The 141,347-nt window shown below is 55.6% G+C and overlaps 1 protein-coding gene across 4 annotated transcripts; it reads left to right on the top strand.

Annotated features, from left to right (window-relative positions):
* Positions 1-95,020: 95,020 nt before the first annotated feature.
* BEGAIN (brain enriched guanylate kinase associated) lies at positions 95,021-139,490 on the top strand. Of its 4 annotated transcripts, XM_057544730.1 has the most exons (8): positions 95,021-95,154; positions 111,970-111,998; positions 127,988-128,077; positions 132,035-132,196; positions 133,392-133,458; positions 133,913-134,020; positions 136,401-136,484; positions 137,425-139,490. In XM_057544730.1, exons 1-8 carry the CDS (start codon positions 95,113-95,115, stop codon positions 138,802-138,804), a joined length of 1,962 nt encoding a protein of 653 aa, XP_057400713.1. In that variant the 5' UTR covers positions 95,021-95,112; the 3' UTR covers positions 138,805-139,490. The 4 variants fall into 4 exon arrangements, with proteins under 4 accessions (XP_057400713.1, XP_057400714.1, XP_057400716.1 ...); XM_057544731.1 differs by lacking the exon at positions 127,988-128,077; XM_057544733.1 differs by lacking the exons at positions 111,970-111,998; positions 127,988-128,077 and having other exon boundaries at positions 95,028-95,154.
* Positions 139,491-141,347: the final 1,857 nt, after the last annotated feature.

The raw sequence follows: 141,347 nt of genomic DNA, 5'->3' as shown, positions 1-141,347 counted from the left end.
AGTGAGCTCAGGCAGGTCTGCAGCTGACAGGCCCTGAACGAGTCCGTGTCCCAGCCTCACCTCCTGCTTTGCAGTCCCGAAACGCGCGGTTGCCTCTGCCTCCTCCCCGGAGACCATGCTCACAGCGGGTCGGGGGGGTGCAATGGGGATCCCGCCCTGGGCCCCCCAGGGAGCGTGCAGAGCAGCAGAGAGAACTTCCCGAGTCTCACTCCCTCACTCCCCATCCTGGGCAGCCTCTGGGGAGCAGCCCACACAGAGCTCACTTCCATTTCTCCCTCGGGGCTAATCGGTCTCCCTTAGAATTAAAAAGGTCTCAAATGTCAGATGGAGGAAGGAGGCCCCAGAGAGCACCTGCCTGAACCCTCACCCCCACCCCGTGCTCCAGGACCCGGGGTGACGACAGGTTCAAGGCATCCTGGGAGAGAGGAGGGCACCTGGGACCCCAGGACCGGGAGGAGGTGGCTGCCAGTGGGGACAGTCAACCCACCCCTCCCGGCAAGGAGCTTGCAGGCCTGGAGAGGGCAGCTGGGGGCGGGCGAGGAGATGCCTTTAGCACGGGTTGGGCGGATAGTAGGTGTAGTCAGTTGGGGGTGAACCCCGCACCCCAGAGGTGAGCCCCAGGCCCCTCCAGCTGGCCACCGCCTGCTCCCACCCTCCCCTCCCCACATGCCTGATGGGGCCGTGGCAGCGGTGAGGGTGTGCTGACGTAGAAGGGGGGCAGCAGGGTTTGGTCCCCTTGAGGCTCTGGGAGGTCCTAGGAGGGATCAGAGGAGATCTGGCGGGGGTGGGAAGTATGAGGCAACCCCACAAGTCTGAGCACAGATGGGGGGCAGCTTTCTTGGTTTTTCACCTTAAAAAAAAGTTACGAGCATTAAGAACGAAAGTCAATGTTGACAAGAGGGAGAAGCACCGGCCTGACCCCGCCCCCTCTGTTCCGCTGCGCTCGGCTGCCTTGTCTGCCCACCACAGTCAAAGGCACGACCACGGTTGCCCTCTGCTTTTTCATTTTGTCATGTTTCATTAGCCATCTCCATTTTCTAGTCTAAAAAGTGTGCACACACACGCACACGCACACGCACACGCACACTGGTCTAATCCCTGAAGTTTCCACTCTGGAGTAGTGAAACTGACATATTTTAACTGTAGTGCAACCAACCCAAGTAACATACTCTGAAGGAAAACCTTCCCACGGCAGGGTCACCAGGGGGCTTGGGCACTGCCCGGGTCTGATTTGGAAGAGCCACTAACTTCTGCTTCCCTATGGCTCGTTACCAGCTTGGTTATCCCCCTGCCATTGGAAGTAAAGGTCTATGTCTGTTTTTCAGAGTCTGACTCACATTGCAGTGAACATCTTCATGCAAATGCCTTTTTGCTTTTCTTGGGTGGTTTTCTTTTCTTTTCTTTTTTTTAATTGAAATATAATTGATTTACAATATTGTGTTCGTTTCAGGTGTACACCAAAGTGATTCAGTATTTTTGCAGATTATATTCCATTATAGGTTATTACAAGACAATGGCTATAATTCCCTATGCTATACAGTAAATCCTTGTTGTTCATCTATTTTATATATAGTAGTTTGTATCTGTTAATCCCATACCCCTAATTTGTCCCTCCCTGCTTTGGTAACCACAGTTTATTTTCTATGTCTGTGAGTCTATTTCTGTTTTGCATATACATGCCTATGTATTGTTTTTTACATTCCACATATAAGTGATATATAGTATTTATCTTTCTCTGTTTGACTTATTTCACTAAGCGTAATAGCCTCTAGGTCCAACCACGTTGCTGCAATTGGCAGTATTTCTTTTTTGTGTGTGGCTGAGTAATATTCCATTGTGTGTGTGTGTGTGTGTGTGTGTGTGTGTGTGTGTAAAACACATCCTCTTCATCCAATCGTCTGTTGATGGGCACTCGGGCTGCTTTCATGTCTTGGCTACTGTAAATAGTGCTGCTGTGAACACTGGGGTACATATATCTTTTCAAATTAGTGTTTTTGTTTTTTCCAGATACATACCCAGGAGTGGGATTGCTGGATCATGTGGTAGTTCTAGTTTTCATTTTTTAAGGAACCTCCATGTCGTTTTCCATAGAGAGTGTGCCAATTTACAGTCCTACCAACAGTGCACGAGGGTTTCTTAGGGGGGTTTTCTTAGGAGCACATTTCCAGAAGTAGGATTGCTGGACTACTGGGCCTCGACACATTTATAACTCTTTGTACGTATTTTCACATGCGCCTCTAAAGGGGCCATGTCATTTTCACATCCCCCCATGCCCTTGGGACGAGTTTGTCTCTGGGATTGTAATTAAAGGTATATACAGTTGACCCTTAAACAACACAGGTTTGAACTGCGCAGGTCCACTTATATGCAGATTTTTTTCAATAGTAAATACTATCTACTACATGATCTGAGGTTGGTCGAATCCTCAGATGCAGAACCTTGGATATGGAGAAACCACGGATACGAAGGGGCCACTATAGGTCATATGCAGATTTTGGACGGAGCGCTGGCGCCCATAACTCTCGTGTTGTTCAAGGGTTGACTGCATTTGGCTAATTCAGTAGATGCAAAATAATCTGATGTGAATCTCAGTAATACCACTTCCCCAGAAAATAGATAGCAGAGGTATTTTTCTCCCTTTTTCTCTGGTACACTATTTTCATAGCTATTTCGAATAGATAGAACCACATAAAATTGCCTAGATTCTATCATCTCTGCCCTACAGAGAAGACAATTTTATACATTTCATCTGAAAACTAAAGATTTGAGTGCAAGCTGCAGCGGGCTATCAAGAGAGCAAGGACCAAATGGCCATTTCTTCTTCCTCCCTGGCAAGAGATCCTGAGGTGACTTTTCGATATAACATTCAATTTTAGGAAATTAATTCCATCCTCTGGCTTGCTTGTTCTCTAAAGGCTGGTGTCAGCTGAGCAGGGAGACAGCGGAGGTCTCCGAAGCATCTGATATTGCAGGGGCCGACAAGGCTGCACGACTCTGGTCCATCCAATAATTGTCTCGTTTTCTCTGATCCGGGCTAGGTGGGCGGCTGTCAGAGAGCTTTGTGCGGTTTTCCAGCTGGAAGGGTGTCGCCGAGACCCCTACCTTCCGCAGTCTCTTCCCAAGCCGGGCTCATCCAGCCCCCTCCCGGGAGCTCTGGGCTAGATGCCAGGAGATCCGGGCTTAATTCTCAGACCGTTCCCTAAGGAGGTGGCTTTTACCGGCAAGCATGAAGGGAGGGGGAAAAAGAGAAAAGAAAAATGACGTGCGGGCTGGTGACGCAAGCAGTCCCGCTCTCCGGACTGTGAGGCAGACTGGCTCAATAAATGCTTCATGAAATACAAATCTTGATTTTTTTCTCAGTTGTGGTACAATATACAAATCATAAAACTTGCCATCTTAACCATTTTTACGTGTATGCTTCAGTGGCTTTCCGTACGTTCACATGGCTGTGCAACCACCCCACCATCCATCCCACAATGTTTTTGATTTTTTTTTAATTATTTATTTATTTATTTATTTATTTATGGCTGTGTTGGGTCTTCGTTTCTGTGCGAGAGCTTTCTCTAGTTGCGGCGAGCGGGGGCCACTCTTCATCGCGGTGCGCGGGCCTCTCACTGTCGCGGCCTCTCTTGTTGCGGAGCACAGGCTCCAGACGCGCAGGCTCAGTAGTTGTGGCTCACGGGCCCAGTTGCTCCGCAGCATGTGGGATCTTCCCAGACCAGGGCTCGAACCCGTGTCCCCTGCATTGGCAGGCGGATTCTCAACCACTGCGCCACCAGGGAAGCCCCATCCCACAATGTCTTCATCTACCCAACCTGGAATTCTGTCCCCATCAAACAATAACTCCCCGTCCTCCCCCTCCCCCAGCCCCTGGAAGCCACCTTTACACTTCCTGTCTCTAGGACTTGCCTGCTCTATGTGCGTCACGTAAGTGGAATCGTACAACATTGGTCCTTTCGTGTCTGGCTCATTTCACTGGGCACCATGTCCTCGAGGTTCATCCACGTTGTAGCCTGCGTGGGAATTTCCTTCCTTTCTAAGGTTGAAAATATTCCACTGTATGGAGGGACCACGTTTCGTTGATCTGTTCATACGTCGGTGGACATTGAGTTGTTTCATTTTTTTGGCTGTTGTGAATAGTGCTGCTGTGAACACAGGGGTACAAACACGAAGCAGGTTATAAAAACATGTCTGAGTTGGGAGCAGAGTTGAGCCTCTCACACACGCTGACCCCTCTCTTTGATCCTGGAGAGAGGTTTCCAGAGGAGAAACTGAGGCACGGTGGGCAGTGACACGCAGAGAGGGCAGGAGGTGGGCCTGGCTCCCTCCCTCTGGGCTGACTGTGTCCGGGTCCCGTAGGCCTGTCTTTAAGGTCAGCCGCAGGAAGACCCTTGCTTGGAACAAGACCCCCCAGAAGTCCTGGCAGTAGGCAACACACTACAGACCCTCCCACCAAGATTCAGGGGACATGGGCCTCCAGTCCTGCTTTCCCATACCCACAGTCCCCATTTACAGATGGGGACACTGAGGCCGGTGACCCTCCTGGAGGCCGGGTCGGCCTCCCCATCAGCCACTCTGTAGGTGGGAGAGGAGGAACGTGGCCGCCAGCCTCTCGGGCGTATTGAGCGTGGGGACAGCTGCCGAGAGACTCAGGTAATTGACGTTTCCTCTGACCTCCGGCACTTTTAATTGGATTGAACACGCACTTAGAGAAGGTCCAGATCCGCGTGCACCAAGGGGCGGGCCCGTAAATCAGGCTCCCAGAGAGGCCTCCTGCACCGGGGACGCTGAATCCCCACCTGGAGCTACGGGGTGACCACCGAGGGGCCCTGACCACCTCCCGCAGGTGCAGGGAAACCTGCGGGCGGGTCTTCACCACGCCCGGGAAGCATGTGGCTGCTCTCCCATCCTGCGGGGGGAGGACGGTGTCCCCCCTCCACGGCCCCAGCTGCCTCCCAGGAGTGATCCAGGTCCTTTGGAGACTCGAGCCCCTCACCGGAGAGTCCCTGGCAGGGGAGGGAGGGACAGGAAAAGGGGCCCGGGTGAACCTTCCACCCCCAGCTGCTCATCCGAGCGCCAGGGTCCCAGGGTGAGGTGCTCCCCCTTCACAGAGCTGCTCACACCCCCTGTGGCCTCCACCCTCACAAGGATGCCTATGAGCCCAGAGTGCTAAGTCTGATGGATGCCCCTCATGGCTCCCGTCATTGCCGTCCCCCGACCCCAGCCCCTGCAGCTGCTCATTCCCTCCTGTTAAAACAGTCTTCTCTTGGCTTTGGGACCCACCCGGGTCTCCTGCTTCTTTGGAAACCCTCCCAGACTTTCCTCAAGGGTCAGCCCGGATGCCCAGCCCTGTCTCTGTGACACGCGCCCCCAAGACTATCCTCCCCCAGCATTTACACCCCACCTGTGTGCCCGAGAATCCCAGGCCCCATCTGCTGCTCAAGCCTGAGCTCGCCCCCGGGGGCCCACCTGCCTCGTGGACCCTGCCGCCACCAAGCACCCCAGAATCACACACCTAGCACCTGTGGCTCAGGATCCCATCTCCTGGGATCAGGGGCCAAAGCAGAAAGCGCTTGCCAGCCTCCACTTAACCCAGCTCCCTCATCCCGCAGGTCCAGGTCATCTCTAGTCTCCAGAATTCTGCCTCCGCAGCCTCCCTGCAGCCCACCCACTCCCCTGTCCTCCCGCCTGTCTGGTCTCCCGTGCCCAGCTCCAGCCCCTCCCACAAGGAGCTCCCCAGTGACTCCCAGGACCGTGCTCAGCCTTCGGGACCCCTAGCATCTGCCCCGCCTCCCTTCTCTCCTGGACACCCCATCCCTTGTGTGGAGGACATCAAGGCAGACACATGTCCCTTCCTCCGAGGTCCCCAGGCACAGGAGCCCCTCTGGGATAAGGACATGTCATTGTCTCCGCATTCCTATGGAGGGAGGGGAAGGGCATTCTAGGCAGAAGGAACAGCACATGCAAAGGCCTGTGCTCAGCAGGAGGAGAGCACAGGGGTGGGTTACAGGCAGCTCAGGGCAGTGGGCCAAGAGCTGGAGGTGGGAGGCCATGGGGGTGGCGGGGCAGGGTGGCCGGCACGGAGGACCTCCTTGAGCCGCTTAGTGGGGCAGCCTTTATCTGGAGGGCCACGGCAGACACGTCCGGGTCCGAGGCCTCAGGGAAAGATCCCGAGTACAGGCAGGAGGTGGCCTCTGGCCAAGATCGCTGGTGCCCGGCCTCAGTGCCTCCGCTCCACAAGGCTCCTGGCCAAGGTTGTTCAGGCCACTGTGCACTTTTTTACGAGGCTGGAGGTTTGTAAAAATTATTAGTTGGTGGAAACTCAAGGGCTGCCGGCCAGCCCTCTGCGGCGGTGGCGGCAGCCTGCCCGTAGGACACCCGCACGGCCTCTGGTGGGGCAGGGGCAGGGGCAGGGGCAGGGGCAGGGACGGGGAGGGGGAGGGGGAGGGGGAGGGGGCGCCCAGGGGGGCCCAGGCTGCAGCTTCCCACTGTGGAATGTTCTCTGCTGGGACAGAGGCCAAGGCCATAGCCCCACACCCACTGCTTCCCCAGGACCACTGGGAGCCTCAGGTCAGGGACCAGGCAGGTGGCAATGCAGGAAGGCAGCCACTCCGGAACAGCGTGGCCCTTACCACCTACCATGGAGGTGCTGCCCTGGCTCGTGGACACGGGTTCGAATCCCAGATCCGCTACGGGGCTGGTGAAAGTAACAGTGAGACTCAGCGGACACCCACGGGCTCCAGGCTCTGAGCTGGGCCATTCCGTGAGCTAAGTCTTTTGTCGACAGTCCTGGAAGGAGGCGCTATCATCACCCCCATGTCAGGTCACTGCCCCCCTCGGCAAGGAGAACACAGCCGAGTGGCACAAGAGAGACGCCCCCGTCCCTTGCGTCGGCACCTGGTGCACATTAGCGCCCAGCGAACGCGAGTTGCCGCTCCTTTCCCACCAGAAACCCTCCTGGAGCTGGCCGGTGCCTCTGCACACTTGCCGGGAGTTCCCTCAGCAGAAAGGAATGTGCAGGCCCAGCGATCTCAGAAACACCCAGAGTTTGCAGAATGAGCTGGACGAGGTCAACTGTGCAGGACCTTGGCCCCCAACCCCCTGGGCGCTGCTGATTCCCTGGAACAGTTAGCAGGACATGGGGCCCGGGTCCCCTCCTGCCCTGTGCTCACCCCTCCACGCGTAATCATGACCATCTGAAGGCCATGGGCCTCACCTTCTCTGGCTTAGCTGGGAGGTTCTCAGGAAGTGAGGGCGGGAGGACGGAGGAAGGAGGGAGGGAGGGAAGGGTGGATGGAGGCCCTTCTCTCTGTCTAGATGAAGGAACCGTGTCCTGAGAGGACAGGCAGGAGGTCTGGTTCTTCCCCCAACCCTGCTGATGGTGCACTGTGTAACTTCAAGCAGGGTCCTTCTTCTCTGGGCCTCAGTATCCCCAAGGTGCACATGTTGTCCTCCTGCTTCATTCATTATCACCATCAGAATGACCAGCCCCACTCTGTGCAAGACTCAACAATGTGATGGGTCAGAAAAAGACACCTAGGGTTTAATTAATAGGAGCATGGTCTTCACAGCTAGGGAGGTGAGAGTCTGCTGCAGACTACAGCTGGGGCACTAACGCTCAGTTCTGGGAGATGACAAATGACTCCTGTTCAGAGGAAGGCACTGAAGTGCATCATGCAAGGAGCAGATAAAAGAAGCTTTGAGACTTGGTCTGGAGGAAAGAGGCCAGGAGGTTCAGGTTGCCACCTCCAGATGCACTGGGGCCCAAGAGCAGTTCTAGAAAGCTCTTTCCTAATGATGAGAACTCCTCCACGAAGGAATTGGTTCCCAATAAGGTAGTGAGCTCTCCATCCCTGGAGGCAAGCAAATCTGTGGGTGGGATTCTGGGATTCTGTGTGTGCCCTGCGATCTGGTCTGCAGAGGCTCTGATCCTCAGGGGGTCTGGAGGGAGCGATTTGGCCCTTCGGCCTTGTGGTTCATGAGGCCTGTGCTGTTCCTGGCCATGCAAGTGCCTGGTACACATCAGAGATGCTTTAAGGGGTCACATAGGTTGCTACAAACACCACATTCTTAGTTTCTAAGCAGAGAAGGCAGAGGAGGGGCCTGTGCACAGTCTGCCGAGGCCCCAGCTTCTTTCTCTTGCCTCAGCTCTGCCAGCTCCTGAGGCCCAGTGCAAGATCCTGACCACCAGACTCACCCACCGCATTCCAGCTTCAGCCCCTTCCTGCCCTGAGGCCCCACTTGCAATGCCATCTCCACTCACCCCCTTCCTGAGTGGCCTGAGCTCTTCCGTGACCCTCAGAGCCCTCCCCCAGCCCCTCTTTGTTGGCATGTGGGTTTGCCAGGGTGTGGCTACCGCCTCCAGGACCCCATGGATGGGCAGGAGGACTCCACCCCCATTTACAGATGGGATGCCTGAGGTCCAGGGTGCAGCACCCTACCAGGGACCACGTGGCAAGGCTGGGCCAGAGAGACCCAGGGCCCCACTGGCCTGGGCCCCCAGCCCGGCGCCCCTGCTCCCCTGGCCCCCGCCCCCGCCCAGCTGCTGGGGCCTAATCCAGGCCTGTGGGAAGTGAACCAGGGCGAGGAGGCGGATGGGGACGGAAGGCCCCCGATGCCGCTGGGATGCCTTGATGTCACAGATGCGGCTCTGGGCTCCTGCCTCGGGATTTTGACAAACTTGCTAAATTGCAATTCTCCGTGGCACAGGGGAGCTGGGCCCAGGCCAGGCCTGCATTATCCTCAGCAGCTGCAGCCATGGAGAGCCAAGGGGTGGAGGCCTGGCCGGGCAGGGGACTCAGGGGCCGCAGGACCTCCAAACCTTGCACCCAGGGGCCCAGCAACTCGAGGGAGGGGTACCATTCCGGGGAGGTGCTGACCTGAACCACAAGGAAGAGACGGGCCCCAGACCCAGCCCAGGGAAGGCACAGCCAAGGAAGGATTTCCGTCCAGAAAATAAACTTTCCCAGCGTTCTTAGACCAGCGTGCAGTGAGGGAGTGCTGTGCACACAACTTTGTGGGGAGCAGGCTAGGCCCCGACAGAGGAGGGGGGTGGTTCTCATCCACAGTCACGTGGCGAACGAAGACGTGGGTGCTGGGATTTGATCCAGGTCCTCCCAGGCGAGGGCTACACCCACGTGCTCCGGCCTGGGCTGTCTAGAAACACGTTTCCCTAAGCTGGACATGCATCTCCCTGACATTGCCTCTACTTCTAGGGCAAGGGGAGTCCCCCTCAAACGGCAAGCCAAGAAGGGGTCCGAGCATGAGATTCCAGATCCAAGAAAAGGGCAGGACTGTGCTGGGCCCCCCAGGGCCCCCCAGCGCGGGCTCTGCGCTGAAGGACAAAGGCCGCCAACCTGAATCCTGGGGCGGGGGCGGGGCACGGCTCATCCACCCAGTGGCCGCCCGGGTGAGGCCGACCCCATGGGCATCCCTGGGCTGATGGGCCCTCCCGAGAGCTAGTCTCCCGAAAAAAGCAGAGGTACCATCCCCCATAGTGGGGCCACTCGAGGGTCAGTGAGCACAGACGTGGACCCCGCTGGTCTGCAGGTCTGCAGGGGGGAAGTTTTCTGGGTCGGGGTCTTTACCACCCCCCACCCCCAGTGAAGCAGCAGATGTTTTTAGCACAGCAGCCTCCAGCAGAATTCTGTGCTCCAGACAATAAATTTCCACACACGTACACAGAGAGCAGCGTCTCTGCTTCCGGCTGCCTCGCCTCCTGGAATAGCTGCCTTTTAATTACATGGAAAGGTCACCAGAAAAAAAAAGAAAGAAACAAAAGCCAGAGTCCCTAGAAACTTCCCCTCCGTGCCCAGAACTTTGCAACAAAGTAGCTGAGAGACAAGGGGAGGGCAGAGGCCGGAGCCCCGTGGGGCAGGGGATGCAGGTGCCTGGGCCCCTGAACCCTCTACTCCTAAAGTGGGTTGACAGGTCGTGGAGACTGTGGGCTCTGTTCTTCAACCACTGGGTGTCACCGCGGGTGGGCCCTGGGCTTGGCACTGGGGAGAGTAAGCAAAACAGCCCCAGCGCCACGGGGCTGATGGTCTACTGGTAGGAGTGGGGGAGGGGGGCAACACATGTGAACCAATCAGTCATGTGACTCTGGCATCTCAGCAGTGGTAAGTGCTGCAGGCCTGGAGTAGGCGAGCTGGCTCAGTCCGAGAAACTAAGGAGGCCTTCCTGAAGGAAGTGGCACTGGATCTTGGAGGAAGAGTGGGCAGTAATCATGGAAAGCAAGAAGTCTTTTTTCTTCAAAGAGGGAGTCAGGTACGCAAGATGGAAAGCACCAGAAAAAAAAGCAACCTGCATTCCGAACCAGCTGGACCAGGGGCGGTCTGGCCTCCACGCTTTTGTTTAAGCTGTCACCCCTGACCCAGAAAGCCTCTCCAGGACAGAGCCGTCACAAACCTTAGGTGTGTCCCTGCCTTTCTAAGCCACAGAGAACCACAGCTGGAGGGGAGCTTCCTCCTCCAGGGGCTCCACCGGATGCCCCGGAAACCCCAGGGACCCTCAGCTTTTCCTCAAGCCGCCAGTGGTGTCTCTACATCTTAGGAATGTGGAGGCTGGGGTGAGGCGGGTCCCCTCCATGGCCCCTGGCATTGACCCTGCATGCTCGAGGGGCTCCTGAGGTGTGCATGGAACAGACAGTCGATCTTGCTAGGTTCGGGGGGCACAGATCTATAATGATTTTAGGTGTGTAAACTATTCTCCTTTCTCCCCTCGTAAATTGGATTTACTGGTCAAATGGACAACATTTTCATGATCAGTTCAGCCCCACACCTGAGACAAGTCGCTTACTTCAAAATACGTATTAAAAGTACAACGAATCATCTCCATAGTGTAAAAACAACCCAAAGCAAACAGATAGGCACAGAGCCATGGGAACAAAACCACTGCAGAATATGCACCCCGGTGATCTGCCTCCGGGTGGGGACGCAAGGGGATTTTAATTTTCTTCTTTGTACTCATACACTTCCCACTGATTCCGCAGTGAGCTGATTCCTCTTGTAATCAGACAAAAAAAAAAAAGATACAATTTTTAATAAAAGGATGATGCATCCATGTTACTAATTGCGGTTTTGAATTGTTCAAAGCCCCCGATTGTCCCCTCCCGTTCCCACCATGGAAGTGGCAGCTCTCCTGGCCACCCTATTTCTAGGCAGGCGTTTGTGGCCCCGGCTGCACACACACCGGCAGGGCATCTGGTCTCCTGCTCTGTTCACTTAACATTAACGATAAGCATCTCTTTCCACGAAGGCTTCATAATTACGGTGGTTAAGGGCTGCGGCATCTTTCTGCCGGCGGCCCGGATCCTCGCTTTAAATTCGGCGGCGGGGGGAGCAGCAACCTACAGAGCTATTAGGGGCCAGTGATTGATGGTTCAGTCCGCGCCGCTAGCTCGGCTGCACCCCCCCGGGAGAGCACACACCCCTGGGAGAGCGTGTCGGCCTTGTTAATCCTGTGTACCTGTCTGGCCTGGGGAATGGCTGTGTCCCTGTGCCCAGGAAAACAGCCCGGAGCTGGCCTTCCCGCCACCCCTGCAGCCCCCCAAATGCAGGGGGGCGACCCAGAGCCTGGCCATGGGGTCCTGGCCCAAGGGCCCCTGGTTGCTCACTTTCAGACCCATTTTTCCCCCTGATGGTCAAAGTCCTCTCAGCCTTGAGCTGTTCCATGTCTCAAGATGGGGTTCCTGTTTTCCCCTAGCTGGTTTATGGGGTACCCTCACAGCACCCCGTCACGTCGGGACCCATCAGTCCCCTGTGCATATAGAAATGGCCACCGCCTATCTGATCTGCCTCTTACCCATTTCCCTACTAAGCGGATGGCAGGCTGGGCCTTGCGCAAGGGCCCCCGACCCTGGAACAGAGCCGCCCACAGGGGCGAAGCCAGGAGGAGGCAAGAGTTTTCCTTCTTTCCCCCAGATCTCACTTCCCCTCCCATTTTTTCCCCATCTTGGAAAGAGGCACCAGCATCTATCCGGTAGCCAAGCTCGTTGACCCTCCTCTGACAGCGCCCCTCCCCCCACCCCCCATCACTGCCTGTTTCGGTCCTGAGCCTGCAGCACGCCCGCCTCATCAATGCTCCCTGCATCCTTCCCTCTCCCTCCACCAGGACTGGCCCGCAGCCTGCCTGCCCCCTCCTCTCTGCACTCGGGGGAAGCTTATTAAAATGCCAATCTGCTCCTGCCCCACTTAAAAAGAAATAGCTTAACCTTGCCCTTGGGACAAAGGCCAAGCCCCTCACCACATCGGCACTGCCCACCCTCTGCCCCCTCCCTTCCCAGTCTCCAGGGCAGACATCCAGACTTCCCAGTTCCTCCTGTTGGGAGTGACCCCTCCCCCCAAGCCTCTGCGGGGCAAAGCTCACTTTTTCTGGAGTCTCAGTGGAGACACCCCATGCCTCCTCCAGGCTGTCCTAACTGCCTCCCCCAAGGCTGGAGTAGGGACCCCTTCTCTGACCGCTGCGTCTTCTTCATCAGAGTACCATCATTCACTTCTATTGAATGGCTGTGTTGTTTCTATCGACAGGACCACCTGCCCCACCAGAACAGCAGAGTCAGTTACCTCTACCAGGGGCCCAGCACCCAGACGGGTCCTGGGAGGCGAGAGAGGGAGGGGGAGCGGAGGAAGGAAAGAAGGAAGGAAGGGAGGAAGGAAGAAAGGGGATTGGAAATGAGCTATGTACTGAAGATGGCTTGTACTGGCTCGCAAGAACCCACTGCTAAATTTTCAAGAGCTTTTGTGAGTTGGTGGTTGTACATCTGGCAGTTTGAAACTAGCCATGGTGGGAGTATTTATACCAGGGAAATTGGCAAATGCTACACATCAGGGCTCTTTATTCCCCAGAGAACCAGCCTCCTGGCTCACCACCAACTGAATTCCCAGTTTTGCCCACACTATCCCCAATTTCAACTAAGACTTGCGGACTCCCAGGATGGAAAAGTATCATCCCATGAGTTCAGGCACCTCACGTGGTCCTTCAAACACTATCTGATCACCTCCCCAAGTCAGTTCCATACTGGGCCCCAGGGTTCAGGAGCTTACAGTCTGATTGGGGTGTTACACGTGTATATGGCAACAGGGTAAAATGCTCTGAGCAAGGGACGGCCCAGGTCAGGGGTGGGGGCATGGAGGGGGCAGTGGTCAATCCTGGGTCACCTCCTGAGGGTGCCTAGGAGGGGACCTGCAATGTTTAGAACATGACTCAGTGATTTAAATTTCTACAATGTGTTCAGATTTCCTCTGTGGGCCAGTACCTGGGCTTATAAATTAGGAATGATCTTGGAGGCAAGTTACAGCAAACCCAGCTAACGTCGACTACAACAAATGAGGCTTTTTTTCTCACTTAGCAAGAAGCCTGGAGGCAGGCGGTGCTGGTGTTAGTTCCACAGCTCAGGGAGGCCCTCGTGGACCCCAGGCTCTTTCTGTCCCCCTCCCCATCACTCTTAGCTTACAGTCTTTTGTCACAAGGTGACAACTTTGGTTCCCACCTCTGAGCCTGCAGGAGGGAGTGGAGAGGGGCAGGTGAACCTGTCCGCTGTTATTAGGGGTCTTAGCTGGGGCCTACTCTGTCTGCTGGGAGCTCCTGGAGAGAGGCCGAGCTGCTTCTGAGCCCCCAGCCCAGCCCCGGGCAGGCACAGAGCAGGTGCACTGTGTGTGCACGTGAGCCGTGAGCGGAGCCAACAGCAGAACAGCACGGAGGTCTCTGCAGAGCCGACAGAGGGGCTGGCAGGACGGCCCATGGCTGCTTCTCAGCCCGGGGAGCGAGATAATGCCACGTCCCCATCTATCTGCTACCTAATGAGCTACAGCGTGGGCTGCCCAAGCCGCTACCTGGCAGTTGGCCGGGAGCCTGCAGAAGCCCCATTAACCTTTTCAGCTCTTTCAAAGAGCACATTTACCAAGGGATGAGGGATCTCTGCTCCAGATGGGCCAGCCCAGGACCAAGGCTAGAGAATCCATCTCTGTTAGAGGCAGAGCGGCACCGGGCAATTATGGAGGCCGGAGCCTGGAGCACAGCGTGGGCCGGTGGGCCCACCCCGAGCCTCCACGCCCTCACCAGTAAAAAGGCGGTGATGAGAACGATGATACCTTAAGGATCTGTCAGGTTCTCAACGGCCGACGTCAGAATCCACTCTCGCTAATTTAATCAAGAGGGGTTTGTTAGGGGAGATTAGACGTCTCGTGGAATCTCAAGGCGATGAAGCCTGATTCCACCCTCCCGGAAACAAAACAGCGAAGAGATATGAAAGAACAGCTCTTTGGGGTTCGCAGAAGCAGACCAGAGACAAGCCATTTATTTGGGAGGCTACGGCAGGACTTACTGGATCGGGGAAGGAGGCAGGGAGGCCAGGAGCCAGCATGGGGTTGGGCAGGGGGGTGCTCCCCCTACAGCCAGCACCGCGGGCCCTCGCTGGAGAGGACGCATCTCAGCATCCTGCCAACGGGTACCCCGGGGTCGGTGACTGGTTGAGGGCTGCTCCCAGGGGGCGGGGGAAAGTCTCTGGCACTTGGAGTTGCCCTGTGCACGGGAAAGCTCAGGTGAAGCACTGCCGGTGATTCCAGTGGGGAGTCAGGCCAGAGGGCAGGGAAAGCCTACGTGCAGGGAGGGCTATGGCAGCCCTGACCCCCACTGTCATAGCAGGACCCCTCTGCCGCCACCTCTCTCCACACGGCACCTGTGACACTTGCCCCCAGGTGCACTAGAAAGTCATTTTCTGCTGTCACCTGCCTTTCCCTTCCCTGTCCTGTGCAGGGGCATCTTCAGGTCCCATATACGACCTTAACCACAGGACCAAGGTTTCTATAGAGAAACACTGCTTTAGCTTTCCAGGCTCTACAGCACAAGAAGGCAAGGGCAGGTGGTAGATGGAATGGTGCTGGGTGAAGAGATCTGTGGTGTCTACTGCACCCACCTCAGGGCCTTTGCACATGCTGTTCGCTCTACCTGAATGCTTTTCCCAATCTTCATGTGTCTGGGTGTCTCCTTGTCTTTTGGGCTCTGCTTGGTTATCACCTCCTCAAAGAGGCTGTCATGATGATCACTCTCTCGTTTTACCTCTCTCTGGTCACCATCTGCTATATCATCCTGTTTTATTTTCCCCAAAGCCTTCACCCCCTCATTCCCCGGAATGATCTCTTTTGTTTACATTTTTATGCTCTCTCTCCCCTTCCAGAACAGAAGCTCTAGGAGAGCCAGATCCTTACCTCTCTTGTTCATCGCTGTGCACTCAGTGCCTATAACCATGCTGGGCACACAGTAGGACCTCAGTAATATTTGGGAGTGCATTGTGGATGGCCCTGCCTGTCAGGCCGTTGTGGCTTTCTCACCATAATGCGCATTAAGAGCCTAGTATGGTGCCTGGCACATGGTAGGCGCTCAACAAAATGTCAACTCAGAAAAGGGTGATATTAGTATCATTGTCTTGTCCAGCCCCTCCATTTTCTGGGTAAGGTGACTGCAGCCCAGAGAGGGGCAGGACCACACAGAAGTTCACGCAGCGCGCCCTGGCCAAGAGAACCCGGGCCTCCTCCACCACAGCCCCCTCTGTTTCTACTTTGCCTGCTGCAGTTCAGGCCCTGGGAGAGTCAGTCTGGCGGCTTTGAAATAATAGAGGGGAAAGTTACAGCTCTCCTATTTCCCAAGAAAAATTAATTCCACTGCCAGGCATTTGTCCCCAAAGCTTCCGAAGCTGGGGATCAAATCATGGCCCTGTCTTTGTAGCTGTCGCGCTTCAATGTTTCAGAGGCGGGTTCCCAGGTAAAATATTGCAGTCCAGCGGCCCTGCCCCCAGCAGCACCTGGAGTAATCTCGCTCCGCACAATACAAATGGGATACAATGTCGCCCGCCCGTGTTTTAAATGAGAAAGTTAGAAAAACAAAATGCAGAGGTAGGAAGCGGTTCTGATTACAGGGAGCTCAAAGTAATTGCCTTCCCGCAGAAAGCCAGGACAGCTCCACCACTGTGGGGGGTGGGGGGGAAGGGGGGAGGGGCTGCCTCCCCACCCCCCCATCCATCATCCCTTCATGGGGACTTTGAATATTAAGTAAAGTTTTATTTATGGTTCTTCTTGCAGGCTTATGACTCTCAAGTGAGGCAGGGATAATAACAAACCGTCTCACACAAAAGTTAGGCTATAAAAAAATAATTAAGGAAAATTTTCCCCGCAGTCCAGGCGGCTGGGAAGCTGAGTCCTTCTGCAAACATACTCGCGTGGCCTTCGTAATGAAAGCAAATTGCTTCTGGGCTGGAAGCGGCGGGTGCAGCGGGCAATGGAGAGCCAGTCTGGTGCTCTCGTTCCAGCCGCCCTCTCAGAGATGGGCCCCGGGAGAGGTCGCGGACAGCACCCCCGAGGAGAGGCCCACCTCTGGGTCCTGCCCACCTCTGCCCCCTATGAGCCAGCCAGAGAATGCCAGGAAGCCGGGAGATTGATTTTTTCTTTGCAGAAAGTGAAAGATGCACTTGTAACAGATGGCAATAGAATCGCAGGCTGTTTGTTGGCAAATGTCAGGCTGTTTCAATCGGCCCCAAATTGCAGGGTGAGAAATCTGAGTTGGGGGCAGATAAGAGCGATCAGGTTGGGACCAAGTAGCCCAAGAGCGGCTCAGGATGCCAGGTGCTGGGGGAGCCCCGGGGCGGGGGCAGATTTGGGCTCAGGACCAAACACCGGTGTTGCAGGACGGCCAGGTGGCCCGGCAGAGGTTTGCCACTGTCTCTGGAAGAGAATGGCATTCCTGATTCTAAGCGGGTGGCCGCTCCCACCTCAGTAACAACTGCCACCACTTCCAGTGCCCCTGCCCTGTGCAGGGTACTGGGCTGAGTATTTTGCCCGAGTTACTGTGAGTAATCCTCACAGTGACCCTCTAGGGTCATCACTATCTTCATGCTGCAGGTGAGGAAACTAAAGCTGAAGGGTAGCTCAGTAAGTGCCGAGAAACAGAGAACTCTCTGGGCTCTGCAGGAAAAGGCAGTGGCTTACATCAGCAGCCAGGAACCATTTCTCTAGATTTCTCAGCCTTGGAAACAGGTTGCTAAACAGAAACACTGCATTTTCCCCCTAGTTTGTCTCTTTCCTTGCTGGATATCAGTCAATCTCCTGACATCAGCCAGGAGCTCTGTGTGGGTATTCACACACCTACGCATTTCTAAATCTTTATTTCATAAATGATATTGAACATCTACTTCTGTGTATTGGGCACATGAATTAAGGCAATAAATATTTACCAACAGACAGCCCTATGCTTGGCAAGGCGGACACAATGGGAGCAAGACATAGTACACTATGAAAAATGGCAGTGAAAGTGGGATGTGGAACAGGGTTACAGGCAGAGGGAACAGCATATGCAAAGATCCTGAGGCTGGAAGAAGTGTTTTCCCCCAGTTGTTCCTGTTTCACTGTGTATCAGCCAGCATTCAGCATGCTACTTTTGCAACAGTATGTGGTGTATGTGGTGTATGTCCGGGGGGCGGAGGGGGGTTGCACAGTCATGTATTCAACTGATATTTATTAAGCCCCACTCCATGCCAGGCACTGTGCCAGGTAGGGGGATGCAGCAATGAACACATGGGCAGTGCTTCTAGCCAGCCCTCCTGAAGCCCTCAGTAGTCCTCCCAGAAAGAGGCTGCGTTCCCAAAGCTCCAGGGCTGTAGGTCTGGCTTCCTCCTTACCCTAACACGCAATTTCCTGTGTCTGAAAGCTCTTTTCCACCTTGTCTGACCATCAGAGTCCTCTTGCCCCATCAGGAACCAACTCCAACATCACCTCCTCCAGGAAGACTTCCATCAATTACCCGGCCCAAGTACTTGCTCCTCCTCTGTCTGCTCCATCTGGGTAAGATGTTTTATGGTTTCCTCCCCTGGGACTGTAGGGTGAACCTGAGTTTGTCAGGTAGAAAAAGAGGAATAGGGGGATGTAGCTTGTGCGAGGCAAGGACGTGGTCTTATCACTGCAATTGCTTCAATGCCGCACAGCGCCTGGCACCTGGTAGGTCTTAAATAATTATTGCTAGGGATCGGGTATATGCATGAAAGAAGACTCCAGGAAGACACAGCCCCCCAGGCCCTTTGCTTTGCAGCAAGGACTGCAAAGATGCTCTTTGCTGGAAAAGATGCTCTTTCACTTGCGACTTTGCAACAGGCTTGGACCTCCTTAAAGAAAAAGCCATTAAAACAGACGCAAAAAAAAAAAAAAAAAAAAAAACAGACGCAGCCATGGAGGCCACAGCCAGGCCAGTGCAGCCCATGACGTATGGCCAGTTTATGAGACAGACTGAGATTCCAGGAACCAGGCACAGACAGGACGCCTGTGTGGAATGACAAGCTGGCTGAGACCAGTGGTCCCGTGTTCGATATCCAGCTCGTCTCCCCCTCCTCACCTCAGGCCCAAGTAAAGTGCTGGGGCACAGCCAGACCCCCCAGCAAGGCCCCCTCCTCCCCCGGCCAATGCATTCCCTGACGCATGAGGGGGGGCGGGGACCGCGCTGTCCATGGCTCTAACAGGCAGGCCCATTGCTCCCAGGGCATGGCCTGGGCCTGTGTATAGGAGGGAGAAACAGAGAGGGGTGGGCCTTCCCCTCCCAAGCCTGATTCTAGCACTTTCCTTCGTGCCCACCCATCGCCCCTGCTCCTGTTCTGTCTTGGTCCGTGATCCCCTCCCTTTCCCGTCAATCCCCCCACTACGCTGAGCAGTGCTTTCTGCACACCTTGCCAGAGCGTCCATCCGAGAGGCCAGGGGTCACCACTCCCCCCAGCCCCCTGACCCAGGCCCTGCGTGAGACTCCTGGCCCGGACCCACTGAGGATGAGGCCCAGGCGTGGACACAACTGGCCAGGTGGTCAGGGCAGGCCAAATGGGCCATGGGAAGATCCGGCCACGGCTGCCCTGGGTCCCGTGGGCCAAGAGGCCCCCTCCATGAGAGCCCAGCTGCCTGGCATTGCCACGGGGAGAGTTTTTTCAAGATGAGACCAGGCATCGGGGTTCGGGGACAAGAGAGCACTAATCCCCACGTCCGCCCAGCCAGGGAACATTTGATCTGTTGGCGAGGAGCACGGGTATGCTTCCTGCTTCCCGACGCTCCATCTGTGCCCGTGGCGAATGGATGAGCCTCGCGGGAGGCCTGGAGAATGTGGTCCTGGGCCTGGTCGCCTCCTGGAACGTGAGTGGGTGACTGGGGACATCTCAGGCAGGGTGCCCGGCCATCCCTTCTTAACAACTGTGCGGACATCCGTGTCCAGCCCAGACCCAGAGGGCCAACCCCACCCTCTCTACAGCCCCGGGAGGCTCCCTGCGGTGAAAAGCTAAGTCTGGTGACTTCAAACCTTTTCACTTTAGAACATAATTCTTCAAACACGCTCTCACACACATGCCCCAAATGCACAAAACAGATCAAAGTGGCCCAGGTAGGCTGGGGCCACGCAGGTGAGGGGGGCGATGCAGAGCCCCGGGTGGGTGCTGGGGACCAGGGTTCCTGCCACCATCCTTGGGTGCGCGGCCGAGTCTCGCTGAGCCCTCAGTTCCCTTGCCTGAGAAATGGGGTGACATCTTCCTCCTGCTAGGGGTGATATCCTGGGTCACACACACATCCCCTTCTCTGGTGAAACTCAGGCGTGACTGTGTCCTTGGCCTCCCTGGGCGCACATTCGTCATTTGTCAAATGGAGAGCCTCAAACACTACCCACCGGAACTGTGCCGTTCAGACCCACAATGGTGGTTACTGTCTGTGCAGGCTGCAGGGAGAGAGGGGGCCGTGAGCCAGGAAGAGGTGGGGCCGGGTTGGGGGTGAAGGAGTGGGCTTGGGAGGTGTCCCCTCAGACCCCGTGAGACCCAGGCCAGACCGTTAGCGGTTGGCACATTGGCTTACTCCCCGAGTTCTTCCCTGAGGAGAACAACCTCAGGGTTGTTCAGTCCTGAGGAGATTCAACCCAAGGAGGAGTTCAGTCTCATATACCCACGGCCAGAATGCTGATGGGGGCCACTCTGACCTTGGGCTCTTTTTCTCCATCAATAACGTTAGGAGGATGCCAGCCTGTCTGACCTCAGAATCCATCACTCAGCAATGCCCGCCTAGTGGCTGCTGACCTTCGCTCTGAAAACCTCTGAGACAACAGGACCATCTTGAAGAGGGAGAAAGACATAGGCCTCTCCGTGGCAGAACATGGTGGGCAGCATTCTGGTCCCTGGACGGGGATCCATGGGCTCCTTGGGCACCGCACTTTGCTCCCGAGCCTCGGGCACCCCTTGCACAATGGGAATCCCTGGTCCCCAGGAGAAGGGAGGGGGAGGGGCTGCGAGAGGGGAAAGTGGGCGCCTCGGCCAGGCTGGTTTTATCACATTCATCCTGCCTCCACCAGCTCTGCCCATCTTGACACAGCTGAGCACGCGTGTCACTAAAGCACTTGTATTTACAGTCATTTATAAAATTGACGGTCCACACCCATTGCCCCCAGTCCCCCTGGGCATCAGAATCACCTGGGCAGTTTGTTCCAAAGATGGAGGCAGGGCCCCTCCTGCCTCTCCTGAATCAGAAAGTCTGGGGTTGGAGTAGGGGAACGGGACTTTTTAAAAGTTTTCCAGGTGTGATTCCTCTACAGCCACTGGGAAGACCCACATTAGGATCCATGTCTACACTCCACCAGAAACATCTGGGGAAGTATAACAAGGAACACACAGGCATTAGAATCAGAGGGTCCTGGACAAGCCACACACACGTCCTCCCTGGGAGACTAGGTAAGTCATCTCTCTGGACCTTGGTCCCTCCACCTTTGAGAGCCAGACCAAGCAGCACGCTCTCTGCGATGGAACCATTCTGTCTTTCTCCCGCCCTCCCTCTGTTCCCGTCACCACCACCTCGCACCCCGTCTGCACCAGATGCATCTGCTAGCTCACTTCATTCTCACTGCAACCAAAGCAGATGCTGTGGGTCATTATGCCCACTTTCCTGGTCAGTAAACTGAGACTTACAGAGTTGAAACCTGGCAGAGTTGCAACTCTGCTCCCCAGACTCTGATGCTGGGCATGTCTAGATCGTGTTAGGCCCTTGAAGGAAGGTCCCTGGACCTCACCCGCCCTCCTTGCTCCCCTCTCTTCCTCCCACGAACAGTTGTTCAAGGTCCCCTGTGTGCCAGGCATTGTCCTCAGTGCCAGGGGTGCGAAGACAAATCGGACGCAGCCTGCCAGGAAGACAGATGCTGGAGCATATGCTCGCAGGACAGGGTGACACAAGTCAGAACAGAAGTGCATTCAGGATATGATTCAGACGACAGGGCCGCGAGGAGGGAGAGGGCACTGCTCCAATGGTGTGTGTGGGGGGGGAATGGGAGATGCCACAAGAAAGACACAAAGGCTCAGGCGGGAAGCAGGGGCTGCTAAAAGCCCAAAGGACAGTACAAAAGCCTCAGGCCTGATCTTTGCTCATCTCGGTTTGTTGAAACCCATAACCTCCTGACTCCGCCGGCCCCGCATCTGTTTATGCGCTCATTGGAATCCTCACTGACAATATATTTGTTTAATTTCCAGCAAGAGGGGGAAGATTTGTCAGGGTCAGGGATACGTCTTGCATAAAACATTTTGATTAAACTCTGTTGGCCAGAGAATTACTTTCCCCATCATACTCAGAGAAAGCTGGTTGTTTCCTAATTGGAGTCACTGCCTCGCCGGCGTGTTCGCCATTTACCGTGCGTTCTCTGCCAGATGTTGCTGGATGTAAATTCCTGCCCCGAAGAGAACCCGGGGAGTCTTGGGAGAGGTGTTAACTGGCGCGAGCCACGGGAGACCGCTGTGCACTCGGCTGGAGGAGAGCCGGCATCCTACAGGGAGGCTGGGAAGCGGACGTCCTTGTCTACAGTGGCCGGGAGGGAGTAATTAAAAAACATGGGGCTGGCAGAGTGTCTCAGCCCCATCAACCGTCTGATAGGTGTGGAGGCCCCACTCAGAGCTGGTAACGGCATGTCTGCCAGTGGAGCCCCAGATGCTGGGGCTCTTGTGCTAGGCTGCTGAGAGCTGAGGCCATCCTTGGCCTTGAAGGAGGGGCTGTCAGAGGGGCATGGCTAGGAGCGAGCATGCAGGAGGCCTCAGTCAGTCTTGGATGGGGCAGAGAAATCTCTGAGCAGGCGCAGTAAGGAGCTGTGTGCCTCCCAAGAGGGTTTCGGGTGGGGGCAGACTTTGCCTGTGTCCTGAGTGGAATGGAGAGCAGGACGGGGCAGCGGGGGGAGGACACAGAATGAAAAGACGGGAGACCAGGGAGCTACTTCCTACTCCACACCTACTGTGCACCAGCCCTTCACACGCTCCATGTCCTTTAAGCCTCACCACAGTCCTGCTAAGTAGGGGTTATTATGCCCCCATTTTTCAGATGTGGACACTGAGGCTCCAAGAAGTAAATTAGCTCCTCTGGAGTCACACGGGCAGAAAGTGGAAGTGCAGGGATCTGGGCCCAGAACCCAGGCTGTGTACATGGAGCCTGGCCCAATGTGGCCAGTAAAAACTTCAGGAAAGCGGAGAAGGGGGTGCTTACCAGATGACCCTCCATGTGTGTTCCACGGGCCTGCCCACGGGACTGCAGAGGCAGGCTGGACTCACTACACGATGGGGGGCACAGACCCCTCCATCGTCCCCTTCCATGTTCATGGCAGGCATTGCTCATCAATCACAGCATTCATCCACACGGAATTCTGGCACTGCCTCAGCACCCTCCTCAAACCAGGCCTCCAGGTAGCCAGCACCAACAGTCAGGGTTGGCCGATGGTATGGGCTGGGGTTTGCCATCCCAGGCTAGTTCTTTGATATTAAGTTCCCAGGTTCTGGGCCTGCACTGTCCAGTATGGTAGCCACTAGCCACACTAGCTACCGAGCGCCTGAACTGTGTAGAGTGCATAAAGGAGATGCGTCCTAAGTACGAAGGAGATGCTAGATTTCAAAGATGTAGCGCAGCAAAAAAAGTGTAAAATATCTCATTAACAATTTTTATGTTGACTGCGTGTCAGGATGATAATATTTTGGATACGCTGAGTTAAAGGAAATATATTAGTAAAATTAATTTCACCTTTCTTTTACCTTTTTAAAAATGGGGCTCATTATTCTTTTTTTTTTAACATCTTTATTAGAGTATAATTGCTTTACAATGGTGTGTCAGTTTCTGCTTTATAACAAAGTGAATCAGTTACACATAGACATATGTCCCCATATCTCTTCCCTCTTGCATCTCCCTCCCTCCCACCCTCCCTATCCCACCCCTCTAGGTGGTCACAAAGCACAGGGCTGATCTCCCTGTGCTATGCGGCTGCTTCCCACTAGCTATCTATTTTACATTTGGTAGTGTATATATGTCCATGCCACTCTCTCACTTTGTCCCAGCTTACCCTTTCCCCTCCCCGTATCCTCAAGTCCATTCTCTAGTAGGTCTGAATCTTTATTCCCTTCTTCTGTGGCTCATTATTCTGTTGGACAGCGCTGGTCCAGGGCTTAGGCTGCTGTGAAGAGCACCCCTGGTGGCTGGGAAGGGGAAGTTCACCCCATCGAGGACCTGTCTTACTAGCTGTGACCCGGGGCAAGTTAATATTGAACGGCACTGCACCTCAGTTTCCTCATCTGTGAAATGGGGATAATAGCAGCTATTATCTCATAAAATTGCGATTGAGGAATAGATAATTAATGCATGTAAAGTATATAGAAGAGAGCCCCACACGGTAGTAAGTGCTAAGCGAGGACTGGCTCTATTTTTAACAACTTGTTGACTGGGAAGTGGAGCCCAGGCCCTTTTCTCTCCTGGGCCTCCCGACTTTGGCCCAACACCAGAGTGGCCTCCACTCTTTGCAGGAGTGATGGAAGAGATAGGCAAGCCCAGCCAGCCCCCAGCAGGAAGAGAACAGCTTCCTGTAGTGTACCCCTCCCCAAAGACTCCCCCATCAGGGCAAAGGTGTGAATGGAGTCACTTCCTGTGTCACACCGACAAAGCTCCCTGTGACCCCTCCGCATTTGGGTTCCTGCCTGCCAGAGCCCTGAGCTCACAAACCATGAGCCCCAGTTGTAATCTTTGATGGCCTCAAAGCAGCACCCCCCATTTCTTTGGCTGTTCCCCACCCCCATCTCACTACACAGATGGTGACACTGTCACTTCCAGGGCAGCTGCTTAGCTCAGTTCCAATTCCCACAGAGCCCTGGAATTTGTTAAAAGCAATAGTAGCTGAATTATTAGAGGAATGCAAATCAGAACTACAGTGAGGCATCACCTCACACCGGTCAGAATGGCCATGATCAAAAAGTCTACAAATAGTAAATGCTGGAGAGGGTGTGGAGAAAAGGGAACCCTCCTACACTGTTGGTGGGAATGTAAATGGATACAGCCACTATGGAGAACAGTATGGAGGTTCCTTAAAAATCTAAAAATAGAGTTACTATATAATCCAACAATCCCACTCCTGGGCATGTATCCAGAAAAGATGAAAACTCTAATTCGAAAAGGTACATGCACCCCACTATTCATAGCAGCACTATTTACAATAGCCAAGACATGGAAGCAACCTAAATGTCCATCAACAGAGAATGGAAAAAGAAGGTGTGATACACACACACACACACACACACACACACACACACACACATATATATAACTGAATATTACTTGGCCATAAAAAAGAATGAAATATTGTCATTTGCAGCAACATGGGTGGACCTAGAGATTATCATACTAAGTAAGTTAGACAGAGAAAGACAACTATTATATGTAGAATCTAAAAATGACACAAATGAACTTATTTACAACACAGAGACAGACTCAACAGACATAGAAAACAAACTTATGGTTACCAAAGGGGAAGGTGGGGGAGGAATAAATGAGTTGTTTGGGATTAGCAGATACACACTACTATATATAAAATAAATAGGGCTTCCCTGGTGGTGCAGTGGTTAAGAATCCGCCTGCCAATGCAGGGGACATGGGTTCGAGCCCTGGTCCGGGAAGATCCCACATGCTGCGGAGCAACTGGACCCGTGTGCCACAACTACTGAACCTGCACTCTAGAGCCCGCGAGCCACAATCTGAGCCCGCATGCCACAACTGCTGAAGCCCGTGAGTCTAGAGCCCATGCTCTGCAACAAAGAGAAGACACCACAACGAGAAGCCTGTGTACCACAGCGAAGAGTAGCTCCCACTTGCCACAGCCAGAGAAAGCCCGCGCGCAGCAATGAAGACCCAATGCAGCCAAAAATAAACGTAAATAAAATAAATAAATTTTTTAAAAATTAAAAAAAATAAAATAAATATACAGCAAGGTCCCACTGTATAGCACAGGGAACTATATTCAGTATCTTGTAATAAAACATAATGGAAAAGAATATGAAAAAAAAGATGTGGTATACATAGACAATGGAATATTACTCAGCCATGAAAAAGAATGAAATATTGCCATTTGCAGCAACACAGACAGACCTAGAAAGTATCATACTGAGTGAAATAAGTCAGACAGAGACAGACAAATATTATATGATATCACTTACATGTGGAATCTAAAATATAATACAAATGAACTTATTTACAAAACAAAAACAGACTCACAGACATAGAAAACAAACTTATGGTTACCAAAGGGGAAAGTGGGGGGAGGGAGGGATAAATTAGGAGTTTGGGATTAACAGATACACACCAATATATATAAAATAGATAAACAAGGATTTACTATATAGCACAGGGACCTGTATTCAATATCTTGTAATAACTTATAATGGAAAAGAACCAGGAAAATATACATATATATGCATAACCGAATCACTTTGCTGTAAACCTGAAACTAATACAAAATTGTAAATCAACTATACTTCAATTAAAAAAAAAACAGGGGGCTTCCCTGGTGGCACAGTGGTTGAGAATCTGCCTGCCAATGCAGGGGACACGGGTTCGAGCCCTGGTCTGGGAAGATCCCACATGCCACGGAGCAACTGGGCCCGTGAGCCACAATTACTGAGCCTGCGCATCTGGAGCCTGTGCTCTGCAACAAGAGAGGCCGCGATAGTGAGAGGCCCGCGCACCGTGATGAAGAGTGGCCCCCACTTGCCACAACTAGAGAAAGCCCTCGCACAGAAACGAAGACCCAACACAGCCATAAAATAAAAAATAAATTAATTAATTAATTAAAAAAAAACCCATAGTAGCTGTGGCTTTTCAGATATAAAGCAAGAGTGGCTAGTTTTGAAGTTTCTGCAAAACTTAGAAAATACACAAAGCATAAAAGAGAAAAAAAAGTCTTCTGTAATTCCACCAATAAGAGACAGCGGCTGGTTACTATCTTCCTAGGTTCCCTTCTAGAGCAGCTCTCCAATAGAGATATAAATCAAGCCACAAATGCAAGCCACATGGGTAATTTAAAATTTTCTAGTGACCACGTTTAAAAAAGGAGAACCGGGTGAAATTAATTTTAACAATATATTTTATTTAACCCAATGTATCCAAGATATTATCATCTCAACACATAATATAAAAAATGATTAATGAGATAGTTCCCATTCGTCAAAAGCACCGAGTCTTTGAAATCCAGGGTGTTGTTTACATTCACAGCACATCTCAATTTGGATCAACCACATTTCAAGTGCTCAATAGCCCCATGAGGTCTGTGGCTACTGTATTGGACCACGAGGGTCTAGAGGGTTTTTTTAAGCAAATGGGCGTGGACAAGTTTGACAACATTGGACTGGCACGGCCTGGAGAGTTTGGGACCCTGCTGGGCCGCACTTGACCCTGAGCAGACTTGCAATCACAAAATCCCTTCCTCCCTCGGGGCAGGCTGTTCCAGGCGCCCCGCACAGAACACACATAAGCTTTCCCAAGAGCTCCACGCATCATTCCAGATACATCAGATGCCAGCGAAGGAAAAGGCCAGATGGCTCCACAGTACTTTGGCCCATGATGGGGGACCAGGCCCCCTGGGGTCCTCCAAGATTAAAAAACATGGAGTCCTCAGAATTCCTCCATCATCCTCGTTAGCACTGCTGCTGCCCCGTTGCCCACACTTTCTGAAGTTTCCTCGGTTTTGTACTCTAGGGAGAAGCTCCAAGACGCCTAGTACTTCAGGCTTGACATCCTGCCAACTTGGGCTCCACGCGATGGGCTCCCCGTACTTTCTGAACTGCAAGTCTCCCAAGATGAAAGACTGCAAAAGAAGATAAAAATAGTCCCAAGGAAAGGGACTGCTTCAGCTGGCCCAGTTTGCAGAATCCCTGTTTCATCTCGGATGTGAATAATTCATCCCTTCTAAAGCACTGCTGTTAAGTTAGAAACATCGTTATTGCGTCTTCTTTGATGAGGCCCTTAAAAAAAAAATCATAAACACCCAGCACATTAGGAGGAGAACCCGAAGAACACCACTTCGAGTCATTTCCTCAGGCAGAAAGTAGCACCCGTGACCCGCTGTGACCAGCTTGTTCCCCAAGTCCACATATCAAAGCTGCCTTTGGTTCCCTCACTGGCCCACGAGGGGGTACAACCTTGTTTGTTTTGGAAGGTTTGCCGAGGCGGCCCCGGGGAAGGGAAACAGCCTGGACTAGGAGGCTGGCAACCCGAGAACCTGCTTCAACTCCACCACCAGCACGCTGGGCCGGGCACCTCCCCTCTGGGCCTCCAGTTCTCAATTTCCTCAAAAAGACGAGCCCAAGTGTATCTCTGGAGTGAGGTCGACTGAGTGTGTGTTCTTGGAGAAGCTGAAGGACGCCTTGTGGAGCTCTGGGGACATTAATAATGCTATGAATAATAGCTGCCACCCCACCACCTTTAACTGAGCACTTACTATGTGACCGGCCACCCACACTGAGAGCTTTAGACGCATTGTCTCACTTAATCCTGCAAGTCTATAAGGAGGTACTCTTATTATACTCATTTTCCAGATGAGAAAACTGAGATATGGGGGAGGGTGAGTCATTTGCTGGGCTCTCTGCCCTGTCCTGTCCTTCTCCACCTCTCAGGAGATGCCCTGATGGTGACGGCCACTCCACTCTGATTTCTGATAGTCTTTGAATCTCAGGTAGATCCCAGGGCATATAGGTCTGCAAGGAGGCCACTGAGCTGGGTGACAGAGGCTAAGGGACATCCTGAAGCCAGCCATTTCCTACAAAGCCAAGCTGCCCCTCCCCATGCAGGCTGCTGGGCCTCTGCTCAAATAGCAGACTCAGGTGCAGGACGGCTGTGGGTGGCGGCCTGCGGCACGCCCTTTGGGGCGGAGGCTCTCCCACCTCACCCCGCGGTCCCCTCTGGCTCTCCCAGGTCACCAAGCCTGGATTTCTGGGACGGGAGTGCCGAGGCAGGACGTGAACCTGCTCACACCCACAGACCCACACCTGGGCCATCACGGGCTCCTCGGCCGAGGCGGTCTTAACACTCCATCCCCATGACAGCTGATGGGTTCCAGATTTTCTGTTTTACTTTTTCAGGAAAACGGAGCCCAGAGCTTTGGTCTGGCTCCCCCCATGGAAAATCCACCCTGCCGTCTGGCCGGCGTTGCTGCAGGCTGCCTGGGTACTCCTGGCCTCGGGAACCTCCCCACCCGTACAGCAGAGCCTGGTCGGGGGAGGCCCGGCCGGAGGCGGCTTGGAAGGGCCGGGGTGGGGGGGGAAGCGGGCAGCGTGGCCCCCAGCTGCAGCCCAGGCCTGCCCCGCAGTGGAGGCCGGGCCCAGCTCCGCCCCCCCGTGGGAAGGCGATGGAGACTTTTCCAATCCACAGCGCAGGATGAGCTCACTTCCGCTCCCTGTGGGAGGGGAGCGGAGGGGCAGCATGTCTCCTTATATGGAGCCCAGGCCCTGGAACACCTGTCTTGGCCACACTCCCCCCTTCCCGAGCCCCCTGTCTTCTTCTGAAGGTGGGTCAGCCCTTCCTGCCTTGGCCCTCGGATGGGCCAGCCGCTCTGTGTGTGGGTCTCTCTTGCTGTCCTGACGCTGTGTGGGTCCCATGTCCCAGCGTCCACGCCGCAGCAGCCCCGAGCTGTCTAGGGGCATTTGGTGGCTCCAAACGACTTCCCCTACCTTGGCCTCAGTGTGTCCCCCAACACCCCCCACACACCCCAGAAGCCCCTGCGGCGGACAGAGCAGCCCCCTGACAGGCGGGGGGACTGAGGATAAGACTGAGCAACCTGACCCCCCCGCCGGCAGGTGTGCTGCAGAGACAGCTAATGCTCCTGGGAACTCCCTTCAGAACCATCCGTCAAGCTCCATCCCCCAGGGCTTCGGGCTTTGCTTCAAGCAGGGTCCCCCGGGGGGTGGTCTGGGTGAATCTGCAGGCACCACCCCCTGCCCAGGCCCAGGGGCGCCGCCCCCACCCAGTCCGCAGCCGCTAAGCTTGGACGGAGGAGGGTGGCCTCCATCCCGCCCGTGTCTGCGGGCCCCGCACGGCTGCCCGGTTGGCCTGCGCTGGGACAGGTCTGCAGCCGAGACAGAAAAAACAGCGGAAATCCATGACGTCTGGGCTCAGCTCAGGGGGCCCTGCCCCGCTTCCGCTCGGTCCCCAGGCCTGGGAAGGGGCACACAGGCTGGCTGGGGTGCAGGGGCTCCGGAGGAAGTCACCTGGGCTGGAGGGGAGGGAGGCTGAGGCAGACCCCCTGCTCCTGAGCTGCTGGCCAGGGACGAAGGCCTTCTGCTGAAGCTGCTGAGAGGGAGGGGGGAGGAAGGAGGGGGGAGTGGAGGAAGAAAGGGGGAGGGGAGGCTGGAAGGAGAGAGGAGGAGGGAAGGGAGGAGGGAGAGGAGGAGAAAGGGGCTGGGAGGAAACCCCTGGCGGCAGCAGCGGTGTCTGAGCAGAGGCTGGCCAGCTCACAAGCAGCGCGGTGCTTCTGACCTCCTCTCCCCCGTGACAGTGACTTCCTCTTCGGCCTCGGGCTCCCCCCTCTCTCTTTACCTGAGCCATGTCACAAATGGAATCTCTGTCACCCCCAGCCAGACCCTCCGGCAGCCCCCCATGGTCCCAACTCCTCCCACCAGGGACCGGGGCCCAGCGTGGTGTGACCTCACCGGCCCTCCCTCCAGCTCCTTCCCAACCCTCCCCCACCCCAGCCACGCCGGACCCCTGACTGTCTGCGGGGACCCAGCAGAGCCCCAGGTGCTGGGGGGCTCCTGCTGTCTTCTCCTGCTGGAAGGTTTTCCCGCTTACTGCCCATCCCCTACGACCCGTCTCAGTGGCCATCTTGGGCTCCCCTCCATCCCCCTGGCTTGTCCACGGTAGCCCCCCTCTGCCTTGTCCAGGCCCTACCCTCTACTGGGCTTCACTGTCACAAGTCAGCCTGCGCCCCAGACGGGGGCTTCTTGGGGCAGTGACAACCCCAGTGACTTTTTTGGAGCTTCTCTGGGCCCAGCATAGGATACGGTACGTGTTTGTTGAATAAATAAGTGACCTAGAAAGGGGGTAGCTTGCCCTTTCACACCCAGAGCAGAAATATTAACCCCCTTCAAGGGCCATTTTGCCCCAAATGCCACCAGCGCTGTCCTCCGGCACACCTCACCTCCCACTGCCCCCACCAAGTGTCCACCTTGAAGGCAGCCTCACACCGGACAAAGTGATGGGAACCCCAAAGTCAACAAGGGGCTCATCAGACCCTTGGCTCCTGGCTCCTCACCAGCCCACAGCTCCAAGCTGCCCCAGCTCCCCTGCCCTGCGCTGGCACAGGGCCACCTGAGCTGGACCTACCTGAGCTCCTGAGAGCGTGGCCTTCTCCAGCAGTGGGCTCCGCGTCCCCCAGCCTCCCCACGGTCGACTTCCCTGACCCTCGGAAGTGAGCTGCTCTTCCTCGCCTCCCGGTAAGGAGCCCCTATGTTCCCCTCGGCTGGTTTCACTACTTCACAGGACATCGCCCCAAAATCTTCAGAGTGGGGTCCACTTTTCCATGAAATACATTATTCCTCTCTCCTGGGGTCCTCTCTCTTCACCTTTGTGGCGACGAGGGCTGCCTTTGTCGTAAAATAATTTAGGACGCTTTCATCTTTCCCACATCCCGTTTGCCTTTCTCCTTGAGGCAGGTTGTTCAAGTCTATTCCCTCCGACTGACTTCCATGTCACAAAACTCCATTAAGCTTCTATCTGCCTGGGGGAGCTGTGCCTTCAGGAACCCAGGAAGGGAGGGAGTTTCTTGACAGTGAACAGAAGAAATATGTAAATGGGCACAGAACTCAGAGGCTGTCTCGTCCCCCCAGATCCGCCCACCCCGCCTCCGAGAGAGCATCTTTCCCTCACTCTGCTCCCGGTGCTGGGAAGGCACTGTGGAGGCAAGCAGGGCAAAACCATTTCGAAAGCCTTATCTGAATCTTTGGTTCATTCCAGAGGCAAAGAAACTCATTCACAGAAAACTGGGTGCCTTACAGGGAGCTGCTCTGGCAGCAAGAGCACTGGAGAAAGAGTCCAAGATGTGGGTTTGAGTCAATGCCAGGGCTACTTTGTCCCGGCAGGAGGACCTGGCGGTGTTAACATCTGTGACATTTGTCTGACTTTTTTAGGATTTCTCTTCTCCTTCTGAATATTCACCCTTGACTGGACTTTGAGGGACCCCAAATTATATAAGTTGAGATGCCACCAAGACTGGACCTGCCTAGATCTGAGCTGTGATGTGTCCCCGCTGTGTGGCCTCGGGTCACGTGCCTCAGTTTCTCACCTGTCCCTCCTCCAGAGCACCCTGAGGTCTGAGTTACATCACAAAAACATACTTCGTGTTCCAACGGACCGTTAACTGTTTCTAAATGAGTTCAGCACCATGGATTTGAATTCCCGCAAGAACACGCTGAGGTTGGCGGTCTCCCATTTCACCAACCAACCATCAGGGGCATCGACAGCTCAACTGGGACGAGAGCTCAGTCTGCAGCTGGAGCCCCGAGGCTCAGGACAACCAGCCCCCTGCTGTTTCAAAGTAGCCGGTGGACCTACATTTCCGTTCCCACGAGGCAGCTGCTCTCCTCCAAGACTCCAGTTGGGGAAGGAAAAAGGCCCTGTCTTCTTTCACTGCCCCCAAACAGAGGGGAATTCATCCCTGAGCTGGCTGCTCACAGATACACTCACCTTTCATCCTCCCAGCAGCCCTCACAAAAGCCCCATTTCATAGACGAGGAAACTGAGGCTCTGAGAGGTGAAGTAACTTTCCCAAGGTCACACAGCAGGTAAGGTCTGGTCTGTCTAGCAGCAAAGCTCTTTCTCAGTGACACGGCACACGCCGCCATCTGTATGGCCTGTGGTCACCCTCCCCCCCTTTTGCCTGCTCTGTCTCCCACTAAAGGCTGTCTTGCTGCTGGACGCAGAGGGCTGGGGTGGGTGACCTAGATTCTGCTTCTGTCCTTCCTTACTCTGCCCCCTGCCACCAGATAGGCAGAGGACCTTCTCCTCCTAGCTGGTGGAGACAGGGGTTCTGCACCTGTGAGGCAGGAAACTACCCAGGCAGGGTGAGGGACCACCCTCTGGACTCCCAGAGGGCATGACCCGCTGGCATAGGGCTCCACCATGGCTCTCTGCCTTATCTGCACCCTCAGTTGTGGTCCTTGCCCAAGGCCAGGCTCCACACGGGTTCTTCTGAGGCTGCATCCCATCCCCCACCATCCCGACCCCTGCCCAGCAACCCGGCACCCAGGTGAGCAGCGGGACGATGGGAAGTTTCCAGAAGCGCTGGGTGGGGGCAGACGCTCCTGCTCCCCAAAAGGTCACCATCCAGTGGATTCAATATTTTTCAGCCAGGGAGGCATCCTATATGTGTTTCTTAAAAATAAAAGGAAGAACGTCCAAAGGCTTGTTTCCTTCCTGGAGCCGCTGGCAGCTCATGGCTCGTTTCTCCCGTCTCCTCCGGCTATAATTAAGCTCGCAATACGGAGCCTTTCTGCCTGCTCAGCTCCAGTCCCAGAACAATATTTCAACCCACGGTTAAATGAGGTGGATAAATAAAGACGCCCTGGACTCCTGCGAAGATGACAATCCTCCCCGCCCCCGTCACCGTGCTCTGCGGACCCCAGGGACACCCTGCTGCCTTGGACGCTGTGACAGTGGCCTCGAGATGGACAGAGGCTGCAGGGCCTCCTCAGTGGGGAGGCCGTTGAAGTGCCCGACCTCTCTCAGGGCCTCAGTTTTTCTATCTGTAATATGAGGGAGCAGACAAGTCCCTCTGGGCTCAGCCCTGCCGGCTTGAGCCTCCACATCCTGACTCAGAGTCAGACTTGCAGAGGCCCACCTGGGAATCTGCATTCCCCCTGGGGCCCCAGGTACCCTCTCCATGGGACCATCTGTAGGGGGCCGGCTGCCTAGAGACCTGGGGAGGAGGGCCAGTTTCAGGATGACCCTAGGGCCCCTCTCTCCGCCTGACCTGACCCCAGACCAGAGGACAAAGCCCCGTGGTGGAAGGCCAGCCCCAGGCCAGCGAGTGCTGCAGCGCCCTCGGGCCACAAGGGGGCAGAGGCACCCAGACACAACACCGGCCTCTGCTCCAGCGAGCCGGGTCGGGCACCACCCGGATGCGTCTGTCCGTCCTGGTCTGCAGAGGGGACCAGGCGCTGGGCGGGGGCCGACCTCTCCCCTGCAGCCTGGATGGCCCTCGGACCTCTGCCCCAGCCTCTTCTGGAAAGCTCTTTAAAACTCAGCCAGATCCCCTGCGTCCGAAGCCTGGCCGAGGGCCCAGGGATGGGAATTTCACACCAGGCCCCGCTCTCACTTCTGATGCGCACCAAGTTTAATTACCACCGATTCTGATCCAATCCTCAGTCGCCCCATTTCACAAGTGGGGAAACTGAGGCCCAGAGAGGGCAGGGGTTTGAGCGAAGACCCTCCCCAGCCAAGCAGCGCTCCCAGCATTGGGCGACTTTGCTTCTTGTTGTGGTGTGAAATGCTGCTGAGAATTTCTTAATTCCCTTTCGCAAAAAGACAGGTTGTGCTTTGTGCAGAAATCGTTATTCAAAAATTACAGACTCTGCTTGTTTCTATGGAAACATTTTTCACCTTATGCAAATGAGGCAAGAGGCATGAAAACAACGCCTTCCCTCTCTGCCCCGCTTCTTTCTTTTTGGAACCTGGAAAAGCAGTAGCTGAAAGTTTAGTCCTGGGCAGAGCGGGTGCGAGGCGGCCCCTGACCCTTCCGAAGCCCTGGCTCCGGGATGCTCGGCCTTGGCGCCCCCAGGCTGGCAGGGCTCAGAGCCTTCCGGCCAGTTACTCCCACTCTGATCATTAGCGAGCAGAGGCTGGCAAAGTTCTCTTCAAAGTGTTCCCCAGCCCTTTGAAGGGGAGCCTGCTGCCCACAGAGAACCCCACGGGAAGCCCACCCAAAACAGAGCCTGGGGGCGGCACCCCACTTCTGGTCATCTTCCACCCTCACCTGCTTCGAGCACCTGTTGTTTGCCCGGCCCAGACTGGCATTCCTTTGAGGGGCTTTTCCTCTGCACCCCTCCTGCACCCAGCTCTGCCACCAGGAGGAGAATGGTTGGGGATCCCCGAGGCCAGGGGTGGGGATGGCAGGTATATCTTTCCTCCTGTGATTCAAGCCCCAGCGCCAGTACCTCCCGACTGTGTGGCCTTGGGCCAGTGTCTTTGCCTCTCTGAGCCTCACTTCCTCCCCCACTTAGAATGGGGGTGATTGCACCCATCTTGCAGGGTTGTGGTGAGGGTGAAATGAAAGCACACAGTGGGGTCTCAATCCATAGGAACCCCAAGTTGCTCCTTGGGAAGGGGGAGCCAGGATGAGCACAGACCTCTGGGGGCGGGGTGTACTGCGTGGGGCGAGGAAGAATCCCCACCCCCGCCCCCGCCACCGTCCAGAGCCGCTCCTGACAGAGGCGGCCACCAGGAGGCAGTGTCCCACAGGGCAGGGGCACCAAGTTTGGAGCCCAGAGACCTGGGTTCAAGTTCCGACTCAGAGGTGTCCTCACCGTGTGATCTGGACATCACTGAGCCTCAGTTTCCCCATCCTCTCCCCAGCCACCCCAAGGGCTGTGTGGGGACCAGACGACAGAAGTATGTAAGAGGTAGGCGGGTGAGGGTCAGTGAACATGGCGGGTCCGAGGCCAGACATGACTGTCCATCCTGAGTATCAGCCACTAGTTCATGGCCATGACCCAACTGTACACTCTCTGGCTCCGGGGCCCCTGAGGACACTCTGCTCTTCTTCCTCTGCTGGCTTCTCCCCAACCCCCTCTCCTAACAAGGCAAGCCTGGTGTCGCTCTGGCAGGTGCTAAACACTGTTCTGTGTGGTCCACGTATATCACTTATGTAAGTAAGCAGGTATGTAAGCCCAGTGAGTGGGTACTGTTACTCTCCCACTTTACAGGTGAGAAAACTGAGGCACAGACAGGCTGAGCAACTTGCTCAAGGTCACACAGCTAGGGAGTGGGAGATGGGATTAGAAACAGCAAATCCAACTGCAAAGGCCGAACAATTGACCACCATGCTATCCTGATTCCGTCTGCATTTGGGAGTTGCATCAGTTTCCTGGTGCTGTCATAACAAAATACCACCAACTGAGTGGCTTCAACAACAGAAATGTATTGTCTCAGTTCCGGCGGCCGGAAGTCCAAGGTCAAGGTGTCGGCAGGGTTGGTTCCTTCGGAGGCCAAGGGAGGACTATCCTGGGCCTGTCCCCTCGGCTCGTAGACGGCCATCTTTGTGTTCACATGGCCATCTCCAGCTACATGTGCCTCTGTGTCCAAATTTCCACTTTTAAGGACACCAGTCATATTAGATTGGGGTCACGCTGATGCCTTCTCTTGAACGTAGTACCTCTGTAAAGACTCTGTCTCCAATAAGATCACAGTCGGAGGCACCGGGGGTTAGGACGCCAACATATGAATTTGTGCGGGAACACAGTTCAACCCAAACAGGAGTTAAGAGACCGTCTGAGGTACGGGACCCAGGGGTTCAAGGAAGGACAAGGATGGTGAATGGGGACTTTTCTCTCCTCTCAGAGTAAGACCTTAACCCCCAAAGTGCAGGCAATTAGCCTGAGGGCCCCCATTTTCTAAAGAAGCCCCCCCCAAAGCAGCCCAGTGGGACTAGCACGGGGGGTTGGGTGGGGGAGACAGAGCCGCTCTCCTCACCCTTCGACCAGGCCTGCAAAGTCCGCGGGCAGAGAGCACAGCCGCTTCCTGTCTGTATCCCACTGAATTCAGCGGTCTGTTACACCAACTATTAGAACATTATTTAGAAGAATAGAAGAAAACCAATAGGAAAAATGAAAAATCGTAATATAGTGAACAAAACTCAGGAATCGGGGCAAAGGGAGAAATGAGCAATGTCTCAGTTGTCTGAGGGGCCCTTGCTGGATTCTGTGTGTGCCGGTTATCGCCTTACTGCCTTTCAGCTCCAAAGCCACCTCGATGCCTCTCCTAGTGAAGGACGAGGAGCCCCTGAGACTTTCCGGGCTGTTGGCACAGCGCTGAGCTTTGTCCCAGAAGGCTCTGGAGTCCACGCAGGAGGAAGAGATTTCATTCCTGGTTCTGATGGGCGGCGGAGCAGGTCCTGTAGCGCGCCCTGCTTCCCCGCATCGGCCCCTACCGGGCGGTTTGGTCATGGACCACCTGTGCCAGGACTCTTCTCCATGGACAGCTTTCCCCACACCCCAGAGGGCAGATTTCCAGCAAGTTCCCTGCGGTGGATTTCCAGCTTCTGCCAGCCTGGCACCACAGTGGCCCCTTCGCCATTCAGTAAAATATAACCACTCCTCCCATAATAATATCTAGAGCTCAGGCCAGGGGCGGGCGGCATCTTCTTTGGGTGCTGTCTCAGCCCTAAGAACAGTGGCTGCTCCTTATATCTGCTATTCTTCAGAGTTCTCTTTACTTCTAACCAGCCAGTCTCTCATTATTCCAATCCTGTTATAGGTAACAATCCCGGAGCATAGACTTTTCTTGTTCAGATTAACGTGTAGAGACTTCCCTGGTGGTGCAGTCATTAAGAATCTGCCTTCCAATGCAGGCGACACAGGTTCGATCCCTGGTCGAGGAACTAAGATCCCACTTGCAAGGGGCAACTAAGCCCGAGTGCCGCAACTACTGAGCCCGCCCGCTCTGGAGCCCACGGGCCACAACTAGAGAGAAGCCCAGGCACCGCAATGAAAGATCCCACGTGCTGCAACTAAGACCTGGCGCAGACAAATAAAATTAATTAAAAAAACAATAACAAATTAATGTGTAGTTTCTGTCTCCTGGACCCTGACTGATACAAAACTGGTAGCAGGAGTGGTCCCAGGTGGTAGATGAGAGGTGGGGATGGGACTGGTCATGCCTCTGGGCTTGCACACAGCGCTGAGCTTCCTACCTACAGGAAGCGGCGTGTCAGTAACCCATATACGCAGCGGCATCACCGTTAATCAAACCACCACCTGTTGTTGATTTCAATGAAGGGGTTCAGGCCTGAGGAGCCCGAGTAGATGTTGAACTTGACCCTTACAGCAGTCATGGTGGCTATGAGGATTCGGGTGAGCTCTGGATTCTCTCGAGGGCACCTGAGAACTTACAAAGAGAAAATGACAGGCTGAGCCCCGTTAGCTCTCAGCTCAAGTCACAGACTGGGAACCAGCCAGCCTCCATGACAGCTCTAAAGGAAGCTCACATTTCTTTCAGTTGCAAGCCTGATGTTGCTGGAAATCAAATACAAAATTTAATTGTGCAGGTTGCTGAAATACAGCAATTGAATTCATAGTCTCAAAAAATTTCTCATGACACAGGTAGGGCATTGATTAGCAGAGGGTAGGATCCTGAACCTTGGAATGGGGACATCGGATTGGATCCAAACAAAACTGTTGGCCTTGAACCCCCAAATCACGCTGAGCCACCCCTGCCAGGGGAAGTAGCTTTCCTTTTTGTGTCTGAAGAGACTAGCCTCCCTCTGCTTAGAAATTCTGTGAAAGCTCACCTAGGGCCCTGAAAAGGGTTACTTCCCCCTCTCCAGACCCATCACAGCCCCGCCCTGTTGCCACTAGACACATGACTAGGTCCATTTTCAATAGACTCCAGGAGCACAGGTACACATTTTGACCATCAAAAGCTTAACCAGGGCTTCCCTGGTGGCGCAGTGGTTGAGAATCTGCCTGCCAATGCAGGGGACACGGGTTCGAGCCCTGGTCTGGGAAGATCCCACATGCCGCGGAGCAACTGGGCCCGTGAGCCACAACTACTGAGCCTGCGCGTCTGGAGCCTGTGCTCCGCAACAAGAGAGGCCACGATAGTGAGAGGCCCGCGCACCGCGATGAAGAGTGGCCCCCGCTTGCCACAACTAGAGAAAGCCCTCGCACAGAAACGAAGACCCAACACAGCCAAAAATAAATAAATAAATTTATATATAAAAATATATATATATTAAAAAAAAAAAAAAAAAACTTAACCAGCAGAAGAATTGTGAGGCTTTGCTAGTATATACTGGCAGAAACCTGGGAAACCAGTGTGGGAATGGATTCTAAGGGGATTGGACCAAAAAGGGAGGAATATAACATTAGATCAGGCCACATAAGATGGGCATAGCTGCACTTACTAGAGACTCTGAATTTAATGTGTTAGCTTATGTAACTATGTATTAATTATATAACCAATTACCATAGACTTAGAGACTCAAAACAATACATTTTTATTATCTCACAGTCTCCATGGGTCAGAAACCTGGACATGGCTTAGCTGGGTCCTCTGCTGCAAGGCTTCTCCCAGAGCTATAATCCAGGTGTCGGGCAGGACTGCAGTGTCCTGCCCTTTCACCCGAAAGCTTGGCTTGGGAAGGATCCGCTTCCAAGCTCACACGGTTGGTGACAGAATTCCGTTCCCTGCAGGCCTCAGTGACCAGCTGGCTGTTGTCCTCATGAACCTCTTCAACGTGGTCACTTTACCCAAGCCTGCAAGCTGAGAAGGCACAGACCGAAGTCCCAGTCTTGTGTAAGCTAATCACGGAAGTGACAGCCTACTGTCATAGTCTATTGGTTTGAAGTTTGATACAGGCTCCCCCATCCTTAAGGAGAGGGAATCACACAGAAGCATGAATACCAAGAGGCGGGGGTCCCTGGGAGCCGTCTTAGAGTCTGCCCACCACCGGCCCGAAGTGGCTCTGACAGCTTATTTGGTTGGTTGACCAGAACTTGGCCTCAATGGTGGCCCACAGCTCATGAGGTTGAGATGCCAGGGCTTCCTCAGGATGATGTGGAGGACAGAATGCAAGCTCAATTGAGTAGGATGGTTGGATTGGATCTAGAATGTGAAACCCGCTGATTGAGAAGATTAAAGGGGTATAGCTGATCCTGTGCCTGGCCCTGGGAAGGGAGTCAGAGATGTTTAACCAAAGCAGCCGCAATAAAACCCAGTAAGATAGGCAGGGCAGGAAGTTCTCCTAAATCCATTTAACAGAACAAGACCAAGGCTCAGAGAAGTGAAGCAACGTGCTCAGGGTCACACATCACACAGGTGGTCCAGACTCCAGGCTGAGTGCCGTACTTCCCCACCTCTCCGCACCTCCTGTTGGGGGGTAGAGGGACCGAGGCAGAGCACACAGCACCCCTGCCAGTGCAGATGAGGCCTCAGACCCAGATCACCCAGCAAGGGGGAGCACGTGCCTCTCAGGCTCAGGTTGGTGTGACCGGGAATGACCAAGCCCTGGGCCGGACTGCCAGGGAGGGGGCGGCCAAGCTCTTGCTGGCCAAGAGGGACGCAGAACTAGAAAAATCATTACAGGTAGATGAATTATTCACAGCATCGTCGACCTCCTCAGGCCCCGGACAGCCGGGAGCTCGCTGAATAACCCAGCGCATCTTATTACCCACGTGTAATGGCCTCTTTTCCTCTGTCTCAGAAGAAAGCGATTCAACACCATCAAATATGAATGCGGGGCAGCTGATACGGTGGCCGCTCACACACTGGCCCTCCAGTGCTGCCCTAGAGGTCAGGGATGTCGCCAGCCTGGGGTCCAGAGACTCGACCGGGAAGGGCCCGGGTAGCCGTGCCCTCCCTCCAGAGCCTGAGAAGAGAGACTTCACACACGGCGGCAGCCTCCACCCCGTCCATGATCTCAGGTGCGCCAGAAATGCCGTGCTTTGCTTTCCTAAAACAGAGATTAATGTTAATTTTGCACATCATTCCCAATCTCAGTGGGTTTGAGGTCCCCCGGGGGGGCGTCTCTGCCCCAGAGCCCTCCTGGGGCTAAGGATTAGGAGGCGCCTTGGGGTCTGTATTAGTGTCCCTTGGCCGCTGTAACAGATTGCCACAAACGGGGAGGCTTGAAACAACAGACATTTATTCTCTCAAAGTTCTGGAGGCCAGAAGTCTGAGATCAAGGTGTCGGCAGGGTTGCATGCCCTCTGAGACTCCAGGCAAACACCCTTCTGGCCTCTTCAGCTTCTGGTGGAAGCCGCAGCCCTCGGCTTTGCACACACACGGTTCCCATCTCTTCTTCCATCTTCTGTCATGGGTCTCTCCTCCGCATCTCATAGGACCCCAGACATTGGATTCGGGGCCCATTCTTCTCCAGGACGACCGCGTCTTAACTGCAGCAACCCTATTTCCAAATGAGGGCCCTTCTGAGGTTCCAGATGGACATAACTTGGAGGACGCTATTCAGCCCGTTATAGGGTCCATGCTGGCACTCATGGCCACGGCTCACCCGGATCCTGACTTTTGGTCCATTCAAGTCACACAGGTGTCCTGACCCCAGAGTTTCTCCAGGTTTCTCCTTCCTCTCCGGTCCACATCCCCACGTCTCCCGCTGTTTCTGCAGCCCCCCTGGGAATGGGGAAGCTCAGAGGGGTGGTCCAAAGCCCTCTGTCCAGGTGCCCCTCACCTCACCCCCATTGCTCAGAGGGACAGGGTCCCATCAGTCCCCCAGGCTCTGGCAGGGAGTGGGGCCCTGAGTTCTCAAGTCGGGGTGCAGCCAATGCAGTCGACGCCCTTCCCATGTCCCCTTGGCCCTCACTGTCCCCAGCACGCTGACCCAGCAGATTCCAACTCCACACTCCTGGGCCCTTCACCTGCAGCTTCTCCAGCCGTCAGAGTCCGCCCAGCTGCAGCGTGGGGTGGCCCAAGGGCCAGGATCACGCTCCTCCCACCAGATCAGCCCTCAGCCAGCGGCCCTAGCACCCTCAGCCCTGGATGGGTTAGCTCTGCTGCGTGTTCCACGCTGTACCCTGAAGACCCCTGGGGGCACAGGCTCCGCTTCCTGGAGTGACTCTGCAGCCCCCTTGCCTTCCCATCACAGTGCCTCACTCACCCCCTCCCAAATAAGCTCCCATTCATCCTCTCAGGGTCTGCTGCTGGGGAAACCTGCACTGAGACACGGGGTCTAACATCCTCCCTTACCAGCTCAGCTCAGGTCCCGTCTCGGGAGACCCTCCACATCCAAGCCTTTCTCTTCCTGCTCCGACCACATCACCTGCCTCGCCAGGACGTGGCTTCATTCGTTTAGAAAATCAGAGCCTGAGATGAAGCTCACCAGCAGCCCCCAACCAGGCCACCCCACGCCCCACCCCCGCTTCCTCCTCCCCTCGGCCACCCGCCCTGCGTCCGCCCAGGGCGATGCCAGCGTCATGCTGCACCGGCTCCAGTTCAGTCTGGTCCCCGGTCTCCCCCACTCTCTTCCCTCTATGCTTTAGCTCAGGAGCACCTCCACTCTGCAGGCACCCCTGGGGACCGCTCTGCCTCGCTCAAGGCCAGCCCCGGCCCCCCTCCTGCAGGAAGTGTCCCCACGCCCTCCAGCCAGATGCAGCTCCCCTTCCACCTCCCCAGCTCTTTGCAGACATCGCCGATGGCCTCCACCCGCGCGTCTCATCCACCAGCTGGAGACCTGGGACTGAGCCACCTCTGTGTCCCCAGCACCCTCACAAGACCAGGCCTGTAGTTGGCATCAGTGGGTATTTGACAACGAGGATGGCCAGCTCCCTATTCTTAGTGAAAGAAGGTATGGGCACACGGTCTGACCACAGTGAAATTCTCCCACAAACGATTGCAAGCGGCTCTCATGCTTTTCCTAGGTCCCGTGCGGCAGGGGACATCCCAGGCCCTCCTCCCACTCAGACCTACAGCGGCACGCACCTCTGAGCCTTCGCACATGCTGATTCCTGTGCCTGGAACCCCTACCTGTCATCCGGCTCCCACCAGACCCTTGGCCGGGGATGGAGATCCTCTGCTGGGCTCCCCAGCCCCAAGGCCTTGCCCCATCTCTGTTCTCGGGCCTCTGGCTTGGAACAGTCTGCTTATTTGCCTGTCCCCTCAGGGATCAGCTCCTTGGGGTGTGGGCTTCAGGAGTGAGATCAGTAATAAGGGTCAGCATCACCTCCCAGCCCCTGGGCCCGCCTCACATTGTCCCCACGTCCCCCCACCTACAACTTGCCCATCTACCTGCAGTCCTCGCACCCCGGGCCTCCATCTTGCCCTAAGCCCGCGAGCATGGCCCGCTTCTGCCGCGATGCTTCCTGCCTTCTAAACAATAGTATCTGCCACACCGTCACCCCTTCCCCAGCACCCCTGGACCCCACCCCAGGCCTGGCCTGGGCAGGGTGACCCAGTGACCAGGACACAGCATGAGTCTGGAGCCGCTCCGAGACCAGTGAGAGCAGCCGATGCATAAACAGCCAGCACAGCCTCAAGGCACTGGGCAGAGGGGTCAAGAGGGCCGTGGCCCCGAGGACCAGTGTGAGACAGTCAGAGAATGTCTCCAGGGGGGTGACCCATGAAGGCTGGACTGAGTCAGGCACGAGGGGAGTGTCTGGGGGACCCGGGAGCGATGGCTAGAGACAGGATGACTGCCAATGGTCGGCTGTGTCTGGAGCATTAGGGCCAAGGAGGGAGGCTGCGGAGGGCGGGTCTGCCCTTACCTGGCGGTGATGGGAGACGCTGCAGTCTGGGCCACGTGGTGGCTTTCGGGGACCTGAGGTGCTTTTGCCTTTGTGGGCCCCTTCCAATATTAAAAAAAAAAAAAAATTTTTTTTAATAAATTTATTTATTTATTTATTTAGGCCGCATTGGGTCTTCATTGCTGCGCGCGGGCTTTATCTAGTTGCGGCGAGCGGGGGCTACTCTTCGTTGTGGTGTGCAGGCTTCTAATTGCGGTGGCTTCTCTTGTTGTGGAGCACGGGCTCTAGGCGCGCGGGCTCAGGAGTTGTGGAGCATGCGCTTAGTTGCTCCGCGGAATGTGGGATCTTCCGGGACCAGGGCTCGAACCCGTGTCCCCTGCATTGGCAGGCGGATTCCCAACCACTGCACCACCAGGGAAGCCCTAAAAAAATTTTTAATTACATTTTACAACTGCGCTGGTATAAAGGCAAATATAATCCAGGCTGGATTCATATTATTCCATTTATCTTTTTCCTCTTGATTCTACGAGAAATGAAAATGAACACATTTTTGCAGACCCCTAGAGGACCGTGAGTCCCAGGCCCTGTTCCTGCTGCGTTTAACGTGGCCGCCGGGCTGGAATGCTGGGCCTGGCCGGACCGACCCACGCTGCCTGAAGGCTGAGATGCCGGGGGGCGCTGGAGGCCAGGGGCAGGGGGAGGAGAGCCAAGTTCCCGCAAGTGGCAGTGGCCTTGAGGGGGGCTAAGCCGGACCTGAGGGTGGGGACTTGGAGGGAGGCGGGCGTTCAGCACCCCCATGGCTCATGGGGCTTGCGAGGCAGCTGCCCTGTCTCCCACCATCCTGGAGGGGGCGGGATGGGGCGCTGGCCGTGAAGCTCGGCTGCCCAGACCTCCAGCCGTGGGACCCTGGGCAGACCACGTAATGCCTCGTGCCTCCATTTCCTCATCTATAAAATGGGGACATACAGGTGGTCTGAGAAACACTTGGTGCTCGGTGAGTCCTTGACAAGTGTCACCAACTTCCATTATCATCTCTGTTATTAATAATTACCTCCCGGGGTCCTCCCACAGCAACCTGGGAGGATGACCATCACTATCCCCTCTTTACAGGTGAGGAAACTGACCGGCAGAGGGAAGGGGGCTGCCTGGGGTTCCTGCAGCAGCTCCAGTGAACGACAGAGATGGCAGCCCCCACCCACCAGGCTAGAAGCAGAGGTGCAGGGCAGCCCACATACCCACCAGGCAGTGGCAGGGCCGGCACGTCCACCAAATCACCAACTCCAGAACCCAAGCTCTTCACACCTGGCCCGCCAGGGCTGGACAGGACCCCAGGCCTCCCACTGCATCCTGACGCGGGAAGCTTCCGCAGCAGGATCGTGGCTTGTTTTCTCTTTAAGTGGTGACTCATGTTCTGGAGAAACCATATTGCAAGAACAGTACATTATCTGGGGCCCACACTGCAAGAGCGTATTTATCAGGACAGCCCAGGATTGACGGAGCACCATGCCTGAGGGATTGGCATCTCCATAATTCCCACTTCCCCGCAGCCGGGACCCTAAGAGCAGACAGCGGGGAGGCTCTTGGAGCTGCCGAAGCCGCCACCTGCCCCTGGAGCAAGCAATGGGGCACGAAAGCATAGCCCGGCCGCCCGCAGACCGGCATCCCCTTCACCCCAGAGCATCAGTGTGGTGAACAGGACCCCACAGGGCGGGGAACAGCCTTCCACCTTGGGGTCTCCATCGGGTGATTTTAGCCACAGTCTGTCACGAGCCATTATCCATTTTACCTATTTGTTCAACATTCATTCCTTTATTTAACAAAGTTTGCTGGGTGCCTGTATGGGGCAAGCGTCCCTCCAGATACTGACAACACAGACGTGGACGAGACAGACCAGGTCTAGTGGGCGAGACAGAACCGAACACATCATCACACGATTCGCTAGTTCATGACACTGCGATGAGGTACAAGGAGCAGGGGAAGCCCACCCAGGGCGCTCACCGGTGATGCCAGAAGTTCAGCTTCTCTGTGCACTGGTGCCAAGCCAAAACTCAGAGACAGGGTTTTGGGTGAAGTAGAAAAGAATAGCTTTATTGCTTTGCCAGGCAAAGGAGGAACACAGTGGGCTCCTGCCCTCGAAAACTATGTGTCCCAGCCCGGGAGGATTTGATGAGGAGTTTAATAGCAATAGTTCAAGGGTGGGGTTGCTGATAAGATGAGGGGGTGTGCAGGGTCTCAGGTGGCCGGGTCTCCTAGTCTTGATGAGCTTCTCTGGTCCCTTTAATCTCGCCTCCGGTGGTTTCTTAGCTGCTCCTCCCTTGATTAGCAACTGTTCGAACCTGCCCTTTGGAACTCAGGGGAGGTCATGGAGGCTGCAGTCTTGCCTACAAGAAATGGGGGGCAAAAAGGCTTCCATGCCCAGCAGCCCCATGGGATCCTCCTCGGTTTCACCAGGGAGGCCCCAGAAGGCTTCCTGGAGGCGGAAACCCTTAGAAAGAGGGCGACCAAGGAGAGGAGGAGATGCTGGGTGAGCAAGCAGCATCAGATGGAAAGGATCCTTTCTGTTTTCACTCCAGTGTCAGCGAGGCCCTGACACTGCCCTCCCTGGGTGTGTTTGCTCTAGGACTCTGCCCCCAGGCTCTGCCCAAGGCCCCGGGACACACAGAGGCCTTGCCATAAGGGAAAGGCAGACATTTCTGGACCATCTCCTGATGCACCCCCTTCTCCCTTCCTCTCTTACCTGCCCCTCCTGCCACACAGCTTGGCCATGAGGATTCTTGCTTTAGGAGGGAAGTGGGGACCACTGAGAACAAGGGCGTCCCTGGAACTGGCAGAGGGGGGCCTCTGACACACAGAACTTCCCACCCGACTGGGAGTGGAAGCTGGAAACCAGTGGGGTGGGGGGAGCAGTGAGGGTCTCCTGAAACCCCCAGGGAATTCCAGGAACGTGGCCAGAGCCCTGGAAGCCGCCCAAGGAGCCACTGGGTGGGTCTACAAACGGCAGAGGGAAATGTCTCAAGTAACCCTGCCTATCACCCCTCCCCCAGACCCTGCAATGTCCCCTTGCCACTCTGCCCACCCATCCTCCACCCCGAAGCCAAGGGAGCTGCTCCAAACCCAATCCCAGACTTCCAGTTTCTGGTCTAGCACAGAAGCAGCTTGGAAGCTGCCACTCAGTGCTAACAACAAGTAAAAAACTGAACAAGCTGAAAAATCAACAACTCTTGTTAGATTTGTGAAAGAAGCGAGGCCACAGGGCAAACTGCTGCCCCCACATCAGAGGCACCGACAGCTGAGCGCAGAGAACCACGGCTCCAGAGGCAGAAAGCTGCACGGGAACCAGGGCCAGGGAAGGGAACCGGAACAGAAACTGACGAGTTGCTGGAGGCTCAGTGTAGACGAGGCTGAGAGTTGAAACTCCAGAGGGGGCCCAGTGCCAGAGGGGTCCTCACCCGTTTGTGAACTTTACCTCCAGGACCCCAGTCTGCTCGCACAAGTGAATATTGGAGGGAAAATCCCCTTGTGCTTCCAGCAGGGGAGGAGGAAAGGAACCACTGTGAAATACACCAGAATATCCTGTTCTTAACAAGGCCAGCCCTCCTAATCTATCAGATGTAATCTATTCGTTTAACCTAATCAGAGCCTAATCTCCCCGGGTTTTATCAGAGCCTAACAGGCGTGAGAAAGGGGAAACACCCAACTCCCAGCCACTCTAGCCATCCCTCCCCACCTATGGGGGTGGGAAGAGATGAGAAACATTCATGAAGTTCACAGTCCTGTAAGCACAGGTTCACTACAGGACTGAGACCTAGAACTCTTCCCCTCCCCCCACCTCACCACTGCATTACTAAAGGCCTATTTCCAGAAGTTTCTTTTACCCAGTACCTCATGTCCGGCTATCAAGAAAAAATTACAAGGCATACTAAAAGGCAAAAAACATAGTTTGAAGAGACAGAGCAAGCATCAGAACCAGATTTGGATATGGCAGGGAGGTTAGAAATATCAGACCAGGAATTTAAGACAGCCATGATTAATATGCTAGAGCTCTAATGGATAAAGTCAGCGGCATGCAAGAACAGAGGTGTGGTGTAAGCAGAGAGATGGAAATCCTGAGAAAGAACCCAAAAGAAATGCTACAGATCAAACACACTGGAAGGGAAATGCAGAATGTCTTTGAGGGACTTATTAGTAGACTGGACACGGCTGAGGAACGAAACTCTGAGCTTGAGAATATCTCAACAGAAACCTCCAAAATTGAAAAGCCAAGAGAACAAAGACTGAAAAAAATAGAACAGAATATACGAGGGCTGCAGGACAGCTACAAAGGTATAACATATGTGTAATTGGGAATTCTAGCAGGAGAAGAGAGAAAGGAACAGAAGAAATATTTGAAACAATAATGGCAGAGAATTTCCCCAATTAATGTCAGACACCAAGTCAGAGATCCAGGAAGCTCAGAGAACAAACACCAAACAAGATAAATGCCCCAAATAAACTATACCTAAGCATTTCATTTTCAAACTTCAGAAGAGCAAAGATAAAGAGAAAAAAAATTCTGAAAGAAGCCAGAGGGGAAAAAGGCACATTATCTATAGAAGAGCAAAGATAAGAATTACTTCCAGCTCCTCGAGAGTGGAGTGAAATATTTAAAGTGCTGACAGAAAAGCCCCACAAATTTAGAATTCTGTACCCTGTGAAATTACCCTTCAAAAGTGAAGGGGAAATAAAGACTTTCTCAGACAAACAAAAATTGAGGGAATTTGTGGCTAGTAGACCTGCCATTCAAGAAATGTTCAAAGCAGTTCTTTACAGAGAAAGAAAATAATATGGGTCAGAAACATGGATTAACATAAACAAAGGAAGAGCATAGGGGAAGAAATAAAGTAAAGAAAGTGAAGGTAAAATAAAACCTTTATTTTTTTATTCTTAACCTTGAAGTAACAGATAACGATTTGTTCAAAATAATCATACCAACAATGTATTTGACTATATACATAATATATATGCTTATGAATGTTTATGTATAAGTGAAATGAATGACAGCAATGATACAAAGTATAGGAGGGAGGAATTAGGATTATTTTGTTATTATAAGGGATTTGTACAACCCATGAAGTGAGACAGTGTTACTTGAAAGTGGATCGGAGTAGCGGTAAATGTATATTGCAAACTCTAGGGCAACCACTAAAAACAAGCAATATAACTGATAGGGTGAGAAAGGAGAGAAAAGGGAATTATATAAAATGCTCAGTTAAAACCACAAAAGGCAGATTTGCAACAACATGGATGAACCTTGAGAACAACATGCTAAGTGAAATAAGTCAGACAAAGACAAATACTGTATGATCTCACTTACATGTGGAATCTAAAATAGTTGAAATCATAGACACAGACAGTAAAATGGTGGTTGCCAGAGGCTGGGGTGTGGAGGTGCTGGTCAAAGGATACAAGCTTTCAGGTATAAGGCGATTAAGTTCAGGGGGTCTAATGTACAGCATGGTGACCATCGTTAACAATACTGTATTATATATTGAAAGTTCTCACCACACACACACACATACACACAAAAAGGTAACTATGTGAGGTGACAGATGTGTTAACTACCTTTATTGTGGTGATCATTTCACAATATATACGTATATCAAATCATCATGTTTTACACCTTAAATTTATATAATTTCTTTCTGTCAATTATACCTCAATAAAGCTGGGGGAAAAGAGACGAGTTACTCCAACACAAAAATCTCCAAATATCAAGGACTTGATAAATATTTATTTCTTACTCAAAAAAAAAAAAACCCACAAAAAGGCAGAAAAAGTGAAAGAAAAATGTAGTAACAAAGAACCATTGTAACAAGTACAAAACATTAACAAGTGTGGTAGATATTAAGCCAACTATATCACTAATTGCTTTGAATGTCAATAGTCTAAGTGCACCAATTAAAAGATTGGTAGAGTGGATCAAAAAACAAGAGTCAACTATATGTTGTCTAAAAGAAACTCACTTTAAATATAAATACACAAATAGATTAAAAGTAAATGGATGGAAAAAATAAACCATGCTAACACTAATCAAAAGACAGCAGGAGGGAGGGAGATGCAAGAGGGAAGAGATATGGGAAACTATGTATATGTATAACTGATTCACTTTGTTATAAAGCAGAAACTAACACACCATTGTAAAGCAATTATACTCCAATAAAGAGGTTTAAAAAAAAAAAAAAAAGAAAGCAGGAATAGCTAATTAATTTCAGAGCAGACTTCAAAGCAAAGAGTTTTATCAGGGATAAAGAAGGCTGTTACAAAGTGATAAATGTCCAATTTTCCAAAAGGGCATAACCCTTAATGTGTGTGCATCTAACAACAGAGCATCACAATATATGAGGCAAAAACGAATAGAATTTCAAAGAGAAATAGATGAATCCACTATCATGGTTGGAGACTTCAACACCCCTCTATCAGAAATGGACAGATCCAGCAGGTGGAAAATCAGTAAGGACATAGTTGAACTCAGCAACACCATCAATCAACTTGATAAAATTGACATCTATAGACTACTTCATCCAATAAGAGCAGATTATACACTCTTCCCAAGCTCACACAGAACATGCACCATGATAGACCACTTCTGGGCATGAAACATATCTTAACAAATTCTAAGGAATAGAAATCATACAATGTCTGCTCTCAGACCACAGTGGAATTAAACTAGAAATCAATAACAAAAAGAATACTGGAGAATCCCAAAACACTTAGAGATTAAACAACATACTTCTAAATTACACATGGGTCAAAAGAGAAATTGCAAGAGAAATTTAAAAATACAGTTGACCATTGAACAACATGTGTTTGAACTGCACAAGTCCACTTAAATGTGGATTTTTTTCAATAAATACATACTACAGTACTACACAATCTTTGGTTGGTTGAATCTGTGGATGTGGAACAGCGATATGGAGGGTCAACTGTAAAGTTACATGCAGATCTCCACCTGTGAGGGGATCAGTACCCCTAACCCCTGCATTGTTCAAGGGTCAACTCTATCTTGAACTAAATGAGAATGAAAACATAACTTATCAAAATGTGTGGGATGCAGCAAAAGCAGTACTTAAAGGGATATTTATAGCACTGAGTGCATGTATTAGAAAAGAAGGACGATCTAAAATCAATCACCTAATCTACCTTAAGAAACTGGAAAAAGATCAAATTAAAATGAACGTAAGCAGAAGAAAAGAAATAGTAAGCATTAGAGCAGAAATCCATAAAATTGAAAACAAGAACTCAGTAGAGAAAATCAACAACACCCAAACCTGTTCTTTGAAAAGATCAATAAAATCAATAAGCCTCTAGCCAGGCTAACTAAGAAAGAAGACTCAAATTGCTAATATTAAAAATGAAAGGGGGAACACCACTACAGATCCCATGGACATTAAAATGAATACTATGAACTATGAATCAAGGAATTCTATGCCCACAAATATGATATCCTACATGAAATGGACCAATTCCTTGAAAGACACAATCTGCCAAAACTCACACAAAAAGAAACAGACAATCTTAAAAGGACTACATCTATTAAAGATTACTGAGTCAATAATTAATAACGTTCCAATACAGAAAGCACCAGATCGAGATGGGTTCACTGGTGAATTCCACAAAACATTTAAGGAAGAAGTTATACAAATTCTTTACAATCTCTTGCAGAGGAAATACTTCCTAACTCATTCTGTGAGGCTGACATTACCCTAATACCAAAGCCAGACAAAGAGATTACAAGAAAAGAAAACTACAGACCAATATCTCTCATAAACATATATGCAAAAATCCTCGACAAAATATTAGCAAACCAAATCCAACAGTGCATAAAAAGAATTATAGACCACAACCAAGTGGAATTTATCCCAGGTAAGCAACGCTGTTTCAACATTTGAAAATCAATTAATGTAATCAATCACATCAACAGGCTAAAGAAAAATCACATGATCAATTCACAGATGCAGAAAAATCACTTGATACAATCCAAAACCCATTTATCATAAAAAAAATTAACAAACTAGGAATAGTTTACTGCTGAATGTTGAAACTCTTTTTCAACATTGTATTGGAAGGTCTAGCTAATGTAATACGACAAGAAAATGAAATAAAAGGTACACTGATTGGGAAGGAAGAAATAAAACCGCCTTTTTCAACCTGATTGTCCATGTGAAAAATCCAGAAGAATTGACCAAAAACAAACAAACAAACAACAACAACAAAAAAACCCTCCTAGAACAAGTGATCATGTATATCAAGGTTGCAAGATACAGTACAAGATTAATATAGACATTCTTTGGAGATATTGTGGGTTTGGTTGCAGACCACCAAAATAAAGCAAATATCATAAAAAAGCAAGTCACACAATTTTTTTGGTTTCTCAATTAATATAAAAGTTATGTTTATACTGTACTGTAGTCTATTAAGTGTGCAATAGCATTATGTCTAAAAAACAATGTACATACCTTACTTTAGAAATATTTTATTGCTAAAAAATGCTAACCAACATCTGAGCCTTCTGTGAGTAGTAGTAGTAACATCAAAAATCACTTATCACAGATCACCATAACAAATATAATAATAATGAAAAAGTTTGAACTATTTTGAGAATTACCAAAGTGTGACACAGAGACACTAAGTGAGCAAATGCTGTTGGGAAAATGGTGTCAACAGACTTGATCGATGCAGGGTTGCCACAGACTTTCAATTTGAAAAAAATGCAATGTCTGTGAAGCACTATAAAGAGAAGAACAATGAAATGAGGTGTGCCTGTGTACAAAAATCACTTGGTTTTTTATATTCCAGCAATGAACAAGTGGAATTTGAAACAAAAAGCACAAAACCATTTATATTAGCACTCCCAAGAATGAAATATAAACCTAACAAAATATGCACAAGTCTTACATAAGGAAACCCTGATGAAAAATATTTTTTTTAAAAAAATCTTAAATAAAAGGAGAGATATTTCATGTTCATGGGTAGAAAAACTCAACGTTGTCAAGATGTCAGTTCTTCCCAACTTGACCTATAGACTCAGTGCAATTCCAAAAAGTCAAAATCCCAGCAAGTCATTTTGTGGACATCAACAAAGTGATTGTAAAGTTTATGGGAGCTCCCTGGTGGTCCAGTGGTTAGGACTTGGAGTTTTCACTGCCATGGACCTGGGTTCAATCCCTGGTCGGGGAACTAAAATCCTGTAAGCCGTGTGGCACAGCCAAAAAATAAATACATACATAAATAAAGTTTACATAAGAGGGAAAAGACTCAGAATAGCCAACACAACACAGAAGAAGAACAAAGTTAGAGGACTTGCATTACTCAAATTCAAAAAATACATACTGAAATCTACAATAATCAAGACAGTGTGTTTTCAGTGAAAGAATAGGCAAACAGACCAATGAAACAGAATAGGGAGCCCAGAAATAGACCCTTTATATAAATATAGTCAATTGACCGTTGACAAAGGAGGAAAAGCAATACAATAGGGAAAAGATAGTCTCTTCAACAAATGGTGCTGGAACAACTGGACATCCACAAGCAAAAAAATGAATCTAGACACAGACTTTACACCCTTCACAAAAATTAATTCCTAATGGATCACAGACCTAAATGTAAAATGCAAAGCTGTAAGACTTCTAGATGATAACATAAGAGAGCATCTAGATGCCTTGGGTTTGGTGATGACTTTTTAGACATCAAAGGCATGATCCATGAAAGAAAAAACGGATAAACTGGGCTTCATTAAAATTTAAAAGTTCTGCTCTGTGAAAGACACTGCCAAGAGAATGAAAAGACAAGCCACAGATCGGGAGAAAATATTTACAAAAGACATACCTGATAAAGGACTGTTATACAAAATATAAAAAGAACTCTTAAAATTCAATAACAAGAAAGCAAACAATCCAATTAAAAAATGGGCCTAGGGACTTCTCTGGTGGCGCAGTGGTTAAGAATCCACCTGCCAATGCAGGGGACACGGGTTCGAGCCCTGGTCTGGGAAGATCCCACATGCCATGGAGCAACTAAGCCCGTGCACCACAACTACTGAGCCTGCGCGTCTGGAGCCTGTGAGCCACAACTACTGAGCCCACGTGCCACAACTACTGAGGCCTGCGCACCAAGAGCCCATGCTCTGCAACAAGAAAAGCCATCACAATGAGAAACCCACGCACCACAACGAAGAGTAGCCCCCGCTCGCCACAACTAGAGAAAGCCTGTGCGCAGCAACGAAGACCCAACGTAGCAAAAAATAAATATAAATTAATTAATTAATTTAAAAAAAAAATGGGCCTAAGACCTTAATAGACACCTCAGCAAAGAAGATATACACATGGCAAGTAAACATATCAAAAGATGCTCCACATCATATGTCATCAAGGAAATTCTAGTTAAAATAGTGAGAGGGACTTCCCTGGTGGCGCAGTGGTTAAGAATCCGCCTGCCAATGCAGGGGACTCGGGTTCGAGCCCTGGTCCGGGAAGATCCCACATGCCACGGAACAATTAAGCCCGTGCGCCACAACTACTGAGCCAGCACGTCACAACTACTGAAGCCCGCGCACCTAGAGCCTGTGCTCTGCAACAAGAGAAGCCACTGCAATGAGAAGCCCACGCACCGCAACGAAGAGTAGCCCCCGCTCGCCACAACTAGAGAAAGCCCACGCGCAGCAATGAAGACCCAACACAGCCAAAAATAAATAAATAAATAAATAAATTTTTAAAAACCCCAAGAAAACAGTGAGATACCACTGTAATAACACACCTATCAGAATGGCCAAAACCTGGAACACTGACAACATCGAATGCTGGTGAGGATGTGGAACAACAGGAACTCTCATTCACTGCCGGTGAGACTGCAAAGTGGTACAGCCACTTCGGAAGACAGTTTGCTAATTTCTTACAAAACTACAGGTACTCTTACCATATGATCTGGAGATCACCCTCCTTTGTACTTACCCACATGAGTTGAAAACGTATGTCTACACAAAAACCTGCACTTCGATGTTTATGGAAGCTTTACTCATAATTGGCAAAACTTGGAAGCAACCAAGCTGTCCTTCAGTAGGTGAATGGGTAAATAAACTGTGATCCATCCAGACAATGGAATATTACTCAGCACAGAAAGAAGTGAGCTATCAAGCCATAAAAAAACATGGAGGAACCTTCAATGGATATTACTAAGTGAAAGAAGCCAGCCTGAAAAGGCTGTAGACTGCATGATTCCAACTATACGACACTCTGGAAAAGGTAATACTGTGGAGACAGTAAAAAGTTCACTGGTTGCCAGGGGTTAGAAGGGAGGGAGGGATGAATAGGCAGAGAACAGTGGACTTTTAGGGCAGTGGAAATACTCTGTATAATACCATAATGACAGATACATGTCATTACACATTTGTCCAAATCCATAGAATGAACAACGTCAAGAGTGAACACCAATGTAAACTATGGACTTTGGAGGAAAATGTGACAGTTTTATACGTCTCAACTTGACTGAGCTAAGGGATGCCCAGAGAACTGGTAAAACATTATTTCTGGTTGTTTCCAGAAGAGATTAGCATTTGAGTCAGGAGACAGAGTAAAGAGGACAGCCCTGAAACCCGGAAAGGAAAGCAACCAGCCCGTTTTTCTGCTCTGCCGAGATGGGGAAAGTGAGAGTTGCAGCCTTGGCTGTTGGAGCCCAGGGGAATTGGGCTCAGGGGACTCTGGGCATCCCCGCCCAGGCTGCATCTGCCCAGCCCAAGGCACTGGTGGGGGGGGGCACAGGCTGTGAGCCCCAAGACCTGGGCATGTCCTCTCAGCTCTCTGAGTCTCAGTGTCCTTCTCTCGATGGACCCCCTGGACAGGGCCACCCTGTGGCCACCTGTCTCCACAGCTCCCTGCCTCTGTCTCACCCTTGGATATGAGCACCGGATCAGCTGTCAGCAGGCCTGGCACATGGTGAATGAATGAATGAACGAATGAATAGCAGTGGGAATACTGACTTGTGGGGAGTCATAAGAACTAAGTGAGAGAGCCCACGGACAGCCCCACATTGCACACAGCAGGTGCATAATTGATGTCAGCCTCTCCCTGTTCCTTTCTCCTCGTACCTCTCACACGTGTCCCAGAACTCTGAGCTCGGCATTCAAGGCCTGACCCTCGTAGCCTCGGTCCACCACTCCTCCTGGCCACTCCCTGTCCAGCCACCCCCCAGGGCGACATCGCCGGGGAATCGGCCCCAGCCTCGGTTCCCAGATGCTGCTCTCCACACCCCATGGCAGCAGGAGAAAATGGAAATGGCTGGGTGCGGAAGTCAGCGACAGGAAGCTTAAGGCGCTTTATAAGAACCTTGTGGAAGCCCCCAACACCCTGGTCCAGACCCCGGCTCCTGCCACTGGCCACACCCCACACACCCCACACACCCCTCTTCTCGTCTGCCCAGGGGGCAGCTTGCCAGGCAGAGGACATGCTTTTCCTACACTGTCTGGCAAGACTTCCCCCTAACATGGGGCCGCGGTTGGTCCCCTTTGGGCCCAGAGCCCGTGGAGACCCCGCGTGTGACACGTGGACTCCCAGGCAAGGAAACTGAGGCTCCAAGGTGGAATGACTCGCCCCGTCTCACTGCTGAACAAGGTGGCTGGGCACGTGGGTTTCCCAGTTGCATGGACCTGGGTTTAAAGCTGACCCCCCCTGCCTCAGTTTTCTCACCTGTAACCTGGGAGTAAGGACACCTTCCTCTTGGGCGACAGTGAGCACTGACTGAGATCATCTTTCCTCCATTCGGTTGGCATTTATTGAGCATCTACTGTATGCCAGGTGCTGTTCCTGAAGCGTGGGATACATCGATGAACAAAACAGAGGGAATAAACTTGCCCTCGTGGAATTTACATTCTAGTCAGGGGAGGTAGAAAATAAACAAATCAGAAAACCTTACAATGCCAGGTGGTGGTAAATGCTTTGAAGAAAAATACAACGACTAGAAGGAGAAGGGGGGAACATTGCCAATCTATGTCCCTTACCCGTCATCAGGAAAGGTCTCCTTGAGAAAGTGGGGTTTGATGAGGGGCTTGAAGGAGGAGAGGCCATGAGCCATGTAGCTACTAAGGAAAGAGTCTTAAGACAGAGGGAACAGCCAGTGCAAAGGTCCTGAGGCAGGAGCACGACTATGTGCATAGGAAGAGCAGGGAGGTGAGGGCAGTGGGACAGAGCAGGGCAGAGGGCAAGGTGTGCAGGTCAGAGGAACAGCAGGATAACAGGGGCCTGCAGGACACGTGAGGGCCTGGGGAGGTGGCCCCACTGCAGGGTCTTGAGCAGACGTATTGGATAAGAGACTGCAGGGGCAAAGGCAGGAGGACAGAGACTCGAAGGGGAGATGACGGCTGGGACACGGTGGGCATCTAGGAGTCGGGAGAGGCGGTCAGATTCTGGATATTATCTAGAACCGTGCTGTCCGATACGGTAGCCACTAGCCCTAGGTGGCTATTTAAGTTAATTAAAATTAAAGGAAAATGAAATCAGTTCCTTGGTCACACTGGCCACACATCAACTGGTCAGTAGCCACGCAGCAGAGCACAGACAGTGTCCTTCCTCGTGGAAAGTTCTACTGGGCAGTGCTGCCCTAGGATACAGAGCGCCAAGAGAGCAACCTGCCTCCTGGGCGCAGGGTGTGAGGGAACAGAGGAGTCAAGAATGGCCCCAGGGGCTTCCCTGGTGGCGCAGTGGTTGAGGATCTGCCTGCCAATGCAGGGGACACAGGTTCGAGCCCTGGTTTGGGAAGATCCCACATGCCGCAGAGCAACTAGGCCCGTGAGCCACAACTACTGAGCCTGCGCGTCTGGAGCCTGTGCTCCGCAACAGGAGAGGCTGCGATAGTGAGAGGCCCGCGCACCGCGATGAAGAGGGGCTCCCGCTTGCCGCAGCTAGAGAAAGCCCTCGCACAGAAACGAAGACCCAACACAACCAAAAATAAATAAATAAATAAGCCTACATACACACACACACACACACACACACACACACACAAAAGAATGGCCCCAGGGTTACACAGCGCCCAGCACACACAGCGAGCTTGCTATTGTCACCCTTATTATGATCGTCATTCACTCATCCCTACACATGTTCGGACAGGGATGCCCGCAGTAGAACCCTTTTCCCTTCTCTCCAGCCTCAGGGTCCTAGAAGTCCCCCCGCAAATACTCGGGAGGTGAAGCCACCAGTTCCCTACCCCACTCCCATAGCCTCTTTGAAGGCAGCAGGCCATCCTTGAGTTCACGACTCCCCGGCCCGGAGAACACGGGCTGGGCCGGGGAGCTGCCGCTGGGTCCCCTATGGTCCAGGTTCGGGCAAGTCACCTCCCCTCTCCCGGCCTCGGTTTCCCCACTGTGGAATGATGGGCTTGTCACACTCCGGTCCTGCCCGGGACAGAGCCCCAGCTCGGGGGCTGCAGTGGGGGAGGGGGTCTCTGGGCGAGGAGGCGGGGACAGAGGTGATGAGGGATGATTTAGCGCGAGGACGCTCACAGCCCCAGCTGAATCGTCTGCGCCTTCAGAAGCCAAGAGGCCAGTTGCGGCCCTTCGTAATCGTGAGCTGCGAAGTACAGGCTCCGTCACTCAGGCGCCGGCAGAACAAGGAACCCACTCTCTGAAACGAGTGACTCTCCGGTGCCTCCTGACTCTTCCCCAAATAACCCGGCTCGCTCTGTTTCCTGATGAGCTACCGACCAAGGGGCCAGCGGAGGAGGACTCCCTGCCGCAGACGCCCCGTGCTGGGGCCAAGGTTTCCGCGCGCGCTGGCAGGGCCCATAACCCCAGAGTCTTCTGCTCTACGGAAGGGCAGCTAACGGCAGCGTGAACGGGGCGGGGGGGGGTAGGAGGGACGGGGTGGGGGGGGAGGAGCGGCGGGCCCACACCTGGCTGAGGCTGGAGCACTCGTTGCATCAGCGTCCAGGCTGCGGGGAAGAGCTGGCTGCTCTCCCTGCAAATGACATGAACACGTGTCTCTAACAGACCACCCTGCGCATCCCAAGTGCTCTGTCTGAGGGTTTGGTTTGGGGCCGGGAGTGGGACAGTCCCAAGCCCTGCAGGCATCCAGAGAGAACGCCTGTGTGTTCTCTCTGGATTTCCTGGCGGGCTCCTGGGCTGTCTGTCCCGTGGCCAGCTCTCTGGTCCGCTGAGATCCTCGCCCCCCAGCGCTGGCTTCCCAACGCCTTTGCCAGGTTCACCTAACAACAGGCGTTGGGAGGTCAAGGTCACCGGCTCTGCCTTGCCCTTTTCTGCTTCTTCCCAGGGACATCTCTCGACCCCAGCCTGGCCCTTGGTAAAGTCCTCACACCAAAAATTCAAAACAGGAGTCCAAACTGACAGCATGGAAACAAGAAGAGAGGCATTCTTTGACACATCAAGATGTAAGTGCGTCATTTTATAAACCAAAAAAGCGCCTGGTTTGGGAGGTGTCTCTGCCCCTTTTTGACCCTCAGTCAGCAAGGAGGCAAGGACACACCCCAAGTTTATAAAGCACGTTCCTGCCGAGCACTGGGGTTCAACCCGCCGGACCAGAGCACTTGACTGTGGGAATGGAAGAAGGGTGGTTTATTTCTCGATTCACAGGAAAAAGGTTAAGTTAGAGTTTTCTCAATATAACATCCCCCCACCCCATTAATTGTTCTCTGGCCTCCAACACCTGCTGCCCTGGGAAGGCAAACCTCGGAAGGCTCCCAGGAAGCAAAGGCCAGCGAGTCCCGTTTGTAAAAGAAGCCTGGGACGGCCTTTCCTCCTGGCTCTGGCAGATGGAGACCCAACCTCCCTCTGCAGGCTGGAGTGGGCAGTGGGGTGGAAGGAAGTGTATCAGTAGTTCATGGCGGGCTCCTGGGCTGTCTGTCCCGTGGCCAGCTCACTGGTCCACTGTGATCCTTGCCCCCCAGCACTGGCTTTGCCAGGTTCAGAGCAGCAGCCCGGCCACTGAGACGCCAGCCCTGGGCAAGAGTCAGCCTGCCTGGGTGGGCTCTTCCAGCAAGGCTTTGACACGGCTGAGTCCAGCTGCAGGGGCTGTCTCATGAGGAGCCGTCCTGGGCAGGTGGGCAGGATCAGAGCGCGGTCCCCAGGGGAAACGGGCTCGAGAGTACCACTCACCTGCTAAGCTTTCTCGTCTGAACTCCACGCATCTTATGCCCTCGCTGCCTGAGAAGTATGCTATCCGCAGCCTGCCAGACCTGTGGGAGGGGAGGCAAATGGACACGGAGGCCAGGAACACAGGCACTGGAGCCAGCACGTCCTAGGTTGGGATCTAGGCTCTACTGCTTCCTAGCTGGGCAGTCTTGAGTAAGCCAGTTACCCTCTCTGAGCCCTGTTTCCTCATCGGCGAAACAGGGATCACGACGCCCACCAGGGTCCTTGGGAGGGTTCGGTTCGGTCACGCGATAAGGAAAGACCCCCGCACCAAAGGCACATCAGAAAAGACCCCAAAAAGCATATATAACAACGTGCTGGACTGTCAAGAGTAAAACGGACGCATGTGCTCATCACCAGATTCTGAGTCTAAACATCCCTGGGGGGACTCAGAATGGATATAAGGACCAGAGAGTGGACGGTGCCGGGGGCTTGGGCTTCTGATGAGTGGCGTCCATATTTGAGGTGGCCCTTTAGGTCAGTGGGGCCAATGAGAGGCAGAGTACGGGAAAGGGGGCGGGTCCAGGGACTTTTCTCCACTGTGCGATCTGGAGCCCAGCCTCCGTCCAGGGGCTGGGTCCTCCTTGGCTGACTGTCGCTACGTTCCCTGTTTGGTGATAACCTTTACCTTTCTCTTTCTTCCAGGTAGGAGGGTGTGGGCATTCCCTTCATGGCTCAGTAGAGCCTTGATTCTGAAGGGTCTGGGGATATTTCAAGCACATCCTCTGCGGCCGGCAGGTACTGACAGCTGGCCACGCCACCTCTTCTCCACAACTCCTCCCCCAAATCAGGAGCACAGTGAGTGGGCCACGGTGGAGAAATCCGACAGCATCCCGGGAGACAACAGGCAGCAAGCATCGGACTTTGCTTCTTTTCTCTCTGCACACCCGCTGTGTGACTCTGAGCAGGTTGGCCGGCCTCTCTGAGCCTCCACTCCTCATTCCTACAATGGGGGTGACAATACCTATTGCACAGTGACCCGGAGGCCAGTTCAGCTAAAATTCAAATAAGATGGGCTAAGCATTGGCTGTAGGGCTGCTATGGACTGAATGTTTGTGTGTCCCCAAAATTCATTTGTTGAAGCCCTAACGCCCCACGTGATGGTATTTGGAGGTAGGGGATCTTGGGGAGGTGATTAGGTTTACATAAGGTCGAGGTCGTGAGGATAGAGGTCCCAGGATGGGATCGGTGCCTTTCTAAGAAGAGACCAGAGAATTCATTCTCTCTCCCCACCCCCAGCCCGACTCCCCATCCCCAGCACCATGTGAGGTACAGAAAGAAGGCAGACATCTGCGAGAGAGCCTCCACAAGGGACCAGATCAACCAGCACCTGGATCTTGGACTTCTCAGCCTCCATCACCGTGAGAAATAAATATTTGTTGTGTAAGCCACCCCGTCCGTGCTATTTTGTTATAGCAGCCCGAGCTGACTAGGACAGAAATTAGTGCTGAGGGGTCAGGTGCTGCTGTAATAGACACTGAAAAATGCAGAAGCAGCTTTGGAACCAGGTAATGAGAAGAGGCTGGAAGAGATTTGAGATACATGCTAGAAAAAGCTGATATTGCGAGCAGACAATGAAAGGTGATTCTGTTAAAACCTCAGAAAGAAAAGAGGAGAGCTGTAGAGAAAGCCTCCATCTCCTGGAAAACACACAGATAATCATGAACAGAACGTTGGTAGAACTGTGAAGGTTAAGGGGGACTCTGAGGATGGAAATGGGGAACGTGTTATTGAACAAGGGAGAAAAGTTGATCCTGTAACACAGTGGCAAAGAATTTGGCTGAATTATGTCCGTGTTCTAGTGTTTCGTGGAAGGCAGAACTTGCAGGGGATGAAACTGGCTATTGAACTGAGGAGATTTCTAAGCAGAGTGGTTCCTCCCGACTGCTTACTGTAAAATGAGAGGAGACAGAGGTGAATTGAAGAAGGAATTATTAAGCAAAAAGGAGCCAGAACTTAAAGATCTAGAAAATTCTCAGCCTATTCCATATTGCACAAAACGAGAAAGCGTGTTGGGAAGAGAGTCCTGAGGGCGTGGCTGACTAGCCCTTAGTGCAGGTGTGAATCACGCACCTAACCAGCCACCCCAGTTTGAACCGAAGGGGATGGAGATGGGACAGAATGAAGGAAAGCTGTGGACTACTTAGATTCTATAGGACAGGACAGTAAAGCTGTTCAGCTGCAAATGCGCACTATTCTTCAAGAAAAGAGGAAGGGGAATTGGAAGAAGGTAGTCAAAAGGCACCAACTTCCTGTTGCAAGATAAATAAGTCCTAGGGACGTAATGTAGTACATGACGCCTGTACTTAGCACTGCTGTATGATGTACAGGGACGTTGTTAAGAGAGTTGACCCTAAGAGTTCTCATCGCGAGGAAAAAAACTTTTTTCTTTTTATTGTATCTGTATCAGATGATGGACGTTAACTAAATCTAGTGTGGTAATCATTTCAAAATATACATTAATCAAACCATCATGCTGTACACCTTAAACATATACAGTGATGGATATCAATTATTTCTCAATAAATAAAACTGGGGGGATAAAAGAAAAGAGGAGAATGGTCCCCAAGGTGATTCAGAGACCATCAAGGTCACCACCTAGGTTTCAACCGGCCAGGTGGTCTCCAACAAAAGCCATGGGTGCAGGGCTGTCAGGAGCTATGGGGGTACCACCCCCTCCCGGCAGAGCTGTTGTTTCAGCCACCCAGACTATGGTAATTGTTATAGCAGCTCAAGCAGACTAAAACAAGGGCCAAGCAATCAGGGTCCAAGAAAAAGGAATTCAGAATCAGCCAAGGTGTGGGCAGACGATGACCCATATGTAAGTCAAAGGTGCAGGTTCAGAAGCCAGACCTCCTGGACTTGACTCTCTTCTCCATCACTCACTCACTGCTGTGTGACCCTGGGCAAATTATCAACCCCTCTGTGCCTCAGTTACCATATTAGAAAAATGGAAATAATAATGGCACCCAGCCTGCTAGGGCTGCACGTCAGGGCCTTAGCAGGCACCTCGCCCATTACCTTATAAATGGCCAGCAGTATGCCTGTCACCACCACTACCATCCCAGCCTTGGAGCGTCTATGGTTCATCATGATTGTGTCACTGGGGCCCCTGCGTGTGAAGTATCATAAACTTAGGGTCAGTGACAAGCTCTTTGTTCTGGGATCCCGGATCCTGACACCTCAGGTTGTGTCAAGAGGTGAAAGCTAAGAGATTCAGCTGGCAAAGAAACAACTTATTCCTTCCACAGACAGCAAAAGTGAGAGTAGCCGATGGCGTCAGCTCCCCTTGACCGCCATACAGGGGAACAGGAAAACAAACGGGGCAATGACCTCAACATGGCTAGTGGACACCCTGCTAAGGACGAGCCTTTTTATGGCCTGCAGCTGTACCCTTTGGAGGAGGGGTAAAAGCTTGTAGACCCCGTCGGAACCTGGGAAGGGATAAGACAGAGTTTCATGTCTCTCGCCAGCCGCCCTGACAGGTGGGGCGGGAAATGGGAAACAGCCTCGTGGCAGCTCCTCGCAAGCCCCCAAGCCTCCTGTTCCAGGAGGACAACAGGACGTCCCGCCAGGCTTTAGATCAGCTCTGGTCCGGCCTTGTATACACAGCCTCTGTGGAGTTGTACGAAGTTGCCAGAGTGTCAGGGTAGAGCCATTCCCCTACAACTAGATGGAGGTCAGCCTTAAGGAGGAGATGGCCTAAGTAGGCCTTGAAAGATGGGTTAGATCAGAAGAGGCCAAGCCTCAGGAACAGTGTCCTGGGTGGCAGCTACAGCTGGAGCAAAGCCAAGGAGACTGGAAACGAGAGGGTTTCCTGGGAAGTACGGGTGTTTGAGTTTGGCTGCTTCAACGGATTTGAACATTCGTAGTTTGGAGACGGGGGCATCTGGAAAGGAGGCATTGGGATGCGGTGCTGCATCAGGCTGCAGGGTTTCAAAGTCTAGTAGGGGAGGCTGTACCGGAAACGCAGGCACCAAGCGCCCAGGAAGCCAGTGCTCAGACAGAGAGCAGCCCAGGGCACGGGGCAGAGGGCGTGAAAGAAAATCAAGTGCCTTAATTTTCTATAATTCAGAAGAGTTTAGGGTTTCCATTTGAGGTCTCCCTTTTCCTGGGAGGGGTGGAGCGAGTTGCAGCTGGCCCCCAATGTTGTCTGATGCACCTGATGTGGAGGGTCAGGGGAAGAGGTGACCTACAGGCGCAGCCTTAGTGAGAGCTGGGTTGGGCCAGATCAGGGAAGGAAGGGGCTGCCGAAAGGCCCCATGAGCAAGGCCCAGGCCCCGGTCCCCGGTCAGCCTTCTTGCTAATCACAGGCCCCATGAGCAAGGCCCAGGCCCCGGTCCCCGGTCAGCCTTCTTGCTAATCACAGGCCCCATGAGCAAGGCCCAGGCCCCGGGACCCGGTCAGCCTTCTTGCTAATCACAGGCCCCATGAGCAAGGCCCAGGCCCCGGGTCCCCGGTCAGCCTTCTTGCTAATCACAGGCCCCATGAGCAAGGCCCAGGCCCCGGGACCCGGTCAGCCTTCTTGCTAATCACAGGCCCCATGAGCAAGGCCCAGGCCCCGGGACCCGGTCAGCCTTCTTGCTAATCAGGGTTGCCATCCATGTCGACGCCACAGGTTAAACCGACCCCAAGACGCATCGACTGAGGATTCCTCTCATTAAAGTCATTCCTGAAAGAAACCGCCCTGATCTCTGGCCCTCCCAGAATGTCTCTGCTCCTGCGTTCTTGAAAAGGCCTTTGGCCAAAAGCAATACAAACCAACCTGAAATCGAACGTTCCCCAACCTGGGCGGCCGCCTCGCAGCCTCACGGCACTCATGCCAACCTGCCGTCAATACAGACACACACCGCAGCAACTCTGAGGACCCCGCACCCCACCCCACCCCCGCGGCAGCAGCTAATCAATTCCCTGGTCCCTCCTCGCCAGCTCTGGAAGGCAGGCAGTCATTTATTCCGTCAGCTGCACATCAGCCTTTCTGGTTTGGTTTTTCTTGATCAGCGTGAAGGCAAACTTTAAAATGCATGAGAATCCTTCAAACAGAAACCCCGGCCCTGCCCTCCATTGCAGTGCAGGCTGGAGGCAGGCGGGGCAGGGAAGGGGAGGGGGCAGCAAGCGGGGGAGGCTTCAGAGGAAGGGCAGCCTCAGGATGGGCTCCCAGCCTTAGTTTGGGTTTTTAAGAATCGGTTGTTCAGCAGCCCCTGCCTGCCCGCTCCTGCCATCCCGCATTCCAGCTTCACCCCTCCCGGGCCAGGGAGTCCTCACGATCCCCAGTAACGCATGTGGGCCCTAAAGTGAGGACAACAGCTCCTTCCTCACCTCGCTGGTACAAGGGTCCTGGCGCGGCTCTTTGAAGTGTGGGGTCAGAGCCTCTGGCCGCTGAAGAGACGCGGAATTGCATTCAGCTGCCACCATGGAGCAGAGACAATAGTGACCCACACCAGGGCTCGTGGACGGCTGGTTGCCTGTCACATCCAGCGGGGTCTGCAGGCTGGGAGGTGGGGACTGATGGGGCAACGGCAGGATGTCTGGGGGCCCCAGGCTCCTTGCTGGATGTCAGGGTGTGACCTCTGTCCCTGAGGTCACCTCCTCATTCCTGCAGGACCCAGGACAGCCAAACACGCCGGCCAGGGAGGGAGTGGGCCAGCCTCCTCCCCTCCTCCCTTCGGCCTTGGGGTCTGGCTTCCCCTGCACCTCAGACCCTCTCTGCACACCGGCCCTCTGGGCAAGGTCTGGGCCAGACCCCCTCTCTGCTTCTCCCCTCCAGGCTTGAGAACTGGAATCTGATTGGTCCTGCCCATCTTTGCATGCCCCGCCCTGCCATGCGGATTGGCTGCCCTCCAGGCGAGCGTCTGTCCTAGACCAATCAGCTGGGGCCGTGGGTGGGGCACGTGGCCTTCCTGGGGCCGCCCCCCGTGGAGGCTGGGGCGTGGTCCACATAATCAGGCCTCAGCTGCAACTGGTGCGAGTGGGGTGTGTAGGAGACCCTTGTTGAGTGGCGCAAATGGTGGTCCGTGCTAATGTAGGCCCGCAGAGCAGGGCAGTGGTTGAGGAAGTGGGGAGTGTTGCCAGGCAGCGTGGCCTGGGAAAGGTACTCCAGCTTTTTGCATCTCTCTTTTCTTCTCTGTAAAATGGGGTGACGATGGTTCCATCTCATCAGGTTTGAAGTACAGAATGAATGAGGAAATTCACATAATTGGGCCTGAGTATAGTGACAGCTCAGTAAATACTGGCTGCTTCTTCGTATCGTCACCATTATTACTGGGAAGACTGGCGGGGCATCTGACCCATCTTCAGTGGTCTCCCAGGACCCTCCTAGCTCTTAATCCCTGAGCCACTTTGCTCAGTCTCCTCTGCGCTTTGCCAAATAAAGGATCTGAGAGGAGCTGGGGCCAGGGTGCTGGGTGGGGGGGAGGAGAGTGAAAAGCTGTGATTATCGCTTGCTCGCTGGCTCAGCAGAAGGGAAAGCGTATGCCCAGCCCACCTAGCAATTACCCACAACGATGATGGTGATGGAGCCAGATGCGGCACCGTGGGGGAGGGGGCTGGGAGGGGGAGGGATGAGCTAATCCTCCTCCTTTGGAGAGGGTGCGGGAGGAGGGGGGTCATTGGGGAAGATGCCTGGGCCTTTATTCCCTTGCCCGACCCCTGCAGAATCCCAGTGCTCTTAGAATGAAGTCAGAGAGAAGACCAAACACCCCAGCAGCCCTCCAAGGCCCCACCTAGACTGGTCCTTGCCCTCTCTGAGGCTCTGCCATACCCTCCACACTCCTGTGCTCTAGCCACCCTGGCTTTCTGCCAAGCTTATTTCTGACTCAGGGTGTTTGCAAGGGCTGTTCCCCTTCCTGGAATGCTGTTCCCTCTGCCCTTTGCCCGGCTAACTGACTCCTACTTTGGGTTCCTGCTTAACCATCACTATCTAAGTCACCATATATAGGCCCTCCCTGACCCCAATCCGAAGGAGGTCCCCGCTGTAGGGTTTCTTAGTGCATAGCCTGGGACCCCTGCAGCCTGCTGTGATATTCCCCAAATCCCAATTAGGTTCACGCTCAGGAACACCCCCAGGTGGTGACTGGCTTTGGAACACCCTTTCTGGCAGGGAGGTGGGCTTGAGCTGGAGGGTTTTGGGACCTGCTGTGGCCTTCCCACCATCACTGTCGGCCCAGCCGCAGCTCCACGATCTGACTTCCAGCAGCCAACCGCCGCCAGCCAAAGGGCAAAATTTTACTAACGAGGATCCTTTTTATGCTGCCGAGTTCATGTCTGAGCTAATTAATTTCCAGGTTCCACATGAACGCAAGAGCTAAAAATTAGCACTTGCCGAAAGCCACTCTCCTGAAGTACAGGGGGGCCTGGAAGGCCAGAGGCACTGACGGCTCCTGGCACGGGTGCACCAGCAGAGGCTGCTTCCTCTTCCACCCCTTCCCTGGCTGGCCTTTCCCCCTGGCTCCGGGCAGCGGGGAGGGTACAGCGTGAGGCCACAGACACCTCCAGCATCCATCTGGGCCGAGACGCCTGGGTTCATGGAGCCCTTGGTCAGGCCCTGGAGGTGCCCCGCCTTACGCTGGCTCTGCCCCTCTGCCGGCTGCAGCTCGCCCTTGAAGTAGACTAGGGGCTCCCTGGGGGAAGGGGCCAGGTCAGACCCATTCCTGGTCCCAGAGGCATCTAAAATAGTCTTGTTTAATGAGTTTCCCCTGCCTCCTGGACGTAGCGGAAACTTCTGCCAAACTTGGACGAAGCCCAGAGACTCGCTTCTCCTCCTGGCTGGGCCTCCTGTGAGCACTGTGACAGGAGTCCTGGGTCTCACTGTAAAATGGTGCCACTGTCCCCTGGGCCGTGAGTAACTGTGACCGTGGTGACAGTGGTCACTTACTAATGTTTGATGGCATTGAATGAGCTGAACACAACCCTGTGACCTCCCAAAGCCCACACGGCCAGAGAAAGCTGGAGAAACCCTTTCCTTGGAGCAAACTGAGTCTGGACCTGGGGGCCAGATGGGATTTGGGTTCACAGGAGCCTTGCAAAGTGCCCGGCTTTGGGGTCTCACGGGCCTGGGAGCAAATCCCAGCTTCCCTTTCTGACTCCAATATCTCACAGGTCCCTCTGTAAACAAGAAGGGCCCAAATCCCTCATCTAGACCCTCAAGGCCAGATGCCCTTTAGGATTTAGAATTTCTTAGATTCAGAGAGTCATCAAGTACACATACCAACTATTGTCTGACACGCCAGCAGGGCCTGGGGGAGCACCCCGGAATCAAATGTCAATATCTCCACACTGAAATGAGTGCATATTCCCCCCTCGTCCTCGATAAAGACCACGGGGCCTCTGGTCAGTTGGGGCCAGGCTATGCGGCCGAGCTTAGGAATACAGTTTCAGTTTTCAAGGTTGGTGGGTTCGGGAGTGGGGGGAGAGCTGCTGGGGGGCTTAAAGATGATGATTGAGTGCTTGGCAGTAGGCCTGGCTCCAGAGCAGCTCCTGCAATTGCCACCGGTCCTCTGGAAGCAATTACAAACACGGTGGCATTGCAGCTGCCAGTAAACTTGACCCTGCCGCCATCCCGCAGATGGAGGTGGCTTAAGGGGGTCACAGGGTAGCAGAATTTTGGAAGGCTTTATTAGCACCCAGAGCTCAATCAGCCTTGGAAGTCACCCTGCCCTTTCTGGACTCAGAGTCCTTTTCACAGAGGTGACATGAGCCAAACATCATAGCAGTCTCCTTCCAGGAAGGGCAGAAGAGACACAACTTCCCCATTTGTTTTTCCTCGCCCCAGGGTGGAGACAGCCTCGTGGATCCCCAGCTTCGAGCCTGCAGTGCCCCAAAAGCTCCGGGCAGGCATCCGTGCTCTGTAGTAATTGAGACCTCTCCCAGTGGCAGCTCCTGCTTCCCCCCAGACCCCAGGGTGCGTGAGGGGGGCAGGAGGCGGTCTCCTGTTTTAGAAATACAGAAACACCAAGTGAAACCCGAGAGTCGTTAAAAAAGGAACAGTCCGTTAAAAAGGATTATAGGCAGGATCCACATGGCTGATCAGTGCCCCATTCACGGCCCCGGAGCCCGTTTCTGTGTCTGTACATCCTTCAGAAAAGCGAGGGGGGCGGCTCTGGCTTCTGAATGAAGGCCTCATTCATGTCACCACCCGCCCCCCTCCCCGGGAGCCTGGCCGCTGAGTCCAGCACGTGCTGAGCTGGCGGGGCACAAGCGGGCACACATGCTAAACTCCTCTCTGTTTGTACAACTGGGCTCTTGTCTTTCTTCTGAACAGTGTTATTTTAGGAAAGGTTCCCAAACAAATTAAGCTTTCTAAAAGCCCACCCTCCCTAAGGGGCCTTGGTTTTTAGCTCAAACGCTGCTAATTCTGGTTCCACCTCAGGGACCCAAATCTTTAAGGCTCCGCCCTCAAGATTTTAAAGGAGTTTAAAAAGGAGTGTTCCTGGGTTTCCCTGGTGGCGCAGTGGGTAAAATCCGCCTGCCAATGCAGGGGACACGGGTTCGAGCCCTGGTCCAGGAAGAGCCCACGTGCCGTGGAGCAACTAAGCCCGTGCGCCACAACTACTGAGCCTGAGCTCTAGAGCCCGCGAGCCACAACTACTGAGCCCACATGCCACAACTACTGAGCCTGCGTGCCACAACTACTGAGCCCGTGTGCCACAACTACTGAAGCCTGCACGCCTAGAGCCCGTGCTCCGCAACAAGAGAAGCCAGCGCAATGAGAAGCCTGCGCACCGCAATGAGTAGAGTAGCTCCCAATCGCCGCAACTAGAGAAAGCCCACGCGCAACAACACAGACCCAATGCAGCCAAAAATAAATTAATTAAATAAATAAATAATTTTTTTTAAAAAGGGGTGTTCCTTTAGGGAGCCCCAGCACCCCTCCCATTGCATACCTGCTCTTGGAAAGCCCTGCCCGGACCAGCCTGCCAGTTTCCCTGCAAAACTGCAGCTTCCCACCCTCCCTGGCTCCCTTCCTCACACACCTAGGGCAATCAGACTTCCCTTCTCCAGTTTGCCCAGAGCTTACAGATCTTCCCAGTTGCTTTGACCAATGGGCGATGGGAACCTGTGGACAGTTTTTTCTCCCTTCCATCCCCCAGACGTATGTTCAAGACAAGTGTTTTCAGGCGGCCTCTCTGAGGTCACCCCAGGAGAGAGAACAAAGGCTGGGCTTCCTCCAAGCTGTACCAGCACAACGATGCACCCCCCGACGTATGCACCCCCATTCTCGCACTCTGACATTCTGGGAATATATTATATGTATTACCTATATATACTCCTATATATAATATAATATAGGCACTGCCGATTCCCCAAAAGAAAAGAGCCCCGGAATAACTTGTTCTGAAGCAAAGCCAAGTTTCCTACCTCTTGCCACCTGCTACCTGGACAGTCTTTGTTGGGTCTCGGAAGGGGGAGTTGAGGGACTAATACCTATAGGGGTTGGGGGTCTGGGCTTGGGTGATTTTAAGACAACACTTTCAGTGCAGGGGTTGGCAAAGGTTGTTTTGTTTTGTTTTCCCTCAGGATTTTTTTAAACTATAAAACTCCACATAACATGAAATTTACCATCTTAACCATTTCTAAGTGGCATTAAGTACATTCACATGATTGGCAGCCATCACCACCATCTGTCCCCAGAACTCATTTCTTTCTTTTAATATTTATTTTATTTATTTATTTATCTGGCTGCGCTGGGTCATAGTTGTGGCACACGGGATCCTTGTTGCCGTGCGTGGGATCTTAGTTGCGGCATGCGGGATCTAGTTCCCTGACCAGTGATCGATCCCCAGCCTCCTGCATTGGGAGCGTGGAGTCTTAACCACTGGACCGCCAGGGAAGTCCCCAGAACTGTTTTCATCTTCCCCAACTGAAACTGTGTGTCCTCATTAAACACTAACCCCCCCTCCCCCTCCCCCAAGCCCCTGGCAACCACCATTCTGCTTTCTGTCTCTATGAATCTGACTCCTCTGAGTACCTCATCTAAGTGGAATCATAGAGTATTTGTCTTTTTGCGCTGCCTTATTTCACTTAGAATAATGTCTTCAAGGTTCATGCATGTTGTAGCCTGTGTCAATTTTTCCTTCTTTTTTAGAGGCTGAATAATATTCCATCATATGAATGTACCACATCTTGTTTATATAGATCCATCGATGGACACTTGGGCTGCTTCCACCTCTCGGCTATTGTGAATAATGCTGCTGTGAACAAGCGTGTACAAATATCTATTTGATTCCCTGCTTTCAATTCTTTTGCGTATATACCCAGAAATGGAATTGCTGGATTTGGTAATGCTATGTTTAACTTTTGGAGGAAACTTGGTCACGGTTTTGTTATAACAGCTTAGGATGGGTGGACACAGTGAGGGGAGGGTCTGAAAGTGGGTCTTGATGAGTAAACAGTGCATCCATAAGCGAGCAGCCCTCCCCCCTTTGAGGCATCCACTGACCCGAGAAGGAAACGTGGGTCCATATGGGCAGCCGCTGTCCTGTGAAGGGGGTGGGTTGAGCGACCCACTGTGTGGATAACTTGATGTTCACACGTCATCCTGTGGTTGACAGACTCGCCGCTGATCCTGAGATCACACCTCCTGGTGTTCACGCCTCCGAGTGTGGGCGGGACCCTGACTTGCTTATAAACAGAAGGCAGCAGCAAAGGGAGTGTGGAAAGCACACGAGGAAGTTATTCACTGACTTCGTCTTAGCTTCCTGGGCAAGAACGTCCTAGAGCAGCCCCTCCTGTGGACGTGATGGTCTTAGGTCCTGGTCCCGAGGGATGTGCTGAGTGGATGCTGGCAGGCGGGTTCTCATCCTTCACCTCCCCCACGCCAACGAGAGACGCTGTCCTGCCCCAAACCTACCCCGCCTCAGCCCGTATCAGGACCAAGGCTTCTGCATGGCCAGGAACCAGGGACCGAGCTGGCCTGGGGCCACCTTGGGCGGCCGGGGCTCACTTCCCTTCTCCTCCCCTACTGCCAAGAGCGGCAGATTCTTCTTTCCAAAACCGCCACACGACCTTCCTGCTACTGCAGCGCTCTCCCCACTCGGCCCTCGCTTTTGGGGCATGGATGGTGGTGATGGTTGCCCAGCCCTGTGAACTTAGTTAATCCCGCTGAACTGAACACCTGAAGACGGTTAAGGTGGTAAATTTTATGTTGCAGAGACACTTCGCCTGACTGCAGTCTCCAGGTCCAAATAGAGGGCCAGGAGTGACCGCTCCCCCTACACCCGCCCACGATTGATTTGCCTGTTGACTTATGTCTGTCTTCCCTACGAACGTGTGAGGGCGGGGGTGCTTCTTCATGGCCATGTGCCCAGGTGCCACAACAGAGCCTGGCACACAGTAGGAGTACAGAGAACCGCTACTGAATGAATGAACGGGGGCGTGACGCACAGGCCCCACGGATGATGGCAGGGAACCATCCGGTGGGGGGTGGGGGGCAGAGCTGAGCCTGGGGTAGGAGCATCCCTTTCCGAGACAGGATGAAGGGCTGGGGTGGGGATGGACACAGTCTGCCTTGGTTTCCCCTGTCTCTCCGGCATGTTACTAACAAGTGTCCCGGTTTGAACGTAAAGTACAGGGTTACTGACCTGGTGACCTCAGTCTACGTCAGACTCACCATGGAAAACCAGGGGGAGGGACGGGACCCAAGAGAAAGCTCGGTCTGGGTGCTGAGATCCCAGAAGAGATGAAGGAGCTCATTGAAGCCTTTCCCCGAGAGATCCTTCTAGAAACTTCTTCTCCTTGAGACAACCACCGTCGTGACTTGAAGGCAACCGAGGTGGGGGCTTCCCGGGCACGTGCCCAGAGGCATCAGCGCCTGCCCTGCTCTCCATGGCACGGCCGGCCGCTGTGATGGTGGTGACAGTGGGGAACAGGGGCGGGCACGGCCCCCTCCCATGCCAGGCCGCCCGACTGTCAGCGCAGGGGAGAGGGTCTCTTCCCGGAGCTCTGGCTGCCTCCTGCATGGGGTGCGCTTCACCCACAGACTCAGAACCTCCGGGGACATGTTCCTCCCGTTCGCGCCACCAGAGCCTCTGAGATGACTCAAGCTCAACCGTATTTTTCCGCAGCTGGAGCCGTGGCGATTCCCCACCGGAAGAATACCTGGGCCACACCCAGAAGGCGGAACAGGTAGTTCAACTCCAGGAGGGAAGGGTGGGTAGGCAGGGGGTCCGCCCCCGGGCCTGATGGGACCCCTCACCTACAGGGTCAGGAGCCAGGGCTCACGGCCACTGAGGGGCTCGCGAGCAGCCTGGGATGCTCAGGAAGTCCACCTGGGACCGAGGATCATGAGGAGGGGCCTCTGGGGCCTTGGCTGGGGCCTCCCATTCTCCTCAGTCACTGACGACCTCCCACATTTCTCTACCCTCCCTCCATCCAGGCACGTGTTCCCTGGGCCCTGCCCGAGGCTGGAAACCAACAGCACGGATGCAGGCTCTGGCCGAGCTCCAGGAAGCCCATTTCCGCCGCATTGTTTACCCCTGAGATGCCCGCCACCCAGGCCACGTGGCCCTGGCTGTCTGGTGACCCCACTCCCAGCTTCTGGGCCTTGGGTGACAGCGCTGAGGGTGGGAACTGTGGCCCAAGGATCCAGCCTCCTGGGGGCACGTAAGTCAAACAAGAGTTATGATTAGGTGAAGAAAGTGTGAGAGCGGCAGTGTGCTCTCTCCCCAGGTGGGGGGTGGGTGGAGGACACACATCCCCCCCCAGGTTCTCGGCAGGGTCAGAAGAAACACTGTGAGCGTGGCCTCCCAGGCAGAGGGGTGGCGGCTGCCTTCTGAGTAACCCCAAGTCATCCCTCCCCCAGGGCGGGCCTGGCCCCAGGTCCCTCCATCAGCCCTCAGGAAGGGAAGGCACTGATGGTGACACCCCAGCCAGCTCCCGGCCGAAGGGGGATGTGTCTGTGCTTAGTCTGGAATCAAGCGCGGTGGCCGTGAGCCTGCCGGGCCCCAGGAGTGGGGTCTTGGGAGGCATGCACATTGGAGGTCAGAAAAGTCAGGCAGGAGGGGGCCTCTTCAAAGCCAGCAGGGCTGGGAGCCAAGGGGCCACGGCTCTGCAGCGGGAAAGTGAGCACTGGGCCCCTGGTCTGGCGGCTGAGGGCTGGTGGGTCCTCTCGTCCCTGCTGCCTGCTTCCGGACTCTGCTCACTCTCGTGTCCAGTGCCCCCTCCACATCGTGGCTCCAGGATGAGCTGTCTCAGCTGCAGGCCTGACCCAGCCCGCGACCGCATCCATAGCTGTCACCGGGCCCCCTTCCCCTGCAGCTCACAGGGCGAGCTCCGTGTCTCCCGTGACCCTCTCCCAGTGCAGCCTCACCACCCCGCACATGCACCAGCCCCTGCCACTCTGTCACACCTCCACGCCTTTGCACGCAGTGTTCCTTCTGCCCAGCAGGCCCTCCTGCCACCCCAGCTGGCAAAATCCTCCTTTCAGTCCAGTTCAAAGCTGGGAGGCCGTTGGCATCTTCGACCCTCCAGTCTTCATCTGAAAGGCAGCAAGGGGGTGCTGCTCTCTGCCTGGATCACACACCCCCTTCACGCTTGTTTCTGTGATCGTCCCCTCAACAGACTGCGGGTGACTTTAGGGCCCAGATATGGCCCCCACCCCAACCCCCCCCGCAACCACAGGGGCTGGCACTGAGTAGCTGCTCAGTAAATATTAAATGAAGGAATTAATGAATGAGGCCCTAATGAAAAGCTAAAAATGGATTCCCCTCCTGGGGCCTGACCCACTTTCAGAGACGTCACCAGCTGCCCGGCGAGGCAGCATCGATTCTTCTGATGTGCACTGCTGTCACCTCAATGCGCCTCTGATTGCGGCTGGCTCTTTCCCCTAGCGCAGGGGAGCTCTGGGCAGGGCAGGCTGGGCGGGCCCAGGTCACTGGGCTCACTAGGACAGGACGGAGGACCCGGCTGTCAGAGGTCCTGGGGCTTTGGGGTCATTCTGTCTGTCCCAGCTGCCAAGCCCCTCACGTCCTGCCGCGTGTGGATTCAGGGTTCCCTGACCCTGTTGTGCCTCAGTTTCCTCAACTGGAAAATGGGGTGACATTGCTCACAGGCATGGACTAGACAAGGGGTCGGCATGGTGTTTCTGTAAAGTGCCAGATAGTAAATATTCTAGGCTTTGTGGGCCAAACCGTCTCTGTCGCAAACACTTGTGCTGCAGTGGCAAGGAAGCAGCCACAGACAAGATGTAAATGAATTCGTTTGGCTATGCTCCAGTAGAACTCTATTTATGGACACTGGATTTTGAATTTCATATAATTTCACATGTCATGAAATCTTCTTTTTATTTTTTTTCCCAACCATTTAAAAACATAAAGACCATTCTTACCTTGCAGGATGTATGAAAACAGACAATAGGCTGGATTCAGGCCACTGGCTATCTCTGAACTAGATTACAGAAGTGCTCCCTAATGTCTTCGTTCCCAGCATTATCGTGTTTCTGGCTCTTTGCCTCCAAACGGAGGCACTGGGAGATTTGATATTAAAATAACTGTTTTGTTAGTCATTTACCCAACACACAGTATTTGTGCTAAGAAATCACCATAGATAGATGGAGGAGGTTGCTGGAGTGGTAGTGAGCTCCCCATCCCTAGGGGTATGCAAACAGAGTGGATGACTAGGACAGGGAAGCCATACAGAGAATTTAGACATCAGGTAGGGAGTGCAGGAGAGTGTCCACTGAGCCCCCTTTTGCCAGATTATGGACAATGTGCAGGCCTGTGACCTCAGCTGGACCTGGAGGGCTGGACCCCATCTTCTCCTGCCACAGGCCCCATGCCCAGGCCCCGTCCTCAGGCCCTGAGCCCAGGGGTTGGATAGAGGGTCGATGCCCAGTGTGCCTGGCAGCATGCACCCCTCGAGCTCCGGGAGGGACTCAGTCCCAGCTGCTGCCGTCTCAGTTTGGGTCCCCGAAGCCAATCCTGAGACAAGAATTTGGGTGCAAGTTGTTTATCCGGGAGGAGATTCCAGGAAGCACATGGGGAAAGGAGTGGGGTGGGCAGCAGGTTTATAAAGGCTGTGTTAATGATCCGTTACCACTGTGGCTCAGCTTGCAGGGGCCCCTCGGAGAGAAGGTGGGGAACACCCTCAGGCACAACCCACAGCCAGAAGAAGAAACTGGGTGCTTATCCGCCACTCCCACCCCCAGCTCCAGAGTGGCACCTCACACCTGCTCCGCTCTCCGAGGCCAGGGAACCCTCTGCGGGATAATGCAGGTACTTGAGGTGGGACGCGGACAGCTTATCCAGACATGGCTCACAAGCTCAGGACCCCCCGGGGTGGGCGGAGGGCATGGCCAGTACTGCACTGAGGACCTAACTGATGCCAGCTCTGGCTCCTGCACAGGGCCCTGCTGTAAACAAAGAGCCAGACCTAGGCTCCCCTCCGCCCAGTTCCGTGCTTTTGGGTGTGCGGCCGTGGCTGCGTGGCTTTCCTCTCTGAGCCTTAGCTTCCTTGTTGTAATACACACACACCCCCAGGGTTGTCATGAGAACTAAATGAGATGATACGTGTGAGCGCGGCAGACAGATCCTGTGCATCACAGACGCTCAGTCAATGACGGTGCATTGTCACTGTGTTCCCTTGGCTGCCCATGTCTCTGGCCACTTGAGCCTCAGTTTTCCACAAGTGACCCCAACCTCACTCTAAAAAGTGACCAGGGTTGGCTTAAGCCAATCAGCACGTTCCCCCCCGGCTATTGTGATTGGTCAGGGATGGGCATGTAGCCTAATTCTAGCCAATAAGAGAAGAAAATTCAGGATGTGTTTGATGCTACTGAAAATGACTCTCTCTCTGCCCCAGGATAGGGTGACGGGGAGATTTAAGCATGTGGGGCAGACATTTTTCTACCAAGAGGAGAGCGGCTGGGGCTGCTAGGGGTACCATTTGGAGCCCAAAGAGGAAAACAAGTGGAGAGACAGAATACAGTTGGGTTAGGGTGATAGTCTTTTGAGCTGCTGGATCAAGCCTGACCTGAAGCTTCTAAACTTTTCAGTGACATGAGCCAATAAATTCCCTTTATGTGGAAGCCACGAGGGGTTGTTTTTTTGTCCTTTGCAACCTAAAGAGTCCCATAACAGATAGAGCATGCCTCCTGGTTGCCTGAGGCCCAAGGGCAGGGCCGTAAAATACGGGGTTCACTGAACAGACACAAAAAGCAAGGCCTTCTCAGGCTGGGCCAGTGGGCAGGAGAGGAGGCTGGAAAGCTCAGCTGGGCTTCTGCTCGTCACTGCAGCAAAATCACTCAGTTCAGCTACTATGACTCTGAGAGACACTATGAATGACTGGCTTGGTGGCCGGCCAGGAGCCTCTGGGTGTAACTACTGTCCCAGAGACAAGGCAACGGCAACGAGGAAGGTGAGTACCACCCACATTCACAGTCCCGCGCAGCTAGCACGCCACTTGGCAAGCACAACCCACAGAGGACAGACAGGAGCTCTTTCCTTCCCTCTCCATAATTTCAGAAGGGGAGAAAACCTCCAGCGACACAGCCCACGTTGATCACTGTTATCACTTTTCAAAGTCTTGCAGACCTCAGGCGCCGCTCCCAGCCGGGGAAACAGAGGGTGGAGGGAGGGGAGGGGTGTGTGGGAGGAAGATGGAGGCTGGCAGTCCTGCGGTTCACTTGCGCTTAGAAATCTCCAGCTTTGCTTTACACGGTGAACACGTTTGTACCTCCAGAGACGCTGGTGAGGAGGACGGGTGTGAGAATTGTGGGGGTTTTCTTTTTGCAACAATAATAGTGAAATAGCCGCAAGGGCTCAGCGTTTAACCCGTACATGAGCCGGCTCGTCGGTCAGGCCGGAGCTGCCTGTCCGGGATGGAGACAGCGCGCGTGGGATGTCTCAGTCCAACTCCCAAGGTGTCTGAATGCTCAGTATGCGGGTGACCCGGTGGCCGTGAGACCCCAGAGAAGGCCAAACAGAGAGCAAGTAAATGCTCCCAGGAGTCAGAGGGCAGGGCCTCTTCAAGGTTTGGTGCTTGGAACCGGGTGGCCAAGCCGCCCACAGAAGAGGGGCAGCGGGTGGCAGTTATTGAATGAGGCAGGCACCAGGGTGGACGTTTTTGGTTTTTCTTTTCTTTTTTTTTTTTTTTTGGCTCCATCCCGCAGCACGCGGAACTTCCCCGACCAGGGATCAAACCTGCGCCCCCAGCAGTGGAAGGGCGGAGTCTTAACCACTGCACCACCAGAGAAGTCCAGGGTGGACGTTTTACATACCTTTTATTGGCCCCTGAGTTGTCAATATTAGACCCATTTTACGAAGGGGTAAACCCGAGGCTGAGAGGCAGTATGACTGGCCCAAGGTCACTCAGCCACTCTGAACCAGACTGGGACTGAACCCTGCTCTGACCCACCTGGGCCCACCAGCCCCACTTTTCTCCCTCAAAGAGTCCAGTCCTCCCCAAACCCATTCCCGTCACGCTCAGTTTGCGCCATCCCCTACCCCACTGCCATCAACCCAGCCCCTCCTCCAAGTCAACCTCTGCCAGACCCCCATGGACCCGGGCACCCAGGAGTGGTGGGGACCCAGGCACCTGGCAGGGGCAGCGAGACATGCAGGAGGGACTGAGGGCACAGGACACTGATTGGAGCCAGGGGACCTACTGGGGCTTCCTGCCACTGTGCATGTGTTGGGATCTAAGAGTTGCTCTCTGGGACCCCACTGAGGGCATCCTTTGACCCCCAAGCAGTAAAGCAGGACCCCCAGTTACACTAGGTTTCTTGACTGTGTCTCCTGCCCCCCCCACACGCACACACAGCTGTGGTCTGAAAGCTGCTGGTTTGGAAGCAGCAGAGAGAGCCAACTCTCCCTCGCCCCTGGACCCCCATCTACCCCCACCCTCGCCAGCTCCCCGCAGGGACCTCCCCGGCTCTCAGCCCACGGCAGGCCTCGCACAGCCTTGCCCGGGAGCTGCTGGAAGGCAGCGTGGCCCCGGCACGATGGTAGGGATCTGGGACGAGCTGGAGGGCGTCAGGGAGGCCCCTGGAGCTGTCATCTGCTCCTCTGCTCCGAGCACGGTGGGCTGCAGAGAGGCGCGTGAGCCGGCAGCTAGGACGCCGGAGAGGGCTGCTGGGCTGGCAGTGCCCCCCCGGTGCGAGCAGAGCAGGGGCCACTCCCGCCCCGCCAGTGGGCCTGCAGACCCGCACGGGGGAGGGAGGAAGGGCAGCTCCGCACCGCCTCTGATTTCTTTTTGGAAAAGTACACAGAACAAAGAGCACACAGCTGTGCGCACGCCACGCAGACATGACAATCACTGGCGTTTTGTTCCAATTGTTTCAACTCATTCTCTCTTTCAATGCAGAATATAGAAACATTACAGATAATACTGAAGTCCTCTGTGTGCCCCCAGGTGGGCATCCAGGACCCAAGTGTTTCTTGCCATGGACACCGCCTCCCATTCAAGGGAGGAAAGCAAGCCCTTCGGGGGTGCACAGTGTGCCCAAGCTGGTTGGGGGTCCCCGGCTCGGGCCCTTTGCTCCTCATGACCACGTGGCAAATGGTGACTCTTGTCCCTGCTTCACAACCAGGGACACTGCCCTGCAGGATGTGACTGCCTCAAGCCATAGGAAGGCGTGTCACCCAAGGAAGGGGACGCACCTTGACGGCATCACCGGGACTCAGACCCCTCCGTTTGTCTGTTCTCCTAGCCGTGGCGTGTCGACCTGGCTTCCACCTGCCCTAGGGTAGCCCTGGGTTCCCGATGTCACCTGCATCCACAACACATCTTCAGGGGAAAGAGGTGCTGTCTTTGCTGTGAGTCTCTTTGATGGGTCCCCACAGACCCCTGCACACTTTCCTCTGGTCTCCTCAACCTGCCCCCGTGGCCTTCCCAGACCACTGGTGGTGAGGGCAATGGCACTGCGGTGATTGGCTTGTTGGCTGCGTGCAGGAAGCCAGCTGGCCAGAGCAAATAGATGCTCCCTTGGCGAGGAGGAAGGGCAGGCAAGGGAGTGAGTAGAAGGGTGTATGTGGACAACCCCCGTCAGTGTCGGCCACCCTTGCCAGCGGACCGCAGTCAGCAGGAGGCGGAAGTGGAAGCGAAGTCAGACCATCTGCACCAAAGCCACACCCTTGCACTGCACCACCCACATCGCCTGCACCACCTCTGCTGCCTGCTTGTGCCACCAAACCACCAAACCCTCGCCCCCCGTGCACGACTCTGCCACCGCACCACGCATCCCATTGGACCACCCTCCCCACTGCCACACGGCCACACCATCTGCACCACTGCACCATTTTTTTTTAAATAAATTTATTCATTTATTTATTTATTTGTTTTTGGCCGCATTGGGTCTTCGTTGCTGCGCGCGGGCTTTCTCTAGTTGCAGCGAGCGGGGGCTACTCTTCATTGCGGTGCGCGGGCCTCTCACTGTCGCGGCCTCTCTCGTTGCAGAGCACAAGCTCCAGACGCGCGGGCTTCAGTAGTTGTGGCGCACGGGCTTAGTTGCTCCGTGGCATGTGGGATCTTCCCGGACCAGGGATCGAACCCATGTCCCCTGCATTGGCAGGCGGGTTCTTAACCACTGCGCCACCAGGGAAGTCCCGCCACTGCACCTTGTAAGGTGAGTGGGGCCCAGGAGTGCGGGACCACGGCTGGGGGTGGGATCTGAGGAGCACGAGCAGGGTCAGCAAGTAGAGCCCAGAGCGAAGGCCACCCATGGGCCAGCTATGGAGGGTGGGAGGGAAGCCCAGACCTGCCCAGACCCAAGCCAGGTGGAGGACCGGGGCCGGGGGCAGTGCCAGCCTCGCCCCTCCTCACTGTGGAGCCGCATGCTTTGGGCACTCTTTGACTGGACATTTGAGAGGAAAATTGGGGTGGGATGGGATGAGGGGCTGTATCCATTAGAATCAGGTTTGGCTGCAAAGCAGAAAGCACAAAATAATGCGGACTAAACACACAAGGATTTATTTTCTCAAGGAAAAGAAATTGAGAAGTTGGCCGTGCAGAGCTGGCATGGCTGGGTCCTGGGCTCCTTCCATCCATCTCTCTTTTCCTACATCCTTAGAAGGTAGCTTCCATCCTGTAAGTCACCTCCTGATCTAAGAAAGCTCCTGGAGCTCCAGCCATCATGTCTTAATCCCAGATAACAGGGAAGAGGATGGGGGAATGCAAAGGGAGACTTTGCCCAGCTGTCACCTGTCTCCCTTCGCTGAAGTCATGCAAAGCACTTCCATTTCCAGCCAAAATTGAGTAACGGGGATAAGATTTACCCTCCAATCTTAATCTACACACACACACACACACACACACACACACACACACACACACTAATGAAACTGTGGTTTTTCAGACAGTGGATAAAAGGCAGCCCAGGATAGGGAGCTCTGAGAGAAGGTAAACAAATGAAGTGAGCACTACGAATGTCCCCCAGAGACAGTTTCCAGGCCACATCCAGAGAAGGGAAACCTAATCAGAGCCCAGCAGTGTCTCTGAGCTGGGACACAGAGATCAGAGCGTCCAAAACATCTATAATTCACAATGTAGAACACCAGAGAAGAGAGAGTTGCACAGAGATAAAGAGTTTCAGAGATCTGCAGAGGGTTCTCCTTCAGTCTTTAGCTAAGTAGTGATCAGTGCATGAGTGTGAGGAAACTACCAAGGCTGAAGAAAGAATGGAAGAGGCAGAACAATCCCCTGGACTTGTACAGGGATAAGAATAGTTCATCTTCCCACCAGCCCAAGTGGAAAGACTTTATAACAATAGGGCATAAGTAGAGTCCTCAGAAGACTATTGCCTTCATGGCTGTGTCCAATTAGCCCTAGACTAAAGGCTGCCCTGGATCTGCCTCAAAGCTTAAAAGTAAACCTTGAAAGAATCAAATTGTCTCCAAGTAACTACATCTCAGAACAAAGCCAAAAATATTTAAAGAAATATGAAAAACTCTAGCACCTAACAAAGGAAAATTACAGTGCCTGGCATCTAATCAAAAATTACCAGGAATGCAAAGAAGGAGGAAAATAGGATCCATAAGAAGACAAATAAATCAATATAAATGAATCCATAAATGACCTGATGATAGAATGAGGAAAAAGGATGATAACATAGGTATATGTGCAAGAAGGTAGAGGAAATCATGAGCATGAAAATGAAAGAAACAGAATATATTTTAAAAGGGCCAAATTGAGCTTTTAGAGTTAAAATATACAATGTGCAACATGAAAAGATGTTCAACATCTCTAATTATTAGAGAAATGCAAATCAAAACCACAATGAGGTACCACCTCATATTGGTCAGAATGGCCATCATCAAAAAAGTCTACAAATAACAAGTGTTGGAGAGGGTGTGGAGAAAAAGGAACCCTCCTACACTGTTGGTGGGAATGTAAGTTGGTACAGCCATTATGGAAAACAGTACAGAGGTTCTCAGAAAACTAAAAATAGAATTACCCTATGATCCAGCAATCCCACTCCTGGGAATATACCTGGACAAAACTATAATTCAAAAAGATACATGAGGGCTTCCCTGCTGACGTAGTGGTTAAGAATCTGCCTGCCAATACAAGGGACATGGGTTCGAGCCCTGGCCCAGGAAGATCCTACATGCCACGGAGCAACTAAGCCCATGCGCCACAACTACTGAGCCTGAGTTATAGAGCCTGCAAGCCACAACTACTGAGCCCACGTGCCACAACTACTGAAGCCTGCATGCCTAGAGCCCATGCTCCGCAACAAGAGAAGCCACGACAATGAGAAGCCCGCGCACCACAACAAAGAGTAGCCCCCACTCACTGCAACTAGAGAAAGTCCGCACACAGCAACGAAGACCCAACTCAGCCAAAAAAAAAAAAAGATACATGCACCCTATGTTCATAGCAGCACTATACACAATAGCCAAAACATGGAAACAACCTAAATGTCCATCAACAGATGAACAGATAAAGAAGATGTGGTACATATATACAGCAGAATACTACTCAGCCATAAAAAAAAGAATGAAATAATGCCATTTGCAGCAACATGGATGCAACTAGAGATTATCATACTAAGTGAAGTAAGTCAGAAAGAGAAAGACAAACACCATATGATATCACTTATATGTGGAATCTAAATATGGCACAAATGAACCTATCTACAAGACAGAAACAGACTCATAGACGTAGAGAACAGACTTGTGGTTGCCAAGGGAGAGAGGGGGAGGGAGAGGGATGGACTGGGAGTTTGGGGTTGGTAGATGCAAACTATTACATATAGAATGGATAGACAACAAGGTCCTAATGTATAGCACAGGGAACTATATTCAATAACCTGTGATAAACCGTAATGGAAGAGAATATTTTTTTTTAAAAAAAGGTGTTCTCAAACCAAAAAAAATACAATGTGCAAGATGGAAAAATACACTAGGTGGGATTTAACAGCATATTAAACACTTCAAAATGAAAGATTGGTGAACTGGAAGCCACAGCAATAAAAACTACCCAAAATTAAACACAGAGAAGAAAATGACTGGGTTAAAAAATGAACAGAGGATCACTGACCTGTGGGACAACATCAAGTGGCCCAACACACGTGTAACTGGGGTCACAGGGAGAAAAAAGGAGAAGGGACAGAAAAAATAATTGAAGAAATAATGACCAAAATTTTTCTAAATTTGATGAAAAGTATAAATCTACAGATCCAAAAAGCTCAATGAACCCCAAGCAGGGAACAAAACAAAACAAAGAATCTCACTGAACCTCAAGCAGGTAAAGAAAACTACACGAGGCCATATTATAATCAAATTGCTGAAAACCCATAAAAGTAGAATAAAAAGACAAATTATGTACAGCGAAAAAAAGGATAAGAGTAAGAGTAGACTTCTTGTTGGAAATAATCCAAGCTAAAAGGAAATGGAGCAACAGCTTTATTGTAAGAATAAAAGCTGACCACCTTAAATTTAATGCGCAGTGAAAATTCCTTTCAAACATGGAGGTAGAATAAAGACTTTTTCAGACCATCATAATTGGAGGGAACCCATCACCAGCAGAACAGCTCAAAATGTTAAAGGGAGTCCTTCAAGCAGAAGGAAAATGATAACAGAAGGAACCTGGATCTACAAAAAGGAATAAAGAGCACCAGAAATGGCTATTATGTAGGTAAAGATAAATGGTTTTTTTTTCTTATTTTTAAAAATCTCTTTACAAACTGATTTACTGTTTAAAGGGGGGAAAAACGAATTGTGGAGCTTATAATATATGCAGAAGTAAATCGTACAACAAAATAACCTGAAGTCTAGAATGGGGGGAAATGGAAGTGTATCATGGTAAGGTTCTTATATTAACCATGAAGTAATAATATAATGTTACTTGAAGGTAGAGTGTGATAAATTAAAGACGTAAGATCTAAACCACTAAACCACAACAACACATACACAACCAAAGAAGCACAGCTGTTAAGCTAAAAAAGGGTAAAATGGAATAATAAATATTACTCTATTAATCAAAAAAGAAGGCAGGAAAATAGGAAAAGGGAACTAAGAATAGATGGGCCAAATAGAAAATAAGTATTAAGATAATCAATTTAAACCTAACCATAATAATCATCATACTAAATACAAATTGTCTAAACTCACCAATTAAAAAGTAGAGATTTTCAGATAAGATTAACAAGCAAGACTCAATTATACAGTATGTACAAGAAACCCACTCTAAGTATAAAGGCATAGATAGATTAACAGTAAAATATATAGAGAAAAATATACTGTATTAACATTTGTCAAAAGAAAGCTGAAGTGGCTATCCTAGGAACATACAAAGTAGATTTAAGAGTAAAGAATATTACCAGGAATAAAGAGGGTAGTTTCATAGTGATAAAGACTTTAATTCCTCAAGAGTTCAGCTTGAGGACAATCTTAACAATCTTAATGTTTATGTACCTAATAACAACACTTCAAAATGCATGATGCAAGAGCTGCTGGCATAGAAAAATAAACAAATCCACAATTACAATTGGAGATTTTGACACTATTCTCTCAATAATTGATAGAAGAGACAGAAAATCAATACAGATATAGAAGATGTGAACAATAATATCAATGAACTTGACATTTATAGAACACTACTCAACAAAAGCAGAATACACATTCTTCTTAACTGCACACAAAACATTTACCAAGATAAAACTTATTTTGGGCGATCAACAAATCTCAATGAAGTTTAAAGAACTGAAATCCTACAAAGTATGTTCTCCTATCACAATGGAATTAAATTAGAAATCAATAACAGAGAGATGCCTAGAAATCACCAAACATTTTGACACTAAACAACACACTCCTAAACAAGCCATGGGTCAAAGAAGAAATCACAATGGAAATTGGGAAATATTTTAAGCTGAATACAGTGAAAACACAGCATATAAAAATGTGTGGGATGAAGCTAAAGCAATGGTTGGAGGGAAAATTATGGCACTAAATGCTTATATATAAAAGAAGAAAAGTCTCAAATTAGTGACATCAGTATTCACCTTAAGAAACTAGAGAAAAGAAGAGAAAAACCCAAAGTAAACAGAAGAAAGGAAATTATAAAGAGCAGAAATCAGTGAAATAGAAAACACTAAAACAATTTTAAAAATCAATGAAACCAAAAGCTAGGTCTTGAAGAAGTCAATAAACTTGACAAATCTCTGACCAGACCGATCAGAGAAAAAAGGAGAGAAAACATACATTACCAATCTCGGGGATAAGAAAGGGGACATTATTATGGATCCTACAGAACTTAAAAGGATAACAAGTGAATATTTTGAACAACTTTATGCCAAAAAAGTTGACAACTTAAGTGAACTGAACAAATTCTTTGAAGGATCTGAACTACCGAAGCTCTCTCAAGAATAAATTGATATCTGAATAACCCCATATCTATTAAATAAATTATATTTGTAGCTAAAAAGCTTCCACAAAGAAAATTCCAGACCCAGATGGCTTTTCTGGCAAATTCTACCAAACACTTAAGGAAGAGATAATACCCATTCTAAAGAAACTCTCACAAAAGGTAGAAGACGAGGAAACTTTCCAACTTATCTTTTGAGGCCAGCATTACCCTGATACCAAAACTAGACAACAACATTACAGGAAAAGAAATCTACAGACCAATATTCCTCATGAACATAGACATAAAAGTTCCTAACAAAATATTTGCAAGTGGAATTCAACAAAGTATGAAAAGAATGACATCATGTCAAAGTAGGGTTCATCCCAGCAATATAAGATTGGTTTAACATTTGAAAATCAATCATTGTGATTCAGCATATTGACAAACTAAAATATATATGCATATATATATGATCATATATATATATATAAATGATCATCTCAATAGACGCAAAAAATTTTTTGACAAATTTCAACTTTTCTTCCTAATAAAGACTCAGTAAACTAGGAACAGAAAGGAATTTTTTTTTTTTTTTTTTTGCCACACTGTGTGATCGTAGTTCCCCCAACCAGAGATCAAATCCATGCCCCCTGCAGTGGAAGTGTGGAGTCTTAACCACTGGACTGCCAGGGAAGTCCCAGAAAGGAACTTTCTTAACCTGAAAAAGGCATCTAAGAAAAACCTAACAGCTTAATACTAAGTTACACTTAATAGTGAAGAATTCAATGCTTTCCCCCAATACAGAGAACAAGGTAAGGGTGTCCACTCTTACCACTTCTATCCAACACTGTAATGGAGTTCCTAGCTAGTGCAATAAGGTAAGAAAACAAAACAAAACGAGAATCATACTGATGTAAAGAAAGAAGTGAAACCACGCTTTACACACAGATGGCATGGTCACCTACGTAAAAATTTCTAAGGAATTTATAAAAAAAGCTATTAGAACTAATCAGTGTGATTAGCAAGATTGCCAGATACAAAGCCAATTGTATTTCTACATACTAGCAACAAACGATTGGCTAGGTAGGATTTCTTAACACAATAAATACAAATTATTTTTAAAAATTGATAATGTGAACTTTATCAAAACATTACGCTTCAAAAGACAGTTTTGGGACTTCCCTGGTGGTGCAGTGGTTAAGAATCCACCTGCCAATGCAGGGGACACAGGTTCAAGCCCTGGTCTGGGAAGATCCCACATGCCACAGAGCAACTAAGCCCACGAGCCACAACTACTGAAGCCTGCGCGCCTAGAGCCTGTGCTCCACAAGAAGAGAAGCCACTGCAATGAGAGGCCGGTGCACCGCAACGAAGAGTAGCCCCTGCTCGCTGCAAGTAAGAAAGCCTGCGCACAGCAATGAAGACCCAACACAACCAAAAATAAAATAAAAATAAAAAAAATAAAAGGACAGTTTTAAGAAAGTTAAAAGGCAAGCAAAAGCCTGGTAAAGAGTATTTGTTTGGTTTGGTTTTTTAAAAATTTACTTATTTATTTAATTTTGGCTGCCTTGGGTCTTCGTTGCTGCACGCGGGCTCTCTCTAGTTGCGGCGAGCGGGGGCTACTCTTTGTTGCGGAGCACGGGCTCTAGGGGCGCGGGCTTCAGTAGTTGTGGTGCACGGGCTTAGTTGCTCTGCGGCATGTGGGATCTTCCTGGACCAGGGCTTGAACCCGTGTCCCCTGCCTTGGCAGGTGGATTCTTAACCACCGTGCCACCAGTGAAGCCCAAGAGTATTTGTAATACAGGTCTCTGACAATGAACTCATGTCCAGAATATAGAGAGAGCAGTTATAACTGAATAATAATAACCCAAACAATCCAACTAAGAAATAAGCAAATGATTTGAACAGACACTTCACTAAAATTGATTCTTAACATCATCAGTCATTCAAGAAATGAGAATTAAAAGCACAGTGAGGTATCAGCACACACCCATTATGAATGGCTAAAATTTAAAAGACTCACCGTATCCAGTGTTGGCAGGGATGTGGAACAGCTGGATCTTTCATACTTGGCTTCTGGGAATGTAAAATGGTGCAGCCACTTTGAAAACAGTTTGGCAATTTTTTAACAAGTTAGAGATACACCTACTATATGATCAAGCCATTCCACTCTGAGGTATTTTCCCAAGAGAAATTAAAGCAATATGTCCACACACAAACTTGGACCCAAATGTTCATAGTAGCTTTGCTTATCATAGCCAAAGAGTGGAAAAACCCAAATGTCCATTAATAGGGAAATGGATAAACAAATGATAGCTTATTCATACAGTGGAATATGACTTAACAATAAAGAGGAATGAACTACTGATACACCCAACAGCATGGATGAATCTCAAAATCATTATGCTGAGTGGAAAGAGCCAGAACTCCCCCAGCCAAAAATAAAAAATAAAAAAAGGAGAGCGAATACACACTGTAGGATTCCACTTATATAAAACTCTGAGAAGTGCAAGCTAATCTGTAATGGTGGAAAGCAGATCAGGGGTTGCCTGGGGACGGGGCGAGGGGGAAAGTGATGCACGGCTTGCAAAGAGGCAAGGGGAAATGTTTGCAGTTGATGGAGATGTTTGCTATCTTGATTGCGGTGATGGTTTCCTGACATACATGTCGAAACTTATCAACTTGTGCGGTTTACGTGTGAGCAGATTATTGTAAGTCAATTGTGCCTTAATAAAGCTGTAAGAAAACAAAAACAACAAAAAATCCCTTTTAACAACTTCTTCCACACGATTCCCCACACGATTCACCTGGCCGTTCTGGCTGTGAGGATGGCTGGAAAATGTAGTCCTTCGGCTGGGCCTGGGCCTCCGTGCCCAGAACAAGGTTCTCTTCAGGAAGGAGGGAGGGAGCCATGTGGGTGGGAGACACTGGCCACAAGCGCAGTCTCTGGGTTAACACCCCCTGGGGACTGTGGACAGGGCCCCCAGGGGCTGAGTGGAGTCTGGGAGCCCCTATCCAGCCCCTGTCCTCCTGCTCAGCAATTCAAACTTGTTCCATTTGTTTCCAAGCTCCTTGCTCCCAGACCCAATGCCCAGGAGAAGCTACACTCCCTCGGTGTGCCAGGGTCTCCACAGACCTTATTTCAAGTCTTCCAGCTTCACAGCATCTTTGTAGAGAAAGGTCACTATGCAATCTTGCAGATGCAGAAACAAAGGCTCAAGCTGCAAATGGCCTCTCCCAGGGAAAGGATGAGGCCAAGCTGAGATCTGAACGAGGCCCTGACTGTACTCCCTCTGCCCCCTGGGGTGCTCGTTTGGCCAGAGAGACGCTAGCAATGAAGGGATGGCGATCGAGATGGCCCGGAGGCCGGACCCAGCATCCAGGGGTAGCTGCCCTGAGGAGGAGCGGGACCCGAGACCGGGTCCCGGAGGGGCAGCTCCACCAGGAAAAGCCCCCAAGTCCCTCAGGACTGTACTCAGCTCCTGGCAGACCCCTGGAACAGGCCAACCTGACCTCCCTCCCAGCCAGAAATACTTCCAGAGGCAAACCCCTCCCCCCTCCACTTGATTCCTTCTAGCCCTGCAGCTTCCACTACCTCGCAGTCTACCGTTTTGGTCTTGAACCATTGCAAGTTCTTTATCTGCCTAGGGTGACCAACTGATCCTGGTTTGCCCAGGACTGTCCCATTTGAGAGCCGAAAGCCCCAGGTCCCGGGAACCCACGCAGTCCTGTGCCAACTGGGTCAGTCACCGTAGCTGTGTCCCAGGCTGCCCCGGTCCCTGGCGCCCCCGCTCCCCAGCCCCAGAGCAGCACGCTGGGCTCCCGGACCTCAGCTGTGACCCCACCCCTGCCCCGCACCCTCAGACGGGAGGCTTTGGTTGTGTCCTCCCTGAGTCTGACCGCCCGGACGTGACCTCTCTGTCCTGGGCGCTTCGGTACAGGGACTGTCTCCATTGCTTTACCTGCTGCAGCTTCCCTCCGCCTGGCTGGCCCCATCTGTGCGCAAGCGAGGCCACTGGCTACGGGGAAGAGCTCGGACGTTGCGGCAGACAAATCGCAGCCTCTTCACTTCCACTGGGAACGTTCACCTCATCCTCTGTGCCTCGGTTTCCCCTCTAAGGTGGGGCTGAGACTCTTCCTGGCAAAGCTGCCGTGGGATCCGCAATAATGGGCAGAGGATGCGCGGGGCGGTCCCACGCGCTTTTCTTTTGGGCCCCTCGTTTTTGATGTCAGAAGCCCAGAGCGAATCCACCGCCCTGGCGGGGGTGCCGCCAGAGCAGAGCCCAGAGAAAGAGGCGCTGGAGGTGCTCCAGGGCCCCGAAGAGCTCCGGCCACTGCGGGCAGGCTGCCTCGGCCTCCAATCGCAGCCGGAGCGGGTGTCCCTGCCGCTGCGTGACTTTGAGGCTCGCTGCAGCCACTGTTCCGACCAGACTCTAGATCTCTTGCAGGCACGGAACCGGCGGGAACACAGAAGAATCCGAAGAAATAATTTTCCTGCCCAGTGGAGTGGGGAAAATCGGCGTCCACCTCTGCAGCCCAGCTTCTCCAAGCGCAGCCCGCGCAGTTCCCGCAGCCCCGGCCTGCGCGCCCACCTCGCCGCCTGCATGGCCCCGCGCCTGGCACGGAGGGGCGCGTCCCAGTGTCGGGGCGTCCGGGGTCTTTGACCCCCAGACCGAGGCTGCAACTCCTCTGTCCCTGGGCTCACAGGCTTGGTTCCCATCCTCCAGGTGAGGAAACAGATCAGAGGGGAGAATGTCTTGCCGGGGAATCCCAGGCAGACAGGACCGGAACCGCGGTCTCCTGGGGCCCAGGCCAGAGGCCTAACCAGTGGCCGTTTGGACATCTAGGGGACTTACAGGTCACCCATACCTTGGCATCGTCCTGGGTGGGAGCCACAGAGAAGGGACCCCAGAAGGGGTCACCCTCTGCTTGGAGAAGAGGGTTTACAGCTATCGAAGAATGAAGTGGTGAAACGGTGTGTGCTGGGGGCCGGGAAGGGGGGGCATCCGGACAGAGGTGGCACCCTGCGGACCCCGCCCCACACCCGGGGCCCACCCTCACCGTTCCAGGGGCTCTGAAGCCCATGAGCCTTTATTTTATTGGCGCGTTGTCTCCTGTTCTGAGCTGGGACAAGAGGAAAAGTAGCTGAGTGGGCATTCCTGGGAGTGGAAGGGGGCAGAGGGCAGTCTGGAAGGGGGCAGAGGGCAGTCTGGAAGGGACATGAGGAAGCAGAAGAGCTTCCACGTCTGTCAGGAGTTTAAGTCACACCGGAGACTCAGGGAAGCCCATGGAAGGCCTTGAGTGCCGGATGGGATGTGTCAGGCAGTTATGAGCCATTGCAGGTTCTTGAACAATAGAGGGACAGGGTGAGAAAGGTACTGGGGACACTGTCCAGGGTCCAGAATAGACGTAAGGCAGGTTTCAGAGAGAGGGAGCAACTGGGAACCTGGGGGGGCTCCCTGGAGGGGCTCCCTGGAGGGAGATGGGAGTTTCTGGGCTGGAATAGTGGGTGTGGGCACCTGCCCAGCTCCAGGCATCCTCAGCTTCCACCCTGTTGGACCAGCATGCCCACTCAGCACTGCCTTGACCCCCGCCATCAGCCATGCCACTCAGCACAGTGCCAGACAAGCACACCAGGAGTTGGCGCTCAGCCTCCAGTCAGCCTGGCTTGTGGCCATCCCTGACCTCAGGCTCTGCCTCTTGGTCTGTCCCCGCCTCCTAAGCCTCGTAGAGGGCTGGCCTCCATTTCCTTGCCCCAGTGCCCAGGCCCCTGCAGGGTCCCCCTCCTACGACCTGCTTGGTGACCCCCAGGCTGCTGCTGTTTGGAAGCCACATACACCGATTGGGGTCACACCTCCTTCTGAGAGAAGGCAACTTTGGGAGCTGAGATGAGGAGTTTTCCAGGAGGACACTCCATGGAAAGGCATCCCAGGGTGAGAGGACACCAGGTGCAAAGGCCCAGAAACGGGAGGGCGTGGACATTGACAATGGGGCTGGAGCTGAGGCCAGCTGCGGAAGGGCCCTCAGCCTGGCAGGAGGGCAGGAGCCCACCCACCCCAGGAGCCAAGGCCTGGACCAGGACCAAGCAGGTGGGCTGCTGAAGAAGCCTGGGTCCCCAGGTGTGACCTTGCTTAACACCTGCCCACTGGCGGCAGGTGTACACTTAGTGGCAATTTCGTCCCGGCGAGGCCACCTTGGCGCCATCCCGTGCTCTGTGTTTCTCACCACGCCCAGGCCCAAGGATGGAGGGCCCAGAGAGAGGCTCCCTTGCCAGGCCTGCGCCCCTTCCCCAGGGGCTACAGGTGGTCCAGAGGAAGGGAGAACAAGGCACGGACCAGAGCTGTCCCAGGTGGGACGAAATGATCCATGTCCTGTGGTGCCTGGAAGCCCCTCCTTCCAGCGGGGCTGCCCTCATTTCTTTTCTCTGCCTGACCTGGCTTGTCTATTTCTGCGTGATAAGTAAGTATACTCACATGTTTTGTTTTGATAAATATTTGGTAGAAATGGTTTCCCCTCCTTATAGTTTTTGAGCCCAAGTCACAGCGCTCAGTCCATCCTCACCTGGTAGAACAGCCCAGCACGGGGCAGAGTCCTGGAGAGGCTGCTGCCGCTTCCCACAGAGATGGCCCAGGGTGGGGACGCAGCAGGGAGGATGAGGAACCCAAAGACAGCCCTGGGCCAGAAGCTGGGCCCTGGGACCTGTGGGTGGGGTGCAATCCCGTGAGGCGGGCCCAGGACCACGGGAGGCGGGAGAGGGCAGGACTCTTCTTGGAGCCTTTACCACATGGTGTTGACTCCCCTATGTTTCTGAGTGAATTGGGTACAATTTTGTTCTTTGGTTGCCCAGAAGTCTGGGTACCCCCAGAAGCAGACACTGAATCCTAGACTTTTTTTTTGGCCGTACCGTGCGGCATGCAGGATCTTAGTTCCCCGACCAGCGATGGAACCCATGCTCCCTGCAGTGTGGAAGCACAGAGCCCTAGCCACTGGACCGCCAGGGAATTCCCTGAATCCTTGACTTTTAAGAAAGTGTTCCCAGGAGAAACGAGTGAGGGACGGTGGGGGCAACAGGATGGGGCAGCAGTGATTTGGGGGCGTTGGCCCTGCAGAGGGCAGCTCCACGTGACCCCGCAGGGCAGCCTGGAGGCTAAGTCCCAGCATCCGTAGGGGCATGGAGTGAACAAATCTCTCAGCTGCCGCAGGTCCAGAGCTCACATTCCAAGAACCTTCTCCATCCCAGCCTGAGAGAGGCGGCAGGAAACACAGAAGGCTCGAATCTGGCCAGACTGGCCAACTCTGGAGCCCGAAGCAGGGATGGGCTGGACTCCTACACCCGGGTGTCTACAGGAACCTCACTCTCAGTGACCCCTGATCTGCTGTCCTCCCTCGTCCACTCAGCCACCGCAACCAGAGGCCTCCTCCAACCCTCCCTCCCTCTCCTCCCCTCCCTCCATCAATCCTCCACTCATTTGTTCATTCTCCTCCCCAGCTCCCCTCCCCTCATCTCAAAGCACACACTCCAGCTGAGGAGATCAAGTAAACACACAGAAACAAGTAAATCAGGTAACAGCAGAGAGTAGCAAGAGCCATGAAGAAAATAAAACCAGGGAACGGGATTGAGAGATAGAGGGCAGGGATTGTGGCCAGGGTGGTCCACAGACGCCCAGATGAGGGCAGGAGGTCAGGAGACAAAGGACCTACCCGGCCCCAGGGCATGGTCTCCAAGCCCTGCCACTTTTATCTCTTCTTCCCACCGTCACCTGAAACCCCACCTCCTCCAGGAAGCCTGCCTGGATGCCACTGATGCTCCAGGCTCCTGCTACACTGGCTTCAGAGGCCTTTCCAGACCAGCCCGTCTTGCAAGGATCTTCAGGTTGCATCATCTGGACCTCTTCCTCAGAGATGCCTAGAGGTGGGTCCTAAGGTGAGACTTGAATGGGGGTGAACATCTGACCAGAATGACCAGGGCACTAAATCCCAGCTTAGCCCCTATTTGCTGAGTGGCCTTAGGCAAGGGACTTTGCCTCTCTGATCCTCAGTTTTCCCATCAGCCCAAGAGGGCTAGTGCCACCTCCCTCACAAGGTCACATGGGGGTTAACTGAGACCCCCCCCCCCCCCAGCCAGTGCCGGCATTCTCCCCTCCTTCCCATCATCAGTGAGCTGGCGGAGGGGAGAAGAGAGGGCTTGCTGGGTGGGGATTAGGTGTGCAGTGTGGGGGAAGGGCTCTCCTGGGGCCTCCCCAAGCCGGCCCCAAGCTCAAGTGTGCAAGCTGCCAGAGCCGGGCATGGGCGCCCCCGCCCCTCCCCCGCCTCCCCTGCCATCTGCAGCGTTGGCAGCAGCAGAGCCAGGGCTGCTGGCGAATGTTCTGGTACCATCTGAGCAGGACCAGTGTCTGGGCAGGAAATGTGGGCAGAGCCCTGCGTGCACACTTCATCCACATTCTCCCTTACTGTTGTCCCCCTGGGACCTGGGAGGGCAGGGACATTAGGGCTGGCAGGTGGGGGGATGGGCTCCCACTGCCTCTTGTGGGCTACTCCCACCCCCGCCTGTGGCCTGAACGGTGTCAGAACCCTAAAGGGCAGGAGTGGAGGTCACAGAGCCTGCCCCGATTCCTGATGGGGAACCCAGGTCCCACGTGAGCCTAAAACAGCCCTATAGGAGGGATTTAAAGAGCCCACCCCCTCAGCAGCCACCTCTCCTCGTGTCCTGATCGTAGGCCCTGTGTGCCCGCCTGGAGACAGAAGCTTGTCCTCTGATGCTCACCCCACCCTCCACCTCCCTTTCTCCATTTGTTACTCAACAGTGTCCCCAGGGCCTGAGGGGGAGGAGAGAGAGGACTTTGCCTCAACACTCATGGCTCCAGTCAGCTGCTGGCTCTTTTTTCCTGTCTCTTTTTATTGTTTTTCTCACTTCCCTTGCTATCAATGCCTTTTCACAGCACTGTCCTATGCCTGGATGTAGCAACCTACTCCCCTAATTAAGTGAGTGAATAGAAACTGCAAAGTACACAACACATAAAATATAAGCTAGATGGTGGTGATGGTTGCACAACAAGGTGAATGTACTTGATGCCACTGAACTGTACACTTCAAAATGGTTAAGATGGTAAATTCTGTGGTGTATATATTTTACCATGATGAAAAAAAGTCCAAAAAATATATAAAGTATTCATTGGCAGCATCTTGTAATCTACCATGTGCTTGGGAATTATATAAGCACGTGTGAACGACGGGCCCATAGGTCCTGAGGGAGGACAGGAGTCAAGTGCCTGTGCTTTGTGACCTCTCTTCGCACCAGCCAGGATCCTTTCTGGCCCCCTTGTGTTTTTTTCCAGGGTTCGAATACTGGCTGCTGCTGGGCTGGGGGTGGGCTGGCAGACTTGTCCAGCTGCCGCCAGGGAGCTCTGATGCCCTCAGAACTGAGGCTGGTTCTTGAGGAGGCCCCAGCCTGGCGTGGACCATCAAGGTCACCTTGCCCAATGCCTCAGGGAGGAAGGGCTGAGGTTCACCTTGCACCCTTCCTCAGGGCTAGGAAGGGGCCAGCCTTGGGCTCTGCTGGGGGCAGGGATAGGGGTGCTCCAGCTAGAGGTTCCCCGAGCAACACTGACCCATCCAGAGGCCACCACCTCCCCTTCCTGATCGCTGGCGGGGTGGGGGAGGGGAGTGCCCCTCCCCCATCACTTGGCTACCTTGGCCCACGTGTGCCGGGTCAGGCAGAGAGGGAAAGTGGGGCAGACATCTGCGGTGCTGGAGTGGGCCACCGACTGGGAAGTGGGGCAGAGCAAGGGAGAGGGGGAACTCGGCGGGTCGCGCCCTTCGCCCTGAATTTTCTAAATCTGGGAAGCGTGAGCTCCAGGAGGGGCGGTATCCCCAGGGCCTAGAGTAGGGCTGGTATACAGGAGGTGTTCAATAAATGTTGAGGGATGGAATGAGTGAATGTGTGAATGGGTTGGACAGGTCAGTACTGAGGGTTCCCGCCTTCAAGGGCTCATTCACTCTTTCCCTCAAAGCTCGGCCTGTGCATTCATTCCTCATTCATTCGTTCCTCCCGCACGCTCCGCACTCATTCATTCACGCGCTCTGCCATTCATGCTCACGGGGGTTCATTCATCCCTGCCCCGCCGCCATTCCCTCCCCGGTTCCCGTGCGCACGTGGCGCCCAGCGCCCTCAGTCCGGCCCCGCGCCCCCCGAGTGCGCCCCGCTAGAGCGCTGCGGGGGGAGCCGCTGAATCAGCCGCGGCTGCGCGGGGCCGGGGCTGGCGGGGAGCCGGGCTGGGGGCGGGGGGCGGGCGCTCCCTGCGGGAAGCCGGGCGGGGTGGGGGAGCCCCGGCCGCGCCGGCTCCGGGCGCGCTCGGCCTCGGCGGGGAGGGCGCAGGCCGGGGGCGGCGGCGGCGGCAGCGGTGGCGAGCGGCGCGGCTGCCCCGGGGCCATGTGGACGGGTGGCCGGCGGCCGGGCCGGCTCCGCCGGGCGGTGAGTACCTGCGAGCCGGGAGGGCAGGGCGCGGGCACGGGCGCGGAGGCGGGGCGGGCACCACCCACGCGGCGGGGCGGTCTGCGCGCGGCGAAGGAGGCGGCCCGCGTGCCCCCTCCCGCTGGTGGGGGGGACGGTCCAGCGTCGTCTCCCCCGCCCGTGGCGCTCCCTCCGGTGCCGGTGCGCCGGGGCCCTAACAGGAACGCTTGCCCGGCCGCGGGGCGCACTCGCGGGGCGGGGCGGGGCGGGGCGGGGACCCGGCCTCAGCGCGCTGCCCTGCCCCCCACGCGGCCGGCCTGGGCACCTGGGTCCGAGTTGCCGGGTCTTCGCCCCCCAACACGTGCGTCCCTGCGGCGAAAGCGAGGGTGGGACGGGGCAGGGGGGCAGGGCGGGGCCTGGGGATCAGGGACCCGCCGCTGTGCCCGGCGGGTGGCCGGGGTGCAGGCAGGCCCCCTCCTGCCCGGGGTCAGGGCTCGGTGAGGCCGCCCGCCTGGGAGAGGTCGAGGAGCCGGAAGGAGGCTGGACCAGGGGCTGGTTCATTGAGCGTTTGCAGCGCGTGGGCTTGCGCCGGCCCCAGACCCCCTCGGTGGTCTCATTCGGCACCTGCGGGGCAGGTGTTCCCATTCTCCTCAGTAAGAGGCGAAGCCGCTGAGGCTCAGGGAGGGCAGGGCTCGCCCAGGGCCGCTCCGCTGAAGCTTCCTCCCTCCCTGAACCCCAGCCCTGTTGGATGGGAATTGCTGCCCTAGCGTTTCCGCTTCCTGCCTGGTTTAGAGGTGTTTCCTTCCTTGTCTGGGCCCCACCCCATCCCCAGTGTGGTTCCTTTGGGGCAGGAACAGCGTGGGCGACATCCTGGAGTCTCCTGGACCGGCAGGATGGGAGCAGAGCAGGCACCCAGGAGTGAGCGGGGGTGGCACAATGAGCTGTGCCTACAAAGGAGGAGCCCTGGATGGCCAAGGTCAGCCACAGACCTGGGCTGTGCAGACCGAAAGCTGACCAGGGGTCAAGGCCTTGGGGCCCCGGGCCAGCAGGACAGGGTCTCCATGGGCCTGGCTCCTATGGAGGCCCCAGTGCCCTAGATCTTTGGGGCCGGGGACAGGTCCTTGCCCTTCACTGGGCCCCAGTCCCCCTGCCCACTGCCTGCAGCAGAGCCCTCTGCACTCCCAGGGCCAGGGAGGACTGTGGAAGGAAGCCCCTTATACACACACTATGGTGTACCGTCCCCGCCAGGCCGGTGTGGCCCTGCCGGCTGGGGCAAGTGGCCCATGGAGGCGGCTCTGCCTGGCATCTGTGACGCACAGGGCGGGAAGGCAGCAGCCTGGGCCCTGGCAGTGTCCCCGAAAACCCTTCATTTCCCCGACTCTCACTATAATCAGGGCGGCACAGAAAAGCAGGCACAGTGGCAGATGCGGCTTCTTCCCGGCAGCTGAGCGCTGGCGCCGGGCGAGGGGAGGCTGCGCTGCTGCAGAGGGACCCTCCCGAGCTATTGTCTCACATTTATAGATTCCTGCGCTCCGTGGTCCTCTTATCCTCAGAACCTGAGGCTGTTCGCACCTGGGACGCTGAGTGGGCAGGGCTAGGGGTGCCTAGAGCCTCAGTGGTGTGGGTCTGGCTTTCCATGCGCCGGGCATGGGGAGTGGGTCGTTTCCGGGTCACGGAGCGGAAGTGAGTCAGAGCAGTCTGGAAGGTGATCGATCCCCCATCCTCTCTCAAAGACCCTTGGGCACAGGGTCTGGCCCCAGATAGCTGTCATTTATTGAGCACCTACTACGTGCCAGGCCCGGAACAAGCATCTTCACACATCGTCTCCCCGGCAACACTTTGAAGTAGCACCCCTACTCCTGTAGGCACTTAAGGATGGTTAAGAATGAATGAATGAGAGGGGAGGAGAGCAGTCCGTGGACCCAGGGCTTGGTTGGAGATGGTTCACAGTTTCCCAAATCCCAGGAGGCTCGTGAAGCCCAGGAGTGAGTAGGAGTTGAACGGGGAGGGTAGAGGAGCATGAGAAGCACAGCCTGAGTCAAGGCCTGGGGGTGGGGGGGGGGGGGGTGCGAGGATCAGAGGAGGATCAGTCCAGCTGGAGTGTGGAGGTCAAGGGCAAGGGCATGGCCGTGGGTCGGCGTGTGTGTGTGTGTGTCTCCTCCCCTCATAGCAGGTAAAGATCTCTGGAGACAAATCCAAGGGTGACCCCAGGCTCACTGTGTTGGCCTAGAATTACCCCCAGGGTCCCCTCCTGGTTCTCCCTCCTGCCACAGAGCAGGTCACTAGCCTGGAGGAGAGGCCTGGATAGGAGTCTGGAGTCTTGGGTTCCAGTTCCTCCTCTGCTGTGTGACCTTGAGCAAGACCCTGCCCTCTCTGGGGCTCAATGTCTGAGGCACAACACCTCTCTCGGTCAGAGGAGTGGCTTCCGTGGCCCGAGAGCAGGCCCCCGATGGTAGCTGGTGGTGGGAAAAGCTGACCAGAGCTGTCTCTGTTGGTTCAATATTACAGGAATGAATGGCTGAGTGAGCAAATGAAGGGATTCTCCATCCCCCTAGCATACTCTCCCCATGTACCCCACTCTGCCCCTTTCACTGGGACCACTTAGGTGACTCTGATACAGACCTCACCTTTCAAGATCTCACAGTCTACCGCCAGGAGGCATGGACCTTGACTAGTGTGGCAGGTGTTAGGAGAGTGACGGGGACCTTCACTGTCCCCCCGCCCCCAGCCAGGAAGGGGACCCAGCAGTGGCTGCAGCCCCGAAAGGCCATGCACCTGGAGGCCACCGCTGCAGCAACACGTGGATGCCGGGTTGGAGGGATGGGGACTTGAATAATGTCAATAAGGTGATGGATGTAAGAACAGATGGGTGGATGGATGGATACAGGAAGAGTGAATGGATAAGTGCTTGAGGGTATGTTGGTGATGCATGGAAGGATGCATCAGTGCACAAATAGACACATGTCAATGGATGTATGCATCCGTGGATGGACAGATGGATGTGTGGATACAAGATACAAATGACAAGGATGGATACATGGATGAATGGGTGGTGGATGGCAGGTACAGGCACGGAAGGATGCACTGAGGCGTGAATGGGTACATGCTAGCAGATGAATGGTTACAGGGATGGATGGGTGGAGCATCTTCTCATGTAACCCCCCGTCCCTCCCGTTCCATGATCCCATAGCAGGGAGGCTGCAGGGCTGGGGAGAGGGCAGCGGGCCATGAGGCCTCTCCAGTTATGCTGGAAGACATGCTCAGGGAACAATGAAGCCTCAGTGTAGCCTTCTGTAAAGACAGGTGACCAGCGGGGACTCCTGCATGGAGCTCCTTGTCCCGGGAGACTTTCTGGAAGGTCTGGATGGCTCAAGTGTACCCCCCTTCTGAGGAACAAAGGCTGGGGCCGAATTCAGAGTGCAGAAATGACGGCACAGAGCATGAACGCTGGGCCTGTGGCCACCCTCGAGGGTTCTGAGGCCAGCACAGAAATAACCAGAAGCAGAGGCAAGGTGATGAAAAGTGTGAGAATCCTCAGACCCGAATGTCCTCGTCTATAAAAGAGGGGGATGGTAATAGAAACTTCTGCACTGGCATGAGGGAGGCTTGGAAGGTGACTGCACTCTGGGTGTTGGCTACAGTCCCTGGCCTGTGGCAGGCCATGGCCGTTTACCAGTCAGCCCTCGGAGCCCGTCTCCTCCTCCATGAAATAGGGTGGCAGGTCCCAGTTTGGGGGGTTGCCGTGAGAATAAGTGAGGTGATGTTTGGAGCTCTTAGCGAATGCTCAGCCTGCCCTCCCCACCCCCAGCCCCCGCTGCAGGGTCCCACCAGCGCCCTGTGGCCGGGTTTTCCTGTTGCAGCCCCAGGAGGCAACCAGGAGCTGGGTCCCTCCTCCCTCGGAGCTCACAGACACCAGCTTCCCATCCTTGGGAGCAGGGTGGGTCTGGGTGGTAGAGGAGGGGCTGAGGGGGTCCAGGAGTGAAACAGAGCATGAGTGCCTGACCTCTGGGGGTCCCATCCTGGGTCTGCCACATCCAAGCCATGTGACCTCAGACAAGTCACTTGGCCCCCATGAGAGGCTGCTCCTTTAAGCATAAGACAGTTCACGGCTGTCCCCCCTCACAGGACTGGGTGAGGATCTGGGCGAGGATGTAGAGCTTGGCACACAGTAGGGGCTCAGGAAGGGGGGCTGGAGCAGATGAGTCAAGAGGCAGGGGAGCCGGAAGCCCTTTCAGGAGAGGCAGCCCAGGCTGCTAAGAGGTGAGCAGGCCCAGGCTGCGAGCCATGGCAGCCGACAGCATCCTCCGGGGCCTCGGGCCCAGGCGGCGGAGAGCCAGTGGGTTGTTATGACAACAGGAACTTGTCTGATACAGCCGGCAACTCTGGGAGAGGCTCAGAGGACCGGCTGGCCAGGGCCCCCAGAACATTCCTGTGACCGCACATAGTAGGGGAATGGCCAAATTAGAGCCCCAGGCTGATGGGTTCTGAGGTCCCACGAGATGCCAGGCTCTGTGCTGAAGACACCCAGCGCGCTCTCTGCACCCTCACTACATCACTGCCCGGGGCTGGGTACTGCTGTGTCCCCACATGGCAACGAGGAGGGGACGTGACTTGCCCAGGATCAATTGGGGTGTTGGAGGTGGATTTGACCTTGGATCTGCCGGCCTCCGAGTTCTGTTCCCACTAGTAATGGAGCAGGGCTGGATGACTGCTGCTGGGGAGGGGGGTGTCCATGCGTAAAGGGTGGCCTTCCGGGGACTGCAGCGGTGGCTGGGAACACTGTGGCCTTCCAAAGAGCCTGAGACCCCTGACTCCCCACGTTCTCCTGCCCAGTGCCCAGCCCAGAGGAGGTCCACACCAGGCTGGGGGTGCTTGTGAAGAGGCACTCGGACCTGGGGGACTTCACTTATTCATTCATTCGAGAACTCCTTGTTGAGCGCCTCCTATGTGCCTGGCCCTGTGCGGGGAGCTGGGGTAGAGTAGAGCTTACATTCTAGGGGGACACAGATAATAAACAAATAATTGTAATGTCGATTACAGGTAGGGGTCATGTTAAGAAGAGCAGGGGTTATAAGAGGCTGCTGCGGGGGTACCTGATCTGATCTGGGGGTTGGAAGGCGACAGGCTATTGAACTGGGGCCCTGAAAGTTAGTTGGGAGTTAGATGATGAGAAGGAGGGGAAGAGAGAGAGAGGGAGAGTGCTCCTGGCAGAGGGAACAGCAAGTGCAAAGGCCCTGAGACCAGAGAGAGCTTGGCACACTCAGGAACTAGATGGAAGTTCCTGGAGTGGTCTGTGTGGGAGGGTAGAAAAGACACTGGGGCCTTGCAGGGCGTATGAATGTGTGATGTTGTCTGGTTATCTGGTCTGTGATTTTAAAAGTTCACACTGGCTCGTTTGTGGGGTGGACCAAGCTGGGGTCAGGGACCCCCGGGACGGGTGATTATAGGTGTCCGGATGAGACATGGTGGCACCTGGGACCAGCAAGGTGATGGTGAGGATGGAGGGAGTTGGCCAGGTGTGAGAAAGGCTGGACAGTCAGGGCCTGAGGGTTAGGGGTACGGTGGGGGAGAGGGAAGGTCCAGGCAGCTTCCATCCCTGTCTTGGGCAGGTGAGCTCATAAGGCTTTTCAGACATTTAGTCACAGGTGCTGTGAGGCACCCAGAGAGGTGTCCAGCTGAGCTCAGAAAAGAAGGGGTCCCCAGCACTTGATGTGAGGCATCTAGGCACTGCCAGATGGGCAGAGGCCCCAGGTACACAGCCATGAGCAGGCAGTGCCAAAGAGAGCCTAGGCCATCCTCCAAGCAGCACCAGAAGCCAGGGCCGGGGATCATGGCCAAGAGCCTGGGGCTGCCACCCCTTAGCGAGCCTTCCTTTGACTCATGCAGCTGCATCCCAGGAGTTCTGTGTGGACCCCTGGCTTCCTGAGATGCCAGGGATCTGTGTATCTCCCTTCACGCAAAGGAGCAAGGGCTCTGGCCCTTCTCTGGGGTATTCTTCCCCACCCCACTCCCCATCTAACCGCACCCTGGGCCCCCATGTGCCAAAGGCTCTTGCCTCATAGCGTTGTCAACCATGGTTCCTAACCTTATCCCCTGTGTATCAGTGAGGAATTGTACACAGCTGCTAGTAACAGGGACTGGAAATAACCATGGCTTAAATAAGACAGGGGGTTATTTCTGTCAAGTTAAAGAAGTGCCAGAGGCAGGTGGTCCAGGGCTAGTGGTCATCAGGAACCCAGGTTCTTTTTTGTCTTTCTGCTCCTCCAGGCTTTATATATGGCTTCTGCCTCAAGTTTGCCTCACAGTGCGAAACAGCTGCAGTAGCTCCAACCATCACTTCCATGTTCTAGATAAGAAGCAGGAGGGTTTGGGAGTGGGAGCAAAAACGGCACAGGCAAGCTTTCTGATCCCTTTTAAGGAGCAGTCACACCCAATAATTTCTGTTTATATCTCATTGGCTACCCCTGGCTGCAGAGGAGCCTGGGAAATGCAGTCTTTTAGTTGGGTATCTTGCCTCCCAGAATAAAAGGAGGGTTCTTCACTAAGGAAGAGTGGGAGGACAGTGGGCAGCCAGCAGTCTCCACCACTCCCTCCCATTCTGCCAGATGGATGCGGTTCTAATTTCCCCTCCTTCAGGCCCCGTGTTCACCCATGTCCCTGCACCCAACCCCACACCTGGCAGAGATGAGGAGACGTGGGGAGTGGAGGGTGTGAGGCCCAGCCCAGGGCTCCCCCCGCCCCCCGGCACACAGCAGGTGCTCATTCAGTGCAGGCTGCCTCCCCAGGCAGATGAAGAGCCCAGGACGTGACCTTCCCTTCTCTAGCACTTTCTAAGCCCTGGAGTCCAGCTCCCATTTAGTGAGAATCAATTTAGGGGGTGGGAGGCCCCCTGCCACGTGCTCTCTGGATCGATGGGGGCGGGCGTTCAGCTGATCACTCTGGCCAGTGAGGGACGGGTGGCCCTGCCCCCGCCCCCCAGAGGGCGAAGGGGTCCCAGCCACGTGGGAGGAGAGAAGTAGGTGTCAGTGAGGTACTTGGAGAGGCTTGACCTTGGACTGACCAAGGAGGATGTTCTCAGGGGCCGGCTCCCAGGCACGGGGCTCTGACCCCGGCAGCCGCAGGCAGGATGGCCACGGCTCCCTCGTGGAGCCCAGGGCCGAAGCCCCCAGGAAGGAGGTCTGCAGAGAGGACCTTCAAAGCTGCAAACTGAGCCCCACCTCAGGTCAGAACCCCAAGGGCCCACCATCTCACCCCAGCTGGGTGAAACAGCCTGGCCAGGAGGAGACAAAGGCGTCACCTGGCCTGCTGTCCATCCCGGAGCCCCTGGGCACTGGCAGCAGGGCTGCCACCGGCCCTCTCGCCTGGCTGAGCCGCCGACAGGAGGCCAGGCTGCCCTTCTCCAGATTCCTGGATGAAGTCGCTGTGCGGGTTCTGGACCCCGGGACCCTGGAGGCCTTCCGGGGGTCCAGAGGCCGCAGCCCGGAGCCCTCCCCAGGTGAGCAAGACCCAGGCCTGGCCCAGGAGCCCCTCGCAGGAGCTTCAGCCCCAGAGAAGACCCTGGCCCTGAGCCCCCAGCTGTCCTCGGAGGTGGCCCCAGAGGCTGCAAGCAGAGGGGGGCCAGGCCGGGCCACGGAGACCAGTGTGCCTCGCATGGGCAGCAGCAAGCGTGGAGGCCCAGCTGCCTCCCCCCAGAGGCCTCCAAGCCCGGTGAGTCTCAGCCCCCGCCCATCCCCCAGGGGGCAGCTGGGCAGAGGTCTGCTGGGGCCCCTTCCCTGCTCCCTTGATGGGCCGTTTCCCCACAAGTTCTGGCTGACCCCCTCCGAGCTCCCTCATCACCCCCCTTTCATAATCACTGTAGCGGGAAAGACCTTAAGCACCCAAAGAATGAAGCTCTAGGATGGAATTTCTGGCTTTGGGGCAGGCAGGCTATTTCTGGAGTATGCATGAGTAAACAACAATAACAATAATGTCACACCCCCAGTGGCAGAGACCTTGGTGTTTCACCACGGGATTTTATATGATGATTCTTTTGAAGTTTTGAACCTCAGACACGTCCACGTGAGGTAGGATGTCACAGTCCTGTCAGGCAGATGGGTGGGTCCAGGTCCTTCCTAGCTGCCCATTTTATGGAGTTGGAAAACTGAGGCTCTGAGTTGTCCCGGGGCCCCCTGGGGAGGCTGGGCTTGGACTGAGGTCTTCGAATCTAAATAGCACATCATCACCCACTTCATACACACACACTTCGACCTCAGACAGAGGGGCAGAAAGATTCGGTGAGACCTGCTCGGCCGTCCTGGGGGATCGGGTCGTGCAGGGTGTCAGGATGGCGGCACCCCACCTCGCTGCTAGCCTTCGTCTCCCAAACCACCTGTGTCCCGCGGGGCCAGGGCGGGTCCTTATGGGCTGTTGAGGACCTTGTCCGCTCCTGACTACTCTGGGCACAGGATCGAGGTGGGGCTGCAGGGCCAGGTGGTGGAGATCTCGCCCCGACCCCTCCCAGAATGGCCGCCCTGCGCGGAGGGGTTCTTTTAAAAACAAAATCCTGGGCGGTAGGAGAGAGCTGATGCTTGCCGAGCGCTTACCAGAGTTGTTCTAACTCTCCATCCCTGTGCACCCCCAGCGGGTCGGTGTCATCTGCTCCAGAACTACTGCTACTGGGAGGAAACAGGCAAGGGGAGGTCACAGGAGGAGCGGGGCTGGACACAGGCCATCTTAACCTCCCCCTCTGCACCTACGCTCCTCCGCGTCAGTTGCCTCCAGTGACCTGACCTGCCTCTTTCTCCAGGGAGAGCCAGGGAGCAGCGTGGCTGGAGGGGAGCTCTGGGTATTTGAAGACCACCATACCTTCCTCTGGGGTCCGCTGGGCCAAGCGCAGCCGGGGAGTTCTCAGCTCAGGGGTACTCAGCTCAGGGACCTGGGCAGGTTGCCCACCCACTCAGGGCCTCGGTTTCCCCGGCCGTGGAAAAGCGGTCATGGTCACGAGTTTTCTTTCACCTTGTCACGGGGAAAGCATCCAGCAGGCACCCAATAAGGATCGCGTCCCCGGCCTCCTCCACAAGGACCTGGCGATCCGGGACCTCCCCACCCTCCGCTCTAGGCTCTGCACACCATGCAGACCTCACTCCAGGGACCACTGGGTCCCGGGGGAGCCCCATGATGCCCAGGCCTCTGGAAGATTCTGTCTGAAGGCAGCACAGGGCCTCGGGGACCTGTCGGGGTCCTGCAACAGGTGCTGGGGGGCAGGGCTCTGTCCTGGGTCCCGGCCAGAATGTCCTTCCCAAGGAGCCGGTGTTGGCTCCTTGAAGCGGGAGGTGAGCATCAGCCCCCAGCCCAGCCCAGCGTCATATGTGGTCAGCTCCAGCCTCGCATCGAATACTCCAAACAGGCCAGTGAGAGAGATACTAGGATCTGGCCCATTTCACAGACCAGGAACTGAGGCTCAGCGAGCAGAGCCCGGCAGGGTCCTGGCTGGGCTGTGCCCTGGCTCAGTGAACCCGGACAAGCCACATCCCCCAGTGTCTTCGTGTGTGTGGCAGGGGATTAGGGATAATGCGTGGAGGTGCCTGGCACACAACAGGAATCCCGTCCCTGGGACGATGGTAGCCATGAAGGTGGTGATGACGGCCCCTCTGCCTAGCCTGGACAGGCTTGTGTCCTCGGAACAGTTCCCAGGGTGAAGGTGGAGCTTCGGGAAGGTAGGGAGACCCCGGGCTTCCAGGCAGCAGTCTGAAAGCCCTTTCTCGAGGACAGTGCCTGGAGTCGCACCGTTAACCACTTCAGGGAGGAAGCGGCAAAGCAGGCAAGGGTGGGGGAAGGCCTCTGCCCCGTCTGGCTGCATGGTCGTGGGGGACTCTGGTCTGACCCTTCACTGTCCAGCAAACAAGAAGCCATTGTGGAAGGTCTCCGGGACCTCCAGCCGTCACTGTCACAGACCTGGTACCAAGGCTCACTCGTACTACAGTGTGAATGACTCAAGCCAGTTGTTTCCTGAGAACAAAACGGGCAGAAGAGAGCAGGAAGCACAGGCCGGGGTCAAGGAAGGAGAGGCAGGCGGGGGGCTCTGAAGTGGCCTTAGTGACATTGTGACAAGACCCCAGATGCCAGGCCTGGAACTCCCCAGAGCTGCGTTTGGATCCTGCCCGAGGGGCTTTCCCACCGTGAGAGCTCACGAGCAAGCCCCCTCCACCCTCTGGACCTCAGGCTCCCCGTCTATAGGGCCAGTTTAAGGTGTGATAGCGCCTCTCCCCATTGGGGGACCCCCAAGGTACCTCTGGAGGGGGCAGCTGCTTCCCTGCTCCCCAACTGTTGCCATGTGGGAATGTGGGCCAGAGTTGCCAGATCTTCCAAAATTTCAGTAGAAGCCAAAAATACGGATTTTAAAATGTAAACTCTCCCAATTTTTAAATGTTGGCTCAAACGTTTAAAAAAAAAAATTAAAACCCTCTCGCAGGCCAAATACAACATGCTGGCGGGCCAGATTTAGCTCAGGAGGCCAGTTTGCAGCCGCGGGCCTAGTGCATCTGTACCGGCGCACGGCTGGGAACCCGAGGCCCTGCCCAGGCCATGCAGAGAAGCGCGGGGCTCGGCCGGGGCACCTCTCAGCCCGCAGCGAGGTCCTCCAGAATCCCCAGGGGAAGGACATTCTTGGCCCCATCTGGGGACAGCCCCAAGCCAAGGTACGGGTTCAAGTCCCCAACTTGCTGAGTGACCTTGGGCCAGCGCTCGCCCCTTTCCCATCCATCTGTGCTCACCTTGGTATTCTGACTAAGGTATCAGGGGATGACCCACTGTGTGCCCAGCGCAGCGAGCCCTGCGGGGGATGCTGAGGGACCCGAGACCGGCTTCTCACCCATGACACAGTCTGTGACACCGCCTTTCCCCTCCTACCTCCCCGCCTGCCCCTTCTCGGTCCCCTGGGCTGGCCCCGCCCCCTCTCTGAACCCTCGCCTGGCAGAGCCCTTCCTCTTCCCCATCTATGCTCACTCCCTTGGCGACCTCATCCAGTTCGGAGCCTAAGTGCTGTCTCCATGCTGGCCACTCCCACATTCACATCTCCTGGACCCTCCTCTGAACTCCAAACCCAAGTCCCTGCCTTCTTGTCCGTATCCCTGCTGGGATGTCTGGACCTGAATCCTGATCTTCTCCCCAATCCCCTCCCCCTTCAAGCTGCTCAGGCCAAAACCCACGGCCTCATCTTTGGCGATTCTTCCTTCCACCCCCATCTCTAGTCTGTCAGGGCATCTGAGCGCCTCTCCCACCTCCAGCCTGGTCCCCACTGGATTTGTATAGGTGCCTCCAGCTGGACTCCTCGGGCCCTGCCCTCACCCCCCAGTGCGTCCTCCGCACAGCAGCCCGAGGGGTCCCCGCTCTGTTCAGCTCTGTCAGGGCTTCCAACCCACTCAAGATAGAAGCCAAAGTCCTGACGGTGGCCCACGAGGCCCCCAACTCAACCTCTGCTCCCCACTGGTGACTGGACGCTCCCTGAACTCAGGGCAGGAGGGGCCCTGCACTGATGCCCCGGGTAATCTGCCTCCCCGCTGTGGGAATATCAGCACCGTGAGAGCAGAGAAGGTCCTCTAGTTTAGTCTGTTCACTGCTGAGTCCCCTAGAACGGGGCACACAGTGAATGTTTGTTGAATGAATGCAAGAAGGCAAGGAGTGATGTAAAACCTCTTAGAAGAGGGTCCACCCTGAGTGATGACGTCAAAAGTCTGGCTCAGGAGCGGCGGCTGCAGCCCTTCACCAGCCCTATCCCCAAGACAGTCCCATACACATACGTGGCCACCGTGTCACTCACAACGTCCTTTGAAGATTTTCCATCCTCCCTAGATGAGGGATTGAGCTCAGAGAGGTTGAGGGTTTTGCCCAAGTTCACATAGCTGCATAGGAAGCCCAAGTCTCCATCAGTGGGAGGTGGGTGGCCGCTGCCTTGGCCACATCTAGGATTTGGTTACCCCCCCCCCCCACAATCTCTGCCCTCTGTACTCTTCGGCTCGTTTCCTCCCCTTGAGAAGAGGGTGAGGGAGCAGGATAAGGAAGAAACCAAGGAAGCTGGAGCTCAGAGTAGATCTAAGGAGGGCCCAGGGGACCCATCACAGGCCCTGAGGGAGGGCAGGGACTCGCCCAGGGTCACAGGGTGAGTCGGAGGCAGAGGGGAGGCCTCAGCACCCAGCAGACCCCTCCCTGACCTGGACCCGCTTTCCTTCTCGCGACAGTTTCCGGCAACCACAAGATTTGGGTGGGAAAGGGCAGCAATACAACCGGGCCAGATGGTCCAGTAGAGGATTCACACATCTGCTCGTGGGGGCCAGTGCGGGACTGACCCGCATCAGCAGAGGGGTTCCCTGGGCAGGGCTCTGTACAGGTGTGTGTGTGCCGGGTACCAAGCGGGCTCAGGTGCCCCCCCAACGTGGGGGTGGGCTTGGGGGAGGGGCATGGGACGATGGGTGGGTGATAGGGACCATGAGAGCAGACCAGAGGCCGCTCGAGGTGGAGAGCAGACGCCGCTGGCTGGGGATAAAGAGCAATTGCGTTCATTCAGGCGTCACCAACTGCTCATCAGAGGCCTCTGCAACAGGCCCTAGGGATGGAGACACCGCGGCTGAAGCAGAGGGGCCCTGCTGTCAGGGGTGTCTCTTGTCGTGCAGGTGCAAATGGACAAAGAGGATGAGTCCAAAGGGACAGGGTGTGATGAGAAATCATTTGGTGGGAGAGAGGAGCTACTTTAGGTGGGCAGTCAGAGAAGCAAAGATCCAGGCGGAGGGAAGAAGTGCAAAGGCCCTGAGGCAGGAGTGAGCTGGGTGAGCTTGGGACCAGCAAAGTGGCCAGTGTGGCCAATGTGTGCCAAGTGAAGGGCAGGTGGTGGGGGTATGGTTAGAGGGTTAGGCACGGCCCAGTTGGTATTTACCAACCCCTCGTGGAGGCTTGACTTGTGACGCGGAGTTGCCTCCCTCCATTGCCCCTTGGGAGCACCTACTATGTGCATCCGTCACGTGCCCAGGTGCCACTGGGAGGATGGCAGCTTGGGAAGCTGGCCGCAACCCTCCACGCTTCTGCACCCAACCTGCAGGGGTTTGCCTCTTGGAGCCTCTGTTTTTGCATCTGTAAAATGGGGGTTGTAAGACCCACCTCGCAAGTCACCATGGGGATTAAATAGGATTGATTTCCTTAACAGGGCCAAAGGCTGCGCTGGCTATACAGCAGGCAACTAAAGGGTGGAGGGGCCTGTCTCTGGCTCTCTGGAAGCTCAGAGTCTCTCAGGGAATAGGGAAAGGAGGGAGGTGGTGGGGCTGTGGTGGTCGGCAGGGAGCTCAGAATACGGCTCGGGGTGAAGGAGGGTGAGCGTTCAGGGCGGCAGGGACCAGCACCGGCAAAGACACAGAAGGAAGAGGTAGCAGGTGGGCTGAGGCAGGGATGCATGGTATGGTCCAGTTTAGCCAACAAGTGGGGCTTGTGTGATGCTAGGAAATAAAGATGGCCACTGGGCTGGACCATCCAGAGGGGCTGGTCCACCTAGAAGAGATAAGAGGAGAGTTTAGGGCAGACAGTGGCAATGTCACAGGTGTGTTGCAGGAATAGGCATGGGGCTGTGAGTATGGGGTGAACCAGAGGGACAGCGCCCAGGGCAGGGATGGACTCTCCCTCGGAGGGCACCCAGAGTGCCAGCCTGTGTTCCTACCTGTATCAGGAGAGCACTGGGACCCCACTTGCCTGTGGGTCCCTGGAGGGGCCAGATGGGGCCTTGAGGGTATTTCCTGCCCCATCATTTCACACTGGGGACCCTAGACATCTCCAGGTCCCTCGTAGTCATGGCCCCCACCAGCCCCTGCCCCCTCCTATAACGGAGGCACTACCTCTGGCCTGAGACCCAGGCAGTGCCCCCATTCTCCTCCACCCAGCCCAACAGGCAGGCCTCAGCTAGCCTCAGGTGACTCAGGGCAAGTCACTTCATGCTCTGGCCCAGGTTTGCTCATCCAAAAGAGGGGCATCTCAGGAATATCCCCAAATCTTGTGATTATGAATTGCAGAGTCAAGACTCAAACGTGGTTCTCCGGCCCCAACACCAAGACCATTGCCAAGGGCATAGCCCCTCCGCATGGGACCAGCCACACACAGCTGTGACTGCTCTTTGCACATACACCCAGAGCACAACTCCCACCCCCTGGGTGAGGTGCTGGGCTAGCCCCGGGACACAGCTGGGAAAGACACAGGCCCTGCCCCAGGGAGCACAGACCTGGTGTGGAGGCCAAACCCAACTACTCCGCTGGGCCTCCATCATGGAGGGCTGACTGGAGGAGGCGGCCTTTAAGGATGAGGGCAGTGGTGACCACACAGGCACTGGGTCTGGGGAGAATGTGAGACTGCGTGGTAGGATCAGAGCCAGGCTTCAGGGTCTAGATTAGCGGAGTGAAGGGAGGGGCTGCTGAGGTGCTGGGGCTGGACCCCCTCCCATTCCGTCAGCCTTCTGCCCCTCCCACCCTCCCTCCCACCCCTCCCCCTGCCACCAGGGCGACTCAGCAGCCTCTCCTAGAGTCCCTTCTTGGGGGAGAAATTCCCAGACAGGCCTTTTAGAAGAGCTGAAACATTCAATATAAATAATAAATGCGAGATTTTTATAATTAAATTTTAATACATTCCTATCAATTTTAGACAAACTCCCTGGCAGGTCATTCATTGTGAGTGACTGATGCAACTGGAGACATATGAGGGGTGTCCCCAGCCTTCGGGTGGGAAAGGTCTCTGAGCAATGGGGTCCAGGCCCAGCTGGGCTCTGTCTCTGAGCTTCGCTCTGCTTATCTGTAAAATGGGAGTGACTGCTTCCCTGAGGAAGAGCTGGACAGTGCGGTGAACGCAGGGCTGCTGGGTGGTGGTGTCCTTACTATCTCTGCCGTTCAGCTGCGAGTGGACTCCCGGGAGGCGAGCCGCGGTTTCATTTCTCAACCATTAGCCCCTGAGGGCAGGGCTCACCTCATTTGCTGCCGCCTCCGAACCCCAAGAAGCAAGCCCAGAGCTAATGAATGAGCGAGGCACCGTGGGTGGCTGATGGAACACTTGGACTTTGGGGCTTGAGGCTGACCCTCGCCACGCAGGGCTCCTCCCACCCTGCGTTGGCGGGGTGGAGGCCAGGCCTGCTGGGTGCTGGGGGTGCCCTGGTGAAGGGACAGGGCTCCTGCCTGGAACTCACAGCCGGAAGGGAAGAGGCAGGAAAAGACACGCCAGAGAGGTGTAGGATTCAAGCATGCATTGTCCGTGTTTATTGAGCGCCTGCTGTATGCTGGGATCTAGTGTGCTGAGCGCGGTGATGGGAACCTGGGAAAGGTGGGCCTGGGTACATAGGGGGCGTCGGGGAGATGCTGGCCAATCGGCCAGCTCTTTGTCTTGGGGGAGGAGGGTATATAGAGGGGTCTGGGCTCGTGGTCTCCGACAACTTTTAGAGCGTCGGGGATTGTGTCTGGCCGCCAGTCCAGACGCCTCGGGGATCCTTTCCTCTGGAATTCCTTCCCGCACCCCAGCCCCTCCGCAGTCCGCGATGCAGAAGGGCAGCAGAGCGCCTCGTCTTGCTCCCCCTGCCCCGAAGCCCAGCTCGCAGGTGAGGAAACTGAGGCCACGGGAGTCTCGGGAGGGCCTGACCAGCACCCGGGGAATCGGTGGCCGAGCCTGGCGGAGGGCCCCCGGTCGGGCCTTCCAGCTCGGCGCTGGCGGCCGGGCTGCGCCCTCGCCCGGCGGGGCGGTGGGGAGGCGGCGTGGGCCCCGACCGGAGCGGAGCGCGCTCCCGGCGGACGCGGCGGCGGCGCCCGGCGCGAGGGGCCGGGATGGGCAGCCATCAGTCTTCCCAGGTGTGTCGCGTGGTCCCTGGGCTCAGCCCCCACCGTCCCCCTTTAATGCCGGCCATGGTACGGAAGGACGGGGAAAAGCCCCCGGGAGCGGCCTCTCCCGGGCGATGGAGAGCCCTCCCCGCGCCCCCCGCTTCGCGCAGGAAGTGCGATCCCGCCCGGGCCGCTAGCGGTCCGGGTCGTTCGCCGGCGCCCGCAGGGTTAACGGCAGCCGGTGGGCCCCCCGCCCGGCCCTCGGAGGGACTACCCGGCTGCGCGGGGCTGGGCGGGGAGGGTCTCCAAGCCGCGCGCGGGCGGGTCTGCGCAAGCCCGGCAGGGAGCCCCGCTGGCGAACAGGGCGCGCAAGGGTTAATCCCTTGGGCCCAGGAGGGGCGAGCCAGGCCCGGACCCCAGAAGCTGAGGGCAGCAGGGTCCCTGATTGAGGAGTCTGAGGTCCCGACTGCTAGCACGCTCGGATCGTGTGCGTGTCAGGTTCTGCACTCCCATACGGCCCCCAATTGCCCGATTTGAACATTCTCCGACTCGGAGATTCTGCAATTCAGGGCTTGGCTTCCTCCGGGAGGGAGCGGGGGCTGGAAGGGTTAACGGGCGGGGTGGGGCGTGGGGGGGGGGGTGTGCAGCGGGGACCGCGGCCGCCGGAGAGTTAACGCAGCCAGGCCGGGTCCCCTCTTTTTCAGGCAGGCGAGACTGGGATCGCCCCGGTCAGCGCGGTCCCGAGTCCCCGGGCCAGCCCCTTCCTCTCCCCGGGGGGCGTAACTCGGTGCGCGGCGGCCCGGGCGGGCTCACCTGTTACTCGGCCGAGGCCCCGCGCACCCACTGAGTCCCAGGGACGGCGGCCAGTGAGTGTGGGCTGGGGGCGCGCGGGCCGGACTTTAAAACAACCGAGCCGCGCGGGGGTGACCCGCCGCCGCGCCCGCCTGTGCCCGCGGTGCCCAGCTCCGCCCGGCGCGGCCGCGGAGCGCACGCCTCCTGCCTGCTGACCCTCTCGTTTGGTTTCTCGCAGGCCTCTGCCGCAGACATGGAGAAACTCAGGTGAGTGAAGCGTCTTCCGTGCCGCGGCTCCCGAGGCCGGGGTCGGGGATGGGGGCGCTAGGGAGGGCGAGGGGAGAGGGCTGTGCCCGAGCGCATCTGCGGCCCGCGGCCGCCCGGCGGGGCCGGCCGGGGCTGGTATGCGTGTGTGTGGTGCGTGTGTGAGCGCGCGCGGCTAGACCGCGGGGAGCCCCGCGCGGGGGGTCCTCGGCCGGGCCGGGGCCGATGCGGCTGGGGGTCGGCGCGCGCGCGGGTTTCCGCGATACCCCGGGCCCTGCCCTGGACTCTGGATTGTCCCCCGGGACCCTGCTCCTGCTGTTACGCATCAGTCCCCCGCGCCGGCCGGTCCCCCATCCCCCAGCTGACAGTTGCCTGTTCTGAGTTTTTAAGTTTCCACCTCGTGGGGGCAGGGGCGGGGGATGGAGTCCTGCCGGCGGGCCAGGCAGTCGCGTCTTGGAGCGATTTTGGGGGAATCCCGCGACGGCGTCTGGGGAGAGTCTCCCTCGGCCTCCCTCCAGGTGCTAAACTTTGAGCCTTGCGGACTCCACTGGGCGCCCTTCTCGGCTGGCCCGGGATCTGTCGATTTGAATATTCACAACTTCCCTTGGGCACCCTGACCCCCACTTTGGGAACACCCCTCCTGTGTCTTCCTTCCGGAAGCTGAACCGAGGCCCAACTCTGGCTGCTGGGTTTCAGGAAGATCCGCGGGGCCTGGAGGGTCTCTTGGCCTCCTCCCTCCCCCTCTTCCCCCCTCCCAAGGCCAGGATCAGCATCCCTGGTGAGGCAGCTGGGTAGCAGGTGCACCCATTCCCCAAGGGGCAGGCACCCAGCAGAGCCCAGCTTGTTCCAGGGCAGGTCCCACGGTCTAGGGGAGAGGGCCCTGGGGCCTTCCCAAGTGACCCTCAGTGCTGTGGATGAGTCACTCGGGAATGCCCAGGGGGACCCTGGGGACAGGTGGGCCCGCACGGAGGCCCCAGACTGGACATGAGTGCAGGGCCATCTTCTGGCCGCTGAGCTGGAGTGCAGCCCTCCCTTGTGGGTCCCACAGGACCAGAACCCATTTGTCTTGGGCTGGGAGGAGGAGTCCAGTCTCTTAGGTCGTAGGAGCTCAGACACAAAACCAAACGTCCATCAGCCAGGCCCACCTTGTCATGGTCAAGGTCCAGGTGGGGCTGATGAGGCCCAGACAGTGGCAGCTCTGCCTCTGGCCACATAGATGAGCTCAGGCCTCTGACCGCAGGCCGGGCCGCTCCTCTATGACCCCATCGGCTGTCATCTCACCAGCACCCCCACTGGATGGGGCTCTCTGCGGAGAAGGCATCACTACTTAGCTGGGACTTGAAAAAAAGGCAGCATTCATGGGGCACCTTGAGGCCAGCCTGGTGGGGGGCCCCTCTCTGGTCCTCTTTCCCTCTCTCTCCATGCCCAGCCAAGGCTCTTGAGCACCTGCCCCTGTGCTCTGGGCAGTAGGGACAGAGACATGGCCCAGCCTGGCTAGGAACACAGGTGGGCAAGTGAGCCGGGTGGGCAGAGCTACCATCTCAGCTGCTGAGGGCACCGAGCGTCTCTTTGTTGGGTGGGCTGAGGGCTTCCCTGAGCGGAATCCTGAAGGCTGGTCGCAGTGGCCAGGGCCCAGGCTGCTGGGCTGCACTGAGGCATCGGAAGCAGAGCTCAGAAGCCGGTGGGACTGGGGGTCCCGTGTGGCCAGGACACAGCATGGCCTCCCAGAACTGGGGCGCATCCTGCTCGCCTCTCCCTCTCACCCTATCAGTAGTTTCAGAGCGACCTCGAGGGCCTTTCCAGACTATTTCTTCCCAGCCAGTACTGGGGCTGCCCCTGTAGGGTTCTGCCCAGCATTTAGTATCGGGGGTCCAGGACCAAGAGGCCCCAAGGGATGTAGGGGAAGTTGGTCAGCATGGCCTCCCATGGTGTAGGTCACAGGGTCCTCTGGCAAAGTCCTGACCCTCTCTGGGGCTCAGTTTCCTCATCTGTAAAGTGGGTATCCTGAGCACCCCCACCTTGCAGGGCTGTTGGGAGGATGACTTGAGATACTGTGGGTGACAGGCCTCACCTGGGACCTGGCCCGCAGCAGGGGTCCAGGTAGAGGTTCACTGTGGGGCATCCAGACTGCGCAACTATGGGTTCCCAGGCAGGAGAAGATTCATCTGTGGTCCAAGGGAAGGGGTCTTGGCTGTCCAGCAGGATGGCCCTGTGCCGGGGTCCTTCCTCCTGTCCTGGGGCCCGCATCGCAGGCTGGCCCTAGGAATCTGAATTGAGCTCCGAGAGGGCAGGCCCTTTGCCCCATCCAACACTTGTCACACAACACACCCACCCACCCGCAGTGCCCGGAACCACAAGGACTATGTCCTTGTGACCCTCAGTGGCTCCCTTTGTGAGCAGGTACCCAGCTGGGACTCCCTCTGCCTGAGGCCCCTCCTCACCACCCACCCCGTACTGCAGCCCCACTTCTGGGTCCCGAACTAGCTGTCACCTTCATGCCTCTCTGCCTTTCATGCCTCTCATGCTGTTCCCTCTGCTCTCAATGCCCTTCCACCCACCTTCTTGTCCACATGACAGACTGGTTATCCTCCTTGTCATCTTCTCTCTGTGGCTTTTGTGACTCTCTTATCCCTCACCCCCAGGTGGGCTCATTCCCCCTCTGTGTACCAGCTCCTGCGCTGGCGCTGAGACAGGTCAGCCCTCCAGAACAGGGACCCAGGCCCAAAACACAGGCTCCCAGAGATCCCAGGTTGGAGACACTAGCCTGGGGAATCAGAGAGGGCTTCCTGGAAGCAAGGACACTTGAGCCAAGGCTTAAAGAATGAATAGGAGTTTGCAAGGAGGACAGATAGTACGAGCCTTCCTAGAGGTGCAGAGTCCTGGGGGCCTGAGGAAGCAAGGCTGTGTTCAGAGAGACTGGTGAGGGGTGGGGAGTGGAGGTCGGTGGGGTGTCCTCTGTCCTCTCCGCCGCATAAGGAAGCCCCTGCGAGCAGAGCATGGGGTCCATTTCTCCAGCCCCAGATCTGGCCGCCTCTGCTCTGGCCTGATGTGTGCCCCCTGCCCCTCGCTCACTCAGCTCTTCTGCCTCTGACTGCTTGAAAAACTCTTCCTGTGACACTCAAATATTTGCAGATATTAGCGAGTCCCGGCTGGCTGTCAGCATGCGGAGCCGCTGCACCGCTAATCCCCAAGTTAATCCCCTCCTCTGCCTTCCTCTGCCCCGGGTCCGCCTGCCTTCACTCCCGCCGTGGCCACTTTGCTGCATGCCTTTTGGCAAGCCATTTCCTCTGTGGGAGACTCAGTTCTCTCCTCTGTCATAGAGCAAAGTGGGTCAGTCGCCTCACATGGCACCTGGGACACAGAAGGTGCCCAGGAAACCCAGAGCTATTCCTGTTCCAAGTCCACCCCTCCCCCCACAATATAATTGTTCAAAGTTGTGAACCGTGCTAGGCTTCTAGAAAAAGTAATAAACATCTGTGCCGTTTAGAGGTTAACTTTAGGACGACCACCACCCAGGTCAAGAAGTTGAATGCTGCCAACCTCCCAGGGACCAGCCCCCACCGAGACCCTTCCCCAGTCACAGCCCCCTCCTCCTCCCCCCGGAAGTCTTCAGGATCCTGGCTTTTGTGATAAAGCGGTTGCTTGTTTTCTTCCCGATTTGGCCGCCCAAGAGCATCCCTAACTGACACTGTTTTGTTTTGCCTGGTCTGGAACTTCACATGCATGGTGTCTTTTAGCCTGTGCTTTCCAGGTTGGCTTTTTTTTTCACCCAAACGTCATGTTTTCGAGAGTTGTCCTTAGCGTGCGTGGAACTGCCCATTGCTGGCTCTCTTGGGGAACGGCGTTTGTGAGTGAAGTTATCTCTTTGTTCACTGATGGCTGTCTGGGCGGGCGGCTTCCAGCCTGGACCATTGTGAATGAAGCTGCTGTGACCATGCCCGTCCAGGTGCTGGGGAACACGTGCAGCCTTTTTGGGGTACCCCGGGGCGGCACTGCTGGGGCACAGGGCACGCCCTCTGCCAGCTTTAGGAGATGAGGCCACACCCTCCCCGCCGCACTGGGACTTCCTGTGTCCCCGCAGCGTCCCCGCACTGGGCTCTGTCAGGCCACAGGCGGGGAGCTGCTCCTCCGGTGGCGTTAATTGCACGGCCCTGGATTACTGCCCATTTGGGCTTCCTCGTTTGACTTCTGTGTGTTTTTCCATCAAGTTGTCCTATTGATTTGGAGCTCTTCAGAGAACCCTTGTCAGTCACACGTGTGGCAAATGCACCTCCCGCTGGTTGCTTGATTCTCACTCTTTCAATGGTCCTCTGATGAACAGAAGTTCTTAATTTTAATTCCGTTGAGTTTCTCTTGAATCTTTTAGGCTTTTACTTTTTGATGAAAGCTTTTTGTGTCCCGTTTAAGAACCCCTTCTGATGTCATGAAGCTATTGAAAGTGATTTTCATGTATGGTTTTGGGGTTAGGCTCCTTTTGGTCGTTGTTCTTTGTGGTTTTTTGCTGTTGTTGTTTAGTTGGTTGGTTTGGTTTTGGTTTTTGGTTTTGTGTATATGTGTTTTTTTGCTTTTTTGTGTTTTTTTGGGTTTTGTGGTTTTTTTATTTTGGGGGTTTTTTATTGGTTTGGGGGATTTTTTTGGTTTTTGGGTTAAAAAAATTTTTTTGGTTTTTTGGCTTTTTTTGTTTTCTGGGTTTTGTGGTTTTCTGGGTTTTGTGTTTTTAAATTATTTTTAGGTTTTGGGGGGTGTTTTGGGTTTTGTGTTTTTTACTTTTTTGGGAGGCTTTGGGTTTTGTATTTTGTGGGTTTTTTGTTTTTTTTAATTTTGGGGTTTTTTGTTTTTTTTAATTTTTTTGTCTTTTCTGGTTTTGCGGGTTTTTGGTTTTGTGGTTTTTTTAAATTTTTGGTTTTTTTGTTTAGGTATTTTTTTGCGTTTTTTGGGGTTTTGTGAGAGTTTGGGGGTTATTTTGTTTTTTGGGTTTTTTTGTTTTGGGGGTTTGTTTTGTGTTTTTTTGTTTTTGTTTTTTAAATTTTTTGCTGTTTTGTTTTTTAAATTTTTTCGGTTTTTCTTGTTTTGGGGTTTTTTTTGCTTTTTGGGTTTTGTGGGTTTTTTAATTTGGGGTTTTTTTGTTTGCTTTTTTGTGTTTTTTTTTTTGGCTTTTGTGGGGGTTTGGGGGTTTTTTGATTTTTGGCTTTTTTTTGTTTTTTGGGTTTTGTGGGTTTTCTGTGTGCTTTTTTTCACACAGACGTCAAACGCTCAGGCCCATACTCTTGATTCATTCGTGTCACCCACGCGTGTTGCAGTGCCGCCTATACCAGATGCCACTCACTGTGCCGAGACACTATGCCAAGTGCCAGGCTGATGCCCTGGAGGTCGCCCCAGAGATGCCAACTCGCACTGGCCTCATTTCCAGAGGCTCTCCCTGCCCACCCCCTCTAGCCACCAGGCCTCGATGCCGCTCCTCAAGTCCATCAGACAGGCTCCTGCCCCAGGGCCTTTGCAGGCGCCTTTCCTTCTGCCTGGAATGTTCTTCCCCAGCTATCCACGTGACTCCCTGCCTCTCCTCCTTTCACATCTTTCTCAAATGTCATCCCTGGTCAGGGTGGGGCTCCTGACCACTCATTCCATTTACAATTATAGCCCCTCCCCCATCCTCCTCCTCCTCCTCCCTGCCTTGATTTTCCATCTCCCTCGTCCCCACCTGACTCTCAGTTTGTCTTATTTATTTATCTTATTTACATCCGTCTCCCCCCCCAAAGAACAGCAACTGACTGCTGATCCCCAGCACTTAGAGCTGTCACATAGTAGGTGCTCAGTAAACGCTCTGGAATGAGACCAAAGTGTGGTGCACAGTGCGGAAGGGGGATGGGGAATAGCTATTCCCCATGCTTCATGATGCCCGAGAGGGGGCCCTCCACTCTGCCCCCCAGGAAGGGGAGTGTTGGGGACACTTTTGCCCCCCACCCCCTCAGGGAGTAGTGGGTTTTAAAAAAAATCACCCCGTGAGAGGCCCTCGGAGGTGTGAGAGCCTCCACTGGAGGGATCTGGCCTCAGCAGCATGTAGGGGAGCCTTCCTGAGAGGGAGATGCTTGGACAGAGATGAGGAGGAGTGGGGCGAGGGCATTCCCGGCAGGGCGTCCGACGTGGGCAAAGGCCCGCGGGCAGGGGGGATGCTCTTCCTCACCTGGCGGCTGAGCTCTGCCCTTCTCGGGCTCTCGGCCTCCTGCCCCCGCCAGCCAGGAGGGATCACGGAGCCGAAGGGGTTTGGGGAAACAGAGGCCAGAGGCGGAAAGGGGCTTGTCTAGGTCTCCGGGGTCAGGACAGCCACAGCCTCCCAGAGCAGCTGGACACTGCCCAGTGGGAGGAGGCCTCTCTGTGTTTGACCCAAAATTTGCAGCCCACTGGCCCCTTCCAGTGTTCCCTCCTGAGGGCCACACCAGCACCCTTCCTGAAGTCCAGAGTGAGGATGCACCTCCGAGGCCTCCGGGCCCCCACTGACCCTTCAGAAAACCCAAAGCTCTTGTGTGGCACCCAGCGCCCCTCTGTGTGGCCACCTGAGCCCTGGACCCAGCTGCTCCTCCCGGCTCTGCCTCACTTCTAAACATGATTCTAGTGGAGGAAGTCTTATGGGCTAATTCTCACTAAGCTGTGAATGACTGCCTCACTTTGATTTCTCCCTTTGGGAGTCAGGGCATTATAAAGGGACCCTCCACATGGACTGTTCTCTCTTACCTTCTTCTGCCCTGCCCTTCAAAGTCTCCTGTCCTCACAGCCCATCTGAGTCCCACTCCTCTGCAAAGGCTCCCTGATGAAGTATGTGGTTAAGAAGGTGGACTTACCTGGATTTGAATCCCAGACCTGCCACTTACTGGCTGTGTGGACCTGGGCAAGTTTCTGAACCTCTCTGATTCTCAGTTTCTGCATCTCTAAAATGCAGATCGTAATAATAGCACCTAACTTAGAAGGTTGTTTTGAGAATGAACTCGTGAACGTGAAGCTGGGCACATGGCTGGCACTGTGTGGGCCGCTTCTCCCTGTTAACTGCATGCCCCCCTCTCACATGGTCTCATTTGTTCCCAGGCCCTGTTTCCCCAACCATTGGGCAGATGGCATTATTCCCATCGTGAAGGAGAGGACCACCTGGCGAGGGGGGGTGTCGGGCTGTGACCTGCAGACCTAGACTGAGTTAGGACTGCGAGAGCATTTCAGAGTCGGGGGGGGGCAGCGGGCCGGCTCTGCTGCCCCCCCAGACTGCATTTTTCCCAGAGAGAGCACATCACCAGTCCCGGGGGTGGCTGAGTATTTCAGAGCAAGGATGAGCCGTGTACCTGTTTCTCAGCGTTCTGCCTCACCCCCATTAACCACGGGCAGAAAGCCAGCCCTGACTGTTGGAGATCTCTGGCCCCCTCCTGCACGCTCTCACTCTACCTTCATGACGGCCTGAGAGCTGCCGCATCGCCTGCATCCCTCGACAGGCCCACTGAGGCTCTGGAGGCGTTGCCCATCAGGGCGCCGGTGTCAAGGACAAGGCCTGGGTGTCTCTCTTGAGCGATGGAGCTGCCGCTACCTGACATGGGAAGGATGGAGATGGGGCAGGTGGGGATGCACGAGATGTCTGTGGGATGGGTGCCCGGGAGCAGGTATCCTGGGATCTTCAGCCCTCGTGGCAGACAGCATGGGGGTGCCCTGCCAGGGCAGGGGGTTGCGCCTCTGTGTCCTGTGTCCTGGCCGGAGGGGCTGCCCTGGGGAGGGTTCTATCCTGGCTCCCATGCTCACTAGCCGGGTGCCCTTGACAAAGGCCCTGGCCCTCCAGGCCACAGTTCCTTCATCTGTACAATGGGTAGCATCCCCCCTCCCTGCCAGGCCTTGGGTGAGGATTCAACGAGGGGACTGTCAAGGGCACGCAGTAGGTCTCACTGGGTGATTGAATGATTGAATGGGGGTGATCTCGGGGGAAGCTTCCAGAGGAGGTGATGGTCACAGGTGTCCTTTGGGCTTTGGTTACTGATGGGGAAACTGAGGCCCAGAAAAGCAGCCTCCTTCCTCGGCCCCAGTGCCTTGCAACCACCTGCTGCTGCTAAAATCTATCATCATAACGCCAGTTCTTTTCTTCCAGACTCAGTTTGGCCCCCAGGACTGTCTCCTGTGGGTGTGGAGAGGTGCGGGGTAGGTGGGGCGGTGAGGGCAGAGGGACCAGGGACCAAAGGCGTCCCAGAGGGGCCCAGGGGCACGCAGAGAGTGCTGGGATGGGGCAGGCCACCCTATGCCCTGTGCTCCGGGGTCATCAACAAGCCTCCCACAGCCCTGATTACCTTTATGATCCCCAGAATTCCGGAAAACAGGCCCCACCGCCGATCCAATTAATGCGTGCCCATGTCTGTGGTGGGGTGGTCAAATTAGTGAATCCAGCGTGGGTTCCGTGGTGGCCAGTAATGAACCCGACCATCAGAGTGTGGAACGGCAGCCTCTTCTCACCTGGGCTCCAGGGCAGCGTGGCAGGCGCTGGGAGGTTCATCTGGGAGCCCGGCGGGGAGCTCCTCACCAGCGGTAGGACCACACCACCCACCTGTCCTCCCCGCGGACGCCCCCTGAGCACGGATTCTGGGCAGAGAGCAGGTGTGGCCTCGGGGCAGGGGAGGGGTCCAGGGCCAAAGTGTGCACAGTCCCGCCCTCCAGGCCCCCCCAGTATAGGGGGGAAGAAAAGAAGAGTAGATAAGCAGCAGTGCTGGGCTGGGTGCTGGGAAAGACGAGGCCAGGCAGGGGTGCCCCAGGAGCCCCAACACAGCCAGAAAGGGGGCCTTGGGGGCTTCCTGGGGCCTGCTGTGTGGCTGGCCCTATCTCTCCTGAGGCAGCCTCCTTAGGACTCCCTGTCCCGACTCACCCACCGGAGGGACAGCCCCAGGCCGGAGCCTGTCGCCAGTCCTTTCCGCTGTGGAGCTCCCCAGGGGCTCCCGGCGCCCCGAGCAAGGGGACCGGACACTTGGCCCGCACTCGGGGCCAGGCGCGCTCGGCCTCCTGCCAGCTGACCCAGGCCTGGGCTCTGGCCACACTCGTCTCCCGGCCTTTGCCCAAGCTGTGTTTCCCGCACAGATAGCTGGCCTTCTTCATGACGGGCACGGGATGACCTCTCCTGCCGGTGCTGGAGGCCCTCCTCCATGGGGTCACCTCTGTCTCTGTAGTCAGGCTGCCAGATAAAGTACAGAATGGCCAGTGAAATTTAAATGAATTTAAATAAATGTCACTGGGCATCCTCTACTTTATCGGGCTCCCCGATTTCAATAAACAGCTGGATGCTTATTTAGTGTAAGTACTTCCATGCCGTGTTTTGCACATACTTAACACTGAACACTCATTATTGACCTGAAATTCAAAGTTCACCCTCTCATGATCATTTCAGGGGGCTCAGCCCTTAGAGAAATCAGAGAGCAACTTCTTCTGGCAGAGCCAGACAAACAAAACCAAACCCCTAAAGCCCCTGACCTCAGAGGCAAGGAACAGCCCAAAGCCCTGGAAGCTGCGAGGGGAATTCGGGTTGCTCGTCAGGAGACCTGCAGCCTGTTGGCCCGGGGTGGCGCTTTCTCCCTCTGAGCCTCAGGTTGCTCATGTGTAAAATGCATTCACTCTGTGTTTTTCATTCATTCAGCGAATGTTTATTGGGCCCTCCTGGTAGCCAGGCTCTGCTGCAGGGTCTGAGGACCCAGCAGGGAACGAGGCAGACAGAAATCCCTGTCCCGGGGAGCTGCCACTCCAGGGGGTGAGGCCAGGGACACACAGGCCCGGCAGGGAAACGGGGAGAGAGGATGCCTGCAGAGCGTAGGAAAGGCCTCGCCAAGAAAGTTGCGTTTGAATGTTGAGTGAAGGAGGAGAGGGGCAGCCGTGGGGTATCTGGGAGACAGATCCAGGCAGAAGAACAGCAGGTGCAAAGGCCCTGAGGCAAGGCCATGCTGAATGCGGCTGGAAGGTGAGGTCCAGGGGGCAATGGGAAGGCCACCTGCCATCAGGTGATCAGCGTGAACACATTGGGCTTGACCCTAGCGATGTAGGAGCTGTGGAGAGGGGGGGTGGATTGGACTTAGCCTTCAACAGGACCCCTCTGGCTGAGAGCAGGTGAGGGCAGGAGCCGGTTAGGAGGCTGTGCAGCAATCCCGCGCAAGAGAAGTCGGACTCAGGGTGGCGGGCGGCGCTGGAAAGAGAAAAAGAGTCAAGGGTGCCTCCAGGCTCGGGGAGGAGCGCTGGCCCTGCTGGGTCGGGGCAGGGATTGGAGAGCGCCGGCCTTGCTGGGGCGGGGCAGGGCGGGGCAGGGATTGGGGAGCGCTGGTCTTGCTGGGGCGGGGCGGGGCGGGGCAGGGACTGGGGAGGGAAGGCTGTGGATTTGGGGAGGTCGAGCGGAGTGGAATACAGTGGGCCCTGCAGGTCTGTGCCGCCTGCGAGATATCCAAGCAGAGATGGAGGCAGCAGAGGGTATGCACACCTGGAGTCGGGGAGACACAAATTTGGGGGCCCTCAGTGGAGCGATGGTATTTGTGGCTGGGGTCACCATGGGGTGAGTGTACCCAGGGAAGGAGAGAGATTGGAGGCACTGTTCCTGGGTCCTGCTGGTTAGGAGGTCTGGGAGAGGAGGGCCACCCGCAGAGGAGGCTGAGAAGGACGGCCAAGTGAGGATGGTGTTTGCAGGAGGAGGGAGGGGTCGACCGTGCCGTTGGCCGCTGAGGGCTCAGGTCACGTGAGCACTGAGATGAGGGACCGGCAAGAGCTGGTTCGGCAGCGTGGAGGGGACACGAGCCAGGTTGGGTATCGGTCCTGGCAGGATGGGTGCAAGGACAGGCAATGTTTGTTGGAGCAGAGATTGAGGACAGGTCCTGGAGGGTCAGCAGAGGGTTGTTCTCAATATGGCAAGCGTACCTGCATGTTCTTGTGCCGGAGACAATGATCCAGAAAAGAGGGGAAAATTGGTGGTCTGGGAGCGAGGGGAGAGTAGCTGGAGCCGCGCCTGGAGTGGGCGGAGGGGCTGCCTGGCGGGTTGTCTATAGTCACAGGCGGGCAGATGCTGGTAGGTGGGGAGACCTGGCGGTGGCATCTGCGGAAGTTCCCTTGGGGTGGCTTCTTTTTTCCCATGGAAGAGGAAGCGAGGTCATCAGCTGTGAGTGGCGGTGCAGGAGGAGGCGTTGGGAGGTTGAACAGAGAGGAGAAAGTGAAGGAACGGAACAGGGGATGTGGTAAGGTTCCCGGGTCAGTCTGCCGGATGAGCAGAAAGGGAGGCCTGTCAGCTCGGCCGTGTGACTTCCTGCCGTCTGTACAGGTGCAGGCGCCGAGTCTATGGAGAGCTGGCCCTAACCAGAGTGGGGTTTGGGAGGTCAGGGAGGGCTTCTTGGAGGAGGTAAATAGAGTGAACTAAAGAACAGGGGAGGGGATGTTCTGAGCAGAAGGGGCAGCATGTGCAAAGGCCCAGCGGTGACTCTGCAGCTGCTCCACCCACTTGCCCCGGTTGCTCTGCTTTGTCCTGGCCCCGAGCACCCCTGGGTCCACCCACCCACTGAGGGCTCACAGGCTGCAGTGCTGCCAGCTCCCAGCACGTGGTTCTGCCTTGATGGGGGTTGGGGGAGGGGGGCGGTGGGAGCAGGGCTGCAGCCGCCTGATAAGATGAGGCGGAGGCGAGATGAAATGTTCCCTGCGGCGTCTCCCGTCTCCTGCTCCTGTCCCTGGGCAGGAGAGCAGCGGAGAGGCCATGTCACCGGGCCACGAGGAGGGAAGAGGGACTGGTTTCACTGGACGACCTCGGCCAGCAAACCAGGAGAGAGCAGGGCCTGAGCAGGCGTAGAGTTTGAGATCACCCCCTGTCTGGCTTGAGCGGGTGACCCCTCCTGGCTGTGGGCCCCCAGGCCAGCCCTGTGACAGTCCCCTCCCCCAGTACACATGCACACCCATGCACGCACCTGCACGCTGTTGCACAATGGCCTGGCGTGTCCAGAGTCCCCTTCTCCATGCACGTGGTGTTGCTGGTGAAACTGCTGCAGAGTCAGCCGAGGGGCTGCCCAGGGGCTGGGCAGGCGTGTCTGAGCCACAGACCAGTGCCAGCCAGATGCCCAGAACCGTTTTCCTCCAAGGAGAAGCTCATGGCCCACCAGGAAGCAGGATGATGTGTGGGAGACAGTTCAAGGGAGAGTCTAAAGGGCTGCGATTTGCACTAAAATCTGGCATCTCAACGTGAGGGGAGGAACAGCTGGCCCAGTGTTGAACCCCAGGAAGGCTGTGTGACGTCATCGCCGTGAACCTCAGTTTACTCATCTGCCATATGGGTGTGGTGCACACCTCCCTCACAGGGTGGCCTGAGACTAGATGAGTAGGTATGTGTGGGCACCTGGGGCAGGGCAGGCCCTCGGCAGGTGCTGCGGGTGTTGGTTAACCATTCATGCCCACCTGCCCCTCGAGACATGTCCTGAGTAGGTTCCCAGTGGGGACACAGGATGGAATCAGTGCGGCAGTGATCAAGTTCAAGGGGAATAGAGAAAGACTGTTTGTTCTGAGACACAGAAAAGTGGTGGCCACCAAGCACGGGGGCACACGCCAGGGCACGGGGGGCCTCGGCAGGGACGAGGGGGCTCTGAGACCCTGCACGGGTTGTCTCTGGCTCCTTTTGTGGAAGGATCGTGGCACCAGACCTTCTACAGGGAGACTCAGAGATGATGCCAGCATGGGGCAGGGACAGAGGCTCTTCTGCAGGGACCCGGCCCCAGGCCCACGCAGGGCATCCCAAGAGTCTGATGCGGTGGTCCCAAGGTGCCCACTGGAGGCCCACCTGGGAGAGGACCAGCTGGGTCTGAGCAGCTCTGGGGGCAAAGACCTTCTCCCAGGGCTGGAGTCACCTTGGCCAAGGTGGCCCATCAGCGGTAGCTCTGAGGGTGGTTCTATGGTGTCTGCCTCCGCCGGGCATTGTCCTTGACACTGGGAGCCGGCACGAGTCCCTGTGCCATGAGTTCCAGGGTGTCGGCCCCTGCGGGAGGGTGAGAGGCCAGTGGGGGAGGGGTCGGGTGCTCTGATCCTCACCAGCGCCTCAGGGGAGCAAGGAGGACTTGGGGGGCTCACCCCCACCCATTTATCCAACCCCAGAGTAGGCCCCGGGGATATAAAAATGCACCGGACCTTGCAGCCCCGGAGAGAAGATCGGCTTCTCTCCTGCAGATGTTTCTGCAGCCGTTCACGCAACACGTGTTGCTGGTCACTGGCTCCACGTGGGCACAGCACGGAGCACTGGGACGAGTAGGTGAAGGAGGGAGGTGGTCCCAGGGGAGGGCAGGCAGGTCCCCAGGTCGTTGTCCCCGCAGGAATGAGAGAGAGTGGAGGAGGGAAGGCTGTCCCTGGCGGCAGGGGCCTGAGAGGGAAGGTACCTGGCCGAGAGGACGGCGAGGACAAAGGCCCTGAGGTGGAAAGGAAGGGGCTCAGGGTAACTCGGGCACAGCCTGGAGCCAGCGTGCGGGAAGGGAGCCAGCACAGGGCGAGGTGGGGGCCGTGGGGGTCTGAGGGGACGGGGACTTGGGGGAGGAATCTTGGGGAATTTTGCCCAGAGGCGGGAGTGGTCTGGCTGGGTTTCGTGACCTGCCGTCTGGTGGATGGCGGAGACCGGACTGGGGGCCAGCAAGGAACAGGAGACCGGGCGCCGGGCGCTCAGAGATGAGCAGGAAGGGGCTCAGCCCCAGTGATGCTCCCTGGCGGGCAGGCCGGGGCGGGATGGGTGTCAGGGTCCCACCAGCAAGCCCTGGGTGGGGAGGAGTTAACCTGAGCGGGAAGGAGTGAGTGCCATCCTGGCAGAGGGGACACAGGGACAATCACCAAGGTGAGAAGCTGCCTGCAGCACGTGAAGAATGACAAGCAATTTGGTGTCACTGGAGCATGACTGGGGGCTGGAGCCTGAGTGCGGAGAGTGGGTGCGGAGACAGGCAGTGCCATGGGGGTACCGCAGGGACCGGCTCCTGGTACCCGGGAGCCGGAGGGCGGACACTCCTTCAGCCCCACCCCGCCCCATCACCACAGCCCACCAGGGAGCACCTCTGCCCCCAGGAACCTTGTTCACACCGCGGAGCAGGGAAGGGTGGCCCCCGGACCCCACAGCTCACGTGTCCTTCCTCCCCGGGCCCAGCACAGCATCACAGGCATCGGGGGATTTCAGCCGCATCCCAGACTTGCTGTGTGATCTTGCTTAACCTCTCTGGGCCCTAGTTTTCTCACCTCTAGGAAGAGGCGCTCCCCATGCCACAGGCTGGAAATGAGAATTTGCGTCAGAACAAGAGCAGTTGTCAGGGATAAATGCCTTGTGTGTGACCAGCGGCAGGGTCTGGGTCAAGTCACAGCCATGCCCCGCACCGCCCCCCCCCCCGCACCCCCGTTCTCTGTGCTTCCAGGCAAGCCCCGCCCCTTCCCTGGGCCTGATTGCCAGGGTCCCAGCCTCCCTTCTACTCTTCTGAGAACTCACCTGGCAGGAGTCCCCCGAGGAAGGGCCTTCTGGAGTGGGGCCTCCCCCAGGGATTGCTGGCCTCAGCCGAGCCACCGAGGGGGGACTGGGTCTCTGGCTGCTCCCACGGGAACCGGCCAGTCCTGCCCCTCCTCTCCGTTCACTCAGCAGCATTGGGGTCACTGGCCAAGAGTGAACCCTGGGCCTGGAATTCCAAAGTCCAGTTCAAATGGAGATCAAACCGCTGCCTCTCCCCCCACCCTTCCCCCAGCCCGGCCTGCAGAAGATCAGCCCAGGAGGCCAGGGCCAAGGGCAGCCCATTTCACAGATGAGCAGATGGGGGCTTACGGAAGTGGTGATCGATGTGCAGCTCACGGCCCAGGCTGAGAGCTTCCCTACCCGCCCCACCCCCCAGCCTATCAAATCAACACTTTCAACCTTTTCTGGGGGGAGGGGCAAAATTTCATCCTTAGTAAATTTTTTTTTCTGTTTTTTTTTTTTTTTTTTGATCTTAGTTCGCTGACCAGGGATCAAACCCGCGACCCCTGCAATGGAATCGCGGAGTCTTAACCACTGGACCGCCAGTGAGGATTTTTCATCCTCACTGTAGGAAATATGACAAATCCAGAAAAATATAAAAGAAAATTTTTTAATGGCCCAGAATCCCACCACCCACCCAAAACAACATTAACATTCCTTCCCCTCCGTTATCTTGTGTGGCCGTCTGTACGCAGTTATTCTGGAAATGGGATTGTGCTGCCCTTTCTCCTAACACATACACTTGCCCGTGTCTCTAAGCCTTGTCTGGACGCCTGATGTCTGGGGCAGCGTCCTCTCATCAGATTTCTGCTCTGGCTCCGGGGCCAGCCAGGCCACCGGGAGCCCTCCCTGGAGAGACTACAGGAAGGGGGCGACCAAGCCGACTCGCGCCTAAAGCTCTGATGTACATCCCGTTGCCCCCAAGCAGGGTGGCACCATGGGGCTGGGGTGGGTCATCCACCCACCTCTGTCCCACCCCCCGCCCAGCCCAGACAGGCCACAGGCAGGGTGAGTGAGAAGGGGTCCCAGGAGGGGTGAAGTGGGTCCTGTCCTGGACCCCTAACATCCACTAGGTCCCACAGCCTCCAGAATACCCCACTGGTGTCCGTCAGCAGAGGTCGGGGGTCACACTCCCTCCATCCTCCTTGCCTCCCAGGCTCTCTGACCCACGGGTCCTGCAAGGAAGGAGCAGTAGCCGGACAGAAACCTGGAGCTGGGGGGAGCCTGCCCGCCATGACTCCCCTCTGAGGCTGAGATGGGGATGCAGGCCTGGGGTGGGGACCCTGCCGCCGGTGGGACTCGGTGCCAGCAAAGCACTCAGGCAGCCAGGGCTGGCAAGCGCCTACCCCCCGGCTCCTACGCTCCTACCCTGCCGCCATGCTGATGACAACAAGGAGCTCTCCTGCCGGTGGGGGACGGTCCCCCATCTCTCTGTGACTGCGTGCCCATGGCGGGCCCGGCGTGGCCCCCCGGTCCCCGTTCTGAGCAGCTCTGTCCTCTTCACCCACAGGCTGCGCAGCCCCTGGGTGCCCTCGTGCCTCGGGCAACCCCGCGTCCTGCAGGGCCGACTGGCCAGGTCCTCGCCCTCGCTCTGGGACAGGTAACACACCTGTTGTCTCCCCGGCTCCTCGGTGTCTCTGCGTCTGTCCCCAGACGTCCGTCCCGCATCTGCATCAACCCCCCCGAGAAGGCCCAGAGGGGGAGGGTGTCGGCTACCAGCACACCCTTGCCATTGCTTCCCGGCCATCCGGTCTTGGAGGCAAGGCCCCAGTGTCCCCACAGACCAGCCCCGGGCTCGGTCCTCGGGCTCAGGCCTCCGCTGAGCAGCCAGAGGGGCTCCTGGTGGGAGGCAGGCGGGGTCCCACTCTGCACCGAGGGAGCTCATCTTTCTTCCCTGTGAGGTGGGAAAGCCTTGCTTCCCGCGGGCAAGGAGGGAACCAGGAAGCACGCACCCACCTGCACACACCCTGCCGGGTTAGGCCAGATACTGATCAATTCACCAGGGCCCAGGTCAAAGCAAGGTGACCCCCCCGGGCAGCAGTCTGAGCAGGGCTTCCCGAGCCCCCTGGCCGGGAGGGTGGCCCTGATCTGGAGGGTGGGGCATGAGGGATTTCCAGGCCCTCCCTGTGCATCTGTTGAGGGGCCCCCTGAGCCAACTCCACACCAGGGGGGAGGCAGAGGCACTGAGCATTCCCCCCATGGTGCCTGCCCCCGGCATCATCTCTTGGCGGTTCTGATGACCCGGGGAGTGCAGGGACCACAGTGACAGCCCTGCTCCCTGAGGGCGGGTGCTCCAGTGTGTGGGTGCACACATCCTCGTTTTACAGATGTGGAGACTGAGGCTGAGGTCAGGCAGGGCTCGGGCAAATGCCCTGGGAGGGAAAGGCAGGAAAGGATGGTGGTACCACACAGGTGACCAGAGACCTCAGGGTGCCCAGCCCAGGGCCCTCCCTGGACCAGGCAGGGGAGGGGCACGTCCGAAGCTCTGGAGCAGCTGATTGCCAGGACTTGGTGACGGGCTGGGAAGGGTGGCCACAGGCAAGAGGGGTCACCGCGGCCTCTCAGGGTCTGACTGGGGATGGATGGCAGCTGTGACCTTCCCGGGGGTGGGGAGCACAGGGGGCAGAGAAGAGTCAGCACTGGCACACTGGGTGTGAGGTGCCTGTAGGCCTTCTGGGAGGAGAGGCCGGTGGGCCGCTGGACATGGAGGGCAGTAGAGCCCTAGAGAGAGGTCGGGGCTGCAGATGGAGGCCCGGGAGGGGTTCGTGTGTGGCTGGGCACAGAGGACCTTCAGCCTGAGATGTGCGGGGAGGCGCTGCAGATGTAAGCCAGGGCCCTGAGGATCAGCCTGGGCGACGGAGCTCGAGTGGCAGAGGTGGGGAAGGCGTGGTGGGGCACCGGGGTTGGCGCTGCTGTGACCGAGGGACCAGGGAGGCGTGTCCAGGGCCGGGGCCCAGGTGCCTCCAGCAAGCGGGCAGGGGGACGAGGAGGAGGCGCGGGCTGGGGGCTGTGCCAGCCCAGGGCTGGACCGGCTGCGGCTGAGGGGTGGGTGGGTGGGTGTGAGGGGCTCAGGAGGTGAGAGCAGTACTTGAAGGGTGGTGGGACAGAGCTGCCCAGCATGTCTGGAAGGCCATCCGGAGGCCAAGGGTAAACTGAGGCTCGGGTGGGCCGGCTCAATGAAGCTGGCTGCTGCGTGAGCGGGAGGTCACAGCTCAGATGCCCGTCTGGCGGGTCCCGGCTCTGCTCGGAGCCCACCCCACAGCCCTGTCATTTTTCCTCCTACACTTGCCTCGTTGGTGAACCTGTTCCCTTGTTCATTGTCTGTCTCCCCTCGAGACTATAAGCTCCGCGGGGCGGGGACCACGTTTTTCTCATTCGTGCTGTGAGGCGCAGGGAACAGGGCGGGACAGGGCAGGAAAGGAAGGAAGGAGGGTGACGGGTGGATGCATCGTAGGGGGATACGGCTGGGTCACGTGAGGGGTGGGGTGGACAGTCTTGACGGCAGGGTCTGAGCTGTGGCTGCAGGCGGGTGACCAAGGTGGGGGAGGGTGGGGGCTCAAGTGGCCCCACGGGTGCTCTCACCTCTTCCCGAGGGTGCGGACCCCGCCTGTACCCTGTGACCGAGGGCTGTGGGTGACCTGCAGCCCCTGCAGGATGACTGACTTCAGGGGCCGCCGCTCCACTCCCACGCCTGATCCCGTGTGTGCAGGGGGCCCTGGGTGACATGGGAGAGCCCCCAGGAAGCTCACCAGCCCCCTGGGGAGAAAGGCCTGGGCCGGGGGCAGTCTGGGACCTGTAGCTGCAGGGGGCTTGGGGTGAGTCAGTCAGGCGTGCTGCTTGGAGGAAGCGGCAGGGCCTGCTTGGCAGCCATGGGCGGGCACTCTGCCACTGGTCTCCCTCCTTGCTTGTCACTCTGCATCTTCCTTGGGGACCAACTCTTGGGAGGACCCACCCCGCCCTTCTCTGAGGTTCTCAAAACATAGGCAACTCTTTATTTTTATTTACTTTTAAGAATGTAGACCTGGGCAGGAATCCAGGAAGGCTTAATCGGGGTTCGCTGGGTGTGCGCCTATGGTAACACGTGTGGTTTACAGACAGGGCCCGAGACTGAAGCTCACTCTGTCCCGGGCTCTGGAGGAAGCCTCCTGCTCGCCCACAGCAAACCCACCAGAAGTTACCATCCAAAGGGTCTTAGCTCCAAATGGTCCCCTGAAGAGGGTTGGGCTTCCTCCAGCAAACAGTTGGCCCAGTTGGGCCCCTACTCCGACCTGGACACCTCTCTGAAGCCAGGGCTTTGTGTCCCCAGGGCAAGATGGGGACAGTCGCAGGTGGATTGGGGGGTGCATGGCGGGGACCAGCAGCCAGGTCTGTGTGATGGCAGGGCCCCTGCCCACCCCGTGACACCATGGAGTTCACCTTCAGGCTGCACCATTCTGGGCTTCGTTGTGACTGTAGCGTAGGGGGTGACGGGGGCAAAGTGCAGGGGGTGACAGGGGAAAAGTGCAGGGAGTGACAGAGCAAAGCGCACACCCAGGGCACTGAACGGCAGCTTGAACCTTAGCCTCACTCGTGGCTAACGGCCAGCAGAACGCCCCTGGTGCCCCTCACCCGCCGGGCCGCTGTCCCTTCCCTGCAGAAATCAGCCCTCCCGGCTGTTAAAGGTGAGTCCTTCCCCCTTGGCCCCTTCTGCGTGCTCAGCCAGTCAAGGGAGAGGTGCCTCAGGTCAGCACATGGTTAGGTGCTCTCTGGGAGCTGGGTGGCTGCCGACAGGAGGGTGTGGCCCCTGCCCTGGTGGAGTTCACGGCCAGTCCCCTGGGTGTGGCCACACCTGTCCCTCCTGCCTTGTGCCCAGCGGTAGCTGATGTGAATTGATGGCATATGGCTCAGAGGGTGAATCATCCCGTTTCTGTTTCCTGAGCATGGGAACTCAGCGGCCCGGGGTCCCAGAGGAGCCCTCAGTCTGTGGGGAAAATGGAGCCTCAAGAGCCAAGCCTGGCTCTGGAAGGCTTCCTGGAGGAAGGGAGACATGAGCAGGCCAGTGGTTTTCTGAGTGTCTGATGCTCTGCGCAGCCAGCTGGCCACTGTGGCGGATGCTGCCTGGGCGTGCGGCATCCAGGCTCATCCTCTCCCTGGCCCAGAGGTCACACAGCCTGCTGGGACCACACAGTCGATTTGGGGAAGAGAGTCCTGGTCTAGGGTGTGGCGCTACTGCCTCTGGGCCTCAGCGTCCCCAGCCAGCGCTGTGGAGGAGCAAAAGTGGGGGACCCTGTAAGCGGTGCCATCTGGAGGTCGGCTCCCAGACCGAGAGACTGGGTGCCGATGGGCGCTCTTTAAACCAGGGTCCTTTAAGCCGCCCCAAGCACTTGCCCCCCACCCCGCCCGCCAGTGCCAGACTGGCTCAGGGTCTGAGACCCTGAGCCCCGGGGCGGGGGCGGGGCGGTGTGCGTGCGTGTGGTGCGTGTGCGCGTGCGCTAGTGCGGCCGGGCGCACCCGTGCGCACCCACCGGCGCCTGGAGCTCAGCGCCGCGGCCCGGCCCGCCGCCGCGTGTCGTTGCAGCGCGCTGCAGGAGCAGAAGGGCGAGCTGCGCAAGCGGCTGTCCTACACCACGCACAAGCTCGAGAAGCTCGAGACCGAGTTCGACTCCACCCGCCACTACCTGGAGATCGAGCTGCGCCGGGCGCAGGAGGAGCTGGAGAAGGTCACGGAGAAGCTGCGCAGGTAAGGAGGCGGGGCCGGGGAGGGGCGGGGCCTGCGGGGCGCGGGGCCGGCGACCTGCCGCTAGGAGAGCCCTGCCTCCCACCCGAGCTGGTGACCCCATTCGTACACGGGGAGTCCAAGGCTCAGCGAGGGCAAGCGGCTCTGACAGAGTCGCGCTTTGTGCCAAGAGCTGCCAAACCAGGATCTGAACTGGCGCTGGCTCCTGCCGGGTACAGGCTCTTCCCAGGCACCTCTGCGTCCCCTGCTCATTCCTTCTCTTGTATTTATGTGGTGGGGCAGCAGCATGACACAGAAGCAGCCATCTCCAGACCCAGACCCCAGCCACTGTCGCCTGGGTCTCTGACCGGAAAACGATGTCCAGCCTTGGAGGTGAACCAGTATTTAGAGACGGTTCCCTTGAGCAGCACAGCAGCCAGTGACAGCAGGCTAGGTGTGCGGGACCCTGAGCAATGGCTCCCTTAAAAACAAAACTTCTGTAAACATCGTTCTGCACGTGTAAGACGGATATTCTTCTAAAAAATATTAACACACTTTCCAGGCTTCTTGTAGGAAGAATGTAAAGAAAACGCAGACTTTGCTGTTGGCTTGGTTTGTTTTAAATGTTTATAGAGCATTGGATTTGCAGTGAGGCTGTTTGTCCCTTACTACTTAAGCACCTCCAGCCTCAGTTTCCCCACTCGCAAGACAGGGGCAATAACCCTACACATAGGTTGTCGAGAGGATGGACGCTGCCCCTTCCACCGTCACACCGCGTGGCGGCGACGGCTTCCCACCCAACACTGGCCTCCATCTCAGCCTCTTCCAGGGGGAACCGCATCCTGTTCACTGTGTGTCCCCAGCACTCACCCCAGAGCACATCACAGTCTGAAGGTTAGACCCCTGCTCACCTGCTATTGAACCGTAAACCCTTTCGCCAGCCTTGTGAGGACTGTGCGTAAACTGTGAGTTAACCGGCTCTGAGTGAGGACCCGACAGAGTCCCTTGTGAACAACAGGCCTTCCCTTCTCATCTACAGGGGTCCTCGGCCCTGGCCCAGGAAATGTTGCAACAAGTTAGCTTCAATCAGCTGCTTTCTAGCGCAGGAGCAGTTGGAGCGGGGTGGGGCCTGTGTTCAGCCCTCAGCGGGCTGTATGGCTGCAGGGGCCGAGGGAGGGTCGGGCCTGGTACAGCAGTGACCTCAAGGCCTCCGTTCCAGGATTCAGAGCAACTACATGGCGCTGCAAAGGATCAACCAGGAGCTGGAGGACAAGCTGTACCGCATGGTGAGGGCACGCCACACCCCCCCTCACCCCAGCACTCCCAGCCCTGGGCCCCCAGCTCTGGAACCATGGTGAGGACCTCGGGCCTGGCGGTCATGCCCTTGCCCGTGAGGAGCTGGGCCAAAGGCCTCGTTTCCACCCCGCCCGCTCCCTGCTCCCCGGGGTTGGGCCGGTCCCACCTGTCTCTGCCCCGACTGGGTGCTCTCCAGCACTCACCTGTCACTGTGCCCACGGTGCAGAGCAGAGACTGAGGCTCAGAGGGGCAGTGACTTGCCCAAGGCTATCTGGCCCCCCCCTGGCAGAGCGGGACTGGAACATGGGCTGCTCTGTGCTCTGACCCTCGCGTGCCTTGGCCTCCAAGCTCCTTCTCATTATCGGCTGCGAGGGAGGACCCAGGAGGCCCCAGGCCTTGGCCGACTGCTGAGCACCTCCCTCTTCTGCCGTCCCCCACCTCCAGGGCCAGCACTATGAGGAAGAGAAGCGAGCGCTTAGCCACGAGATCGTCGCCCTCAACAGCCACCTGCTGGAGGCCAAGGTGACCATCGACAAGCTATCGGAGGACAATGTGAGTGTCGGGCCCTTCTGACCCTGAGGGGCTGGCACAGGGCCGGGTGGACAGACGGGATGGTCAGGACCTCACGGAGTACCTGGGCAGTCGGGGAAGGACGGGGGCTGCCTCACAAACTGCATCCCGCGAGACCCTCCCCTGAAAGGAGACGGGACTTGAGATAGGGAGCATGGGGCCATGGTGTCCCGGTCAAGGCAGGGCTTCCTGACCCCAAGGTTGGGGCGTGGCCACTCAGGACTCCTGCCGTGGGCCCCTCGCAGTGGACATCAGAGTCCTGCGGCTACCCGTGGGTCCCGATTTCCAGGGTCCCGCGAGAAGGGCCCCGCTGCCCTCCACAGACCCGTCAGCTGAGCACACGCTCACTGATTAGCATCTGCTCCTCGCCGGGCCAGACCCTCCGAGGCTCTGAGAATACGTGTGAACAACACAGGCAAGCAAGTGCCCTGCCCACGTGGAGTTTACATCTGAGCAGGGGAGGGCGGAGGGCGGACAGTAAACAGGATAGATATGTCAACTGTGCAGTGACTTAGAAGTGCTAAATGCGGCAGAGAAAAATAAAGCAGGGGATGGTGCTGGGAGCTGCCAGTTGCAGGGTTAGGGAATCTCAGTCGGGTGCTTCTGGAAGAGGCTGCTGGAGCTGAGACCTGAAAGCGATGAGGGAGCTGGCCATGGGACAGCGGGGGAGGGAGAAAGAGCCACAGCGGCAAAGGTGGGTCTGAGTAACTTGAAGACCAGCAAAGAGACCAGAGGGGGCTCTTGTGGGGAGGAGAGGCCGAGGGTCTGAGATCAGAAGGATAACAGGAGACTGCATTGTATAGGCTCCTGTAGGAATCTGGGGGGTTTTTCTGAGTGAAGTAGGGAGCCATTGAAGGTTCTTGAACAGAGGGGTGGCCTGACTGAACTTACTCTTACTGGGTTCTGGTGGCTTCTCTGCTGAGGACAGACCGTAGAGGACAAAGCCATGAGTGGGAAGGTCAAGGAGACAGCAATCTGGGAGAAAGACCATGGTGGCTTGGCCAGGATGGCGGCCAGGAGGTGGGAAGCGGGGGGGCTTGGATTCTGGTTATATTTTGAAGCTGGAACCAAAGTGATTGACTGATGTGGGATGTGGGTTATGAGAAGAAAAAATGGGTCCAGCCCGACTGCAGGGGTCAGAGTCTGCAGGAAGAGAGCCACCTGCCGTCTCCTGGGCTGGGACCTTCTCGGGGAGACGTGGGAGGGGGCGGCAGGCGTGGGGCTGGAGCCGGGCCCTGGACAGCCAGGTGGAGATGCCACAGGTAGGAGACGGCGGAAGAGTGCTCAGAGATGAGGGGCGGCGCTCAGAAGACTGTTAACAACTTGGTGGCAGGTCTGGGCTGGCCAGACAGTGCTTGCAGCCCTCTGATGCCAGCGGCAGCCAGTCTGGGGCCTCACAGGAGCCCAGTTCTCAGCTCTCAATCATCTATACCCTTTCAGGGATGCATTGAAGGAGCGGGGGACCCGGGTTTCCTCCACTGTGCAGGCCAAGCCGGGGCACCAGCCTCAGTACAGAAGGTGGCGGGGCGGGAGCCTCCAGGACCAGGGTCGGGGGACGGCAGGGGTGCCCACGCCTTCAGCAGCTCACCTGAGCTGCAGGACGCCTGGGCCTGGTTGACTTGAGACTATGGGAGCAGATGGACCTCAGGGCCCATCGGTGGACCCAAGACCCCCCCCCACCCCGTCAGAGCCCTGGCTGCAGAGGGTCCCTGGGCGGCAGTGGGAACCAAGGCCCAGCGGCAGGCACATGCAACAGAGATTTTCCAAAGATGAAACCAAATCCCCTCGATTCCTACTGTTTGCATCTGTTTTCAGCTCAAGAGGCTGAGCTGGTCCCCGCCCGGACCTGGGGTCACACAGGCCCTCTGCCCCCCACTCGCCCTGACCCTTGCCCGTCCCTGCAGCCACGCCCGTGTCCAGGCCTCACTCCGAGACGTGGGAGCGGCAGGCCCGTTCGTAGCCCCTCGCCGCTGCCGGCGCTCTCCACTGCGTTCCCTTGGGAGGGACTCAGAGGCCGAGGGCAGGGAGACCGGGCCTGGTGTCCATGCCTGGGGCCTCCGGGACTTTAGGGCACATTGAGGGCCCTTCTTCTCCCACTGCCCCCCACCCTGTGGGAGCTTCCCACCCGGGTCAGTGGTGGGACCGCCTGGGAGGGCGCCCTCCACGCACCAGCGGCTCCAGGTCAGAGCAGGGGCCCCCGTTCTGCAGGCGAGAGTGTGAGGCCCAGAGAGGGTCCTCGTGCTGCCCACTGCACAGCCGGCTCTGCCCGCCGGTTTCCGCGTTGGCCACTGGGCACCGGTCAGGGTGGCAGCGACCTTGGCGAGGGGTGAGCCTGTGCAAAACAGCTTCTCTTGTCTTTTAGGAGCTCTATAGGAAGGACTGCAATCTAGCGGCCCAGCTGCTGCAGTGCAGCCAGACCTACGGCAGGGGCCATAAGGTGTCCGAGGTAACGTGAGCCCCGCCCCGGCCAGGCCCACCGCTGCCCCCCACCACCACTCGGGGCTCCTTCCTCGCAGGTCCCACCCTTGAGAGCGAAGGGGCTGGCTGTGCCCGAGTCCCCCGGCCCTGCTCGATCCTGCCGTGCCCTGGCCTCTCTGAGTACGTGGTGGAGGGACCGCCCCATACACACACCCCCACCAGCCCGGACGGCCGGCACACTCCCCCCGTTTCCTCCGGGGACTGCTCCCGGCCCCCACCCGCTGTGTGAGCCTCCCCAAAACCCTGTGGTTTGGTTTGGGTACAATTCCTGACGGTGCTCGTTTCAGAGATAAGAAACTGGCTTCACCCGGGAGTCACTGGGCCGAGGCCACAGGGCCCAGCCTCGGACCCGGGGCTCCCACCCCAGCCAGGCCGCCCCTCCTCTCACCCAGGCCTTTCCACCTTCCGTCTCCCCGAGCCTGGGCCACGCCTAAGACACTCACAAGATAGATCAAACAGTAGCGGGCCGTCCCCCGCAGGGCACCAGGCGCTCCTGCGGGAACCGCTGGGCGCCTGGCCCTCAGTCTTTGTCGCATCTGTTTCTGAGTCTGTCTGGTCTGGGAGCACCCAGGCCACATGAGCGGGCCGGGGGTGCCCTCCCAGAGACCCTGGGGCTGGGAGAGCAAGTCAGCCCCTCAGGGGAAGGCCTGAGAGAGGCCCGAGTCAGACCCGGGTTCCAGCCTCCAGGCTCTGCGGTGCCCCACTGGAGTGGGCCGGGGTGCGTGGCGGTGACCAGGGGTTCTCAGGCACGTCCCGGGAGCTTGTGAACTAGAGCCTCCCGGGTGCCGGCTCCAGCTGGTGGGATTCGAGAGGCCCTGGGCAGGTCCCCGGTCGGTCAGTCTCGGCTGCCCCTCCTGGGCTGACCGTGACCAACGTCCCCTCCTCCTCCTCGCGGCGTCCCATTCTAGCTGCCCTCAGAGTTCCAGGAGCACGTGAGCCTGCACGTGGAGAAGCAAGGCTGCAGCCTGCCCTCCCCGCTCTGCCGCCCGGCCTACGCTGACAGCGTCCCCCCCTGCGTCCTCGCCAAGGTGCTGGAGAAGCCAGACCCCGGCAGCCTGTCCTCCCACCTGTCGGATGCCTCAGCCCGTGACCTGGCCTTCCGCGACAGGCTGGAGAAGCCGGGCCCCCGGCCCCCCTACAAGGGGGACATCTACTGCAGCGACACAGCGCTCTACTGCCCCGAGGAGCGGCGCCGGGACCGGCGGCCCAGCGTGGACGGGCCCGTGACCGACGTGGGCTTCCTGCGGGCCCAGAATTCCACTGACAGCGCGGCCGAGGAGGAGGAGGAGGCCGCGGCAGCGGCCTACCCCGCGGGCTACCGGCACGAGGCCTTCGCGGGCTACGCGGCCTCACTGCCCACGTCCAGCTCCTACTCGAGCTTCAGCGCCACATCGGAGGAGAAGGAGCACGCCCAGGCCAGCACGCTCACCGCCTCGCAGCAGGCCATCTACCTGAACAGCCGCGACGAGCTCTTCGGCCGCAAGCCGCCTGCGGCCTACGGGAGCAGCCCACGCTACGCCTCGGCCGCGGCCACAGTGGCCGCCCCGCTCGAGGCCGAGGCGGCCCCGGGCTTCGCGAGGACTGTGTCGCCGTACCCCACCGAGCCCTACCGCTTCCCGGTCTCCCCCGGCCCCCAGCCCGCCCTGATGCCCCCCAACCTGTGGAACCTGCGGGCCAAGCCGGGGTCGGCCCGGCTGGCTGCAGAGGACGTGCGCGGCCAGTGGCGGCCGCTGAGCGTGGAGGACATCGGCGCCTACCCCTTCCCGGCCGCCGCTGCCGCCGCTGCCGCCGCCGCCGCCGCCCCCCCTCCCGGCCGCGCCTCGCCCAGCGGCTTCAGCGACCGCTACTTTGGGGCCGGAGGCGGCCCGGGCGAGAAGGCTGAGGGCCGCGCCAGCCCCCTCTATGCCAGCTACAAGGCCGACAGCTTCTCGGAGGGCGATGACCTCTCCCAGGGCCACCTGGCCGAGCCCCGCTACCTCCGGGCGGCCGGTGACCTGAGCCTCAGCCCCGGCCGCTCGGCTGAGCCCCTGCCCAGCTACGCGGCCAGCGAGGGGGAGCGGGAGAGGCTCGGGGTGCAGCTGTGTGGTGCGGGCGGCAGCCCCGAGCCCGAGCACAGCCCCCGGAGCTCCAGGGATTCCCTGGAGCCCAGCTCCATGGAGGCCTCCCCAGAGATGCACCCCGGCGCCCGCCTCAGCCCCCAGCCCGCCTTCCCTCGGACTGGCGGCTCGGGGCTCAGCCGCAAGGACAGCCTCACGAAAGCCCAGCTCTACGGGACCCTGCTCAACTGAGCACCCACGTGCAGGCCTCGGCCGCGGCCACCCCGCACACCGGGTCCCGAGGGGCGCTGCCTCGCCTCCCCGATACCCATCCTCCTGGCCCCGCAAATGAGGACCCCGTCGAGCCTGGGGGGGGGGACCCCACCCACGTGTCTCGTCCGCCCCCGCACCGCCACGGTGGACCGTTTCTCACACAGCAACCTCCTTCCCCACCGGAGATGAGCAGCCCCCCTTTTATAAAGTGCAACTATTTTTATAGAGCAAAAGGGTCTTTCTTAACGCACTCAGCCTCCAGCTCCCTGGATGGCAGCCTAGGCGTTTTCGACGCAACGCTCCTTGATTTTCGGGTGAGGGCGAGTGGGGCCTGCCCCCCAGAGGGAAGGACGGTGTCCTGCGGAGACCCCCCGCCAGCCAGTGACAAGGGAACCCTGACGCTCTGTCCACAAAGAGGGGAACTGGAACGGGTGGAGGGATGTGTAACGTTTTCCGCTGTTCTCACCGTGTGGCTGACAACCACCCCCAGCTCCCCCGTGGTCCGTAGTCCCGAGTGGGGCCGGTGCTCGTCCCCCAGTGTCCCGCTCCCCAGCACCACCTCGCTCTACCTCAGATGTGATGAGGCCCTCCGACCCCGGGTTCTGTAGCTTGCTTTCCTGTCGTCTGTGATGCATGCCCTGTCTCAGTACTGTATTTTGCATTCATTAATAAAAGACGTCGGTGGAAAGAATTTGGGTTTGGGTAGTTTCTTCTCCCCCCTGCCTTTTGATCTCGGGACGTGTGGCCCTGGGTGTCTCCCCCTGTCCTCCCCTCTCTGAGGCCAGGGCAGCCTGATAATAACACTCCTCCCCGGGCCTGGCACTGTGTCGTCCAGTGTTTGAATTCTTCCATTGTCTCAACCCGCTAAACGTTATTATTGCCATTTCATACAATGTTCCTTATCGACTTTGCTTATGCCTCAAGATTTCCTTAGGATTTCCTTTAGTTCGGCTCTGCTGGTGACAAACTCTCCTGGGGTTTTTTTTCCTCTGAAGATGTCTTTGCTCCATTTCTGAAGGATATTCTCACTGGGGAGAATGTCAGCGGGGGTCTCTTTCCCTCAGTGCACAGAGCTGTCCCCTGGCTTCCTGCTGGGATGGGACTCACCATCAGTCCCCCCCTCCCCAGGAGCTGTTCCTTTGGTGCTAATCTTTTTCTCTCCAGCTGCATAAGATCCTCCCTTTGACTTTGGTTTTCTGCAGTTTCCCTGAGGTGCGTCTCGCTGTGGATTTCTCCTTGTTGGGAATTCACAGGGAGTCTTGTATCTGTGGATTGGTGTATTTCATTGGTGTGTCTGTGGATTGGTGTTTTTCAGTAGTTGAGGAAAATCCTCAACTACTTAAACTATTTCTCCACCCTTCCCTCCTCCTGGGACTGCCATCAGAACCTCTGTGTCTCTGCCTCCTTAAGACCCACACCTCGGTGTCACCGTGCTCAACCTGCATTCTTCCAGGTCACTAATTCTCTTCTGCTGCGTCCATTCAGCTGCCAAACACAGCCACCAAGTTTTTAGTTTTAGTTATTAATGTTTTCCATTTCTAAAAGTTCTGTCTGGTTATTCTACAAACCCACTATGCCACTTTCTAATAGTTTCCTATTCCCTGGAGATATTTCCAAGCTTGTCTTTTGTTTCCTTAAACAGAGCGGGCACAGCTGGCTCACTGTCTGGGTCTGACACGTCCATCAGGTGGGGTCTGTGTAGACCTGTTTATCTTGGTTCCTGCCCATGTCACTTGGTTCTTTGTGTGCCTGGTTTGAGCATGCTCATTGATGCCCTTGAGAAAGTACTTGTGAACGTTCTGCAAGGCCTAGGATGGAGGGCCCCTCCTCCAGGGGGCTTTACGTCTGCTTCTTCCAGGGGCTGGGCACTTCCCACTGGGAGGGGACCACCTCGGCCCAGGTGCACGCCTGAAGTTCTCCGGCCCACCCAGCTTCGTGTAGCTCCAGGGTGCCTGCACCTGACCTGCCCCTGTAGGCCCCGCTGCCCACCCCCAGGAGCAGATGCACCCCAGGAAGCAGCCTCCTGGCGGGGGAGGGGCTGTGGAGAGGCTCGGCAGTCAGCTCCCCTGTCTGGGGCCCAGTTTCCCTGTGGGCAGGTGGGGAAGCAACCCTCACCGAACTGGGGGGCAAATGGGAGGGTGGAGGGGAAAACACATGGGCCCTGGCACCCAGCAGGCTCTCGCTCAGAGACGCTCCCAGAGGGGCCCTGGCCTCGTCAGCACCACGTGGGTTGTGAGACTGGACCCCAGGGCTGGGAACCCCAAGGACTTTGCAGTCTGGGCCCAGAAGGCCAGGCCCCGACATGGTCACTGCACAGTCTGAATGCTCTTCCCCGCAGACGGCCAACAGGCCTCACAGGGCTGTCCTGCCATGGCCTCTGAAGCCAGCCACAGCCGGGGTGGGCTTCCCTCCTTCACCAAGCACCCCCCTCGCTCCACTCCGGTCCTGCCTCACTCCCAACAGGACCCTGGCTGTGCACCCACCGTCCGCCGACCCTTCTGTCCATGTTTCTTCTCAACCCA

The sequence above is a fragment of the Balaenoptera acutorostrata genome, chromosome 3 (genome assembly GCF_949987535.1).
Source record: "Balaenoptera acutorostrata chromosome 3, mBalAcu1.1, whole genome shotgun sequence".
NCBI lineage: Eukaryota > Metazoa > Chordata > Mammalia > Artiodactyla > Balaenopteridae > Balaenoptera > Balaenoptera acutorostrata.
This window is presented reverse-complemented; position numbering and strand designations above follow the sequence as displayed.

Coding starts and splice junctions, on each gene's coding strand:
- BEGAIN (XM_057544730.1), top strand. CDS start 95,113: ATGTGGACGGGTGGCCGGCGGCCGGGCCGGCTCCGCCGGGCG. Junction 128,078..132,034: donor TCGCCCTCGCTCTGGGACAG/GTAACACACCTG, acceptor GTGTCGTTGCAG/CGCGCTGCAGGAGCAGAAGG. Junction 134,021..136,400: donor ACAAGCTATCGGAGGACAAT/GTGAGTGTCGGG, acceptor CTTGTCTTTTAG/GAGCTCTATAGGAAGGACTG.